A 135,854-nucleotide genomic window follows, 5' to 3' on the forward strand; every position below is an offset into this window, starting at 1 on the left:
CTAATTTCTACCTCCCAGGCCCATTCATCTGCCCTAAAATAATTTACTACCCCTCAAAATCACCTACATCCCCTCATCTCCCTCCCCCTCCCCTGTGAAGAAGGGTATGTAAGAATCTGAACCTCACTGGGATGGGGCAGAGTGCCTCACACCAGTAATCTTAGCACTCTGGGAAGCCGAGGGGGGGAGGGTCACTTGAGGCCAGGAGTTCGAGACCAGACTGGGCAACATAACCAGACGTGGTCTCTACAAAAAATTAGCCAGGGCCGGGGCGGTGGCTCATGCCTGTAATCCTAGCACTCTGGGAGGCCGAGGTGGGTGGATTGTTTGAGCTCAGGAGTTCGAGACCAGCCTGAGCAAGAGCGAGATCCCATCTACTAAAAATAGAAAGAAATTAATTGGCCAACTAGAAATATATAGAAAAAATTAGCTGGGCATGGTGGCACATGCCTGTAGTCCCAGCTACTCAGGAGGCTGAGGCAGGAGGATCGCTTGAGCCCAGGAGTTTGAGGTTGCTTTGAGCTAGGCTGATGCCACGACACTCTAGCCCGGGAAACAGAGTGAGACTCTGTATAAAAAAAAAAAAAGGCCCGGTGCGGTGGCTCACGCTTGTAATCCTAGCACTCTGGGAGGCTGAGGCGGGCGGATTGCTCAAGGTCAGGAGTTCAAAACCAGCCTGAGCGAGACCCCGTCTCTACTATAAAAATAGAAAGAAATTAATTGGCCATCTAATATATATATATATAAAAAATTAGCCGGGCATGGTGGCTCGTGCCTGTAGTCCCAGCAACTCGGGAGGCTGAGGCAGTAGGATTGCTTAAAGCCCAGGAGTTTGAGGTTGCTGTGAGCTAGGCTGACGCCACGGCACTCACTCTAGCCTAGGCAAGAAAGCGAGACTCTGTCTCAAAAAAAAAAAAAAAAAAAAATTAGCCAGGTGTGGTGGTGCGCACCTGTAGTCCTAGCTACTGGGGAGGCTGAGGCAGGAGGATCCCTCGAGCCCAGGAGTTTGAGCTTACAATGAGCTACGATGGTGCCACTGCACTTTAGCCTGGGCAACAGAGTAGACATCGTCTCTAAAAAAATTAAAAAAAAACCACCTCACTGGGTTACTGGATAATCACTTTTCCTCGACTTGTCTGTTGTCAGTGCATTTCAGCAAACCTTCAGAAGGCAGAGGGGAAGCTTTCCCCTGGCCCCTGCTGCCTGCCTTTTTAAATCCCACTTTTGCCACCTTGAGCAAGTTATTTAACTTTTCTGGGCCTCAGTTTCCTCAGCTGTAAAACAGAGTGCCCTAGGGGTGTCGTAAAGGTTAAACGACTTAAGTGCTTGGCACGTGGGAAGCATTCCCTAAGTGTTAGCTACTGAGATCACTTTATTTCTGTTATTATTCCCACCTCTAAGTCTCTTGGAGGGGCAGGCAGCTCTCTGCCAGTCTCCCTGGCCCTGGCTAGTCACCGTCCTCCGGTCTCACGTAGAGTCCTCACGCTGCGATCTGGGCCACCCTCCCCGCAAGGCGCGCACACACGGACACACGGGTCAGCGGGGCCTCAGACACAGAAAAAGTTTAATTCTGCTGCGGCGGAGGGTCCCAGCTCCGGTAAGGAGGGGGATTTGGTTTTGGATTTTTGTTCATGTGGGGATTTATTTGGGGTACGAGGAAGGAATAGAGGAGAGTCTGGTCCTTCCAGTGGGACCTGCCCGGGAGAATGGTTAGTGGGGAGAAGAAACGGGGGAGACTGGACAAAGTAAGGGACAAGAGTGACAAGAGTGACAAGAGACGACGGGACAGAGAAAGGAGAGACAATTAAGGAAGAACAGAGACGCAAGACAGACGACAGAGGGCAGAACAGAGACAGACGAGGAGGACAGAGAAAGGGGGACCCCAAGCCAGACCCGACGGGACCAGGGATGTTAGTGGGGGCGGGGGAGGGGCTTTGGAGGCCGCCGCGGGACAGAATAGGATCTAGTCCAGCCAGATACAAGAAATAGGCCCCTCGCCCCTGCCCCGGGTGCCGGGCTGGGGGAGGGGGCTCGTGTCTCAGTGCTGCAGTGTCGGGGGGCCCTGCCCCTCCCCGCGCTTCGCTGTGTAAGGCACCGGCTCCAGCGAGGTCCGCGAGCGCGCGGGGGGAGGGGCAGGAGGGGAGCGAGGAGTCCGTGGGGGAGGGGAGGCCGGCGACCCGCCCCAACCCCCTGGGCGCGGGGCCGTGGCCCAGCCGCAGCCTGCGGCAGCCCCGCCCCTGCCGGGGAAAGGGTGGCGCGGGAGAGGCGCGCGTCACTCCCGCAGTCAGGAGCCTCCGCTGCGCCGTGTCCCGCATCCCGCCCCGGCGTCCGCGCGGCTGGGCGTCTGTCCGCGGCACCCAGGCGTCCCGGCGCCCGCCCGCCGCTCACACGGTACTCTCCAGCATCCACTCGGTGCTGGTGAAGGCCAGGCGCGCCCTGGCGGAGCTCAGCCCCAGGTCTCCATCCTCCCCGGCCGCGCCCCCTCCGGCCCCGTCCAGGTGCGGCGTGGACCGGTGGCGCTTTGTCCGCCGGGCGCGGCGCGGGTAACTGTGGCTCTGGAAGAGCGCCCCGTAGTCCCCGTCGAACGAATAGCGCTGCTGCGGCCTCGGCCGCGCCGGGGCCGCCCCCGGAACCAGCGCCAGAGTGGGGGGCGCCGAAGCCGGCGGCCCCAGGGCCCCGGAGCGGCTCCGGCGAGGGCCCAGGGCCGCCCGAGACTCCTCCCCGGAAGTGTCCTCGGATGGCAGCAGGCACAGCGAGGTGGCGGAGCCGCCCAGCGAGCGTCCGAGGACCGCCTCCGGCTCCGCGGAAGCCGCCTCGGCCGCCGCGGCTTTCGCCTCGACGGCGACGGTGGAAGCCGTCGGGGCCTCCACCTCGCGCAGCGAGTCGTAGCGGTCCTGCGCCGGCAGGCCCGGGGCCGGCGCCGCGCCCGCGCCGTTGGTCTGCGAGCACACGTGGCTGACCCGCGGCGGCGACCGGGAGGCGCCCTTGGCGCGCCGGCCGTCCCCGTCGCCGTACACCTTGTAGCGGATCATGAGCAGAACGATGAAGACGAGGACCGAGGCGACGATGACCCCTCCGATGGCGATGATCATGGTGCCGCCCAAGAAGTGGGCCCTCAGCGGGCGGCAGGGCGCCGGATCCCCAGCCGTGGTGAACTGCACGCAGCCCACGACTCTCGTGGCCGGCAGCGCGGTGGCCCCGTCGTCGTAGACCGCCAGCACGCACAGGTCGTAGGCGCGGCCCGCGGCCAGGTCGTTCACCAGGAAGGTCTGGCTGGTGGACGGGATCATCCTGCAGGAGGGGCGGGATCAGGCCCGAGTTAGCCCGGCTCCGAGCCACGCCCCTTGGCTTTAGGCCCTACTGGGTGAACGGGGCGGGGGTGTCTCACCCGCCGCTGAGACCGCAGCTGCCACTCAAGCGCTGCCGCCAGCACATCCCACCCTCTCGGGACGGCTGGACAGGCCCCGCCCCTCATTTGCATGCCCCGCCCCTGCCACCCCTCCAGGCTCCCTCGGCTTCCACAGTCAAAGTATCTGCCATTCACGTTGCCTTATCTACATATACTAGCCCTGGGGCAGCGGAGGAGTGCTGTAGCTTTTTATTTTACTTTATTTTTCTTTTTATTTTTTCGACTCTACTAGAACAAAAGCAGTGCTGTAGCTTTTACGCGCGGGCCTCAAGGGATATGCCCTCCAGTAGCCTCTCAGGCCTACTAGGACAACTGCCATTCAAGCTCCCTCATCTGCATATTTCTGCCCTTTAAGGGGACAGATGCTGCATGCCACCCCCCCTTACCTGCATGCACCACCTCCACTCAGGGGGACACTGAGGTCAACTCACAGCCTTTGTCTTATTCCTACTGCGACAATGGATGCTGTTTTCTCTTCGTCCCTCTTTTATAGATACTCCTGCCTTTCAGGGGAAACCATGCCACAGGTCACTCCCCCTCATCTGCACGCCCCGCCTCTGGGGAAAACATCTAGCTTTGTCTATTTTCTGCACAATTTCCCAGCCCCTCATCTAATATTCCCATTCATTAAGGGGCCACACCCCCCAGTGGCCCACTAGGGGACGGTTCCCCTGCTGTGCTTAGGACCCTGTCCACTCTGTGTGGTCAGGCTCCTTGTCCAGATATTAGTGGCAACCACTCCTTATTTGCATGTCCAGCCCTGTACCACTAGAAGTCACCAAATCATGATCCCAGGTACAGTTCAGCCATAATTGGGGCAGATGTAGCCACGCAAGCACAATGCTCCTTTCTTGTTCTCAGCCCTTACCCTCGAATGAGGCTCAGTACAGAGAAGGGGTTAAGCTGACAACATCTGGGAGCCAGACTGCCTGAGTCTGAATCTCTCTTCTGCCTCTTGCTAGCTCTGTGACCTCAGACAAATTTCTTAACCTCTCTGTACCTCATTTCCCCCCATGAGGATAATAAGAATTCCTACCTCATAGAGATGGTATGAGAGGTGAATAAGGGTGAATAAGTTAATATATCCAAAGCCTGGCACTTAATAATGTCATGATTAGCTTGCATCCCACCCAGTGCTGACCAGTAACTCTTGCAGTGGCTCAAGCTCTGCCCATGACACTTCTCCCTACCTATGAGACCTCCCAAGCTCTCTTCCCCTGCAAAGGCTCTTAGTGGGTCACCAGAGACAAGGACTGCCCCTTCCTCTGCCTGGACCGATGTCGCACAAGCTCCACCTCCTCTGAAAGGCCACACCCCCATCCGCACAGCCTGCTTCTCTCAGTAGCTTTACCTTCCCCTCCAGCAGGGCCACCTTCTGGTCCTGAAGCCCCGCCTCAGTCATCTCACCGCTGAGAGGTCCCCCCACCACCAAAAGCCACCACCCTCCAACCAAAAGACTTCAAGGGCCCCACCCCTTCAGAAGGGCCCACCCACTTTTCCAACGACCCCTGCCTGGCATTTCACTGGCCATGCCACCTGGCCCTGATCACCCTGGTTTCAGGTCTTCCCCTTCCTCTCCTCCTCTCCCCTCTTCTGAGAACCTTGGCTTCCTCCTGCTCCTTCGCCTAAAGAAGCAGTTGCTAGGGGCTCCCCCTTTTCAAGGACAGGCTGGCTCCTTAAGAAAGCTTCAGCCCATGTGCCTCTAATTGGCTGCAAGACCCAAGCAAGCAGCTAAGCAGGCTTCTGGTTGGATGTCTCCTCCGCCCATGGCAGCAGCGAGGAGGTTAACCCCTGCAGTGCCACAGCGCAGGCATCTGGAATGGAGGACCAGAACTGTGGGCCTGAGGAAAAGGGAAGAGTCCCAGGGTCTGCTGCCCAGTTGGGGATGGGGCCCATCAACATCTGCTTACATGCAGGGGCTGGGGGCCTGTGAACCCTCCCCTACCCCGCCATGTGGTGGCCATGGCCAGGGAGAAGGAAAGAGAGAAACAGAGAGGTAGAGAATCACAGAAACGGGGACTTATTTATAGAAATATACTATCCATCCCTGTCTGGAAAACAGTAGGTGCTCAATAAATGTGTGTTTGGCATAAAAATGACAGCCCTGCTGCTGCCTGTGTAATCTTGGGCAAGTGACTTCCCCACTGAGCCTCGACTTTCCTGTCTGTGGAATGGGAGTGGGATCGTTGCCGCTCCACAGCAGGGCTGGGAAGATCAAGGGAGGCAGCGACCTCGGAAGTCCCTTGGGAAGGTTTTTGTTGTGTTCGTCTGTTTGCCCTGATGTGCACACGACTGGGCTGGGGTCTGATCCATCTCGGCAGGCCCGGGGCCAGCACAGGATCGGGCACACAGTAGGCATCTACTCAGTGCTTGGTGATCAGAATAAAAAAAAAAAATAGAGGAAAACGAAGAAGACAGAGACAAGGGGAAAAGAGAGGCGTTTACTCAGTGCCTCCTCCTACTGGGCTGTGAGCTCCCCTAGGGCAGGGACTGGGTCTCTTAGTCTGTGTCCCCAAGCAGCCAGCTCAGGGCCTAGTACGGAGAGGGGCTCAGTGCCTCTAGGAGGGAGAGAAGGCAGAGACAGCGAGGCGGGAGCATTATTCTCTATAATGGAGATGGTGGGAGAAAGTAACTTTTTTTCTGTCTGTCTACACCACACAGATCTGTCCACACTAGAGTACTGGCTTCTAACCCAAGAGAGAATGGAAATAACTTATACTTTTCTCATAGTTTTTGTTTGCTGTTTCTATAATGTACCAAACGTGCTGGTACAGTAGCACTGATATGTAACTTGTAAGTAAAATGTAACTCCAGATGTGCGAGTGTATCTCGTGCTCTAGAATGCTTAGGTGGCCAGGTACACAATCAGACCCCTCTGGCAGGCAGTGACCACGACCAGGCCCGTGAGAGCAGGGATCATGGCGGGCTCAGCCACTGTTATCACTCCAGTGCCTGGCCCTGGTCTGGCTCACGTAGGTCCTCAATAAATATTTGCCAAATGCATGAAAAATAAAGACAGTGAGATAGAAATAGAGGAAAGAGGAGGCGAACCAGGGCCGGGACCACTCTGAGCCGCCATCTAGAACCCCCCTGAGCAAGAGGCGGGGGAACGGGCAGGTGGGAGGCAGGGCCCCTGGGCTGGGGAGGGGTCCTGGGACTGCAGCACCCACCTGTAGACGAGGGAGTCATCCACAGAGCTGTTGTACTGGACCTGGTACATGCGGATGCCGGGCACCGGCCTCTGCGCCGGCCAGCGGATGAGCACCGAGTTCGAGGTGAGCTCGGCCGCCACCAGCCGGCGCTCGGTCGCTGAATCGTTGGCACCCGGGCGGCCTGGCGTGGCGATGTCCGAGGAGCCAGGCTCCGTGAGAGGCGGCGGGGCAGCCGGCGGGGGCGCCATGAGCGGCAGAGGTACCACACACACCTCCACCGGCGCCGTCGCTTCCCCCGCGGCGTTGGAGGCGATGCAAGTGAAGGTGCCACTGTCCCGCAAGGTGGTGATGGTCACATCCAGCGTCCCGTCCCCCCGGACCCGGGTCCGGCTGGAGTTCCCCAGCAGCCGCCCGTCCGGTGCCACCCAGTGCACCACCGGCTCGGGGTCCCCCACCGCTCGGCACCGCAGGCTGACGGCCTGGCCCTCCACCACCAGCGCCCGGCCCCCCGCCTGCCGCGTGATCAGCGGGGGTTCGCACAGGAACTCCTCCTCGGGGATGGACCAGAAGTAGCGGTCGGTGAGGTGCTCGGGGGTGGCGCAGGTCTCCAGGTCGTCCTCGCGGGTCAGGCGCCGCAGCCAGAGCAGCTCGCAGTTGCAGTGCAGCGGGTTCCCGCCGAAGCTGACGGTCAGCGGCGTGGGCGGCTTGGGCCCCGCGCCCTGGGACCGCAGGAAGAGCCCGTCGGGCGGCAGTTTATGCAGGCGATTGGAGGTCATGTCCAGGCGGACCAGCTTGTGAAGCTGCACGAAGGTCCCCTCGGCGATGTGGTCGATGAGGTTGTGGTCCAGCGTGAGGGTGTTCAGGTTCACCATCTGGCCCACCGCCTCCCACGGCAGGGCCTCCAGGTTGTTGTAGGACAGGTCCAGGTCCTCCACGGTGGACAGGAAGGCGTCGAAGGCAGCCGACTCCACGCGGCGGATCTGGTTGTTCCCGAGGATCAGGTGGCGGAGGTTGCCCAGGCCACGGAGCTGGTCGCCGCGCACCTCGGCCAGGCGGTTGCTGTCGAGGTGCAGGGCGCGCAGGGCACGGAGGTCGGCGAAGGCGCCGGCCGCCACCTGGCCGATGGTGTTGCGGGACAGGGTGAGGTGCACCAGGCTGGTCATGTTGGCGAAGTCTCGGCGGCGGACGGCCGCGATGAAGTTGTCGGTGAGCCGCAGCTCCACCACGCGCCGGTCGATGGCGGGCGGCACGAAGAGCAGGCCCGTCTTGGCGCACAGCATGGTCAGCGTGGGCGCCACGTTCTGGCAGATGCAGCGGCCGGGGCAGGGCTGGCCACGGGACGCCCCCGCCCAGAGCAGCAGCAGGAAGGGCAGGGCAGCGGGTGGCGGCGAGAGCAGCGCCAAGGAGAAGGGGCCCGGAGCCATGGCGCGCGGGGAAGGCAGGAGGAGTGGGGGGTGAGACCTGCAAGGGGAGCAGCTGGTTACCCAGGCGCAGGGCTGGGCCCCCAGCCTGACCACCCTAGGGCGTCCTGCTAGGATTCAGACCGGGACCCCCACCCAACGTGCACGACTGGGTGCTACAGGACAGTGACAGACTCACCATCAACTAGCAGGCTACATTTGCACGCTGCTTGGTAAATTACCACTGCGCCTACCTTGAGTCTTCCACCCGCACCTCTGTCCCTCCCCTAGGAGTTCCCAGACCTCTCATGATCTCCCAGCCAGAGGGGTGACACCTGGCCCAGCCTGTGCCCTCCAGTACCCACTAAATATTTTGAAAACCACTGTTAACTATGGTGCAAGGCCATGGATGTCAAAACAGTATTCCATGGGTTCAAGTCCCACCTCCGATACTTACTAACTGTGTGACCTCGGGCAAGTGTCTGAACCTCTCTGATTCTCGGTTTCTTCATCTGTAAAATGGAGATAGAAACAGGCCTTACTTCTGTGAGGACTAAATTGATTAATGAACATGGTGTACTTAGAACAGTGCCCGGCACATAAAATGTGCTTAATACATGTTAGCAATCATCATCATCATCATCAAGTGCCTAATATGTACCAGGTGTAAAACTGTGCACTATTATTTCAAAGAGCAAGTGCTTTGAAATCAAATAGATTCAGGTTCAAATCTTGGTTCTCCCATTTGCTAGCTTTGTGACCCCAAACCAGTGATTTCCTCTAACTAGACTATAATTTCTTGATCTATAAACTGGGATGAGAATTGTGCCATCTTCATTGAGTTCATGAACCACTGAACACAGACAGGGCCTGGCACACAGTAAGTAGCCAATAAATGTTAAAGTTCCGCCCTCCCAACCTTGGCAGTGGCAGAGACCGTGTGAAGGTGGGAGGGGCTGAGAAACACCCCCAGAGTCTCCCAGCTCAGCCCCAGGAAGTCCTTCTCCAGGTCTGGTTTCATCCTAGGTTCAGCTGAGCTCCCAAGCAGGGTGGACTTTCATGCTCCCGTCAGTGGGTACACACAAGGCCCCACACGTGCCACATGCACACTCACACTCACACTCACACGCTCACACTATGCCTCTGCTCCAGGCAAAACCTTCCAGCGGGGATTCCCCCTGCGGCAGCGGCAGCCCACGACACGTCAGCTCCCATCACAACACCGGGTGGGCGTGGGGTGAAAGGAAAGGATGGGAAGGGGGCGTCCCCAAAACTGTTTTCACCCCACCCTGTCCTGCACCCCAGCCCCTGCCGGCCCACCTCCTGGGAATCTGCGTTTGGGGACGTGGCCTTAAGTGGCCTTGATCTCTCTCCCCATGGGGAAGGGGGACAGGGTCAGGCAGAGAGGTGAAGAGAGACAGGGACAGGCAAGGGGGAGGGAGAGCTGGACGGGCAGAGAGAGAGGGGGACAGAGAGACAGAAAGCAGAGTCTGAAAGGAAAGTGAAGAGAGAGGGAGGGAGACCGAAGACAAAAGAGGTAGAAAACTGAGAGTGAAGGAGACAAGGAGAAGAGAGACTGAAACGCAGAGATGGAGAGAGGAAGGGAGGGAGAGACAGCGAGGGTAAGAGAGAGAAAGAGACAGACAGAGAGACAGGGCCCCGGCTGAAACAGACAAGAAGAGGCAGGGTCATGGTGTCCCACCATCCCTGAGTCTCCACCCACCTGCCCCCCAATTTGTCCTTCACTCCCTGTAGGACACTGTCCTGTATCATACTGAAAACCCTGGCCTGGAAAGGGGGACTCCAGAGCCAGGGGCCCCAGCTCTGCACCTGCTCGGCTGTGGGGTCTCCAGGGCTCAGAACCCGGATCTAGGAAACAGAGCACAGAGCTCCGCCTCCCGCCGCTGGGCTGGGGCTCATATTAAGGAATAATAGCAATGAAAATAGCCACCATTGATTGAGAGGCAGTGCATCATGGCAGGATAGAATCTGGACCCTGCTGGCCGGGTTCACACCCCAATTCCCCGCTGTGTGACTTTTAGTCAAGTGACTTCCCCTCTTTGTGTCTCAGCGTGCTCATCTGTAAAATGGGACTGATGACAGCGCCTACCTCCTAGGGTTGTTGGGAAGAGTAAATGAGAAAATATTTCGTAACATGCCTAGAATAGTTCCTGACAAGTTGAGCACTACGTAAATGCCAGCTGCTGCTATTATTATTATTGATTTATTATTTTCTCCAGCTTGCTCGGCCACCAGCAGGTCAGGCTGTCAGAACATCTCCCCACACCTATGCACACGCACACACACAACGCTAAAGCACAGCCACTCAACTCTCCAAGGCCAGGGTCATTTTATGTCTTGAAATGCTCACGTAGCCTTCACTGGTATCATGAGAAACCCCTACTTTCTCGGCCGCCTTCCCCATCCTGAGAGGGGACCCCTCCTGGCCTGAGCCCCCCACCTGCCCTGGAGAACCTCCCAGCCACCATGAGCCCTTACCCACCCATGATGCTTCTGACCTTGTCACCACTCCCCAGCCTGGGGGCAGAGGCATTTGGTCCCTTGGGACACTGTTATACCCTGCACTGAAATCCATGCTAAGCAGGGGGCTCAGGGCAAGCCCATCACCCCACATCTCTCTACCCAATCTTAGGGCTCCACTCACCTCTCTTCAGGGAGTCAGGGCCTGGGCCAGTACCTGCAAAGGGACCAAATCACCTTGTTAGCATCCTGTGGCTCTTCTCTGGGTACCAGGTCCTGCCTCAGAGACCATACCCGCCAAGGAAGTCCCTAGTGTGATCACTCTCTCAGTCCCTGCTGCAGGCTCCGCACAGTCTCAGAGGGACCCAGAAGTCATCTCTGAAAACCCAGGAGACTGGGCCTCAGGACTGTTCACCCTCCAAAACCCAGGAATCCAGGACTTGAGCTCTTTGTCTACCCTCTGGGGTCTCAGGAGCCAAGGACCCCAGCCCCTTCCTCCTTCGAGATCCTAGAGTCTGGGACCCAGCCCCTCCCTCCTTCAGATCCAGGAGTCCAGACCTTTAGAATCCAAGAGTTCAATGTCCAAGCACCAGGAGCTGGGGAAGGGCCAGAGGTGTCCGTCCCTGTCATCACACCATTGCCCACGCCCAACGTGAGTGGACATGTCAAAACCCACACGGGCCCACAACCCAAGCCTCTACATCTGGATTTCCACGGACACACCAGCACGATCTGTGTGCTTCCCACCCTCCATGGACACTGGGCCTGGGATGTGGACACACTTGTGTCCAGGGACCCCAGTGTAGACAGGTAACACCACATGAGCCTCAATCCCATGGGGCCCAGAAGTAGGGTCAGCCCTGTGCCAGGAGCACAGGCTTGTGTGTCCTGAACATACATGTTTGAACATACACAACCCCACTCCCCAGAGACGAACACTGAAGCACAAACAGACTCACAACACAGATGGACGCATACCTTCAAGGTGGACACACTTGCATACAACACACGTAAACACAGACTTGCCTTTGCATGTTCACACACACAGATGCACAGATACAACAGAGAAACCGATGTGCCCCCTAACAGACAACCAGGTACATGCACATATAACACACACACTTTGCACACTCACCGACACACAGGGGCACACACATATAACAGAGACACACCTGCACAATCAAAAATACACAGGTGCACACTCTTAAATGCCCAAACACACTCATACAACTTCTTCTATTCCCATGGTGCAGTCAGAAAGCTGCTACACTCCCACACTGACAGATCACACCTGCACACACCGGCCGATACACACCTCACACACACACACACAGGACCACAGACACACACAGACACTCAGGAGGCTGCCACATACTGGAGCAAGCACACAGACACACAAAGATTCACCTTTTCAGACTCCAGGATGTTCACTCACAGCGGACACATGCTCACACGACAGTCCTGGGAGACATTTACACACTTACACATGCACACAAAACACCGACCCACAGCAGCACAGTCAACAGACAGACCCAGATTCACGCTCGGCTCACACCCAGGCGTGGACACGCATCCCTCCCAGCCCGGAGGCACCCCCACCCCACCTGCTTCCCAGGCCAAAGAAATCCTAACACCCCTCCGGGCGCCATCTACACGCCACCCCACACCAGGGCACAAGCTGGGGCCAGAGGTCAGAGTTCAGCAGGTGAATCTCGGAGGGTTTGGGGGTTGAGTCCTAGAGCACCCTTCCAAGGAGATCCCCCCTCCAGCAGCCCCAAAGGCCCCCCAGGCTGGCCAACAGGACGCAGGCAACTCTGGCCCTGTCTGCAGATATCTGGCCGGTGGTGGAATTAGGGTGGGGTGGGTGGGGAAGGGCCAGGTCTTCGCCCCCACCCCCACCCCGGGGCCCATCTGTCCATCCCTCGGCCTCTCATCCTCCCTCCATCTGTCCACCTCCCGGCCGCCCATCCCCCCACCCAGCCACCGGGAAGGGGAAGACATGGCCGCCTCCCCCAGGACCGCTGAGGACCCCCCAGTTGACATGGACACGGACGGAGAGAGCGGCGGACTCCCCTCCCCCAAACCACACAGAGGCCTGGACCCACCAGGCGCCGAGCCTCGGCCGCCCAGCTGGGAACCTGACGTGGACGCACAGATACACACCCTCGGAGACACACAACCGCAGACACACACACACACACACACACAAATGGACACCCGGGCGGGCACACCCGGCTGGCTACACAGACCCTCGGATGGACACCCAACCCGGACACAATCACCCAACGCAGCTAACCGCGCGCACACACCGGCTGGGGGACCCACACCTGGGCACACAACCCACGCACACACACCTGCACACAGCCCCTCCGATGGGCGCGCGACAGCCCCCAGACACACAGGCGGACGGGCGGCCGCTCGCGGGGACACACGCGCGCAGCGGACACACCGGCTCGCCCGACACCGGCACACACCCGGATGGCCACACAAGCAGGACGCCGCACACGCCGGCGCCGGGCACACACAGGGCCGCGCGGGCGCACGCCGGGCCGCCGCAGCGCCGCGGCCACACTCACACGCTCGCACGCTCACACCCGCGCACACCGGCGCCCCCGCCCGCCGCCTCCCGGGCCGCGCTCACCCAGCCCGGGGGGGCCCCGGGCCCGGCCCCGCCGCCGCCGCCTCGCTCCGCGCCATGGTGGGGGGAGGGCCGGGGGAGGGGGCGCGGTGCCGCGGGGCCGCCTCCCGCCCGCCTCCCGCCTCCCTCCCGAGCCGCCGCCGAGCTCCGCCCTCCGCGCCGCCCGCCGCCACCGCCGCCGCAAGGGGGGAGGGGGCGCCGACCGACCGGAGGGGCGGCCGGGCGGGGCGCCGCGCGCCCCAGATCCCCGCCCCGGGCCGCCGCAGACCCCTCTCCACTGCGGAGCCGCCGCGGGCCCGCCCCCGACCCCTCCCCAGCCCCACCCCCAGCCCCGCCGGCCTCCCGGGAGACCCTCAGACCACGCCCCAGCTGGCCCAGAGACCCCGGATCTCTCTCCGGAGACCTCGGATCACGTCCGAATACCCAGGGGGAACCCAGACCAGGCCTCACCTCCCTGGAGGACCCAGACGACGTTCCAAAGCCGCCCAGGACCACAAACCATGTCCTACCTCCTTGGTGACCTCAGACTATGCCCCACACCCTGTGAGGGACCACCGACCATGTCCTAAAATCCAGAGGGACCCCAGACCATGTCCCAGCACCCGAAGGGATCCAGACCACCCCACCAGGGACCCTAAATTATACCCCAACATTCAGATGGACCTCAGACCACACCCCCTCCCGCAGGGACCCCAGACCGTACCCCAACATCCAGGACGGCCTCAGACCGTATGTCAGCAGCCAGGGCGATCCCAGATCATGCCTCACTCCCTTTATGGACCCAAACCATGTTCTACAGCCATCTAGAACTACAAACCATATGCCACTCCTTCTTGGGGACCCCCAGCCGTGTCCTTCTACCCTCAAGAACCCTAAAACCATTCCTTGGCCCCCAATGTGGATTCCAAACCATGTATAACTTCTAGGGGGCCCTAAAATGTTTCTTATCCCCCTTAAACTTTCCCCACTACCCCCATTAGACCCCAGACCATCCTCCAACCCCTTGGGGACCTTAGACCTTTCTCTGACTCCCACCCTTCCAAGGCATCATGTGGTCCCCAAATTTCTTCTGGATTCTTTCCCATCCCCCCCACCAGTCTTGTCCTCTTGAGGATCCTGAGTTCTTCCTGTTCTCATTATCTCTCTTGGAACCTGCAGACCCTTGTCCCCTACCAGTGCCTTCCATGGAGCCCAGAACGCCTTACTCCTTCCTTGTTCAGAGACTTTTGCCCAACCCCTACCCCATAGCTGACCCCCTCCAGCCCTTCCCTCAAACCCCACTGAGTGTCTCAGGCCACTCTGCATGTCTTTCTCAGATGCTCACAGGGCCCCCAAACCCAGCAGGTCCTCATCTAAAAATCTGCCTTGTCGCATGCAGTCCCCCAGATGCCTGGAGCCTCAAACCCTTCCCATTTTGGATCCCCCTGTATTGAGGTCCTCCCCCAAACCCCTTCTCTAAATTCTGTGCACGAAGCCCTCCCTACCCCCTAGATCAAGTCACTTCTGCAGATTCTCCCTCTAGTGAACCTCAACCCCACTCACAATCATTAGATGCCCCTGGGGACACTCACAAGCCCTCCAGTCTCCAGACTCCACCCTTCCCCGCCACCGGCCAGGCAGCATCCCCGCCTCCCATGGCTCTAGTGCTCCCTACTGGAGCCCCGGGGTAGGAACAATAACAACAACAAAAGCGAACACATATCCAGCAGTCCTGGGTGCCGGGGAGGATTCTAGGGGCTTCACATGTAAATAATACTTCATTCAGTCTTCACAACAGCCAGATGAGGAGGTCCCGTTACTGTCCCCATTTTATGGAAGAAGAAAATTGAGGCAGAGAGAGGTTCGGTCACTTGCCCAACATCACACAGATAGTACATGGCAGGACAGGGTGGAGATGAAGGGGAAAGAGGGTGAGGGCAGGACTGGGCTGGACAGGAGTGGAAAAGGGAGGGTGAGAAAAAAGATAACAATAAGAGAGACAGGGATACACAGAGATAGAGAAACAGGGCTCATGAGACCCAGACAGAAAGAAGACAGCCTCGATCATAGAGCCCGTCTGGCCCTGTGAGCTCTGTCTGGCCCCTGCTGACCTCGTTCCCAACCACCCTGACTTCCAGCTTCAATGACGACTTTTCTGTTCCTCCAATACACCAGTCATAGCAGGCCCTGGGCCTCTGCACTCTTCTCCCCTTTCCATGGCTGGTTCCTTCTTTTCATTCAGGTCTTAACTCAGATGAGTTAAGAGAGACCTTCCTGGCTGGACGCGGTGGCTTCACGCCTGCAATCCTAGCACTCTGGGAGGCCGAGGCGGGAGGATCGCTTGAGCTTCAGGAGTTCTTGAGCTTCAGGAGTTGAGACCAGCCTGAGCAAGAGTGCGACCCCTTCTCTACTAAAAATAGAAAAAATTAGGTGGATGTGGTAGCACACACCTGTAGTCCCAGCTACTCAGGAGGCTGAGGCAGAAGGATCGCTTGAGCCCAGGAGGTTGAGGTTGCTGTGAGCTAGGCTGATGACATGGCATGTTAGCCCTGGCAAGAGAGTGAGACTCTGTCTCAAAAAAAAAAAAAAAAAAAAAGAGAGAGAGATAGAGAGAGACTTTCCTTTTCCATCCCTAATTTGCACACATCACCCCTACCTAGGCCCCCTCCAAGTGTTCTTATGTTTCTTTGAAATACATAAAAATAAGATGGACTGGTGGATGGATAGATGGATGGATGTGTGATGAAGAACGTCCAGTGAAATGTCAGTGGTAGAATCTAGGTGGTGGGCATATGGGCATTCACCATAAAATTATTTCATCTTTGCTGCAAGTTTGAAATTTTTCATAGAAATGGTTGGGTGGAGGGGAAGCAGGACTCTTCTAGAGACTAAAAAGGCAACAAATATCCCCACCAGCTAGTGCCATTTCTATCTAGCACATCACCTCATTTCTTGTCCTCATAGCACTTATCACTCTCTGAAAGGATCTTATTTGTTTACTTATTTGTTTACCTATTTATTGTTTACTAATTTATTTATTTACTGTCTAGTTGTTGAAATGTAAGCTTCCCAAGGAAGAGAGTGGCACAGGCACTGATTTCCTCAGTGATTGACACCCAGTAACTCGGTCAACACGCGTTCTTGGACATGTCTTGGGAGAGGGGTGGGGAGCTAGGCCTGCTCCAGACTCCCTCCAGGGACCGGAGTAAGGAATAAACAGGACCTCCCAGCACACGGTCACTAGAACAAAGGGGTATACCCCAGCGTCTGAAGAATGTCCCACGAGGCAGCAGTCCCCAACCTTTTTGGCACCAGGGATCGGTTTCATGGAAGACAATTTTTCCAGGGACAGGGGTGAGGGGGGAGGGTTGGTTTCGGGATGATTCAAGCGCATTACGTTTATTGTGCAGTCCAACCTCTCTGCTAATGATCATCTGTATTTGCAGCCGCTCCCCAGCGCTGGCATCACCGTCTCAGCTCCACCTCAGATCGTCAGGCATTAGATTTTCGCAAGGAGCTGGCAACCTAGATCCCTTGAGTGCGCTCCTATGCGAATCTAATGCCACCGTAGATCTGACGGGAGGCAGAGCTTATGCGGTGATGCGAGCGATGGGGAGCAGCTGTAAGGACAGATGAAGCTTTGCTCTCACCTCCTGCTGTGCAGCCTGGTTCCTAACAGGCCTGGGGTTGGCGACCACGGCCATAAGGTTGGGGGTGAGTGTGAGTTGGCCTTAAAGAGAGGGCAGCAGGTTGAAGTAGTGTTAATCGTGTCCCTGGGGCCCTAACTCCTGCCCCAAACCTTCTAATACAAACCCACGACCAGTCCCATTCTTGGACGATTTAGGACCCATGCCCAAACCAAGGCTGCACCCTCTGTCTCTTAGGCTCCGCCCCAAAGCAAAAACACCAGCCTTATCTGACCTAGGCCACGCCCACTCAGATCGGTTCCCCATTCCTCTATCTTAGAGACCACCCCAAAATACATAATATTCAGACTTCCTTGGCATAGGCCCCGCCTTCAAGCCTAAGCTCCACCCCTCAGCCCAAGCCCCACCCCTCCACTTTAGCCTCCGCCCCTAAAGCATACTAGCTTTCAGCCTCCACTTGGTCCCTAATGCCTAGACTGGGTCCTCAACCCTCAGCTCTGTCCTCAAGTCCAATCTCTGCCTCTCCAACCTGAGCTGGGCTCACATTCAAAGTTAGGAAGAAGTCCCCAAGGAAAGTCTAGGGTGTGGATTCAAAAGTTAGGGAGCAGCATAAGTTGGTGGAACTAGAGGAGGGGATCCCCAGTTTGTCCCGCCTCTCGAGGGAGTCACCCCAAACCCGAGATACTCCCCATTTTGGTGACTCTTCATTGGATAGTGTATGCTGCTCTCTCTAATCGGTCCTTCCACAATCCCCAGCCACACTCAGTATTGGACTGCCCCTCTGAGTCCCTTCTCTGATTGGCCCCTGCTTTCCAAATTCTTAGCTCCTGATTGGGCAAATCCTTGTACATGCCTCCTTCTGATTGGAGTGTTTGCAATCATGAGCTTGGATGCGAACCGAAGTTCCACTATGAAGAGGTGGGTGCCCCAGGGAGGAGGAGTTGGGGAAGGAGGAGATGGCTCCCTAAATCTAAGAGAGGGTGTGACGATTGATCACAAGAGAGCGTGGAGCTAGAGTTCTAACTGTGCAGACCACTGTCCCTGTGGCTTCAGGCAACGATTTCTGTGCCTCCGTTTCTTCATCTTTCAATTGGGGATAATAAGCCTCGTGGGGTAACAAGGATTAAATGAGTTAATACCTATGAAGTGCTTATAGAAGTACCTGGCACATGGGAGCCCTCAGTAGAAGGGTTAGCTATTATTATCATTTGATCGTGTAAGTGCATGACCTTGTGGGAGTCCCTTTGCCTCTCTGACCTCTGCAGGCCAGGTGTTCCTGGTCCTCTGAATTGAGTGACCTCTCCTATACCTAGCCCTCCTCCTCTTCCACCTCCTGCCATCAGGGACTGGGCCTGTGGTCAGAGGAAGAGATAGAGAGATGGGGACAGGGAGAAGGGCACTAGCAGAGAGGAGAGGAGCTCAACCCAACCCCCCCAGAAAATGGAGGGCATGGGGAGTTCCTCTATGGCCCAGTGTAGCGTGATTCCATCCTGAATCCTTCTTGCAGCTTGTCCTGCTTGGAGACAAGGGAGCAAGAGATGGGGCAGAGTGGGGTGGTGAGGGGATGGTGTGTTATGGCTGCCAGTGGGGGTTGGATCTGGGCTTTTGGACCCTCCCTCCAGGAACGCCAGGGTTGGGGGAGGGGCAGCCCAGGCCCAAGGTCACTGTGTCATTGTTACCATGGCAACAGCCACCTCTCTACAAGGAACCTGGAAAGGGGTGGGGGGGGGAGTTCCCAGGTTCCTGAATCCAGGGACAGAGAAGAACAATCAGAGACACGGAGGAGTAGCAGAGGGACAGAAAGAGTGCGATTCACTTCCATGAAGACCTGCCCATCATGGCCGGGCGCGGTGGCTCACGCCTGTAATCCTAGCTCTTGGGAGGCCGAGGCGGGCGGATTGCTCAAGGTCAGGAGTTCAAAACCAGCCTGAGCAAGAGCGAGACCCCGTCTCTACTATAAATAGAAAGAAATTAATTGGCCAACTGATATATATATAAAAAAAAATTAGCTGGGCATGGTGGCGCATGCCTGTAGTCCCAGCTACTTGGGAGGCTGAGGCAGTAGGATCGCTGAGCCCAGGAGTTTGAGGTTGCTGTGAGCCAGGCTGACGCCACGGCACTCACTCTAGCCTGGGCAACAAACCGAGACTCTGTCTCAAAAAAAAAAAAAAAAAGACCTGCCCATCTCGGAATTCTCCCAGCCTGGTTACGCTGTGGGTGCTCAATCTATGTCCCTCAAAGACAGAGACAGAAAGCCCGAGAGAGAGTTCAATGCCCAGAGATGCCAGAGGCAAGGAAAGAAGAATCTCTAGAATGGGGACAGCTGTCTCTTCCTTGCCTCCTCAAGTTCAAAGCTGTCGGGGGTCCACTGAGGGTCCTGGGTCTTCTTCATCTTCCTCAGCCCTGGGCCCTAAGACAGACCCAGCAACTCCCAAGCCATCCATCCTCAGCAACTCCCAAGCCCCTGAAGCAAATATGTTAGATCCTTTTCGGCCCTAAATTCTTCCTACCCAGGGGCTCAGCTAAGTGCCGCCCCGCTGGGGAGGGAGGAGAGGAGGGAAACAGGCACTCTGTCTCCTTCATTCCCCTTGGGAGTGACCTCCCTTCCTGGATGCAGCTATTCCCCCAATTCCTCCAGGAGACCCAGACCCAGGCCACTCCCATCTCCTGCGACAGCCCCACTCCCCACCCCAGAAAATCCTACCAGGCCCCTCCTTTTTTTCCAGAGGAACAGGTACCCTCCTGTCCTCGGGGAGACCCGGCTTGCATTTCACTAGGTCCGCCCGCCCCCTGCCGGCCCAGGGCTGGCACTGCAGGGACTGCGGGCTAGAGCCCCCAAGGTGGGGCAGAAACAGAACCAGCCAGAACCGAGGATCTCTGAGTTCTTGCATTTTTAATTTCTTTATGGTCTTGGGTGTTCAGGTCCTAGGGGTCCGAATCCCCAGTCCCCTTGGGAACTCAGACATCAGGAATTCAAGTACCAAGCCCGGGGCGTCAACGAAAGAAAGCCAACTTTTCTTGGAGCCAGGCCTCGGTGAGGTCGTCGGTAGTACGGATTTCAAACACCTGGGCAGAAAGAGGTCTCAGCGTTATGATCCACTCAGGAACTGGGACAGTGAGGGCTCCGGCCCCCTCCTCCTTCAGACCCAGGACTCCAGGCCCCCACACCCCCTCCTCCGCCTCACGCTCCGGAGCCTGCCCCAGCCTAGACCTTCGTGAGCTCTGCCGTCTGCACCAGCCTGTTTTTGCTCCCCGCGTACATCATCTGTTGCTCGGGCTTGCAGCCTGCGTGGAAAACAGGAGAAGGGTGCAAATGTGGGGGGCCCAGGCACGTTCTCTAGAAATGTCCTGCCAGGCCCTGCAGCTTCTTAAGAGTCCTAGCAGCTGTTCTAAGGTGGTCCCTGCGCTGTACTCAGAATGCCAAGGTTTATTTGGGGGCTTCAAGTTATTCTGAGGGTCCCTGGAGATGATTTGGAGGCCAGACAGGGGTTTCTAGGTAAAAGGAAAAGGTGGGTTGGCTTACGGCCCAGGACTGAGGTGGACTCTCGGTGACTCTGAGTCTCTCTCCATCTCCATGTCTCTTACCTCGCATGCCACACACACACACACACACTGTCACATGCTCACACTCTAATTCAGGTGCCTGTACACATCCGAAGTCACACTTACGCCCCACCCCGAAGTGAAGACACCCCCCACCAGACAGTAGAGCTGTGTCTCACCCACAGGGCTGGAGAAGATGAAACACAAAGGGTAGGACACTCGGCCATCGTCGTGCACGTATTTGTAGCTGTAAACCACGAACCTACACCAGGGAAAGGGAATTCAAACTCAGGACTTCGGCCTGGAGCCCAAGACCAACAGCCATGACATGACCCGAGTCCACAACCTTGAAAGCTTGACTGAGCCTGAGAACCCAAGGTCAATGCCTGGGACCTGGGGTGCTGGCCTCCAACAGAATACACAATTGAAAATAATAACAGTGAATGTTTATTTAACTTACAACAACCCTATGGAATAGGTGCTATTAATATTCCCATAGTACAGATGGGAAAACTGAGGCCCAGAGTTGCTTGCCTGAAGTTCTATGGATGAGGGAGAAATTTGAACCCAGAAAATTCAGCACCGAAGCATAAGTGCTCACCCACTACGCAATACTGTCCGGTGAACTAGAACTCTGGCTATGACCGGAAATGGCTGCATAATTTGTCAAGCCCAGTGCAAAATGAAAATGTGGGGCCCCTTGTTCAAAAAAAGCAAGGGGCATGGGGATCCTTGCAGGGGGTGTCCAGACTCTCACAGGAGCACCCTATAAGTTGTCATGCAGAGGGTACACACTAGGTCCTGACCCTCCCCACACCAGCGGGGGGCCTGAGGACAGCAGCAGTCACTGGGCAGGGTCAGAGAGTGACTGGCTGAGGAGTCTCCGGGAGGCAGCAGGAGGTGGGACTATGTGTGAGCCTAGCCCCAAGCTCCCGGCACGTTTGTCCGTCGTCCCATCGGACTTCATGTAAAATGCAAATTCAAGGATGAAACTATTATATAGAGAATGTCAGCATTAACCCCCACGTGGGGCCCTGTATAACTGTCATACGCCGGGGAAGCTGATCCCAGCTGAGTCCTAGAGCCTGAGATCGAGGTTTAAAATCCCAGCCAGGTTCAGGCTGGGTGCCATGGCTCATGCCTATAATCCTAGCACTCTGGGAGGCCGAGGCGGGCAGATCGCTCGAGGTCAGAAGTTTGAAACCAGCCTGAGCAAGAGCGAGACCCCGTCTCTCTAAAAATAGAAAGAAATTAAAAAAGGAAAAATGGAAAATCCTAGAGACCCAAAATGAACTCCGTCGAGATGAAAAATCTTAACAGAACAGTTTTCATAGAAATGGTCAAAGAGCCCTTCACCAAAAAAAGCACCAGGCCCACGTGGCTTCACACAGGATTTTCCTAATCGCCAAAGGCTGGATGATTCCTTTGCTACCTAAACTGTTCCCGAATATTGAAAAAGAAGGAAAATTTCATCTTAAAAAAAATGAAACCATACAGCTGGAACCCATACTATTAAGTGAAGTTTCCCAAGAATGGAAAAACAAGCACCACATATACTCACCAGCAAATTGGTATTAACTGAACAGCACCTAAGTGGTCACATAGGTACTACAGTAATAGGGTATTGGGCAGGTGGGAGGGGGGAGGGGGGCGGGTATATACATACATAATGAGTGAGATGTGCACCATCTGGGGGATGGTCATGATGGAGACTCAGACTTGTGGGGGGAGGGGGGGAAATGGGCATTTATTGAAACCTTAAAATCTGTACCCCCATAATACGCCGAAAAAAAAAAATTCCAAAAAGCCCTAACCACTGTTTGCAAAAAAAAAAAATAAATAAATGAAACCAGTGTAATGTTGAGACCAAACTCTGCTAAGGTTTGTACAAAAATAATCAAACTCAAAAGCAATATCATATATAAATGATCAGTGTAAAATTCTGTGATAAAATGTTACCATACCAACAGAAAGTTCAGGAGTACAAACTCTCAGCCCCGAACACAGAGATTCTAAAGCCATGAATAAGGCTGGTTCCGAGCAGTCCCTCAGCCTGTACCTCCAGCGTCACTGCTGTCCCCATGCCCTGATACACCCCCTTGTCCCCCAGGATACCTGGGCTGTCGCTCTGGTAACTCCATTTTGAGTTCATCCGGGGAAATGTTCTGAGGCAAGAAAACAGGAGAGGAGGAAAGGAATGACTGCTTTTAAGTGAGCACTTACTATGCACCCAGGCACTGCTCTAAGAAATGCAAGTGGATTCATCCATTGAACTCTCCCATAACCCTGTGGGGTGGGTCCTCACTTGAAAGCCGAGGAAACTGAGCCCCAGAGACGTTAAGGCACTTGCCCGAGGTTGCACAGGTACTAAGCAGCAGCATTTGGATTTGGATCTGTGTTAAAATGGTGAAATGGTCACTTCCTTTCAGAAGGCCCGAGGAAGCCCAGCTCCTAGCCGATCGCCCTCCCTTGTCAAAAGCCCAGCCTCAGTCTCCATGGACCCACTCATATGTCCTTCCACGGCACTAGAAAGTAAACCTTCTTATCATCCCCACCGTGCCGATAAAGATGCTGAGGCCACGAGAGGGTGAGGTCTACCCTTTCATAAAGGATTTCCGCTTGCATTTTGTTAACTTACCTGGAAACTCTTTCATTTAAGTGCCATTAATGTATTCTAATAATATGATAATAATCATTGTCATCACCAGCATCACTTTATTGAGCATATACTATGTGCCAGGCCTTGTTCTAAACCCATTCCAGGGATTAAATCATTGCGTCTGCAAACAACCCCGGGAGGTAGGGACTGTTCTCCCCATTTCAGAGACGAGGACACAGAGTCAGATATTGAGGCTCAAAATCCTAGAGACCCAGAGATGGAAAGTCTTAAGAGACCAGTTTTCATAAAAATGAAAACACACAGGCGAAGTCTCTTCTGTAGGGTCACAAGTGAGCTGGCACTTGGTCTCCAGGTCTTTCTGGTCCCCCATGCCAGGCTCTTAGCATCAGTTCCAGCCAGCTTGGGTCTCCCAGCCCACCGTGTGCCTCTTGGAGGTCCCACCCACCCCAGCCCCTCACCTGAAATTCTTCCTCTAGCACCACCATCTGCCGGTCTTTGTCCACCTTCACTGCAGAGGGGTGACATCCAGGGGTTAGATGCGTCCCCCCCCCATTGGGGAGACACGAGCCCCACCCTCCTTGCTTGTCCCCACCCCCCTCATTCTTCCCTGGGGGAAGATGTCACTCACTTATTATGGCCGCGTTGTCCGTCTCTTTTCGGAAGCGGAATTTCCTCAGTTTTTCCTTCAGCTCTGGGTCCACCTCGCACACCACCAGGGAGTCAGACTGTCGGGGGAAGCCAGTGAGAGCTGAGCTGGCCTGGCCTCGTCCCCAAACCTCAGTTTCTCCGTCCACTAATGAAGCGCAGGGTCACGTGAGCCCATCCGATGCCTTTGGGGACATTAGGGAAAGACGCCCTTTCCCCAAAGCAGATGCTGTCCCTCCCCTGGGCACGCAGCTTGGGCAACTCTCGAGGAGACCCAGGGATCCGCTTTCTGGGCCTTAAACCCAGAGCCACCATATCTGTCTTCACCCGGCCAGGCCCCTTGCCACGCTTGGGTCCCCTTCCCACATTCCCAGCCTGTGACCTTCATCCCGCGGCCTGACCTTCACCCAGGTGCCCTCCCAGCCCCAGCCCAGCCCTTTCCACATGACCCCTGGCCCCTGACCATGGCTTTGCTGTCCACAGGCCTCTTCTTTTCCCAGTTCCGCAGTCTTCTAGGGGTGGGGACCAGGGCTGCAGGGGGGCGGGCTGTGGAGTAGGGGGAAGGCTTCATGCAACACCACATCCTGTTTATGCCCGTTGAGACAACTGTCACCGAGGGCTCCTCCCCCTCCTTCCTTCCCCTCATCTTCCAGGACCTGTCAGGCTTTGCAATGGCTCAGACCAGGGTTCGAAAGCTGCCTTGCTGTGTGACCCTCGCCAAGTAACTTCACCCCTCGGATTCGAGACTGTTTTGAGGATAAAAATAGCTTTGTGTAGCTCTCATGATGGTGGATGCGTGCAATTAACAAAAGATGTTAATAATGAGCTCTTTAGCTCCTCCCCTCCTCCAGGAGGCCTTCCTGGATTTACGCCCAAATGGAATTTTTTTTTTTTTTTGAGACACAATCTGCTTCTGTTGCTCAAGCTAGAGTGCAATGGCATCATCATAGCGCACTGCAACCTCAAATTCTTGGGCTCAAGGGATCCCCCTGCTTCAGCCTCCTGAGTAGCTGGGCCTGGCTAATTTTTCTATTTTTTGTAGAGATGGGGTCTTGTTCTTGCTCAGGCTGGTCTCGAACCCCTGACCTCCAGCAATCCTTCTGCCTCGGGCTCCCAAAGTGCTAGGATAACAGGCGTGAGCCACTGCACCTGGCTCCAACTGGAATATTTGAATTGCAGAGTGGAAAACTGGGAGTTTAGAGTCTGTGCTGGTCAAACAGCCATCCATTATGTTGGTGGCAGAAGGGAGACCAGACAGGCAACTCCACACCGCCTGGGCAACAGTGACTTTTTCCTGCACTTATTCAGCTTCTCGGGCTTTGCCGTTGCCTAGGAAGCCCTGCGACAATGGAGTTCAGTCGTGTCAGAGCAGTGTCCCCTTTTTATTGAGTGTTTCATATTGCCCCCTTTCTCATCCTGAAATAAAATTCCTAGATAATGTAACCTACTTACATACATAAATTCAAAAAAAAGTCAATATAATGTCCTAACTGTCATATAAAGGAGAAATAAAAGGAAAGGAGTTTATAAGAAAACCATATATATTTCAGCGAGAAAACATAAGCAAACAAAAAAGAATTTTCACAGGGTCCTAGCCACACACTTTGAGCCTCGTGCATGCCCCCACAGTGGGCCACCCCCTATGTCCCCCAGATGCCACCCCTCCTCTATTGAAGGGCATTCTCCTCCTCGCTCCTGCACCGCCAATGGCGCCATGCCTACTGGATCTTTCTCCGTAGCCTACACGCAGTGTTATTTACTTCATCTTAAAAACTAAAATCCCTATCTCCCATCCAGCAATACTCATTCATTTCCTTCCCTTTTCAGCAAAATTTCTCAAAAGAATCATCTACATTTGCTGCGTCCAATGGCTCATCCTAATTTTTTCTTAAACCTTCTTCAACCAGCCTTTCACCCCTGCCCCTCTACGACATGCCCTCTTCAGGGTTACCAATGACCCCCGTCGGCTGCACCCGGCACACTCTGTCACCCCCTGCTCCCTGGAACGTGTTCTTCACTTGGATTTCAGGATGTCTCAATTGCCTGGTTTTCTTCCTACTCCCCTGGATGTACCTTCTCAGCCTCTCTTGCTCATTCCTGCTTTTAACACTGGAGTGTCCCATGGCTCAGTACTCAGTCCCCTTCTCTTTTCCATCTACCTTACTCCCTTCCAGATCTCATCCAGGCTTTCAAAGGGGAGACCCTAATTGCTTGTCCGGCCTGTGCCTCTCCTGAACTCCAGACTCTTCCATCCACCTGCCAAATTGACATCTCCACCTGCATGTCTTAGGGTCATCCTCATAGACACTTCTCTTTCTCCTTATAATGCACATCAGAACTTAACTCTGGACTTCAAAACATAACCAGAACCTGACCTGGTGCAGTGGCTCATGCCTGTTATCCCAAGAGGCTGAGGCGGGAGGATTGCTTGAGGTAAGGAGTTAGAGACCAGCCTGAGCAAGAGCAATACCTCATCTCTACAAAAATATAGAAAAATAAGCTATGGGTGTGGTGGTGCGTGCCTTAGTCTCAGCTACTCGGGAGACTGAGGCAGGAGGATCACTTGAACCCAGGAGTTTGAGGTTGATTGTGAGCTACAATGTGAGCCACGATGATGCCTTTGCACTCTAGCTGGGGTGATAGAGCGAGACCCTGTTTCAAAATACATAATATTTATATATATTATATATAGGCCAAACATCTGGCCTTTGCTTATTTCTCATCACTCACTGTCTGGAACTTGACACTCTGCCCTGACTGCAATTCTTTTTTTTTGAGACGAGGTCTTACTCTGTTGCCTAGGCTAGAGTGCAGTAGCCTCATTATAACACACTGCAACCTCAACCTCCTGGCTTCAAGCCATACTCTTGCCCCAGCCTCCCGAGTAGCTGGGACTACAGGCGTGCACCACCAGGCTTGGCTAATTTTTCTTTCTTTCTTCTCCTTTTTTTTTTTTTTTTGGTAGAGACAGATCTCGCTGTTGCTCAGGCTGGTCTCCAACTCCTGGTCTCAAGCAATCCTCCCTCCTCGGCCTCCCAAAGTGCCCAGATTACAGGCATGAGCCACCACGCCCAGCCCTGATTGCGTGCGGGCTCCCCCTCTGATTAGTTCATCCTGATGCAGGACAGTTTGTGGAATGACCAAAGCGCGACAAGTCATAGCAACAACTCCCATTTATTGACGGCCTGCTTTGTGCCGAGCGCTTTGCATGCACTCTCCCTTTCGGTCCTAAAGCGTAGTCTCGCTTCGCTGGTCCCTGAGAGAGGAAGCAGCAGTCTCGGAGAGTGGCGAGCAGAGAACACTGAGATCCCAGGAGCCTGAGTGCAGACTCCCACCCTGGACTGCCGGGCACAGAGCCGGGCAAAGTCCTCGGGTGGGGCGGGTCAGAGGGGTGGGGAAGAGGAGGCCCTGAACGCCAGAATAAGGAATTGTGACTTAGCTCGGGGCAGCTGAGGTAGACGGGCGCGACACTGCCCCCTGCGGGCCTGGAGGCCCAATCCCAGGCTCCGCCGGGCCCGTTGCCCTGGGCAACGCCGCGCGCGCCCCTCCCCTTCCCCGCCCGTCGGCCCCGAGTCCGGGCCTGGCCGACTGCCCGTCACCCCCAGGTCGGACCAATCCCACTGAGGAGGGGGCGGGCCTCTAGGGCCCCATTCCACCCCCGTCGCTCCCCTCCTCGCCGGGACCCCGCCTTTGCCGGCGCACACCTCCCGCCCTTCGGGCTGCCCTCGCCGCCCGTTGGCTGGCCCGCCGTTCGTCACCGGGGCACAGGCTAATGCCGGCGCGCGGCGGCCCCGTCGGGGCGGGGCCAGGGGCGGTGACGCACGGCGCGGTGACGCAGCGCGACGGCGGCGGCGGCGGCGGCGGTGGTCGGTGCGGGAGGAGGGAGGGGAGCTCGCGGGCCGGAGAGTGGGCGACGGCGGCGGCGGTGGCCTGAGGAGGCCCGAGCGGCGGCGGCGGCGGCGGCGGCCGAGGCGGTGAGTCTCGGGCCGGGCCGGGCGGGCGCGGGGCGGCGTCGAGTCGGGGCGCGCGGGGCTCCCCTCAGGGCGACCCAGGCCGCGCGGGCGGCCCCGCCCCCTCAGGGACCCCGAGCCGCGGGCGGCGGCGGGCGCGGAGCGCGGGCCTGCGGGCCGGGCCCCGGGAGAATCCCGCGCCCGTCCCCGAATCTCCCCGCCGGGCCCCTTCAGAGGCTTCTCTCCGAAATCGTCCCCACACCTCCGATCGCCGCGGGGCCGGGCCGGGACCTTCCTCCTGACCCCCCACAGACCCGCCTCCGGGAGCCCTCGAACCTCCGACCCCGCTCGGGTGCTCCGAGAGGCTTCCGCGGAGCCCACCCCTCACGCTTCAACCGTCTTCTCCGGGGACCTTCATGTGTCCCAACAGCCTTCCTCCCAGACCCCCGCCCTTTGGCCCCAGATCCCTCATCCTCCTGTCTCCACAAATACTGCGCGGAGGCCCCTCCTCGTGTATCCCAGCCTGTATCTCCCTGTCTCCTCCAGCAGCCTCCCTCACAAACCCTTCAGACCTCCCTCAAAGACTTCCTGAAATCCCCTCCAGACCCCGTACATTCCAGAAATCTCCCCCAGAGACCTGCTTCGCACATCCCAACAATCTCCCCCAGACTTCCCCCTCACACATCCTAAGAATTTTCCGTCCCACCTACCCCCATTCCAGAAATCTCCTTGGAGATTTTCCACTTATGTCCCCTGCATTTCAGAAACCCCCTCCCAATCCTTCAGAATGCCCCCATGTGTCCTGATTATCTTCCCCTGAAGATCTTTCCATGTTCCAAAAAATTTTCCTCAGAGACTCTCTGAAATGGCCCCAGAGTCCCAAAACTGACCTGGAAGACCCATCCCACCCCACCATGTTGCAGCTGTCTCCCATACACACTCCTCCTTCACATGTCCCTTTGAACCCTTCCACAGATCCCAAAAATCTCCCCCTGAGACCTTATATCCCCCAAATCTCACATCCTGAAATACTCTAGAGGGCAAGTACCCCCACAGTCTTCATGAGACCTTCTCCCTTACCTCCACTTATTCTAAAAATCTTCTCCAGAATTTGCCTGAAATCTCCAGAGGACCCTTCTCCCATATTCTGAGAGCCTCTTCCAAAACCCCTTTTGCATATCCCAAATGTTTCCCATGCCACATGTTCCAAAAATTGTTTAAGGATCCCCAAAAGTTCCCTCATAGTTTCTCTGTCATATTTTCTGAACCCTTCTTAAATAATTCTTCAAACCCCCCCTTCTAGATCTATGTTAGGTGAACCTTCTAAAGATCCTTCTCACAGCCTCATAAGACCCTAAGACTCTCTTCATGACCCCTCTGAGATGCAGTTTTTCAGGACCCTCTCACATCTCAGAGACCCCCGTAACCCCCTCGAGCCCTCCTAAGATTTGCAGTGGAAATCCCTCGCAGAGACCCTCCTGCCCAGAACCTCTTGGATCACTACTCAGAGACCTCCTCCCTTACTAAGAGACTTTTCTAGAGATTTCCCTCCCTGACCTTGCCCTTATAAGTCTCCCAAATCCTCTACAACCCCCTGTAGAAGACCCCCCACACATACCTAATTTTTCTCAAAAATAACTTTCTGGGCTCCTGCTCTTAGAGAGTCCTAGAATTCTTTCTGAAAAACCCTCTACTCTTGATATTGCAGGTACCCCTCAGAAGACCCACCTTCTCCATAAACTCTTGGAGACTTTACTCAGAGGTTTCTCCTTATCTGAGATCTCTGAAGAGTGTTTCCTAAAGAGATCACTCTGTTACCCCACTCCAGTACACCCATCTTCTCAGACATCCTTTAGAGAATATTCTCCAAAATTGCCCTGCATCAGCAACCTACCCCAGTGCTTCCTGAGACTTCCTCAGAACTCTCTCTCACATTTCCCTTATGATATTCCCAAGGAACCTTACTCAGGACCCTGTCAGATTTACCCCCTTCAGAATCCCTACTTACATCCTCTCATTCCCCTCCCTTCTCTTTCCTCTGAAATCAACTCCGAGACCCTTTTTGGGTCTGAGCCTCTTTCTTCCATTATCCCCTCAGAGGCCCCCAGCATCCTCCAGACTCATCCCCCCAGAGCTGCTGTGTCCTTTTAAAGATCCCTGAGAGACCCCACTCCCTTGAAATCCCAATGCTCAAAGACCTTTCTCTCAGACCCTTTTTTTAGGCCCCATCCTCACGGACCCCTCCTCCTTAACACCTCCTTAGGGACTTCTTGACGACTCTGCTCATTTCCCTTTCAGAAGTCACCTTTTCCCCTTTGAGGGCCTCCTCACTAAAGAATCCCTTCCCCTATAGCAGTGGTTCTCAAAGTATGGTTCTTGGACCAGGAGCAGCAGCATCATTTTCTAGAAATGCAGATTCTTGGGTCCTACCCAGACCTACTGAATTAGAAAACCTGGGAGTAGGGCCCAGCAATCTGAGTTTTTAACAAACCCTCCTAGTGATTCTGATGCTGCTCAAGTTTGAGAACCGCTGCCTTCTAGGGTGATTTCCTTCTCCCCACAAAAAGCCCCCTGAAACATGCCTCAGGGTATACCTTTGTGCCCTACCACTCACTTCCATTTTCCTGGGAATCCTCTTTTCAAAGTACTCATCCTATTACCCTCCTTGAAAGGATCTTGGCTTCTCCACATAGGTAACCCCCTACCCTCTGAACAGTTACTTCAGATTCTACCTTGGGATGGTTCCCTTTCAGATCCTCCTCAGTGCTTTCTCCTTCTGGCTGTCCCTCCAGCCCACCCCCCAGTCCTTTGTGTTTCTGCTTTAAATTGCTACCTCTTTGAACACACACATCCATCTCCATTTCTCTCCGAATAGGCACCCTCCCCTTGAAGCACCCTCAGGTCTTTTCATACTGTGTCTTACTGCCAAGAGCCCTCCTTTGTACTTCTTAGAGCACCACTCTTCTCCCTTGTAGTTTTCTGTGTACTTACCCACTCACCTTCCCTGGACTGGGAGCTCTGAAAGTACAGGGATGTGTCTTGTTCCTCTCTGAAGCCTGCAGGGTGGGATCTAGCCTCTGTAAATTATTGGGAATCATTGGAGAATAAACAGCTCGCTCTTCTGCTTTAGACCAGAAAATCTCCAAGTTCCTCAGATCTCACTCCCCACTGGGTTTAGCACACCTTCCCCACTCCCTCCTCTCCTCTCACCTCCTTTCTTCTTTAAGCAGTCCCCCAGCTGCTCCTAACTACACAACTGTTCTTTGTGCTATCTCTCGATTCTGAGCTGCCACCCCAAGTCCTGTTCCTGGTGACCTCCCTCATTCTATCCTGGTTGACTTCTCAGCCTGCCTCAGCCCCTAAGTCTAGGGCCTCCACAGGGCTGTCAACTTTCCTCAAGGCATTCTTATTTCTCTCCAGGGCCCAGAAGAAGAAACAGAGACTCCAGGTTAAACACTGGGGCCTGCCTTCAGGAAGCTCACAGTACAGTAGAAGGCTTGGGCCGGTACACAGGGCAGAACACGAAGTGCAGATTACATGATACAAAAATTCAGTGGTGAGAGGGAGCCTTTTATTTGGAAAGACTTCACAGAAAAGGTGGTATTTGGGTTGGGTAGTGTTCCATAGGAGTTGGGACAATGATATGGTGCCACCCAGGCAGAGGAAACAGCTTAAGCAATGGGTCAAAGACAAGAAAGCCTCCTCATCTCTCACTCATGCTTCACCCAAAGGGTAGAGATGAAAGAAGACAGATCTCCTCTGTTTGCTTTGTATTTTGCCAGCTGCACTTTAGTGACCCACAGAGTAATAATATTAATATGATGACTACTGTTTATTGAATGTTTACTAACTGCCAGGCACTGCTTAAGTGCTTTACCTATATTCATAGGAACCCTATGAGGTAGGTAAGCTACGATTATCCTTGTTTTGTGTATGATGAAATTGAGGACAACTAGGACAAACAGAATGTCTGTGGGCTCTGTCTGTTCCAGGATGATAGTGCCTTGGGTCAGAGAGTTGGATTTTCTGTTTGGATAGGGTTGGCTGCAATGGGGCATTATAGTGTGGTAGTTAGACATTCAGACTCTGAGGCTGGACAGAATTCGAATCCCATTTTGTCACTTACCAGTTTTGTGTCCTAGACAATTTATTTAACTTCTCTGGTCCTTAGTTTCCACAGCTAAAAAATGAAGGTAATAATGATATCATAGAATTGTTACAGGGATTAAAGAAGTTAATACACGTGAAGTACTTAGAACAATGCCTTTCGCATAAGTACTCATTTTTGGCAAAAAATAGCTCATATCAGGACTCTAAAAATATAAGTGGCCGGGCGTGGTGGTTCAGACCAGTAGTCTTAGCATTTTGGGAGGCCGAGGTGGAAGGATTACGTGAGCTCAGCCTGGGCAACATAGTGAGACCCGCCTCTACAAAAAATTTTTAAAAATTAGCCAGGTATGGTGGTACGCACCTCTAGCCTCAGCTACTCAGGAGGCTGAGGGAAGAAGATCATTTGAGGCCAGGAGTTTGAGGCTATAGTGAGCTATCATGATGCCACTGCTGAGGCAACAGTGCTGAGACACTGTCTCAAGAAAAACCAAAACTGAACATAAGTGACAGGACCTTAGCTCAAAGTGGTTCAATCAGAAAAAAGGGGATTAATTGGCTCATGTTACTGACAAGTCCAGAGCTAGCATGGCTTCAGACCTAGCTGCATCCAGGAGGTCACATAATCTCAGTCATTTCTCCTCATTTCTCTGCTAAGTTAGCTTGATCCTCCACAAGCTCCTGCTTTGTGGTGTCAAAAGGTGGCCCTCAGCAACCCTAGGTTTAAATCCTACCTCGTTAGCAGCCCCAGTTGAAAGAGAACTGTTTCCTGGGAGTCCCAGTTTGGAAACAGTTTCTTTACTGAATATGTGTGAAATGATGACAGAAGATCCTTAGAGACAAGTTTTGGGTTCTTTACCCTGGAACTCAGTCTCTCGATTGTTGAGCCAAATAGAATTCTGATTCCCTCCCTTGACCTTTCTAGTGTTGATGATAGTCTCTCTCCCCACTGTCCCCCAGCTCCAATCATTCTCCCCTCTGTGATTGTTTGGATCCAGAGAGAGTTTATGGTTAGTCTGACCCAACCAGATTTTCCTTTGGGATATCACTGGAAGAGGCAGGAATGAGGTGATCAGCCTGGTTTAGTGGTGGCCTCAGGGCAGTAGAATCCAGGAGTGCTGGTGTTAGTCCCCTGCCTCCGCTTTGGGTTTCCATAGCTCAGAACTTTGGAAGAGAGTTAAGTAGGATTGCTGTGAATGGAGTTTTGTTTTGTTTGTTTTAGTGTAAACTTGTTGAATAGAATCTGGTTGAGGGCAAGTTACAGAATACCAGTTTATGGAATTGCACAAGTCTCAAATGTTTCCAGCCTGCACTCATCCGTTAAACAGTTTATGTATGGAGGCTCTATTCAAGCTACTGGAAATATGGCGGTGAATAAAATAGTCAAGATCCTGAAACTCATGGGGCGTATGTTCTGATGGAGGGAAGATATACAAACAAGTAAAAGAAATCAGAATGTGGTACATGCTATGAAGGAAATAAAATAGAAGAGAGGGCGGGAGTGGCCACTGTAGACAGGATGGTCAGAAATGGCCTCTTTAGGAAGGTAGCAATTGACCCTGATAACTGGAAAGATGAAAAGGCACCAGTTGTGGGAAGATCTAGGAATGGAACATTCTAATCGAAGCATTGTTGCATGCAGAGAAAGGACTGTTCAAGGTGGGGAAATTTATCACAGATATTTATTGAGGATTTGCTATGTGCTGTGCTAGGAGCTGGAGAGGTAGCAGTGAATAAATAATACAGCCACAGTCTTCCCTTCCCTCGTGGATCTTACAGTCTAAACGTTTTTGGAAGAGCTTTAGGCTTTGAAGGAACACTTATTGATGGTGATATCACTGACTCCTTCCTACTGGGGAAATGGGAAAGGTTGGGGCACAGATGAGCCCGGATCTTATTGATGAGAAGGAGCTGGCCGTGTGATGATTTTGCGAAGAGCATTTTGGGTAGAGGGGTCAGCAGGTGCAGCAGCCTTGAGATGTGTTCAGGGAACAGCAAGGAGACCCATGTGGCTAGAGCATAAGTGAGGGAGGGGAGCAAGGGCTTGGAAAGGTTGACAGAGGCCAAATCACTTGGGGCTTCTGGGCCATGATAAGGAGTTTACATTTTCATTTAAGGGGATTGGGAAGCTATTAGAAAGGTTTTTTTAAAAGCAAGACAGTGATGTGTGATCCGATTTTTTTTCCCCTAGAAAGTTCACTTTGGTTTCTGCAAGGAAAACAAAGGGACAAAAATGGGAGCAGGAAGGCAAATTAGGAAGCAATCCATTTGTCCAAACACAAAAGGATGGGGACATAAATACAGGGGTAAAGATGGAGAAAAGTGGATGGATGTATTTTGGTTATAGAGAAAAGAGGCTTCGATGATAGGATTAGAGAAAGAGAGGACTCTAAGATGATGGTAATAACTAAGTCATTTATGCCTCACAACTCTATAAGAGCAATATAAGTACTATTATTAAACCCATTTTACAGATGAGAAAACAAGCACAGCAAGGTGAAATCGTTTGCCCAAAATGACATGGGTAGTAAGTGATAGGATTATATTTCCAACCTGGCAATCTGGTTCTAGAGCTACTGGGTTGTGGGAAAGATAAGGAGGGAATGTTTAGCTGACATTAAGAAAAAAGAAATATTTCCTTCTCTGTTCTAGAACCTGGCAAAGATTAAAAAACAACAAAAAAGTAAAATCAGAAAAAAAGAAATATCAAGACCTGATGACTGAGGTCTTGGGGAAGAGGAAGGAGTCAAAGATGATTCAAAAAATTCTGAGTTGTCCACAAAGAGGTGATAATTGAATTTACAGAAGGTGGTTACCTTTCTGAGAGAATACAAATGTAGAGAAAGGAAAGGGAGCAGAGAATAGACTTTTAGAGGGGAGAGGTCAACACCTTTAGTAGAAAGAAGAGCCCTAACTTCCTCTCTATTCCAGGGTTTCCCCAGAACTCCCCATGCTGTGCTTATCTTCCAGGAGGGCCTGCCTCGCTTCTCCTCACCTCTCCCTCCCCTCCCCAGGACTACTCATACAAAAGGCTCATTCTCTGCTGAGGCAATAGTATACATATTTTGTGTACATATTTCAAGAGTTTCTGGAGATAATGATTGGTTTTTACAAGAGAGAAGTTGGGTTCCCTTGGTTTCTGATATTCTCCTGTTCTCAGGTTAGGATAGTGAGTCAACTATCCTATATGAACAAGCCTATTGTTTTGTTCATGAATTATGAGTTCCTCAAAGGCCTTGTGGGTGTGTAGAAGAGCTTGGGATGGCTAGGAAGTCTGATAGGATTCCCTTATTTATCAGGAGATGTGGCATTAAAGGGTGTACCCTTAGGCCCAATTTTCTAGGCAGTGGAAGGGAGCTTACAAGAGGCTGTAGCATTGTTAAGAGTAAGCAAGGACTCTGAAGCCAGACTAAAATCTCAGTTTAGTTGTGTGTGCAGTCTTGGGCAAGTGACTTACCTTCTAGGTACCTTCTCTGTGCCTTAGTTTCTCTCTCTGTAAAATAAGGATAATATTATATTCATATATATGTAATATATTTACATATATTTTTAAGTAGAGTTTTTAGCATTAAATGAGCTTATCCATGGGAAGCTGTTAGCACCGGATCTGGCTCATGACAATATATGAGAGAAAGATATGTATGTGCTAGGTATTTTTATATATACATTGTTTCATTTAATTCTTATAACGAGCTTCACTGAGGAGGAAACTGAGTTACTTGCCAAAGGCCAACACAGCAAGTAAGTATCAGCAGGAGAGCCCGGATTTGCTAGATCTGACTGACTCCACTGTATTCCTTCAGAAAGAGGAGAGCTGGCCTCAGTAGGCACTGCCTGTTTATGGGCCCCTTCTCACTGTTTGGGGCCAGGGGAGAAGCCCAGGGGGCAGTTTTCCCTGGAACCTCTTAGCCATTTTATTTTGTTGGCTCCATCTCCCACCTCTGGGCTTGGTGCTTCCCAAGGTTACTTGATCCCCTTTAAATATAGCAGCAATATTGCCAGGCTGTTTGAGAGACTTTTGCCACAGGGGTTCTCCTCTTGTGTCTTTCCTTAAAGATAGGGAGTCATTTTTGGTCACATGAGGATAAAGAGACCAGAGTGGAGGTGAATTTTGTTTTACATGGGAGCCATTAAGGCTCTTTCAGGTTTAACTGAAACCCAGCTCACACTGACCTGAGCCAAAAAGGGATTTATTGGTCTGTGTAACCAAACAGTTTGGACTGGTGGGAGGCTTTGGGCTAGGTGGGTCCAGGTCTTCAAATAATCTGAACAGGCCTTCCTCCTGCCTCCCCCATCACTTGACTCTACCTTCACCTGTGTTGCCTTCATTATGAAGCAGGCTTCCACCATGAGGTAGAAGAGGTTGCAACTAGTAATATCAGATGTATAATCTGAGCAACCCTAACCAAGAACATATTTTCCCTTGTAGTTCCAACAAAAGTCCAGGGAGGACTTTCCTTGGCTAGGCCTTGCCCCATGTCCACTTCTGGAACCAAAAAAGATTGTTAATTCTTCAAGAGTGACCCAGAATGCTGATAGTAGAAGATGGGGGTGGATATTGGGCAGGCAGATCCACCAGCGTCCATCACAGTAGATGCTACCACAGTGAGATGCCTTGGAATAGTCAGCGCTGGTCTTACTCTCTCACTGCAGCCAAGCACCCAGGATGGAAGGTAGCTGGGTACCTGTAGCCCTTTGATGGAAGAAGGCTGTCTATTCCTCTCAAGTTACTATCCAGACCATACACACAGCATCCTTCTCCCATCCAGAAGACATTAAGAACCCTTCCTTTAGGGGTGATTTTTTTAACAGTGAAATCTTAAAAGTGACTCTTTCCCTAAAGCCCTGAGTATTTACTGAAGACTGTCAGAACCATCCTCCATCACTAGATCCTCTCCATCAATGATATTCTGTGAGCAGTAGGGTGGGAGAGAGTGAACTTCTAGTCTTTTCCTAGTTTGTATCCTTCTGTTCTAAGGACCCCAGGCCATAGGTTTTGTTTGTTCTGTGTAGTAGTAGTTCACTGTTGCTATTTTAATGTGAATTAGTTTCCCACATTTAAAAATGGGATTTTATTTAAAAAATCTAGATTTCCAGCTCCTCTTTTAAAAAATTTCTAAGACCTAACAATAATGGGACCACATTCCTACTTGGAGGGGATAGTGTGCACTGCACACCTAATGGGTGCAGTGCACACTATCTGGGGGATGGACACGCTTGAAACTCTGGCTCAGTGGGGCACAGGCAATATACATAACCTAAACATCTCTACCCCTGTAATATGCTGAAGTTTTTAAAAAATTTAAAAAAACATATATTCCTACTTGGTAACTGTTGTTTAGAGATGGATCATAACTTCTCCCTTTAGACAGGGTGTAAACTTTCCAACTTACCATAGTTCCTACTGGCCTGCTTTTTTCAAAGCCTGGCCTTGTGAGCATCATGTTTAAGACCCTGTTCTATCCCAAAGCGTTGCTTCAGGTATTTGGCTTGGAGGAAGAAGTTGGATAGCTGGATTAATGTTTGGTCAGCAGCTTATTTGAGGGGTACAGTGCTGTTGCTTAGGAAAAGTAGCAACCAGTAAAAGAATTTATGGGAAAGAGTGTGCACAACTTTGGTCTGTTTGTGGATTTGGTCATCTTTTTGCTGTAAATGCTGTTGGCATATCAAACCTCCTGTCACAAATGTTCTCTCCGAAATAGTAACATGTCCTTCTATCTTATGAGTTGCCACCCAGTGAAGGAATCCCTCCCACTCCCAAGGGATGTTCATCCAAGCCTCCGCTTGACCACTTCCAGCAGTCAGGGAGCTTATTACCTCCTCGCATGGCAGCCAATTCCATTCTTGGACAGATACATTATTTTAAAATTCTTCCTTATGTTGAGGCAGCTGCTGCCTCCTTGGGACTGAAAGCCACAAAATACTGGAGCTGGGAAGGCACACTGATTTTTTCAGGCACATGAGCTACCACTCATCCACCCTGCATCCAGGGCAAATATTGATAATTAATCACAGCAGTCTTTCTCACTGAGCCAGGAAGTAGAATCCTGCCTGAATTTTTTTTTTTTTTTTTTTTTTTTTGAGACAAGATCTCCCTCTGTCACACAGGCTGGAGTGCAGAGCTCACTGCGGCCCTGAACACGTGGGCTCAAGCAATCCTGCCTCCCAAGTAGCTGGGACTACAGGTGTGCAGCACCACGCCCAGCTAATTTAAAAAAAAATGTGTGTAGGGGTGTGGTCCCACTATGTTGTCTAGGCTAGTCTTGAACTCTTGGGCTCAAGTTTTCCTTCTGCCTCAGCCTTCCAAAGTGCTGGGATGACAGGCATGAGCCACCACCTATTTTTGTAATTTTTAAAAAAGAATTTAATTTTTAAAAATGTAAGGTACCTTGTCTGTGCCAGGCAGTGTTCTAGGCACTGGCTGGCTGTATATTAATAGCTTGCATTTTGGTGGGGAAGAGAGAAACAACATAAATAATATCCGAGGGTGCCAAATTATATTTTAAAAAATGCAATAGTTCTAATATAATTGAGTAACCAGAGGAGAGACTCCATTGGATGGTCAGAAAGTGACATTGAGCCAAGACCTGAATGACAAGTAGGAGCCAGCCTCTAGGGGAAGAGGATTCCAGTGAACAAGAAAGAATTTGGTACTAGATGAGTCCCACGGGGCCCTGTAGGCCAAGATAAGAAGTTTGGTTTTAGTTTAGATTTTATTTAAGTGCAATGGGAAGTCATTAGAGGATTTTAATCCAGGAAGGTGACTTCTGATTTCCCCTTTAAAAAGATTGCTAGGAGTTCTGTTTAACTTGGAGCAAGGTTTTGTTTTCCCTCATACCTCTTCCTGTTTCTTATATCCAAAGGGATTGACGCCCTGGACCAGTTTGCTCTGTTTCAGGGTCCCACAGGGCATCTGTGAGGCAAGTCAGCCATTGCCTGGTGCACGCCACAGCCCTCCTCAGCAGGCACATGGAAGATCAGGGAGATGTGAGTCGCTCCCTTAGACCTGAGACTGATAGGGTTCAATGGGTCTTTGTATGGAGTTTTCAGTCCAGGGCACCTCAGTCCTTTGGCAGTCAGGAGGGGATGGAGCTGAATGTGGTTTGGGGATAGAGCCAAGGGCACTGGTTGCAAGAGAGACAGACAGCGGAAATGTTGAGTGGAGACCTGGAACTGGAGTCGTTTAGAAAAAGGCTTCAGAGTGGTGTCTAGAAACCAGTCAACTAAAAAATGGGCCTGTTGTTTGCCTAGTTGAAACAACTCCTGTGTAATTCCTACCTAAGAGGGAAGGATTTGGACACTTTCTTGTGAGTTTTTGAGTTTTGGTCTGTCCTCTTCCCCTCTTGGCATCCTCTTAACTCCCAGGAGCCTGAGGCAGGCTGGTGTCTCTGGAAGCCAAGGAGACTTTCTAACCAGAGGGCTTAGGGCTGGAGCAGCCTTCAGGGGAGTGAAGAGGGCTGGGAGAGACCCACCTCAGAGCAGAGTTAGGTGGAATTGTAGGAATCAGAGCTGTGCCTTTTCCAGAGTGGGGGAGCTAGGTTGGGGGGGCTAAGATCCCCTCGGCCTATTGATCTTTGAAAAGGCCACTGTCCATGCCTGTACCTAAGGGCTGGCAGCCAGTTACTGATCAGATAGCTCTCTGCATAGTGAGATCTCCCCCAGGGTCACTACCCCACCGTCCACCCCCTACCTAGCATTGTGGATCTTAGCTTGAAGAAATTTAAAGAGCCCTTGGGGTCCTTTCAGCAGGTGAGCAATGACTCCGTCCAGCACTCAGAGGAGGTGGCCAGAAAACAGCAAGGTTGGGGATGTCCCCGGTGTCACATGTCTGCTTAGTCATATCACCTTGGGCCAGATCTCCATTAATTCAGATCTTTTCCCATTTCTGAAAAATCTTTCCAACTTACTGTCTACTTTAAATCTACTTCCTTTGGCACTATGACAGGCAGGTCTGAGGGGCAGCATCTTCTCCTTAGTCTCTGGGATGGATCTCTGAATCCCAATTAGGCCTTTTCTCTGGATCTGGAGACTAGGAGGAAAGTTGGTTTAGTATCTGGTGTTGGCTTCATCTTTCTCTCAGGAGCTCAGCAAAACAAGTGTCCTGAAAGAGGAAGGAGTGAGGCCTCCATGCCACTTCAGCGCACACTCACCTGGCCAGCTTAAGCCCCTTCGTTCTGTCTTGACCCCTTTGCTTCCTTTTTCAGGAGACTGGAGAGGTGTGGCTGGACCAAGACCTCCCCCAATGTGAGCAGGCTTCCTCCTCCCCCCACCAGCCGTCACCACGCCTGGGAACATCCTCAAGCCCTGGCCCTCAGAGGAGAGGTAACGGGAGCCCAGAGCCGGGACCATGTGACGGCGCTGGCCCTCGCCACCGCCGTCCCCCTCACCCTGGCCCCGGGCCCGGCACCATGATGTTCCGAGACCAGGTGGGCATCCTCGCTGGCTGGTTCAAGGGCTGGAATGAGTGTGAGCAAACAGTGGCCCTCCTGTCACTTCTGAAGCGGGTCACCCGTACCCAGGCCCGCTTCCTACAGCTCTGCCTGGAGCACTCACTGGCAGACTGCAATGACATCCACCTGCTGGAGTCAGAGGCCAACAGTGCTGGTAAGTCTCCGCCCCTACAGATGGGAGCGCAGCAAGAGGGATTCCTGGGACAGATGTCAGGTGGCTAAGGAGGGTAAACCCACAGTGGTGCTAAGAAATGTAGGTTTTAGGCTTGGTGGTGGGTGGGGAGTCCCTGACCTTCCAAGTCATCATCTTGGGTCTCCTGGGGCTGTGTTGCTGGATGTCCTCAGACATGGAATGGGGGACTCCTTGGAGAGGGCGTTGCAAACTGGGAACTACCCACAACAGAGGAAGGATCATGTAGGGCGGCTTATGTGGGTGGCTGAAAGGAACAGAGGAAAGTCATTACCAGTGAAAGGGGGGTGAAGGTAAGCAGTAAGTCATGTCTCAAGCTCCAGGATATCAGAGCTAGGAGGGAATTTTAGAACTCTTCCAAAACCCACAAGTCATCCTATACTATTTTTTACTCCCAGAGGTAGGTTGGACTGAAGGCATAAGCAACTTCAAGAGAATTTGAATTTAGATACAGTTCTTCATATCAGTTTCCTAAACATTCAGGAGAGAGGCACTTTCTGTCCCTTGAGCTTGGCACTGGGGTGGGTGAGCCAGGCTTCTCTAGAACCTGTCCCTAGGGCCTCAGTTGTACACAGCAGTCAGGTCAGAGAACATCTCAAGGGTGAGATGACCACTGCTGAAGCCATTCTGGGGTTAGGTGGAGAGCTGTCGACCCTAGTGATGGGTGGGAGAGATGGAGACCAGACAGGAGGGAGAGTAGTGGTTACCCAAAAGCTAGCTGGGAAGGAGACCCACGTAGAATTTGTCCAAATTAGTCACCCAAACTCTTCCCACCACTTTCTCCATAATAATAGGTCACATTGAGCCCTTATAACAAATAATGTACTGTCTTTACTTGCATATTAGCTTGAAAAGCAGTGTTATTGGGTGGCTTTCCAGTTAGCCTATCTAGTTAAATTCCAGTTCTGTTACTTGACATGTAACCAAGGGATTTAAACTCTCTGTGCCTCGGTCCTCTCATCTTAGGATCAAGATGATAATTATCTACCTTCTAGGGTAATTGTGAAGATTCATTGAGTTTACACATGTGTAGCTCTTAGAACATAGGCCTAGCACAAACTGTCAGTTGTTGTATTTATTGTCAGTAACTCATTTAGTTCTCACAACAACCCCATGAGATAGTTACTATTATTAACCCCATTTTACAGGTGAGGAAACAAGCATGGGCTGCTAGGGTTGGGATTTGGGGAACAATAGGGCTCCCTGGCTTCCCTCATCTCCCTAGGCCTACCTGCCTTAGCAACAGTCGCTTTTATTTTACAGAGCTTTCATGTACAAGTCACAGAAGGGGAATGACAAGTTACTCAGGCCAGGAGTCACACCAGCTTAATTCCCTGTCTGGCAGTCAAAGAGCAGTAAGAACCCAGCTCAGCGGCAGCAGGTTCAGAGCTCAGCCATTTCTCACCCCTGCCTCGCTCCCCGCTGCTCTAGCGCCAGGGCTGGGCGTTCTGTTTGTGGTGTGGCTCTGCCTCCAGAGTGGGGGTCCTTTAGGCGGGGTCAGTGTCTCACACAGCTTTGTCATACATCCCCATCACCCCATCCTGAGCAGGCAGTTGGATAGCTGCTGGGTGCCAGTCTTGGCTGTATGTCAGCATGCCCAGTAGTGCTTATTGCTATTTATCTGAGTATTTTTAGTTTTTGCCTTGGTTTTCAGAACTTGTGCTAAAATCAAACCATACAGAATAATGAAAAGCGAGTTCTCCCTTCCAGACTGCATGTTCCCATTTTCTTGTTTATTTATTTATTTTTTTGGAGACAGAGTCTTGCTTTGTTACCCAGGTTAGATTGAGTGCCGTGGCATCAGCCTAGCTCATAGCAACCTCAAACTCCTGGGCTCAAGAAATCCTACTGTCTCAGTCTCCCAAGTAGCTGGGACTACAGGTATGCACCACCATGCCCGGCTAATTTTTTCTATATTTATTAGTTGACCAATTAATTTATTTCTATTTATAGTAGAGACAGGGGTCTCGCTCTTGCTCAGGCTGGTTTTGAACTCCTGACCTTGAACGATCCACCCACCTCGGCCTCCCAGAGTGCTAGGATTACAGGCATGAGCCACCACTCCCAGCCTCTTGTTTATTTTTTTATGTGATAAATTCTGTGTATATATAAGTGCATACATATTCTCCTTCCAACTTTGTCACTGTTTTAATATATATGGCCAAACATCACATGTATTAACCAGTTTGTTTCTTTCATTTACCAGTATAATTTGAAGATCATTCCATATTCAGCACATAGGTATATACCTCACTGTGGTTACTGCCCGCATAACAACAAGAATAGGTCACATGTAAGAGCTCTCCCTACCTGTAGCAGTGCTTTACCTTTGTTAATCATTTAACTCTCACAGCAACCCTGTAGGTTAGGTTCTGTTATTCCTCCATTTTACAGATGAGGACACTGAGGTCTGGAGATATTAAGTGACTTGCCCTGGGTCACACAGTTGGTCAGAAGTAGAGCCTAAATTTGACTTCAGAGCTCTTTAGAGCTCTTGACCAGTAGGCTCTACCACATGGTGTGTGCGGTCTGGCCCTTACAAGCAGTACTGTGATGAGCACCCTTTAAACATCACCAGGATAGGCTGGGTGCAGTGGCTCACACCTGTAATCCTAGCACTCTGGGAGGCCAAGGCGGGTGGATTGCTCGAGGTCAGGAGTTCAAAACCAGCCTGAGCAAGAGTGAGACCCCATCTCTACTATAAATAGAAATAAATTAATTGGCAAACTAATACATATAGAAAAAATTACCCAGGCATGGTGGTGCATGCCTGTAGTCCCAGCTACTCAGGAGGCTGAGGCAGCAGGATTTCTTGAGCCCAGGAGTTTGAGGTTGCTGTGAGCTAGGCTGACGCCACGGCACTCACTCTAGCCTGGACAACAAAGCGAGACTCTGTCTCAAAAAAAAATAAACATCTCCAGGATAAATTTTTAGGATTCTGTGGAACTGCTAGTTTGGAGGTATGTGCATTTAAAATATTTGTTCTTACCACATTGCCCTTGGAAAACATGCTACACTTCGCACAACAAACCTGAGGCACGTCTCAAATGATTTGCATTGGGATATGGAGGTAATTCCTAGCCAGGCTCGAGAACTACCACGGAATGAATTGAATGATGAGTGAATATATGAATCAAGGTCTTTATCCACAGCCCTCATGTCAGATGGTGAGAATATAACAGGCTGGTACTTACATGGGTGTGGAGGTAAGGGAAACTTAGAATGAGAAAGAGAGGGAGGGTCATGGTGTGTTCAGGAGTCAGTAGGAAGCCTGCCAGAACCAGAGCAGAGGGTGACTTGAAAGGGAAGGGATCACAGAGGTAAATTCTGTAGGGCCTTGAATGCCTCTTTCCTAGTAGACCTGAGGGCTCCAAGATTAAAGAAGCTGGTGTCTCCTCTCTCACTCCCCACCTCAAGTAGGACCACCCCCATCCCCAACCCAACTTATTTGTAAAAGAAGGCCCTGCTTCCGGGCCTGGGGACCTGCCCCATGGGAGGAGCTATTCCTCTATTCATTGTGGCCTTCCCATTCCCTTGTTTTTCCCAACCTCGTGTCATCATCAGAATCAAGGGGAGGAATAGTGACTTAAAATCCAGACTCTTCTGCCCTGCACCCCAGACCCACTAAATCAAAATCCTGAGGGGGTGGGAACAAGTACCCAGGTTCTTCTGATGACCAGACGGTGTGAGAGATGATGCCCTGCTGGATGATTCATTTGTCAGGGGCACATGAGACTAGGAATCAGGACGCTTAGTTCTAGATCCAGCTCTACCACTAACACCTCTTGTGACCTGGGTCAACTCCCTGCCTGTTAGGCCTGAGGATGCCCATCTGGACAGTGAAGGGGTTGTTCTAGGTCCTTTCCAGGTATGTCTTGGGCTCTGAAATAACATGCCAAAGAAGGCAGAGCCACAGGCAAGCATACTACATTTCTTTTTCGGGGGTCTAGCACATTCTTTTAGAGTGATGGTTCTTAATATTTAATGGGATGACCACTCAGAAAATCTGCCCTTCCTCACCCCTGCAAAAAATGATGCACATTTATCCCAAAGACCAAATTTTGAGTTCATTTGCTCTACCAGTCCCTGGTTAAGAGCTGCCCCTTACTGGTCTGAAGCCCTTCTTCGGCTTTTCAGATTCCTTCACACTAGGAGGACCGGACAGTGAAGCAGATCCATTGTTTTTTTCTGGGTTTTGTCTCCATGTCCCACCCAACCAACCCTGCTACTTCCTCTGCTTCTCCAGGGAGCCCCTGGGTTTGAGTTTAGATCAGAGCTGCCTGCCTGCCTATCTCCTCAGATAGGGCAGGGAGCACAGAAGAATTGACCTAAGTGAGTGGTTCCAATCCCAGCTTCATATCACAATCTCCTGGGGACTTTCTAAAAATATTGTTAGGCCTAGGTCCTACCCCAGAGATTTAAAGCTCCCTAGTTGACTCTTGTGTCACCTAACGGAGAACCATATGTCTTTTTTTTTTTTTTTTTTTTTATTTTCCATGAGTTCTAATGTTCAAAAGAACCATATGTCTTGATGCTGATGCTGATTCTTAGTGGGCCCAGGAAGGTGGTGAGGGTGCTGTCATGTGACCTACTAGGAGTGGAGAGTGGAGGCTTACAGCTGTGGAAGGGGCACTGGCCTGGGCTATCCTTTTCTCTCAAGCAGCTGGGAAAGTGTAGGGAGGTCCTGCAGCCCACGTAGCCTGCATCAACTTCATGGAAGCAGAACCTGAGGCAACACCTAGGAACAGAAAAGCAATACTTTGAGGGTCTCTGGAACAGGGCAGAAGAGGCCCAAGGTTTCCCCTTGTGATTCTTGTTCCTTCTCCCGGTGCTGTCTTCTTTGCCTGTTTGGAGCTGTCACAGTAATCCTGGCCCTTTCCTTCCCCCTCAAAGCTGACTTGGACCAGTAGGGTGTTCCCATGGACAGGAGGGAGGAGACTGGGGCCAAGGGAGCTGAATTCCACTTCTCTCCCTGCTCCCTTCATGGGATACATTTCCTGCATTTTCTTCCCACCTCCTGTCCTCTGAGTCAGTCCCTGTATCCAGAAGGTTTTAAGCTCCTCCTTCTCTGGCTCACTGAGCCTGGGTGGGGAAACTGAGGTCAGAAGAGGGCCATAGCAAGTGAGTCACCAGAGCTTAGTCTTGATGCCTCCACCCTCCTCTTTCAAGCTGTACCGACAGTTCATCAAACAAAAATGTGGGCCCCCTGGCCCTCCCCCATGTCTTTGTGAGCTCGGGTGAGGCAGAGAAGGGTACATTTTGAGCCAAACCCCAGCCCCTCTGGTGCCTGAGGCTGCCACGATTGTTTCACCAGCCCAGCACATAAAAATGGGGTTGCTCTTATGGCAATCTCAAAGATATATTTGGCTCCCGTGATTTGCCAGGACCTAGGGTCATGACCTACTTAGCTCTGGTCACCTGGCCAGCCCTGTCCCAGTTGCCACTGTAGCCAAAGAGGGCACTCATATACATAGTCTCCCTGGTCCTCTCCATGTTTGTGGAGTCCAGGTTTGCAGCTTGGCAAGAAGCAGCCATTGGCGTGCTGGCATTCCCCAGTCCCCTCCCCCATCCACCCACCTTTAGAATTTCATCATTACTTGTTGTGTATCTAGCTCTGGAGAACCAGAGATATGTCTGTTTTTGGTAAATAACTGTGTGAAATTCCCCACCCCTGTCGGGAATCTTAAGGGGGAGGCCCAGATGTGCTCTTCTACATGAACTGCCCTCCACCTCGCCGTGAAACAGCATGGGCTCCAGATCTTCAACAGGAGCAAGGACAATAATAGTAAAAGTGTGCTGAGCACTTATCACATACTAGGTGCTTTGCACAATGCCTCATTGACTCTTTACAACAACCCTGGAAGGTAGGGGCTTTTACAATCCCCTTTGCACAGAAGACAAAAACCAACGTTCAGAGAGGTTAAAGAACTGGCTCACAATTACATTGACCTAGGTTGTGGAGGCAGAGCTGGATTTTGAACCCAGACAAGTTTTGTTTTGTTTTTATTGTTGTTTTTGAGACCGATCTCACTCTGTTGCCCAGGCTAGAGTGCCGTGGTGTCATCCTAGCTCACAGCAGCCTCAAACTCCTGGGCTCATGTGATCCTCCTGTCTCAGCCTCCCAAGTAGCTGGGACTATAGGTGTATGCTACCATGCCTGGCTAATTTTTTCTATTTTTAGTAGAGACGGGAGTCTCACTCTTGCTCGGGCTGTTCTTTTGAACTCCTGAGCTCAAGCGATCCCCCTGCCTCAGCCTCCCAGAGTGCTAGGATTTCAGGCATGAGCCATGCGCCCAGCCTGAACCCAGACAAGTTTGCCTGTTGAATTTGTGCTCTTACTCGGTGTATTCTGCTAGGACCTGAGACAGGGTGACCTGAGCTTGGGGCATCCTAGGGAAGCACATTATACACATAGAGACACTGCCCAGCCTTCCAGGGGACCATCTGGGTTCAATTGTGCAGGTATTCCTTGGGACCTTGCTGTGCCTCAACTCTGGGCCAAACTTTTTGGATCTGGACAGGAAACTAGAAGTTCCATCCCCACCCGTCATCTGCAGCCCCAGCTGGGCTCACCCCAAGGGGCCTGAGGCTGCACAAATTCCTTGGACCGGTTCCAGTACTCACTGATGCTTCCCAGTCATGGGAGGCCTGCCCTCCCCACCACTACCGCACAGACACACGAACACACATTCCCCCAGGGCCAGCCTCCATTCGTCCCAAACCACTCTCTCCTTTCTCAGCAGTAGAACAAGGTCCTCCATTGAGCCCAACCCTTGGGGCTGTTCTGTCACGTCCCCTGGCAGTACCAGAGGAGAAGCTGTATCCCTTAGCCCTGGGGTCCTGGCAGTACTCTGGGGTGGGGGAGGGACTAGACAAGGCTTCTCTCTGTCCCAGATGCCTCTGGCTACCCTGCAAGGCCTAAACAACAGCAATTGAGAATGTCAGGGTAGGGCTGACGGGCAGACTGACTCTACTGGAGAAGGGAGAAAAACCCATCACTGAGCCACAGTCTGAGTGCTATGGGCAGACTCTGCCAGGTGCTTTACATGCACCAGCTCCCTAGATCTCAGCAGCCCTATAATCCCTGTTCCACAGAGGAGGAAGCGTATTGCCCAGGCAACTGCATGACATAGCTGTAATGCAAGCGCTTTACTTTCTGTCCGTAACATGAATCACTGTATTTCTTCTTCCTTCTCATCAAGAACTAAAAAACTCAGGGGGTAAGTCAGCAAAAGGGGCTACCAGAGAGTTCCTAACCATTTGATCCAGTGTCAGATGTATGTGAGGGGGCAGGAAAGGAAAAGGTTCTCTAACTTCAGGAAGACCTGTTTCACCTTGGATGGATCTTTAGATATGGAGGTGGCCTGAGGGAAAGCACATGGTTATGGGGAACAGACTGACAGGATGATGAGGATGAGGTTTCTGGGCTTTGAGTGACAGATATTGAAGGGGACCTGGAAAGCCAGGGAAGAAGAGAGACTTGGCATTGGAGAGATAGAAGGTTATGTGGGTCGAAGTTCCTCCCAATTCTGGAGTCAGACAGACTTGAATTCAAATCTCAGTTCTGTCACTTACTAGCTCTATCGCTTGGGGGAAGTGACTTCACCTTCCCAAATCTGTTTCCTAATCTGCAAAATGGGAATACTAAAACAGAGTTGAGAAAGATATGAAAAACAATCCTGTTCTTTGCGTAGTGTCTGGCACATGGTAAATGCTCAACAAGTGTTATCCATTATTGCTATCATTGTTATAGTAATAGTACTATACTATTAGTACTAATAGTTATAGTAATATTACTACTAATGTTGGTTCTATGGTTAATTTTGGCCAATGCTGTGGCCATAGCATGAATTGATGACTTTCAATGGATGAATTCCTGGGCACTTTACCAGGCCTTCTCTAGGAAGCTTGGAGCAAAGAACCCCAGGCAAAGAAAAGGCAGTTTACATAGCCAGGAGTTGGGAGCTGTGTATGATTCATTTTCCTAGGGCTACAGATTTAAGCAGAATTAAGTGTGTGTGAATCCCAGGCCACAGATTTCCAAGCAGGTCATTAAGAGATAGAAGGGTACAGAAGGGGCATTTCTCAAGTTTTTATGCAAGTGGCTGGCCTATAGCGTGGGCAGAGAAGACCAGAGATCCTTGAATCTTTTTTTTTTCCCTCGAGACAGAGTCTCACTTTGTTGCCCAGGCTAGAGTGAGTGCCTTGGCATTGGCCTAGCTCACAGCAACCTCAAACTCCTGGGCTCAAGCAATTGTGCTGCCTCAGCCTCCGGAGTAGCTGAGACTACAGGCATGCGCCACCATGCTCGGCTAATTTTTTCTATATATATTAGTTTGCCAATTAATTTCTTTCTATTTATAGTAGAGACGGGGTCTCGCTCTTGCTCAGGCTGGTTTCGAACTCCTGACCTTGAGCAGTCTGCCCGCCTCGGCTTCCCAGAGTGCTAGGATTACAGGCATGAGCCACCGCACCCAGCCGAGATCCTTGAATCTTAAAGCCTAAGGAACTCAGATGCCTGGATTTCTGAGACTTTCCTCATATGTACCTATTCCAAGCGTGTCTGTCTCCTCAGCTGGGAGGTTGGCTTGTGCCTTTACAAACTCTGTGTGTATTTGAAAGGAAGCCATAGTAAGATAAAATAACCATGATACTAGTAGAGGCAGCTAATATTTACTCAGAACTTTATGCTCTGGTCTTACTTAATTCACAGAGCTATGCCAAGTAGGACTGATTCTGAGCTTCACTTTACAGATAGAGAAAGTAGAGCTCAGAGAAGTGATCACACTTGCCCAGAGTCACATGATCAGTACGTGGTGGAGAGGGACATGAGCCATATCTCTGCCTGTTCTTTTTTTTTTTTTTTTTTTTTTTTTTTTTGAGACAGAGTCTCACTCTGTTGCCTAGGCTAGAGTGCCATGGCATTAGTCATAGCAACCTCACTCCTGGGCTCAAGCAGTCCTCTTGCCTCAGCCTCCCAGGTAGCTGGGACTACAGGCATGTGCCACCATGCCTGGCTAATTTTTTTCTATATATTTTTAGTTGTCCAGCCAATTTCTTTCTATTTTTAGTAGAGATGGGGTCTCGCTCTTGCTCAGGCTGGTCTTGAACTCCTGAGCTCAAACGATCGTCCTGCCTTGGCCTCCCAGAGTGCTAGGACTATAGACGTGAGCCACCGCGCCTGGCTGTCTCTGCCTGTTCTTTTTCATCACCTGCCCCTCTGGAGTCTTAGCACTGTCTGGTTAGAGCCTTTGCCCCTTTGTAGGACCTCACATTAGCATGTCTCTCAGAACTCCTTGCTGTGATGTGCTTGTGAATCATCACTTTGGCTATAGGTATGAGCTCAGTTGCTGAAGAGTGAGGACATAGTTGGCCTTGGCCCTTAATTGTTGTCTCTTTTCTCAACTATTGGTGTTCTTTGTCCCTCTCCTTTGCCCTGTCAACATCATCTCCATCGTCCACATTCTGTTTAGCTCATCACAGCAGTGCTAACAAGGTTTTTGAGGGGTAGTCAGATCTGTAGCAGTTCTTCCCAAGGCCTCCTTTACGTGGCCAGCCTCGGACCATATTCGTGGGGAGCTCCTTCTAGGTCAAGGGGAAACCTGGTTTATCTCCACAGGACAGGCTCAGGCCCTTAGATGGTAGGGTAGAAAGCAGAGGTCAGGATTACCATGGCATGGAACATCCAGTGGGGAGACTTCCTGGAGGAGGGCAGTAAGTTTAGGTAGTCTAGAAAAGACAGCATTTGTAGAGGAGGAAAGAAGTTGTTGCAGGATAAAGCCTTGAATCTTAACCTGAGTGTGGAAGCTGAGTAAATACAGTGTGGAGAGAACCGCAGGGCAGATGGAGGTATCCTGAGCTGAGTCTTTATCTGGAGGAACAGGAGATGGGAAGTACCCTAGAAACGAAAGTGATATTGGGCGAGGAGTTCTTGGACTTTAGTCTGTTGGTGCTGGTTGCCACTAGGAACACCTGGTCAGGAACATGACATCCTGATGTGATTTAGGAAGATAAATCCATCTGAATGTATGGGATGGAGTGGAGGGGGAGAATCTAGAAGCAGAGAGACCAGGAAGAAAACAACAGCAAGCATTTATTAAGTATGTCCTAAATGCCAAGACACCTGCCATTCTTTATTAGCTCATTGAATCTCAAAGCATTTCTGTGAATGGGGTGCTATAATTATCTCCAAAATTATTTGAAGATAAGTCAGTGCTTGATGAGGTCCAAGGTGACTTACCAAGGTCCAACTAGTAAGTTGGGGAGTCCAGACCTCTGATTCCAGAGCCCAAGGTTTTCTATAGTTCTGTATTTTACTGCCTTCCCCAATCAGGAAGGAGGCTGTTTTGATAGGGAAAAGGGTGTAGAGGCCATGAAGATCAAGGGATTGGGGGCCAAGGGTAGATACAGCAGAAAGAGCAGGCCTGGGAGCAGCAGGAGCAGCTCAGATTCCAGAGTATAGCAAGTTTGATTGGAGGCCACTTATTTTTGAGAACAGGAATGACAGAACCAGGAAAAGTTACTTTGGAAGCAGGGTGATTATGTTTGATCTCACCTGTATGAGGGACAAGGTCTTGGGGGTCATGAACCAAGAAGGGAGAGGAGAGCGGAGCTGAAAGAGTAGACCACAGGCAGCTCTCTTCAGTTTATAGGAGTCTCCCACCCTGGCTCTCCTGACATTTTCTCTTTTCCCCTCTGTAGCCATTGTCAGCCAGTGGCAGCAAGAGTCCAAAGAGAAGGTGGTGTCCCTCCTGCTTTCTCACCTACCCCTGCTTCAGCCAGGCAACACGGAGGCCAAGTCGGAGTACATGAGGCTACTGCAGAAAGTGCTGGCCTACTCGATCGAGAGCAATGCCTTCATCGAGGAGAGCCGCCAGCTGCTCTCATATGCCCTCATCCACCCGGCCACCACCCTGGAGGACCGTAATGCGCTGGCCCTCTGGCTGAGCCACCTGGAAGAGCGGCTGGCTAGCGGCTTCCGCACCCGGCCAGAGCCCTCCTACCACTCACGCCAGGGCTCAGATGAGTGGGGGAGCCCTGCAGAGCTGGGTCCTGGAGAGGCAGGACCAGGCTGGCAGGACAAGCCACCCCGGGAAAATGGACATGTGCCCTTCCACCCATCCAGCTCAGTGCCGCCAGCCATCAACAGTATTGGGAGCAACGCAAACACAGGTGAGGGGGGTGTCCTAGGAGGCCATGTCTACTTGAGAATAGTCAGACTGGGGACAGTCAGAGCTCACTCACTCTGTGGCACTAGATAAGTCACATAACCTCCCTGGGCCTAAGTTTTATAAGGCAGTGCAAAGGCTGTGAACTGGCTTTCCCAGAGCCAGATCTCACCTATAGACATGTTTTATTAAGCCCACACTTTGGCTTTGTTTTTTTATGTGTGTTTTTAAATAAGTTTGATGCTATGAGGATTCACGAATTTTCCCCTAAAAATCAGATTTCCAGCTTCTCTTGAAAAGCCGAAATATCTAGCAACTCAAGGCCTCTATTCTCAGTGACAGCAATAATATGGAGCTGAATATAGGCCATGCCCCTTAAACCTGCACATTTGCCCCATTCTACCCCACAAGCCTCCTTTGGGCATTTCTGATACCTCCCTGGCCTCTAGGGGGGTTATGCTTATGACCCTTAGACCCCCTAATGGAGGAATCATTACCGTCATCTGAGGTCTCTTCCAGCTCAGACATACTGAATTTTTTTATCTGGCTTAGCTTACAACCTTGTTTCTGAAAATCTGCAGTTAGTCTATATAAGACATAACTTATGCTGCAAGGCATTAGTAATAGTAGGTAACAGTGTGAGCATTGACCATGCTAGGTATTTTTTATAAGTACTTTTCAGATCTCATTTAATTCTCATCACAACCATATCATTAGCTCTATTTCACAGATGAGAACACTGGGACTCAAAGTGGTGAAGTCATGTATTCAAGATCACAAGTAGTACATGGACCTGGCCAAGGTTCAGGCTCAAGCAGTCTGATGCCAATGCCTGCCCTTGACCACTACACTGTCCTGCCAACTAAGTGGGTTTGCAAGGGCTCTCTTAGTAAAGGCCTTAAAGATTGGGGTGAACAGGAAGACTTGGTGTCCCAGTGACTTTTTGGAGTGTTAGTTGAAATGAGCAGGATAAGGGAGGGTGGCTTTTCAAAGCCATAGTGAAGTGGCATGACCTGACTTGTAGTGAGGAGGGTGGTCATGATTTTTTTTTCTTTTTAATTTATTTTTTATTTGTGTATATTCATGAGGTACAAGTGCAGTTTTGCTGCATTGATGTATTCTATTGTGGTGAGGTCAGGGCCTTCAGTGTCTCTATCGCTGGAGCAATGCACATTGTACCCACCAAGCACCCTCCCATCATCTGTTCCCCTCCTACCTCCCCACCCCAGTCTCCATTGTCCCAGTCTCCTTTGTCCATCATTCCACACTCTGCGTCCACGGGTAGACGTTATTTAGCTTGCAATCATATATGAGAACATGCAGTGTTTGTCTTTCTGTGTCTGAGTTGTTTCCCTTAAGACAGTGGTCTCTAGTTCCATCCATGTTGCTGCAAAAGACATGATTTTATTCTTTTTATGGCTGAGTAGTATTCCATTGTATATATGTACCACATTTTCTTTATCTAGTCCTCTGTTGATGGACACTTGGGTTGATTCCGTATCTTTGCTATTGTGAATGGTGCTGGGATAAACACACAAGTGCAGTTACCTTTTTTATATATGGATTTCTTTTCCTTTGGGTAGATACCTAGTAGTGAGGTTGCTAGATCATATGGTAGTTCTATCTCTAGTTCTTTGAAAAATTGCAATACTGTTTTCCACAGAGGCTTCACTAATTTACATTTCCACCAACAGCGTGTAAGAGTTCCCTTTTCTCCACATCCTTTCCAACATCTGTTGTTTTTTATCTTTTTCATAATAGCCATTCTGATTGGTGTAAGATGGTATCACCTTGTGGTCTTAATTTATATTTCTCTGATGATTACTGATGTTGAATATTTTTTCATGTTTGTTGGCCATTTGTTTGTCTTCTTTTGAGAAATGTCTATTCATCCCCTCAGGCCTTTTTTTTTGAGACAAAGTCTCGCTTTGTTGCCCAGGCTAGAGCGAGTGCCGTGGCGTCAGCCTAGCTCACAGCAACCTCATATTCCTGGGCTCAAGCAATCCTCCTGCCTCAGCCTCCCTTGTAGCTGGGACTACAGGCATACACCACTATGCCTGGATAATTTTTTCTATATATATATTAGTTGGCCAATTAATTTCTTTCTGTTTATAGTAGAGATGGGGTCTCACTCTTGCTCAGGGTGGTTTCGAACTCTTGACCTTGAGCAATCCACCTGCCTCGGCTTCCCAGAGTGCTGGTATTACAGGTGTGAGCCACCGCGCCCGGCCCTTGGCCCATTTTGTAATGGGGTTATTTGAGGGTTTTTATTCAGTTCTTTGAGTTCCTTGTAAGTTCTGGATCTTAATCCCCTGTCATACGTATAGTGTGCAAAAATGTTCTCCCATTTGCGGGCTGTCTGTTCACTCTGTTTATTCTTTTGGTGTGTAGAAGCTTTGTTTAATTAAGTCCTATTTGTCTATTTTTGTTTTTGTTGCTGTGCTTTTGAGGTTTTAGTCATGAATTCTTTGCTTAGACCAATGTCCAGAAGTTTCCCCTCGGTTTTCTTCTAGTATTTTTATAATTTTAGGTCTTATATTCAAGGATTTAATCCATCTTGAGTTGATTTTTTTATATGGTGAGAGAGGGGTCATGATTTAACCTCAAGGTGGTCAGCCCCCTTCAGCAGGCACTGGTTAAAGCAGGACAGGATAGTGTGGCAGTGAAATGTCATGTGTGCCACTGGATAGGGGGAGCCCTGGGTCTCTGGTGCCTGGGCTGTCTGTTACCTGGTGCACATCAGTTACTCCCGAGCCAATTTTTTCCCCAGTTACTATGGATGTCCTGGTCCATCTGCCTCCCTCTCAGTGCTGGTGAGAACCTAGGAAGATAGAGGGAGAGGAAGGCATTTTCAGGGAACTCCAGCAACCTGAGGAGTCTTGGACCTTGTTTTCTAGTCTTGGATGGGAGGATGTTTTAATAATGATTATTCTAGCTAAAAATATTGGGCACTTAGTCTTTGCTATTCACAGCTAGCTATTCTGAGAACTTTATATATCTAAACTCATTGGCTTAAGTCTCAGAAAAGTCACCCGCCCAAGGTAGTGTAGCCAGAATTTAAGTCCAGGCAGTCTGGCTCCAGAGTTCATACTTGTAACTATTATGCTCTACTACCTCCACCTCAAAGTGACCCCCCTGGCGATGCGCAGACCTCATCCCCCATGCAGGGTGCCCATAATTTTCTGTCTCCCCACACTTTCTGTGCTCCCTATGATGAGGACCCCAGCAGCTATTAAAAGACCAAGCTTGAACAACATTGGGTAGGGGTTTGGACCAAAAGTTAGAGAAGAATTGGGCATTCCAAGTAGAAGGCACAGAATGAATTAAAGGCACTGGGGTAGGCAGTATGCAGACAGGTCTAGCAGGGATGGATTTTAATGAGTAATAGTCATGGCAGAGACTTGTATTTACCGTGTACCATCCCTATGCTAAGGACTTCATGTGGAAATGGAGGCAGAAGGGCAAATGAAGTAACCTGCTCAAGGTCATATAGTTAACAGGGGACAGAGCCAGGATTTATTTTACTTTTTTTTTTTTTTGAGACAGAGTCTCACTCTGTTGCCCGGGCTAGAGCACCGTGGCGTCAGCCTAGCTCACGGCAACCTCAAACTCCTCAAGAGATCCTACTGCCTCAGCCTCCCGAGTAGCTGGGACTATAGGCATTCGCCACCATGCCCAGCTAATTTTTTTATATGTATTTTTATTGGCCAATTAATTTCTTTCTATTTTTAGTAGAGATGGTCTCGCTTTTGCTCAGGCTAGTCTCGAACTCCTGACCTCAAGCGATCCTCCCTCCTTGGCCTCCCAGAGTGCTAGGATTACAGGCGTGAGCCACCACGCCCGGCCATAGAGCCAGGATTTAAATTCAAATCTATCTTGACTCAGACCCCGTGTGTAGGGGCCACATTCTGGGGTCTTTGAAGGGCATGACGAAATTTTTGGAATTCAGGCAGTTGTAGGAAACAGGAAACCATTAAAATAGTTTTGAGTGGGGAGCAAGGATTGGTCTGTGAGGGGGGCAGGGTGGGTTTGGGGTGATGCCAAGGACAGACCAGGCTTTCTTGGAGAGTGTGAGGCCCTGGATCCCTGGCCAGCATTCTTGTTTTTATAATTCTCATGCTGTGGCTAGCCTCCACCCCAGTGCGGGGCCAAGCAGGGCTCCTTAGGAACTGCATGATCATTCCAATCAGGGTAATTTCCTGCCCTCTCAGCCTTGCCTGCCCCTTTCTTGGCTGAGAAGAGAGGAAGGAGGAAGCCAGAGGCACCAAAACAGACAAAAAGGCCTGTATTTAGGATTCCCCCAGCTCCCCAGGACCTAGAATGTGCTGTCTTCCTCCTGAGTCCCAAGGGGGGACAAAAGCCAGGGCTGAGGGAGTCCAGAGGCTGAAGGAACTCTGAGTAGGGATTCCAGAGGTCCCAGGCTAAGGCAGAGGCTGGCGTTAGGGGACAGGCCAGTGCATTTCCCTCCCTCAGGTGACTTCCTGGCCAGGAGCATCATTTTTATCACAAATGGGGGAAGGTGTTTTGGGGTCTGCACCAGGCTGGCCCTCCCTCCTGGGCTGGGTGTCAGTGGAACACTGGCAAGAACCCCAGCCTTTCCATCAGAAACAAGGCCTGGGCTCTCTCTCAGCCTTTCAGCTCCCTGTGGGAACCAGGGCAAAGGACCTCAGTTCTCTGGGCCTTGATGTTCTCACCTACCCAGGGTACGGCTGACTTGGGGCACTTCTGTACTCCCTGCTAAAGAGGCCCTCTTAGCATTCTTTTGTCATTTATGGGACTTTATTGGAAGACTCCTGTGTGTTGTGCCCCGTGCCTGATCCTGGGATGCAGAAATGATCAGGCAGGGCTGCCATCCTCCGCAGGCCCACAGGCCAGTGTGAGAGGCAGCTGGTGAGGATGGCAGCGAGTGCTGGGCCGGAGGCAGCAGCAGCAGATGCATCAGTCAGGCATGAAGGCAGAAGGGGCTGGTGGAGAAGCGTGGGAGAGTGGTGATCGAGGCAGAGGGAAAAGTATGGATAAAGGTGTGGGAGCTCCTGAGAACCTGCCCTGTCCTGGGAGTGGTTAAAAATCAAGTTCTGTCCCTCTGCCTACTTCAGAAATGGGATGGAGAGAGGGTGCAAAACATCCTGTGCAAGAAGGCCTGGGTTCACTCTGAGCTACCAGGCCTCATGGGTGGCCAGTTCGAGATCATTACAGAAAAAAATAGGAGGTGGTGAGGCCTGGTGACAGGGATGTTGAGGAACAGTTCATATACGTCATTCATTTACAAATACTAATGAAACAACCCCCCCCCCCCCCCCCCGGGCCAGACAGCACTGTAATTGCTGAGGATGTTTAAGACAGGACAGGTCCCTGCTGTCACAGATCTTCTATCTAGCAGAGGATACAGTTAATAAGCAAGTAAACAGATAAGTTGATAAGACAATTTCAGGTTGTGACAGATGCCATAAGAAAGATAAGACAGTAATGTGATGGAATAACTGGGATTGGGGGTTGGGAGCAGCGACTTCAGATTGAGGGTTTAGGGTAGTCCTCAGAGGAGGTGACTGTTGAGATGAGACTTGAGGGAGCCAACTGCTAAGATCAAGAGGATAAGAAGAAGAGCAAGGTTTGGCGTGGTGGCTCACACCTGTAATCCTAGTGCTTTTGGGTGGCCAAGGCGGGAGGATCGCTTGAGCTCAGGAGTTTGAGGTTGCAGTGGGCTATGATGACGCCACTATGCTCTACCCAGGGTGACAAAGCATGACTCTGTCTCCCAAAAAAAAAAAAAAAAACAGAAGAAAAGAAAAAGTAGTAAGTACCAAAGTCCTAAGACTGGAGCAAACTTGACTCATTTTAGGAGCAAATGGGGGATCGGGGGGAGGTGGAGGCTAGAGAGCAGGGACCAGGTCCTGCATGGCCTTTTAGGCGTGTTAAAGAGTTTGAATTTTGTTCTTAGCATGAAAGGAAGCCACAGGGATTTAAGCAGGGGACCAACTTTTTCATATTTGCATTTTGAGAAGGATCAGTGTAGTGTGGCTGTTGTGAGGGGAAGTAGGAGGCAAGAGTGAAGGCAAGAAACCAGGGAGAAGGCTGTGACGGTAACCCCCACCAAGGACATTGATGGCTCGGACCAGGGTGCTGGTGGAAGAAGTGGAGAAGTTCAGGGAAGTGGATGACATCTTGCTGATGGGTTGGGTGTTGGGGGTGAGCAGTATCTGGTAGACAGTTCCCCTTGAGTCCCAGAGTCCTTTCCCTTTGGAAGATTATGGGCTGAACAGCCGTCATGACATTGACTGGGGACCCTGGTATCCTGTGGTCAGATCCCCAAGCCTGACCTTTTGCTTCTCTCCCACTCTGGCCAGGTCTCCCCTGCCAAATCCACCCTAGCCCGCTGAAGCGCTCCATGTCACTCATCCCTACGAGCCCCCAGGCCCCTGGTGAGTGGCCGAGTCCAGAGGAGCTTGGGGCACGGGCTGCTTTCACCACGCCCGACCACGCACCCCTCTCACCCCAGAGCAGCGTGGCCTCCTCTGGCAGTGAGCAGACGGAGGAGCAGGGCTCCAACCGGAACACTTTCCAGGAGGACGGCAGTGGCATGAAAGGTACAATGGGGAGGGCAGCATCAGGACCCTTCCCCAGGGGCTTCTGCATAGCTTAGAGGCCAGAAAGGAGCTCGCCTATCCCCCTGAGGAGGGACAGGTCTGGGAGGAGTGGGTAGTCCCTGCCCTTAGGGCTTGAGGCAGAGGAGAGACTCCAGGTACGCCCTCACAGCCGCTGGTCTGATTGGGAAGGATGCCCTGTCCTCACATATCCCAGTCTGACAAGGAAGCTAGGACACAGGTAACTGATGGGACAGAAGTTCCAGGAAGACTTGGAGAACTCAGTGAGGTCATCCTAGTGCACATCCAGCCTAGCAGCTCAGAAGGGTCAGATGTCCTGCCCAGGGAAGACTACCCTCGGGGCTCTAGCTGGGCAAAGTAGCAGCTTATGGACCCTGGGCTTCCCCTACCCCTTCCCAATTTTCGGCAACTTTTAAGGCTGCCTGTGGTTTATGCCCGGTCCCTCTCCACAACCCTTGCTTTGCCCTGATCACCAGGGCCAAACTCGTGACCTTTCATCCCCTCCTTTTCCACAGACGTGCCCTCGTGGCTCAAGAGCCTCCGCTTGCACAAGTACGCGGCCCTCTTCTCACAGATGAGCTACGAGGAGATGATGACACTGACTGAGCAGCACCTGGAGTCTCAGGTGAAGCCAAGGGAACCATCAGGGACGAGTTGGGCAGCAACATTCTGGCACTACTCTCGCAGCCCAAGCCTCCTCTGTCCCTTCGATTTCTATTAGGGTACCCCTATGTACCTCAGCCTCCCATTTCCAGCTTCCTGTCCCCTTCTGTCCTTATCACAGAATGTCACCAAAGGTGCGCGCCACAAGATAGCCCTGAGCATCCAGAAACTTCGCGAAAGGCAGAGCGTCCTCAAGTCCCTAGAGAAGGTGAGGACCTGGTATCCACATCTCCAAAGCCAGCCAGCCACCCCGGGGCACCAGTAGACCAAAGGCTCTGAGTCGGCCTCCCCACTGCTCAGGTCTGACCGCCAGTGCCCCGCCCTAGAGAGCCACACTCCAGAGACCATGTCAAACTAGCATCAAAGGGCTCACTTGCTGGTGGCTAAGAGGCTCCCCATCCTGACCCCATCCTGGTTTGTGATTCTAGATCTCTCTCTAGCTTTTTACTCTGCCCATTCTCTCCCCTTTGCTTTTCCATTTCTGACTAATCTTTCTGGTAGAGCAGAGTGTCTCTCTGTGTGAGTGATCTCTTTCCCTTCTATTGTTTCTCATCCACTCACTCTCCTTCTAGATCTGCCTTGATTTGCATTCCTCTTCCCTTTCTCTGCCACTTGCCTCTCAGTGTCTTGTTCTGAATCTCTGATTCCATCTTGGTACATCACTGAAGCCCCAACATTAGGCCACATCCTCCTGAGTTCTGGGGACTTCACCTTGAAGGGGAAAAGGAAATGTGTGTGTACAAATGTGTACCTAGACATGTGCGGGTTTGTGCTGCCTTTGCCTGCCTTCTCTATGTGCTGGAACCCCGGGTCCCTCCCAGTCTCCTGCGAGCACTGTCTGACCCCTCCCCTGTTGTGTAGATATTCTCTGCGCCTAGCTGGGGGGCTCTGCATGTGACCCCGGCCCCTGTCCTCTCCACCCAGGATGTGCTGGAAGGCGGGAATCTGCGTAATGCTCTGCAGGAGCTGCAGCAGATCATCATCACTCCCATCAAGGCCTACAGTGTCCTCCAGGCCACTGTGGCTGCCGCTGCTGCCACCCCTACTGCCAAGGATGGGAGCAGAGGGGACCCACCGCTGCCAGGTGCTGAGCCTCCCCTAGCCCACCCCGACACAGACAAGGGCACCGAGGCCAAGGACCCTCCAGCTGCGGAGAACTACCCCCCTCCACCAGCTCCAGCTCCCACCGATGGCAGTGAGCCTGCCCCAGCTCCCGTCGCCGACGGAGACATCCCCAGCCAGTTTACACGGGTGATGGGCAAAGGTGAGACCAGCAGGGCCTAGCAGGACACACTGAGGCAGAAGGCCAAGTGTGCCCAGGCTGCAGGGGTTGAATCCAGTTTAGACGGTGGGAGCAGGGCTTTTGAAAGCTCCCTGGAGCCTGGAGCACTGCAGAGAGTAACTGAGACGGGAGGCAGCAAGTCCCCTGCCCTCAAGCGTGCCTGGGCTGATGGTGGATGACAGCGCTTACCCTTAGCAGAAGATGACACAGTGTGTCAGTGGAAACTGCATGCAGTAAAGCGTGAACAGATTAGAGGAATCCATCAGTCTCTGAGAGGGGATCAGACTCCAGGGGATGGGGCTGGTGACGCTCATAATGGGTCCAGTGTTTCCTAAGGTGGAATGACACGGCAGACTTCACACTTGGATCCAGATCTTTTCTTTTTTTTTTTCTTTTTCATAAGAGACTCTAGATCTAATGGATCCAGATCTTTTTAGCTGTATGACCTAGGACACGTAACTCAACTTCTCTGATCCATAAGTTCTTCAGGCCAAAATTGCCTCCATTGAAAAGATTGTTGCAAGAGTTAAAATGAGAAAGGCATTATTGACTCCATATCTGCTTTGTGCCAGGCACTGTGGTAGGCTCTTTCCACACCCTCACGATAACCCAGGTGCCTTGCCTAGCATGTAGTTGGTACTCATCCAGCCTGAATCTCCTTTCCCTCCTCCTCTCCCAGCCGGCAGGGGCTGGGGAGCTGGAGCACGGACGAGGGCAAGCTGGGGCTAACCTCCTGCCCGTTTCCACATCCCCCAGTGTGCACCCAGCTGCTGGTGTCCCGACCGGACGAGGAGAACATCACCAGTTACCTCCAGCTCATCGAAAAGTGCCTGACTCATGAGGTGAGGCCTTCTCTAGGGCTCCCAGGAGGGGAAAGGCTGTCCCATCGCTCTTGGGACCAACATTCCTTCCGTGGCTCCTGCCTGCCTGGCCTGGCACCCACTCGCCCTTCCAGCCTTTCCTCTTGTCACTGGCAGGTTCAAAGGCCTCTTCTCAGAGCCTTTGCACGTATTCTTGTCTCAGGAACAGTCGCACTCCCTCCTACTGCCCCTCAGCTCTCTGTTCAAACGTTTGTACCTCAGGGATGCCTTCACCAACCCCTCATACCTGTTCATACCTGTTCCTGTTCTTCCCCTCATAGGTGGGGTAGCTTTTCATAGTTACCATTACACGCGTGTCTTCCCCCAGCCACGCTGCTAGCTCCACGAGCACTGTCATCTCTGTCCCAGCACGGCCTGGCACAGAGCACATGAGTGATTGATATTTGAGAGAATGAATGAAAGGCTGGAAGGGAGGTCTCAAAGAAGCACACCCCCTTGCTTGGCCCTCCCCCTGCCCCACCCCCGATTCTAGGCTTTCACGGAGACGCAGAAGAAACGGCTGCTGTCCTGGAAACAGCAAGTGCTGAAGCTCCTCCGCACCTTCCCGCGCAAGGCCGCGCTAGAGATGCAGAACTACCGGCAGCAGAAAGGGTAGGCGGATGGCGGCCAGGGGACAGGGACCTGCCCTCCCTAGGCTCTGCTGGTTGGCAGATCAGTGCTTAGAGGGGTGATTCATTCTGGGCTGGGGATCCAGTTGTACTCATTCAGTCACTGGGTGACCTTATCCAGGTCGCCCAGGGGAGACTTTCCCAGAAAAAAGCAGGGTGTTCTTACCACTAGAATAGGATGCTGAGCTGGCAAAAAACAGCACATGTCCCAAGAGCAGGCACCTTGCCTATACCTTCTGCTCTTCACCTGTATGCACAGGGCTGAGAAGTCCCTTCTTATACCAAACAAGTAGCAGAAATACCTCCCCTGACAACGGAGGTGCAGAGAACTGCTTTGAGTGGACAGTGAGGAAACCTTTGTGTGCTCCCCGTCTCCATGCTGGGGGTACCTGTGGGGCAGGAGGAGACAAAATGTGAGATGCAGGGATCTGGCCAGGAAATCCTTGCTCAGCGCAGGCTGCTGTTCTGTCCTACCCCTTGGGGCTGTGGGGAAGGTGAGGAAGAGGTGGACAGATGGGCCCCATCCACCTAAGCTAACATGCTTCCTTCTGCTCTCTCACAGCTGGGCGTTCGGCTCCAACTCGCTCCCCATAGCTGGCTCTGTGGGGATGGGGGTGGCCCGGCGGACCCAGCGACAGTTCCCAATGCCTCCCCGGGCCCTCCCACCGGGCAGGATGGGCCTTCTGAGCCCCTCGGGCATTGGGGGCGTCTCCCCTCGACATGCCCTAACCAGCCCCAGCCTTGGGGGCCAGGGCCGACAGGTGAGCTGGCTGGAAGCAGAGGCCCCCGTGCTCCTGGAATTGGGGTGGCAGTGCCTGGGGTGGGTGTGTGTATCACTGTGTCTGGGCCCCACTTTGAGGTTGGGGGGCCTTTGCCAGCTCTACCACTCCTGGATCTGGGCCTCTTCCCCACTCGTCCCCCACTTTGTCTCTTCCCGTGCCCTGTACAGAACCTGTGGTTTGCCAACCCTGGAGGCAGCAACAGCATGCCCAGCCAGAGCCGCAGCTCTGTGCAGCGCACCCACTCGCTCCCGGTCCACTCGTCACCCCAGGCCATTCTCATGTTCCCTCCAGGTGAGGTGCCCACCCTTGGGACTCTGCCTTAGCAACACCCTCAGCTGGCTTTTCTCTTCTCCTGGGTCTCATATCCACTCTCCCGTGACTGTGTGGGCACCTCTCCCATTCTTCCACCACTCTGTGCCCATCGCCGCCTACCAGGGGAGGATTTTTTCCTCCCTCTATTCTAATTTTATCTGCCAGGTCCTGCCCCACCCCACCCCAAAACTTCTCTCACCTCTTATCCCCACCCTCATCTCCATATGTTTCCTTCCCTGTGTCATAGTCATAGTGTCTGTGTTAGTCTCTGTCACCATCTTATTTTATTTTTATATTTTTGGAGACAGGGTCTCATTCTGTCCCCCAGGCTGGCATGCAGTGGTGTGATCATAGCTCACTGCAGCCTCAAACTTCTGGGCTCAAGGGATCCTCCTGCCTCACCGACTCCTGAGTAGCTGGGACAGTAGGTTCACACCTGGCTTATCACCATCTTTTTATGAGATCACTAAATATTCAACTTAGAAGGGGTTGAGGGGATGGGTTGGTCAAAGTGTGAGGTTTCTGTGGATGGGAGTCCTGCCCATCAGCTTACCAGCATTTTCTCAGCCTGGTGGACCACACAGGAACCAGCGGACTTCGCTTTGTAGATGAAGTTCTATATGAAGTGGTGTCTGAGTTGAGAGGGGTCTTTGACCTGCTCACAGACCAGCCTGGAGACGGGAGATCAGCAGTAGGGCCAAGTGAGCAAAAGGAAATCAGAGATGTGCTAGCTGTGGGTGCCTGCCTTGCTCAACAGGTAGGGGGTTAACGCCTTCGCCCTGTGCTGAGCCCACTCCTGGACACTAGGGCTGCAGAGAAGATGAGGCTGGTCTGGAATAGACTGGCTCTGGAGACATTTTAGATTTGCAGGGATCCTAAACTCTGTGTTATAAACTGCCAAATCGGTAAGGGGTCTCAGTTTATGAGATTATGTGGACCACCATCTGTTAAAGCCAGGGGAACCACTCTGTTGTGTCCCTCCTAGCACAACGCTGGGCACATGACAGGCATCTGTAAATGGTGTCAAATGAGCTGATGGATGCACTATAGGAGCAAAAAATAAGAACCATTCTTACTGGTATGCTGTGTGCCAGGCTCTATCAGATGGCTTTTCTCCACTGAATCCTCCCAGCTGCACATATTAGCTGCACTAATACCATTTTCATCTTATTGGTCATCAAGCTGAGAGAGGTCTTGCCCAAGGTTTTCAGCAGTGTGGGGTAGAATCAGGTCTACTCAGGCAGGTGGGTTGTTTCCCGGATACAAGAACAGGAGCCCTTTCCTGAAGTGGTCTGAGGACGAGTCCTACGGCTACTACCCTGTTTTGTCCCACTTGCCTGGATCCCGTGTTGCCCAGAGAAGCGAGTCCAAGTGGAGTCAGGAAAGGTCTTAATTTAGCTTTTTCACCAAGTACAGAGCAGGTCATCAATCAGGAAGCATAGGGCTGCCCGGTGTCCAGGGCAGATGCCCAGACTGTGCCCCAAGGCGACATGTAGTCCATGTCCAAAATAGTCACAGCCTGTGTGTGGCCTCCAGGAAGCTCCCTCAGCTTCACTTCATTTCCTCTGTCTGCAAGTCAGGCTTTTTCCGCATCACCAAGCCTCTACCTTTGCCATTGTCTCCTCTGCCTGCCATGAGACACCCTAGGCCTGTCTCTGTCCTTCGTCTCTGCCCAGTCATATCTTCCATCGAGTGTGTACGTGTCTCGCATGCTCTTGTTTCCCAGTTGCTTGCCTCTTCCTCACTCTCCCCAGGGCCCTCCCTGGCCCTGGCCCCATCCCCCTCTCTCTGCCAGCACCCTTTGTCTTCCCAGCTCGCCACCCCACCCCAGTCCAGTCCCAACCAGTCCTGACCGCCTCCGTTCTCCCCTCACAGACTGCCCGGTCCCTGGGCCTGACCTGGAGATCAATCCCACTCTGGAGTCTCTGTGTCTGAGCATGACAGAACACGCCTTGGGTGGTGAGCATTTCCTCTTCCCCTGACCCAGCTTCCACCTACCCAGCGTCTCCACCTCTGAACCTGAGCAACTCAGAGTCACCCTGAGGGGCTCTTAGGGGAGGCCAGACTCCAGGGAGGGCCTGACTGGGATGACAGGCTACCTGAGTGCCTTTTCTCGGGCCTCCCGCCAGATCCTGATCTTCCTCCCTTCCTCCCTTTCTTACCACAGATGGGACAGACAAAACCTCCACCATCTGACGGGACCCACAGCCCAGCGCACCCATAGGCTCCCCGGGCGGCGGGCGGGGGCCAACCCCCAACGGGCTTCTCTGCAGCAGCGAGGGTGGGCTGGCTCAGCTATACATTCTAATATTTTTCTACTCTCTCACCCTTTTAACTTTTGTTTAACATTGGCACATGCCTTGCTCACTCCCAGGCCCGTCGAGGGATCTCTGCTGAGGCCGGGGGAATTGGGGGCAGCCAGGATACAGGGGGCAGGGACTGGCCAGACTGCCTGCCCCTTCCTTCTCCTCCTCATCCCCACCTGGCCCCGTCCTGCCCCTGCCTCCTCCAGACCGCTGACCACCTGCCCCTCCCTGAGGGAGCAGACTCCCCCGAGACAAACTGACCACTACCTTGTGGAGCCTGCTCACAAACAGTTGACATTTGGGGCGAAGCGAGCAGGGTAGCTAATCTGCTCTCCAGAATGTTATTGAGAGGAGCTGGAGAGAAGGGGTGGGGAGAAGAACCTCTCTCTCCTCTCCACCTTCTTCCCCTTCCCCGTTCCCATCATTCCCTGAAGACAGGAGCCACCTTCCTGTCACTCACCCCCCTTTGCCCTGTTTACCAGAGGTTCTCTACAATTAATTTCTTAGGCCTATTTAAGATACATATTTATATAGTTCTTAACGGTTTTTCTCTGATCATTCCCTGTCATTTTTAGAATCCCCAGGCCTCTCTCTGAGCCAAGACAGTGGCAGGGGGAGCCTGAACTTTATGAGGGGAGAGGGCAGAGCCCGCTCCCCCAGACCAGACCCCCAAGCCCTTCCCCGATTCCCCAGCCCTGGCTCCCCAGATGCAGAGGTTGAAGGTGGGCAGCCAGGGCAGGCAGTGAGGTCAGGAAGTCTGTTGCCTTAACGTCCCCTTCCCCATGAACACACGCCCTCCTCCACCCCCAGGTCTGCTTGGTGAAAGACGTGGGGGTAAGGAATAAGGGAAAGGGGATTGTTTGGTTTTTGGTTTTTTTTCCCCGAACCCCTCCTTTTCTTTTAGCCTTTCCCCAACCCCCCATTATGTCATGACCTCACTTAAGTGGAACACTATATCATAACCCAGAGATTTGTCCCAGCCCCAGAGTCAGACAGACCCTCTGGTCCCTATTCCTAATGAGGGGTGCTGGGGCCCAGGTGGAGGGAGGGGACTTGGGGGTTCAGACTGTGGGAAGCCAGGGTTCCCCCATTCCAACCTCTTTCTCCCCCTCAACTCATCCCCCCCACTGGGACATTCTCAAGCTTTTCACACCGAAAAGGAAAAAAATGTTATTTTTAGATACATTTTATGAATAACTTTTGTTATGAATATGGCTGGTAACCATTGTGTATGTTATTAAAGATACAAAATGTTGGGAAAAAACAAAAAACCAAAAAAAAAATTTTAAAGCCACCGCCCTCCTGCACTATCACCCCATTACCCAGACCTTGCTCCTACCTTCCTGGTCATGGACCTCCCTCCGCTCTGAGCCCAGGGAGGGGGAAGAAGCCAGGGGGGTAGGGTGGCCCTGGGGACCTGCCTCTGGGTCCCCACCTCCTCTCCCAGTGCCGGGCTGGGTGGGGTGTCAGGTTTATTTATGTACCTCTTGCACACTCATCAACCTATGCAAGTCCCCCACCCCGGCCCCTCCGTGTTTCTGTGCCTTTGCTCATTCCCCTTAAGCTCCCAGGGCTTCTCTAGTCCCCCTCCCACTAGCCGTGGGATGGACGGGCCACCTCGTTTGGAATCAGCAGGGTGTCCCTCTCATGGGACCCTCGCCTCTCCCCAGCCGGTCCTGTCTCGTTCACGCCCCATCAGGGTGAGCTGACTCTGCCTGGCACTGGGAGGTGGCGAGGGACGCCTTCTCACACACAAAGGGAGGCAAGAGCTGCGCACCCCCCCCACCTGACAGCAGAGTGTGCAGGACGCAGGCGGCCCCACTCTGATGGGCAGGACTCCGACCCTACCCTGCTCCCGTCCCCACTCCCCAGGCCCTCCATGATTTCACCCTCCCCACCCACTTCTGTCCCCAGCCCCACTGGCAGAATCAGCTTTGAGTAACTGTACAGTTTTTCTCGCTGTTGGAGAAGACTTATTTGTTGAGTTTCACTTGTTTAATGGTCTGGGCTTATTTTGGAAAAAAAAAAAACAGAAAAGAAAAAGAATTCTGACCTTTGTTGTGCTACATTTTATGGGAAACCCCGTGACCCTGCCTCTGGCCCCCGTTTCTAGGTCCTGGAGTGCCTGGGGTGGGAGTTGGGCAGAACACGACAGGGGCTGGGAGAGGAAGTAAAGAGAAGCTGGCTTTATTAACAGCAAAGGTGCGGGGTGGGGACAAACAGAGTGAAGGGCTCACAAACAGACCACTAGAAAAGTGCCTTCCTGCTCACAATGGCGGTGTCTGCACCAGCCCTGAAAGCCTTGGGCTCAGTCACTGTCGCTGTCAGCTTCACTGGAATCAGAAGCTACAGCGTCACTGCCATCCTCCTGGGCTGAGTGTTCGCTGCCACTGGGGAAGGGACTGGCACTGCGGCTGCGACTCCGACTCCGGCTCCGGCTCCGCTGGCCACCACCATCGCTGCCGCTGTCTGAATCATTGTCACTGCCACCTTGGGCCTGTCCTCTGTCATCGTCGTCAGAGTCAGCATCATCCTCTGAATCAGCATCACTGCCGAAGATCTCTTCTTTGTCCCGGGCAGCCCGGGCCTCATCCTCACTGCTCTCGTCCTCACCGCTGCCACTCTTGTCACTGGCCTCGTCCCTGTCTCCCTCCTCCCGGTCGCTCTCACTGCCTGAGCGCTCATCCTCGCTGCCTTCCTTCTCGCTGCTGCTGCCCTTCTCACGTTCTTCATCATCTGGGAGGGAGCAGGGAGAGGTGAGACCCAGTTTCCCGCCCTCCCAGGGCTCCCCAAGGCTGGCCTGTCCGGCTTTACCTGAGCCCCCAGCTTCTTTGTCTTCTGTCTCCATCTCCTCTTCCTCTTCCTCCTCGGGTTCGTGGTTTTCCAGCTGGGCCTTCCGTGCCTCCTGAAAGCAGCAGGATTGGCGTGAGAGGAAGGGGGGTATTCTGTTGGACCTCTGCCCCTCACCCGCCACCACCCTTCTGGGTGCCCTGGGCCAATGGCGCTTGTTACCTGGGCTTCTAATTCCTTCTCGTTCATGTCCCGATGTTTGACCACAAGCAGGGCGTTGGTACCCGACTGAACCCCAGCCTTGGCCCGGCGCTTACTAAGACGGACTCTGCAGTGGGCAAATTTAGGGGAGGGATGTAAGATGTATTTGAAGACCCCACCCAGTGAGGGGTCTGGTCTGACTTGGTTCCCAGTTAGTACTTAGCTGAGAATAGACCACAATAAAGACACATTGAATAAAAGAGACTCAAGGGGTTGGATGCAAGAGAGGGGAAGGATGATAGTTCCCATGGTGCCAGTTTGGTTGCCCTATATACCATGTTGGGGGGGGCGGTATTTACATAAATACAGTCATGCGTTGATCAGTGACGGGGATACGCTCTGAAAAATACGTTGTTTAGACAGTTTCACCGTCATCCCAACATCACAGTGTCCTTAAACAAACCTACATGGAACAGCCTGCAACACACCTGACTCTATGGTATAGCCTATTGCTCCCTGGCTGGAAACCTGAACAGCGTGTTACTATGCTGAATACTGCAGGCAGTTATAACACAGTGGTAAGTATCCATGTGTCTAAACATAGGAAAGGTACAGTAAAAAGAGGGTATCACTATCTCATGAGACCACCATGGTATATGTGGTCCACTGTTAACCGAAACATTGCTGTGCAGCACATGACTACAAATGCATTAGTTACCAACCCTTACAAACTAGGACATGTAAAGTCTGGATTTCTGGCTTTTGAGAAATAGGAACTTATGGCCCGACTGGGACTTTTAACCCCCCACAGCACAACAACATGGGGCTGGAAATTCGTTGTGGTGCCCCTTGGAGGTTGCCCAGAGTTCCAGGTCACTCGGACCCTCGCAGCCCACTGATTTTACACTTCGTGCCTATCTTATGGGGTCAGAATCTGTGCTCTCTGCTTTAAATAGGAACTCAAGTCAGGCTTTCCCGACTCTGACACCAAAGGCCCCAGCAGTAACTTTCAGCCATCAGGAAGGAGTTTTGAAGTCACATTTTTGGACTTGAGTATCAAGCATTTCATTTAAAACATTCATGTTAACCTTGTGTATCACTCCATACTTCGGCTCTGTTTACTTTCACATGAAGTCTTGCTAATACCAGGGGAAACCTGGCTGTCTACCTTGCACAAAAGCTATAAATGTCTCCGGCACTACGTAAAGATTTTCTTTCTGGTCTCTCGTATAAGTCCAGCCCATGTGCGTGACCAGGCATCTGGTGCTCTTGCTTATGAATGAATGTGACAAATCATTAAATACAAACGACCTCTGAGGTGGCTCTTGCATGCCCCAGGGTCTTGAAAAGCACAGATCCAAGGTATTCAGATGGGAGTATGCCGAGTACCTGGTTTCCAGTTCGTTGTAGTAAACCCCGTCACCTTCTCGGAAGATGAAGAAGTAGTTTTCCTCGTAGCCCTTGCTAGCTTTGTTCTTCACATTCCAGTTATACTCCCGAGCAATCTTGTAGTCATACCTGTGGATGAGGGCACAGGTTCAGTCCCATGTTTTTCCTTATGAGAAAAGGGGACACACTTCTCAAACCCCGCAACCTGACCCCAGCCCACGCACACATCATCTGGCGCGTAGTCCATCTCCTCCTCCTGGTCTCGCTTTCGTTTCTTCAACGTCTCTTCCACAGGCAGGAAATAGGCCACAAACTGGTTCCCTTCCTCATCCATCATACCCCTGGTTGGGGGACAGGAGGGTCAGTGAAATATGAGGACAAAGGGGCAAAGAGCAAGCCAAGGTGGGCGGCAGGGCCACTTACCTAATCATGGCCTGAGACATCATCTCCAACGCAGCTGCACCACTCGTGTCCTTGGGGGCTGGGTCGGAGTCAAAGATTACCTGAGCACATGGGTTGATCCACATCTAGGGAGATGGAGGGCACTGGGGTTAGACCGGAACAGGCAGACATGGGAGGCTGTCCCCCCCTACCTCCTGCCCTAGGCCTGACCTTAAAGTCTGGGAAAACAGGCATGACCTCCACTGGTGTCACTCGGGGCTTGCTGTAATGCTGGGAGATCTGGTGGGGGCAAAAACAGGATGAGGAAGAGCTCTGGAACCACACCTTTGCCCTCTCCCCATCCCAGTCCCTCAATTACTGATTTCTGGGCATCCTCAAAAGTCTTCTCAATGGCTGTGATCTGGCTATCTCTGTCTTTGTATATTTCTTCCTCGGTAAACTGCTGCTTCACAGAAACTCCAATCCTATGAGTAAAGAGAAAGACTTTTAGAGACCACTAGACACACCTGAAAGCTCCCCCTTCGCTTCCTTCCTGTTTGCAACTTACTTGACCTCAGGCTTCTCATTGGAGATGCCGTAACGGTTGAACTCGGTGGAGATGTACTCTGTCTTACGCATCCATGGTACCACCTTTGCATGCTGCTGTGATCTACGGTAGGAGATGAGGTACGCTCAGGACCCCACCAGCCTCCTGCTTGTACAGCCCATCCAAGCCAGTCCCTAATACCCATGGTATGCCCTCACCTCTTGGAGCTGGTGGGTGCCTGAATCTCCTCCTCCAAAAGCTTCTCATCAGCTGGATCTAGGAGAACTAGAGAGCAAGGGGGCAGGAGGACCATGAGGGAGGCCCAGGCCTGGCCTTTGCTGGCCTAGAGCAGACCCTCCCTGTCTACCCACATACCATTGGGGTCAATTCGGTAGGTGTCAGGATTGATGAGGTCGATGGTAACTCCCAGGTCCGGCTCAGTCAAAAGATCATGTTTGTGCTGTTTCTCCAAGGAAGTGGCTTTGTACTGGACGAACCTGGGTGAAGAAACATGCCCATTATGGTTTCTGGAATCCAGCTTCACCCCTTGCGTCCCTGCTTCCCAGAGGCTAAGCTTCTCCGGGGAGCAACTCAGATCAGAGTGACCCCCATGTTGGAGTCTGCAGGCCGGCTCCCCAATGGGAAGGGACTTGAGCACTGCTTGCTCTATTCATTAACAAACATTTCTTGAGCACCTACTAAGTAGGTACTGTGCCAGGCCCTGCAGAGAAAGCAATGCAGTCGCTGCCTTCAAGGAACTCTGAATATTCTTCAGTTTCCCCATCCCTGATTTTAGTCTCACCTGTTCTGGTCGAAGGGGTAGGTGATGAACTTGGGGTCGAAGGGGATATCAGGGAGGCTATTGCAGTACTTGACTCGGCAGACCACTCCAGACCTGGGAACACAGTGGCTCAAAACCGGGCCCCTGCTGCCCCACCTCTGCTCCCAGCCCCCATTGCCCCACTCCTCCTGGGAAAGCACAGTGGGGCTCACCTCTCAGGCAGAGTCCGGTGGGAATTGGGCCTGGTGGGGAAGAAAAAGAATGATAGAAAGATGGAGAAGATGGGTTTAACGAGAGTGAAAAAGACTTAGAGGAGTGACACGCTAATCCTCTTTGGTACGTGTGCTCCAAATGCTTTCATGAATGAGGCCAAGTGCTCAATCCCTTTTGGAGGAGATACCTTCTAGTACTTTAATAAAGAACCAAGTGCTCAATTGTTTTTGGAAGAGGAGTCTCCAAACCTCAATCCCTTCTGAAGAGAATCTCCAAGAGCTTAATTCTCGAACCCCGCTAGCAGAGGAGGGGGCCGGCGTCCCAGAAGGAACCCGCCCCCTCCGTCAAAGGTGAGCGCTCCGTGACGTCACGGGCAGACCTGAGGGGCTGGTGACGTTGTTAAGCAGAAACCCTCCGCCGATCCCCCGCCTTCTGAAACCTAGACAAACGCAGGAGAAAGAGAGCCAGGCGGTGTGGCGCCTACCTGTGGCCATCCTCCCGCTGGGCCTGGGTCTGGATGGTGGGCGCCATAGCGATGAGGCGACGGCAGCCCGGACAGGGTCCTTGCTGTGCCGCAGGAAGACGCGGAGGGGCGTGCCAACCTCGGTGGACGCCTGATCAGGGCAGAGCTCGGCTTGCCACCCTCTCTGTGGGGAGAGGGTTGGGAAGAGGTGAGCTGCCGAGAACAGCTCCGGGCGACACTCAGGTAAACGTGCAGGCAGCACCGGGGACGGACTCGAAGCTCCGGCTCCACCAACTGCCGCCAAGACGCTGAGGACCCGACAGGTCGCCTCAGGCCGCAAGGCCTTCGGGGAAATAGAGTCCGGATCGGAACCACACACGGATTGGTGTGCGGCAGGGTAAAGGGCGGGGTGAGGGAAGACCGGCCTCCTGTGATTGGTAGAAAAATATCTCAGTCTGAACGTCGGATTTGAGAGTGACGGAAGGTGGGTGTACCTTCTTCCTCCCATTGGTTGAATTGCCTGGGAGGCGGGGCTAACTAGCAAACGGGGGACTACAGATAGAGACGCTAAAAAGAAACTGGGAGAGACGCACTTGTGACGCACTTCCGGCGCTCTAAGCGAGGAGGATGGCTGCGCCCCAGCAGCAGGCTTCGGCGGCTTCTTCGGCTGCTGGTGTATCCGGTCCGGGTTCGGCTGGCGGTCCGGGTCCCCAGCAGCAGCCGCAACCGCCGGCACAACTGGTGGGCCCTGCCCAGAGCGGGCTTCTGCAGCAACAGCAGCAGGACTTCGATCCTGTGCAGCGCTATAAGATGCTCATCCCGCAGCTGAAGGAGAGCCTACAGGTGATTGGCTGGGAGCTGCGAGAAGCAAACGGGATTCGGTAGTGTGAATCCAAGGGGGCGGGCCGAGGGGTGCTTAGGCGTGGAAAGAGCGCCAGGCAGGGAAGAGTAGTGGGACTTGCTCTTTTTTGTGAGGCCAGAACGAAGCTGTGCGGTTGACAGCGTGAGGTGGGAGCAGCACTGGTGTTGAGAATGAGATTCGCTGGAACTTGAGTGAGAGGGAATTTAAAGGAGAAGCCAGGCTCTCGTCAAAGCCTGAGGAAAGGCCGGCGCGGTGGCTCACGCCCAACACTCTGGGAGGCTGAGGTGGGAGGATGGCTGGAGCTCAGGAGTTCGAGACCAGCCCGAGCAAGAGCAAAACCCCATTTTTACTAAAGACAGAAAAAATTAACCGGGTGTCGTGGCGCGTGCTTGTAGTCCCAGCTACTCGGGAGGCTGAGGCAGAAGGATGGCGTGAGCCCAGGAGTTTGAGGTTGCTGTGAGCTAGGCTGACGCCATGGCCCTCCAGCCTGGGTGACAGAGTGAGACTCTGTTTCAAAAAAAAAAAAAAAAAGCCTGAGGAATGGACTGGTTCCATGGTGGGTGGATGAGGGGGGACCCTAAGGTATGTCCGGGAGGTTATTGGCAAGAACCGCAGGTGAGGACGGGCTTCAAGGGAAATAGGATAATGATTGCTATAGGAATGGAAAAGAGCATTTCTCTGGAGTGTCAGGAGGCTTGGAGGTGCCAAGTGAAGAGGAGGTGTGAGATTGAGTGATCTTAAGGAAGAGTGTAGATCTACCAAAGGTGTCTTCAGTTACTCCATCTCTCACGGTTTTCTTTTGTTTTTTTGTATTTTGGACTAGACCTTGATGAAGGTTGCAGCCCAGAACTTGATTCAGAACACTAACATTGACAACGGACAGTGAGTGCAGCCCCCTTCCCAGGATATCCTATCACCACCCCAGTTGTAGAAACTTTTCTCCCTGCCCACCCCATCCATCCTATTCTCAAGCTCTGCCTCAGATCTCCTGGGAATATACCTGGTTCCCTGTTGGACGCTTGGTTGGGTAGATACTGGTGTCCCAGGGATGGGAAATCCATTCCTCAGTCACCCTTTTCTCCCGGGCTGTAGAAAGAGCAGTGACGGACCCATTCAGCGCTTTGACAAGTGCCTGGAGGAGTTCTACGCACTCTGTGACCAGCTGGAGCTATGCCTGGTAAGGGGCCCCCTGGACACTGTGTGACCACATCCCCGTCTTAATCCCCAAGGTCTTTAGGAACCTCCATTCAGTCAGTCAACTCACGCTCACTGGGCATCTCCTCTGGGCCACTGGTGCTCCCACTGATGCTGGGGACACAGTGTTGCCATAATCTTTATCCTTAGAGCTTCCAGTTCAGTGGAGTGACAAGCATACTCCAAACAGTGACACTCAGAGTGGTCAGGGCTTTGACGGGAGAGAAGCCCAGGCCAGAGTGGTAGAGGAGGCACAGGGCTGTGGGGTCGGGTCAGGACGAGGAAGCAGAGGGGGCTGTGGGGGGCTGGGGTTGGGATAGGGAGAGAGAGGTTCAGAGAAGGCTACTGGAAGGGAGCACATCTGAGCAAGGCTGGAACAAAGGAGGGAAGAGTGGCAGGAGTTGAGGGCAAGGGACTAAAAGTACAGCCTCTGGGATCAGAAGGACCATCAGTCTCTACCTCTGAGCCTTGGGTTCCTCCTTAGGAAAATTGAGTTTGAGGGAAAACTCAAGGAAATCACGCTTGTAAAGTATTTAACATGATATTAGACATATAGCAAATGTTTACTATGGTATCATCATCATTGTCATTATATTGGACTCAGTTTTGAAGGAGACGTCAGAGTTTGAGCAGCCTGGTAAGTGGTAGAACTGTGTTCCAACCAGAGAAAACAACTTCTGCTTTAAATTCGCTTTAGGTACATCAAGAAATGTAGTCTGGCTGAGGTGTAGTAGGCATGGTTGTTTTGGATTTTGACTATAACCCTGGGGGCACTGGGTATCCATGGAAGGTTTCAAGCAGGAAAGAACATGGACCCATTTAGTTTTTAGGAATATGCTTCTGCCTGGCAAGTGAAGGGTGGGTTCGAGGGCCTGAGACTAGAGTCTGGAGCCCAAGGAGGCAGCCGTGGCAGGATTCTGGCAGGATTCAGGTCGGCTTAGACCAGGCTCCACCAGGGCAGGGCCATGAGGAGGGGGAAAGGCAGATGGGAACCTGAGAGCCTTTGTGTGCAGACCATGGGAGTGATCTGCTCTCTTGGGGGAGAAGGAGTGTCCAGGATGTGTCCCAGGGCTCTGGTTAGAATGGTGGGGCTGTCCCTGAGACAGGGACCTAGAAGGACTTGAGGAATGAAAGGAGACAGGGCCTGGGAACTGCTGTATTCGAGTCTCCGGTAGAGTAAGAAGTACCCGAGCTGCCACTACCAACAGGAAGCCTGGGCATATCAGTCAGCACTTAAAATGATGTGCCAGGTCCGGTGCCCGTGTGTCACATGCCTGCTCTTGCTCTTTGCACCTTATGAGGTAGAAGAGGAAGTTATTAAACCTGTGTTCCAAAGGAGGAAACTGAGTCTCAGAGAGGAACAGCCGCATGCCCAGGATTGCTCAGCGAGTGATCGGCAGTGCCAGGCTCTGACTCCAAGACCCTGGGAGTCCAGAGGCCAAGCAGGCCACCCCCAGGCTGGCCCTTAGGGTAGGGCTACAAACACCTGGAGTGAGGCTGATACTGCGCCTTTGCCTGCTTGTCCACAGCGCCTGGCACACGAGTGCCTGTCGCAGAGTTGTGACAGTGCCAAGCATTCTCCTACCCTGGTGCCCACGGCCACCAAGCCGGACGCAGTGCAACCTGACAGCCTGCCCTACCCGCAGTACCTGGCGGTCATCAAAGCCCAGATTGCTTGTGCCAAGGACATTCACACCGCCCTGCTGGACTGTGCTAACAAGGTGACAGGCAAGACGCCTGCACCACCTACCGGGCCGGGGGGCACCCTCTGAAGTGTGGTGGGGCAGGCGGTGGGGGTGGGGGTGGGGGGCAAAGAGGGAATGAAGAGCCTAAGCCTGCGCTGCCTTGTCTGAGTGTTCCTCTCGCCGCAGCATCGCGGCCCGACCAGCAGGGGGCAGCAGAGGCCAGCAGGGAGCGCGCAGGGCGGAACCTTGACGCGGCTGCCCTCTCCTTAGTCTAGGGTAGACTTTGGACTGTGTGTGTCCCTTGTTCCAGGGGCCCTCCCCGACCTGGCCTGGGTGTGGAGACCTGTTTCTGCTCCTTTTTCTAGCTCTTTGTGTCTCTCTCTTGCATCGTGTCTCTTTTTGTCCTTGTCTCTCTATTTCTGTGTTTCTGGCCCTGTGGTCCTGTGTCTCTGTGAACTCTCGCTCTCCAGTCTACTTTTGCTGTCTTTTGTCCCCTACTGGGACTCCGTGTCTATGAAGAGAGACCAGCAGCCCTGGGTCACCTGGAACCAGGGAAGGGACTTCATTTCCAGGGGCCACAGCCAAGCCCAGAGTCCCCCAGCACCTCCCATGTCAGCCCAGTCCCCAGCGTCCTTGGCTCAGGAAAGGAGAAGTAGAGGGGTCTAGTCTAGGTGCTGACCTCAGCATGCCTGATTGGGGAGCAATCCAGGGTCCCCCACCCTTACCCAGGCAGGCCTGCGTCAGCAGAACTCAAGAGAGGGGCATTGTGCAATCCGTGGTGAGGCCTGGCCCAGCTGGATGCCTGGGTCCCTGTATTTTTAGCCCCAAAGGAGAAGTGAAAAGGCCCTACCGGGGGTGAATCATTGGTCCTGGGGAAGAACCCAGGCACCTGATCCCCAGCTCCGGGAAGCAGGCCCTGGGGAGGGGGCTTCAGGGAGGGAGTGTCCCACCAGACGCTGTGCTTGCCTGGGAGCTCAGCCATGGCCTTCAAGCCTGGGCAAGTGCAGGGCGGAGCTACCAGCCCTGGCCCAGCTGTTGGGGTGTGAAAGCTCAAGTGACTCAGCCTGTTGGGGAACTGCCCCACCCAACACCTCTGTACCCTGGTCCCCATGTTCTGTGGCCTCCTGTCTTGGACTGGGCACGTCTGCAAGGCAACTCCACCATGGAGACCTCTGCAATTCACCCAGAGCCCAACTTTCCACTCTGGAAAACTGGAAAATGGTGTGTGTGTGTGCGCGCGCGTGTGTACACATCCCAGGAAATTCTTCTGCCTGTCCATCCTTGAAGTGCCAGGGCGAGCAGGGCAGGAAGGCAGCTGAAGCACTGTCCATAGGTGGAATTTCTTCAAGGAAGCCCCAGCTTTGCCCACTTATGTAATTGAATCAGTCCCCAACTCAACCCCTAAGATTATCCTTGGTCTTCCTCACCTAATGTCAACTGATTATGGACTTTAATCACATCTGCAAAATGCCTTCACAGCAACGCCTAGATTACAGTTCCAGTTTGAATAACTAGGACTGTAGCCTGTACAGTTTTAAGTTGCTACATAAAACTGACCCTTTAGTCCTTGTCAACCGGGCATCAACACATCTTCTTAACCATGCTTAATCTTCCAAATAAGTGTGACAAAGTCCTATTTCCACCTAACATAATGCAATTATCTTGCGTACAATTGAAAGCCACTAACCCTTTCCCCAGCAGAGCCCACTGGCTTCCAGCCTGGGACACATGCCACATACTGGTGGCAGTGTCAGTTCTCGGTCACATGCATAAGCAGACTGAGGCACAGCTGGCCCAGTGGGGTGGCATCAACATCACAACAGGTGGGAGCATGACATCCCAGCATGATTGAGGGTCCCACAGTGCTTCAAACCACACCCAGGGAGACCACGGAGACACACAGTAGGTGGCAGAGTGACAGATGTACATTCAACAGCCACACACAGGGTGGAAGGTGTGTACCAGGAAGTTGTAGTCATTCAAGACTTTGAACAGGTGCCTTGTGTAGGCCAAGCCCTGGACTCCTGTGAAGGACAGTAAATGTGATAAAGGAAAACATAACCACGTCAGGGACTGAGAAGGTTCGAGAAGAAAAATCAGGGAAGCGAGATCAGAAGTGGAGAGAGATTTATAATATTTTACGAAATAGGACTTAAGAACAAATCTAACATGACAAATAACAAGATGTGCACATGGAGAATTATGTCACCTTATGGAAAAACATTAATAGTTTGAAGACTTCTGTTGGATAGTGGTTTCATGAGCAGTAAGGTCTACAACTAGATGTTACACATACTTACTAATGTTAGATGACAATATTTGTTTTTAAATTTTTAAATCTTTGACAGAGGTGAAGGAAGGCCTCACTGAGAAGGTGATACGAGAGCAGACTTGAAGGAGAGGGAGTCAGTCATGGCAGAGGTGCAGCCAGTGCCAGGGCCCTGAGGCAGGAATGTGCTGGTGTACTATTTTTTATTATTATTATTATTTTGAGACAGAGTCTTGCTTTGTTTCCCAGGCTAGAGTGACCGTGGCATCAGCCTAGCTCACAGCAATCTCAATCTCCTGGGCTCAAGCGATCCTCCTGCCTCAGCCTCCCGAGTACCTGGGACTACAGGCATGCGCCACCATGCCCGGCTGATTTTTTTCTATATATATTAGTTGGCCAATTAATTTCTATTTATAGTAGAGAGGGGGTCTCGCTCTTGTTCAAGCTGGTTTTGAACTCCTGACCTCGAGCCATCTGCCCACCTCGGCCTCCCAGAGTGCTAGGATTACAGGCATGAGCCACTGGGCCTGGCCTGTGCTGGTGTATTATGTCTGGAACAACAGGAGGCTTGGACCACCATCCTGGAGCTGGAGTAGTAGAGGAAGCCCAGACAGGTCACAGAGGGCCCTGGTGAGGGCTTTGCTAGATTATTAGACCCAGGGAGAGACGACAGTCTGGTGCACAGCGCATTCCAGGGAGGGTGTGTACGTGAGATTCACAGCCATCGCAAAACGGACCGAGGGGACCCTAAACACACCATGCCCCCCACCAGCAGAGACTAGCAAAGCCCTACATCCTACAGCCACGGTGCCCCCCAGGGACCCTTTGACAGCCCCACAGGCTCTAAGGGAACACCCCGAGCATGTGAATACACAAACAACCCTCTAACCACCACTTAACCAGCTATCTCCCGCCCCATCGCAGACTTTGCCCATCACCGGCTGACTCAGCCCTGCCCTCACCCTCAGCCCATCTCACTATCGCAAGCAGCCTCATCAGCTGGGGACAGATAAGGCCAGGCCCCGGCTTCCCAGGTGAGGGTGTGTGCACTCTTGTCTGCTCTGCCCACAGAGGCGTGCAGAACGGCGACACGGAGGGGGATCTGGCCCGCCGCCCTCCCCGGCACAAGGGCTGCAGACGTCAGGAACCAAAGTTCATCAGTTTCACTGCCGTGTGACTGGTTCCAAGGAACCACATCCAGACGCTGGCCTGCCGCGTTCTCATGCGATCTCAGACACGCACGACTAAGGGCTCAGACAATGTAACTTATTACACACACTGAGCCACGGGGGCCTTGCACGGCCACAGCTGCGTAGACACACGGATGCTGACACGCTAAGCTTCAAAGTTGGGTGTGCACAGACCCTCAGTCACAGCAGCGGCACTGTCACTTCCTCACCCAGGCACCTGCTGGCAGTTACACACACTTGGTAACTCCAGGTCCCGGTGGTTCAGAGCTACACGCTGGTGGGAGTCACATGTTCTCATGAATGCCACCTCAAAGACGACTGCAGTAGTTGCAGCTGGGCGTCCACTGGCACTGAGGCGGTTAAGGCACCCAGGCCAGAGGCGACCACATAGACACAGGTGGTTTCACACGTTTATCCACGCGCCAGTGTTATAGGGGACTGCATGCACACGGCCCTCACAGGAAACTGGGACCCTTGTGGCCCACACCTACTTCCCCAACGGCACTGCCGGGCTCACCAGATCTCACGCCCTAGCCACGAAGGCGCACACTTTGGCACCTACGTGCACGCGCCATTCGCACCACGCGGTACGCAAGCAGGCTGCCCCCGCCCGCCCGCGCTGTCGCCGTCTCCGTCGCAGGCCCGGGCGCACTCAGCCAGCCCTGCCCGCGGCCACACCCGCTCGAGCCCAGGCAATCACGCCAGGCGCACACACGGCCCGGGCACACGTGCTGCGAGTACACGGTCCCCGGCTCGCCCGCGCACTCGCCCCGGCTCTCACACCCCCGCGTTTCCCGTCCCCGCTTGTTTTTCTGGAAACTCTGCTCTCCGTTCCCCTCCCCCTAGGCCGGAAGTGCTGGCTGTATTTTTAGCTTGTCTGGTTTCCGCCCCTTTCCCTCTCCCCACCCCCCCCACCGCCCGCCCGGGACCCGGCCCCAGCGCGCCGCGGGGGACCCCGGCCGTCCCCTTCCCCACCGTCATTCCAGAGGGGATTCCCGGCGCCGCCGAGGCCGCGGGTTTTCCCGCTGGCTACGTGGACGGCAGGGAGGAGTCCGGCCGTGAACTTCCCCTTGGCCGGGACGCCTGGGGCTTGGGGGGCGGGGGAGGGGTTCGAGCCCGACGCCGGGTCTGCGGGGCGAGGGGCTGGGCGCCCGGACTCCGGCTCCCACAGGTCTCCGGGTGTTTTTGGTGGGGGCGTCGCTCCTTACCACGCGCCAACCCCCGCTTCCCTACGACAGTGGCCCAATCCCAAGCGACCTGGCTCTCAGGCCGATGACTCAGCAGATGGGAGAGGGGAGAGGGACAGCCTGACTCAGGGATGGGAAATGCTCCCTGTCTCCGGGGAATTGAAACTGGAATCCCTTCTCCAAGATCGCTGCCAGAGCTGGGCTCCGAGGACCCCAAGGGTCCCCCCCCAAACCCCCATTTTCTGCCGTAGTTCTACAGGCGGCACAAGGATTTGAGGCCCGGTCAGGAGGCAGGTCCAAGGTCCCCTTCCGTCCCCCCTTTTCCCGTTGCCCTCGAGGCTCTGTTTACAGGAGACGGGAGCCCTGGTTACAGGAGAGGAACCCGGGTGTCCGGGCTGGGCTCGTCGTCACGGCTTCCAGGAAGCCCCCTCCCCCGCCCCTTGCGAGTGAGTCACGGGCGAGCGCGAGGCCGCAACCGTGCCAGGGCCGCCCAGCTCACGGGACCGGCCGGGAAGGCCCCTCGGCCCCAGCAGGCGCCGCAGCAGGGATTCCCCCCCGCTCTCGGCCGAGGCAAGTCCGCGTGGAACCTGGCAGAATCTCCCCACCTCAGTGCGCAAGCCCGCGGACGCGGATGAACTTTGCGCCATTGTCACTGCGTTGATTTCTCCCCCAATTATTTGCACTCAGGGCGGCCAGCTCACCAAGACCTACTTAAAAAATAAGTTTTCTTCCCAGATCTGAACAGTTTTCACTTAAGGCAACCCTTTGATAAGAAAAGACTTGCCAGTATGACAATGGCACGGCCTATGATAAGAGAACCAGCCAGCCAGCAGCTGGGGATGGATGACCCCTTCCTTCCACCTTAAAACAGCTTGCAATCGAGGCAACCCTCCACCGTAATAAAAGACCTCCATCTCCCCGATTCTGGAGCTTCCTCTCGGAGGGCAAACCTCTTAACATACTTCAAGGCCACGGTATTACGCCGCGGCCATCCACTAGCTGGAACTAGGGGAGGAACTTGACCTTGGTTTCCTCCAGCGTCAACTGGGCACAATAATGAATACATGAGAAGCGCCCAGAAGCATGCCCAGCCCAGAGGAAGAAATCAGAAGTGCCATTATCTGCGTCAGGGTGCGGGGACAGCGGCCCTGGGAACTGCGAGAAGAGGCCCCGTTCCAGAGTCGCCAGGTGTCGAGATCCCACCGACCCACCCAACCCCGGCCAGGTCTCCTGATTTGGGCCGTTAGGCGTGAGATCGAGCCCGGCCCGCAGGTCTCAGAGGAGCAGTCCCCGCCAAGGACTGCTGGTGTCCTCTCTGCGTTTGCCCCTGCGGATTCCTGTCTTCCAGTGGGTGCTTGTTTCTATTTTTCTCCTTTTTTTCTTGTTTCTTTATGTGACCCTCCCGTCTCGCTTCTCCTGAATTTGTCTCTCTGGGACCGTCTCTGCCACCTCCTCTCCTCGCCTATTTCTCCCTTCCTCTGTGTCTCTCTCTGCATCTCTCCCTGTCTCTGTGTCTTCCACCCCGCGAGTCTCTCTGGGCCCGTGTCCGTCTGTCCGGCACGCGCAGGCCTGGGCCTCTGCCCCCGCCTCCGTCCCAGTTCCCGTCTCCGCGCCTAAGTCTCCAGCCGTGCAAACTGGGCAGGTCCCCCCCACCACCCCACGCAGTCCCCGCCCGGTCGCGCCGCTCCGCGGGCGCAGCTCAGGCGCGTCCTGGCGCGGGGCCGGCGGAAGGGAACTGGCCCAGGGCCGCCGGGCTGCGCCGGGGGCGCGCGTCCGGGAAGCGCCCCCCGGCCCCGCCCCGGCCCCGCCTCCGGCCCGGCCCGCCTCCCGCCGCTTTAAAAGGCGGGCTGTCGCCGCCAGCCGCAGCCTGGTTTCAGCGCTCCGAGTTTCGGCCGATCCCCTCATGGCCACTCGCGCCGCCATGGATCTCTCTGCCCTCTACGAGGTGAGTCCCCGCCGGCCGCACGCTCAGGGCCCGCACGCGTCCCTGGCTCTAGCCCCGCAGACTCTGCCGGCCGGGCGCCTGCCTCCCTCCTGGCCCGGCCGGGCCCCTGCCGCCCTTCCCGGAGCTGCCTAATTGTCGCGATCTGGTTTACTGAGCGACCCTGTCCCCGGTCTCGGCCCAGACACGGCGGGCGGCCCTGGAGGCGGGAAGCCGGAGCACTTTTCTCGGCGCAGGGCTGTCAGGCGGCGGAAACGGGCCCGCACCTGGCTCGCTCGAGGAGTTGCCGAGGGCGCGGTTTCGCGCGGAGGCGTAACTGGGGCTGAAGTCCCAGGGCGGGGGCGGCCGACTGCTGTCCCGCCACCCCCTGCGCGTAGTTCTTTGGGGACTCTCAAACCGAGGGGATCCGGAGTCCTGGGTCAACTTTGCCCGGCTCCTCCTGTTGTGAAACTGGAGAACCCGCCCGCGGGTCATATCCGGGGAGGCCCAGAGGCTCAAAATTGGGACACGGAGGTGCGCCCTGACTTTGGGGCCCCCTCCTGACCCAGTCGGGGGGGCCGGGGTCCCTGGGTCCCTCGGGGTAGGCTTCAGGCTTCAGTACGTGGAGCCTCCGGTCGGGATCCGGAACCAGGGCTACCTGCGGGCCGGGCGGGGCGCGGGCCGGAGCCCACAAACCGGCCCGGCCAGCTCTCGAAGTGCCCCGCAGCTGGGGCGGGGTGTCGCCCTGTGTTTTCGGGTGTCTTAACCGACCCCTGTTCCCACAGAGCCTCCTGTCGCTGGGCACCGACATGCCATCCGACCAGGGAGGGACCGAGCCCAGCCCAGGCTGGGGCCCCTCGGGACTCTGGAGCCTGAGCTCACCGGACTCCAGCCCGGCTGGGGTCACCTCCCGCCTGCCCGGCCGCTCCACCAGCCTGGTGGAGGGCCGCAGCTGCGGCTGGGTGCCCCCGCCCCCTGGCTTCGCACCCCTGGCTCCCCGCTCGGGCGCCGAGCTGTCGCCCTCGCCCACCTCGCCCACCGCGACCGCCACCGCGTCGTCCCGCTACAAGACCGAGCTGTGCCGGACCTTCTCCGAGAGCGGGCGCTGCCGCTACGGCGCCAAGTGCCAGTTTGCCCACGGCCTGGGGGAGCTGCGCCAGGCCAATCGCCACCCCAAGTACAAGACGGAACTCTGCCACAAGTTCTACCTCCAGGGCCGCTGCCCCTACGGCTCACGCTGCCACTTCATCCACAACCCCAGCGAGGACCTGGCCGCCCCGGGCCAGCCCCATGTGCTCCGCCAGAGCATCAGCTTCTCCGGCCTGCCCTCCGGCCGCAGAACCTCGCCGCCACCCGCCGGCCTGGCCGGCCCGTCCCTGTCCTCGTGCTCCTTCTCGCTCTCCAGCTCCCCCCCACCACATGGGGACCTTCCGCTTTCACCCTCCGCCTTCTCTGCTGCCCCTGGGACCCCTGTGGCACGAAGAGACCCCACCCCAGCCTGTTGCCCTTCCTGCCGAAGGGCCACTCCTGTCAGCATCTGGGGGCCTTTGTTGGGTGGCCTGGCTCGGAGCCCGTCTACACAGTCCCTGGGATCCGACCCCGATGACAGCACCAGCAGCGGCAGCAGCTTGGGATCCGACTCGCCTGTCTTCGAGGCAGGGGTTTTGGGGCCGCCCCAGCCACCTGCACCCACAGCCCCCCGGAGACTCCCCATCTTCAATCGCATCTCCGTTTCTGAGTGACAAGCGCCTGCCCAGTGCAGATCGGCTGGATCTTGAGGGGAGCCACTCCTCCTGTGGGGACCTGGGGGACTCTTAATTAAGTAGCCCCCCTTCCAAAATGCATTAACCTATCTCCTGACCCCACGCTGGGGCGGGTCCTCAGTGTGCAAGCTCAGTGTTCATGGTGTTGGGGGACGCTGTGTTTTCTGGGGTTCTTGTTTTTTTAAAAAAACCAAAACTGTAGCATATGTGAGGGAGGCAATGAGTCCTCCCTCCCCATCTCCCCCTGCCCACATCTGTCTCCCGGGATCTTACACGTGCTGTGAAAACAGGCCCCTCCCCACTTTGCCTAGACTTGAGGTTCCAGTGCCTGGGGTGACTGGAACCTCCCCCGAGGGGGAATCCTGGTGCTCATATTTCCCTCCAAAAGCAAGTAGCCAAAGCCATTGCCAAACCCCTCCTCCAAATCGATGGGCCCTTTATTTATGACGTTATTTATTCTAATAAGATTTTATAGTATTTATATATATCGGTTTGTCTGCTTCCCTTGTATTTTACTTCCTCTTTTTTTGTAATGTTGGAAACGATGGCATAATTATTGTTATAAGTATACTACAATAATATATTAAGTAATATATATTGTTACCTTAAATGTCTATTTTTGTGGATTTTTTGGAATTTTTAAATAAAAGAAATCTGCGTGTGAACTGGAATCCTGGCTCTTCCTCCAGCTAGAGGCTGTGAAGAGAGGGGAGGGATGGTGTGACTTTTTTTTTTTTGAAGTCAGTTGGTTCCTCCAAAGTCCTTCCCTGAGCTGAGCCGCCCTGCGGCGCTTACCTGGCAGGAAGTGACGTCACCGGGCCCGGCCGGCCACCTGCGAGGGCGGGGCCAGGTGAGGTCACCGGGTGGGAGCCGGGAGAGCTTGTTCCCGGCGTCGGGGGCGCGGCGCCCGCGTCCTGTCTCGGGCTCCTCGGCCCAGCGCGCGGGCGGGGACGGGGACGGGATGTTTCCGTCCCCGCGGGGCCAGGCCGCGGGCGGGGCCGGGCGGGGAGGACGGAATGTGCCGGCGCGAGCCGGCGGGCGGGGCGGCCGCGCTGCGGGGGGCGGGTGCGGCCCTTCGGGACCCGAGGGGCTGCGGGACTCCCGACTGTGTGGACTGTTGGGGAGAGAGGCTTTGGGGTCTCGATTCTAGAGTCTCAGCGCCCTGGAATCTCAGGGTCGCAGACGGCGGGGACGCGGGGACCGCGGAGTGGCAGCATGGAGGCCTGCTGGGACGCTGGGCGTTCGGAGTTCCGGGAGCCCCAGGCCTCCGACTCCGACCCGGGCCGGCCTCGCGAGACCCGCGAGCGCGGGCCGCGGCCGCGCGTCCCCGACCATACAAGGCGAGAGGCCGCGGGCGCCGCCCCCCGGCCGGGGGAGCCCGCGCCCGGAAGCCGCCCTGCGTCAGCGCCGCGCCCCTCCCTCGACCCCCTCCCCTCTCCCCTCCTCCGCCCAACTTCCCCTCCTCTCCTCCCTTCTCCACACTCACCCCTCCTCCTCCCTCTCACTTCCTCCTCTCTGCACCCTCCTGCTCCCCCTTCTGTTCTCTCCCCCTCTCCAACTCCACCCCTGCCCCGTTCCTCCTCTCCCCCTGCCTTGCAGCCTCCTCTTCCTCTTGTCCCTCACCCCTCCTCTCCTTCCAGTCATTCTTTTCTTCTTGCCATGGTCCCTCCTCTCCACCCTTTCCCTGCCCTCTCCCTCCGCATTGTCCCCTTCCCTTCCCCAACCCCTCCTCATCCTCCCCTTTCCCCTCCTCAAACCCCCCTTGCCTTCTCCTGCTTCCCTGGCCCTCTCCTCCCGCCCACTGGCATACTTAGACCTTTGGTCTCCTCTTCCTGGAAACAGCCTCCCTTGTGGGAAAGGGCTCCGGCCCTGAAGTGTAGGAAAGGGTTAGGAGAGAGAAGGAGCTAGAAACCCAGAGACCCAAAGGCTTTGGAGAGGCAGAGAGCAAGAGCAAGCGATGCAGAGACGTTTGCAGGAAGCACAAGAAAGACATCTCTGGTCCTTCCTTCAGCCAAACAGATTCTCTGCCCTTCCAACAAAACAAAACAAAACGAAAAAAAACTCTCATGTAAGAAAATGACACCTACCACCAGCTAACCAGTGCTCAGGCCACATACGTGGGAGTCCTTTTGACTCCTCTCTCAAATGCACACCCCAGCCAACAGCAATCCTGTCTCATCTACCCTTAAAATATCTACTGGCTGGAGAGGCAGGAGGCAGGAGGGGAGAGGTGGGAGAATAGCTTGAAGCCAGGAGTTTGAAACCAGCCTGGGCAACATAACAAGACCCCTTCTATGTCTAAAAAAAATAATCCTAGCTACTAGGAAGGCTGAGTGGGAGGATGGCTGGAGCCTTGTGGTTCAAGGCAGCAGTGATCTGTGATTGGCACACTGAACATTAGCCTGGGTGACAGAGCAAGACCCCATCTCTTTAAAACAATAGATCTAGAGTCTACCTTCGAGTCCCCATCCCCCATGATGCTCACTGTGGACCTAATCCACTTGTACCTTCGTAGCAGCTGTCCCTCGCTCCCCCAGTCTCTGCACCTGCCTCTGCCCCTGATCTCTTTCCCTCCCCCCCAACCCCCACACAGGGGGACAACCAAAGGAAACCTGTTAGGAGACCTGAGTCAGTTCACATAAAAGTCAAAGTCCTAAGTCCTCTCCACATGAACTGCAGTCTGGCTCCTGGCTCCTACCCTCCCCCTCTGTCCCTAGTTACAGTGGCTTCCAAACTGCTCCACCAACAAGTCTAGTCTGGCATGCTTCAGCCACAGGGCCTTTGCACTAGCTGTTTGTTCCCTTTGCCTAGAACACACCCCCTGGGGTCCTCATGGCTCCCTCTCCTCCTTCAGGTCTCTGCTCAAATGTTGCCTTCTCAGTGAGACTGTCCTTGACCACTACTATTGCAACCCACACCCCGTCTCCCACTCCCCCATCCTCCCTGCTTTCCTTTTCCCATGACATTTATTGCTAGCTAACACAGAGTGTACTTAATTCTCACGTTCATAGCAATCTGCCTCCCCGCTAGAATGTCTAGTCCTGGGACAAGGGTCTACTGAGTCACTGCTGTGTTAGCCACACCTAAATGGAGCCAGGCACACAGTATTCAATATTTAATGGAAAAAAAATATTGATTCAGAAACAGAGAAGAAATGCAGTTTTGGTTTTCAACAGGGGTTGGAAAACTCCAAGACGGAAAAACATAAAGAAAAAGGCACTATATGTACAATTTGCCCAGAAACGTCTCTACGAAAGTCTTGAACTGACATTTGCAGACTCCATTCAGCGCCCAAGGCATCTAATAAGAGGCGATGCCGCCCCCTGGCGGCTAGGACGGAAACGGCATCTTCCCGCCATACAGAATACCCGAACGACCGCCCCAAAGCCTGGAAATTCACAACGTGGAAATGTGCATTCCTCCGAGTCTGCAATCCCCAACCCCCGGGCCGCAGAGCTGCGCCGCCGTCACACCCGTCAGTCGGTGGAGAAATTGTCTTCCATGAAACTCAGGGAGCGGGGGCACGGGGCCGCACTGCAGAAGGTGAGCAGTGACCGAAGGAGCGAAGCCGGGCTTCTGTATTTACCACCGCTCCCCATCGCTCGCATCACCGCCTGAGCTCCGCCTCCCCTCCCCATCCCCGCCCTCCCCAGAAAGATTGGCTTCCATGAAACCAGTCCTTGGTGCCCAAAAGGGTGGGGACCCACCGCAAGTGACGTAGATATTTTGGTAGCTTTACATGACATATAAATTTATAATGATCTGGTGAGAACTAAAAGTGCTCCAGGTGAGGATCGAACTCACAACCTCGGCATTGCTCCGCTCGCACTGTCATATAAGTACCGCGCGCTAACCGATTGCGCCACTGGAGCTTCGGCCGCACCCCTGCGCCACAGATTACTTCAGTCATTCATAGCCATGTGACCTCACTGGCCAGCTCCGCCTTGTGTTACATATGCAAATAGAAATCTCCGGTTTAACCAATAGGAGAAAGCGCACGAACGGTTCCGGCTTCTCACGCTTCGCAGGCCCTTGCTGTAAAAGGGAAAAGTCAGCGAGGCGCTTGGAATGTGAGGGAGTAGCCTGCCTGGGGACTCGCCTCCTCATGAATATTCAGAACCAGGGGAGGAGGGGTCTTAACCCTTCGCTGGCTGGCCGGCCGGAAGGTGGCCCCTCCCCCCCACGGGCGGGAACAGGATGTGAGCCCGAGCGGCCGGGGGGAGGGGAAGCCCCGGGCGACCGCCCCCCGCCCCACATCTGGACCGGACTCCCCAGCCCCAGATGTGGTGCCGCCGCCATGCCACCCACCCAGGAGCCGGAGGGGTCCAAAATCTCGGACCCGGGCGCCCGGAATTTGCGCCTCGCGTCTTGAGAGACCCCGAAACCCAGGCCCGGCGCCCAGGCTAGAGAACTTCAGACAGCCAAGCGCCCAGCGCCCCCTCCTGGAGCCCGGGAGCCGGGGAGCTCAGCCCCGCGGGACTCTGGCGGCCGGGCGTCCCGCAGCCCGGCTGGGCGAGGTCAGGATCCGGGGCCGCAGGGTCCCTCCAGGGTTCCCGGAGATCCGATCCCGAGACCCCAGGTTGGAGGGACTCGGGCGCCAGGTCTGCGGCGCTCCGACCAGGCTGTGGGCTGCCGCGTCGACCGCTCGCGGGGACCCGGGCTCGGGGCCCCTGGCTGGCGCCCGGCGGCGGTTCGATCCCCGCCGCTAGAGCTGGGGAAGCCCGCGGACCCGCCCCCACAGCGCCGCCCTGCCTAGGGGCCCTACCTAGGGGACCCCGGAACTCGGGTCGCCAGCGCCCCGTCTCGGACTCCGGAGTCGCGGCTCCTGGAACCAGCCCGGCCGCGGACGCCGAGAGGCGGGGCTGCGGGACCGCGCGCCGGAGGCCCGCACTCTGGTTCCCGCAGCCCGAGGCCCGAAGTGCCCGGCCCGAGTCTGGGCTCCGCACTCCCCGGGGACGCGCTCGCGCCGAATAGGAAGCCGGCCGCCCGGGCCGCCCGGGGAGGTGAGGGGGAGGCGAGGGCCCGGCGGCCGGGCGGGGGGCGGCGCCGCGGCTGAACAATGAGGGGGCGTGCCGGCGGGGCGAGCCCGAGCGCGGCGGGGCGCGGGGCGGCGGGGGTGCGGGCCGGCGCTGGGGAGCCTGCGGCGGGGGCGGCGGTCGGGTCGCGGGGCACCGGCCGGAGGGCTTCGAGGGCTGGGCCAGCGCCCCGGCGCGCAGCCCCTGGCGGGGGAGGGCGCCGTCTGCAGGACCCTGGCATCCGGTCCCCAGCCTCCGCCCTCCCCTGGGACCCGCGGCCTCCCGCCCACGGCTTTTCCCAGCCCTGCCCCTCGCCCTCCGCTCCAGCCGGAGCCCCAGCGTTCCCAGGATCCCGAGCCCGCGCCCGGACGGCCGGGCTCCCAGCTCCCGCGACTGCAGGCTTCCCCCTCTTTGTCTCAGCCTTTCCATCTTCTTCTCTGGGTTCCCTCTCCTGGTCCCCCTCTTTCTGTCACCGTGCCTGCGCCTCCCCCGCTACTTACTCCCAGGGGCCCCTCCCTGGGTTTAGACTGCGCTCCCGCCTCCCAGCCCCCGACTGAGCGCGGCGGCCGGGAGCCCATGGGGTCCGGGTCTCCGAGCCGCGGGTCTCTCTGCAGGCCCGCCGCGCCGCCCAGCCATGCCTGAGGGAGCCCGCGCCCCGAGCCGGCCCAAACCTAGCCCCAGCCCCGGGTGTGGCCGCAGAGGTGAAGTGTGTGACTGTGCGACCGAGTGTGACACTCGGACAGGTGAGCGCGGGACGCGGGCCGAGCCTGTGGCCCCTTGTTCCTTCTTCACTCTCGACGCTGCAGGCTGGCCTGGCGCAGCGGGACCAAGACCACCCCAGCCCCACGGGCACGGGCAAAGCTCGAGTCTGGTGGGGAGGCAGGCCCATCCCCAGTCAGTGACAGGCCAGAGGGGGAAGCCCAGGGGAGTGACAGGGCTGTGGTGGGGAAAGCCCAAGGGTGGCTGTGAGAGCCCAGGCTGGTAAGTCAGGGGGGCTTCCTGGAGGTGCAAACTGAGAATTGGAAGATGAGGAGGAAAAAGTTAGGCAGAGACAGGGAAGAGTATTCCATATGCAGGAAACAGTATGTGCAAAGGCCCTGAGGTGAGCAAAGGCTGCTTGTTTAAGTAACTGAAGAAGCTGAGTGTGACTGGAACAGGGACTGGAAGAAGAGGTGTGGCGTGGCAAGAGAGCTGGCTGGGGAGATCTGTAGTGGCCACGTTGCGCAGGGCCCCGTGGAGCTAAAGAGTTTGGACTTTTATCTTGAGGGTGTGAAGTGGTTACACTTGTGGGAGTGACAGGCTCAGATGGTCAAATTAATAAAGATCTCCCTGGCTGACGCATGGAGGTGGATTAGAGGGATTGAGGGCAGAAGGCTGGAGAGGATCCTGATGGGAGACTGGACCAAGGCAGGGCAGCGGGGAGGGGAGCAGGGCCATGGGAAAGCTGTCGACCAGGTGTGGGTGGGTGTGGGGGCAGAATGCATGAAGGGCTGTGGGAGGTGACACTTGGAGACCTTCCCTGACCTCCTGTTCCCCACCCCAGCAGCACCTGCAGCCCCCGCCATGGCCTCCCCCCGGGGTTCTGGGAGCTCCACCTCTCTGAGCACAGTGGGCTCTGAGGGGGACCCCGCCCCAGGGCCTCCCCCAGCCTGCTCAGCCTCCAGGCCAGAGCCCCTCCCGGGGCCCCCTATCCGCCTGCATCTGTCGCCTGTGGGGACCCCGGGTTCAGCAAAACCCTCGAGGCTGGAGCGAGTGGCCCGAGAGATCGTGGAGACGGAGCGGGCCTATGTCCGGGACCTGCGCAGCATCGTGGAGGTGAGGGGCCAGCACCTGAGGGCAGCGGGGACCCGGGCGCCCCTCGTGCCCCTGCAACCCGGTGTCTCCACAGGACTACCTCGGCCCTCTGCTGGATGGCGGGGTCCTGGGGCTGAGCGTGGAGCAGGTGGGCACGCTGTTCGCCAACATCGAGGACATCTACGAGTTCAGCAGGTCTGCGGCGGGGGACGGCGAGGCACTGGCTGGCGGGGAGAGCTGTCTCCTAACCCAGACCTTGCAGCCCCACAGTGCCCTGTGCAAGCTGCTACAGGGGGTGTCGTGACATTGGGCAGGGATCGTGACACGGTGTAAGGACCTGAGTGGTGGAGGAGACAAGAGTCAGAGGATCTGGATGAGGCCCAAATATGGGGACAGGGTCCAGGCATTGGGATGGGGTCTCAGTACCATCAGGTCTGGGCTCACAATGAATCCGAGAAGCATGTGGGGCCCGAAGCTCAGGACAGTGTGAGCATTTGTGTGACTACTTAAGTCCCGATTTGCCAGGACCTTTCCCAGTTTCAGCGCTGAAAGTCCCTCATCCTGGGGACTGCTCGGTCCCTGACCAACCAGGATGGTTGGTCCCCCCAGTAAAGAGGATTCTGGGGTCCAAGGATCAACAAGATCTCAGGATCACAGCAGGATCTTAAGATCATCATAGCTGTGGGGGTCACAGCACCTCTCTCCCCAGGGCCCTGGCGCCCCTCTCTGGGACATGACATGACTACCCTAGGCTCACAGCAGCTGTGATTGGATTTCAGGCCAAGGAATGTGATGCCGTTCAAGGTCAAAGTCAAGCAGGTTATGGTCGCCCATGTAGCCATTGGAGACCCTTCCTCCGGACACGACATCCCCTTAGATCCTGGCAACCATTAAGCCCCCAGCCCCAGTGGACCGTTGGGGTGTCTGCCTCCTGGAGTCCTCCCATGGCGGGGGTCACCGAGGCGGGGCTGGTCCTGACCCTTGCCCTCTCCCCGCAGTGAGCTGCTGGAGGACTTGGAGGGCAGCAGCGGCGCACGGGGCATCGCCGAGTGCTTCGTGCAGAGGGTGAGCGGGGGCAGGGCCCTCGGTCTGGGCTGGGGCCTGGGGAGGGGGAGAGGCCCAGGCTAGGCTGGAGGCGGGGCGTGGGCAGCCGGGACCTGGGGTCTCCCTGACTCCCATGTCACCCGCAGAGCGAGGATTTTGACATCTACACATTGTACTGCATGAACTACCCGAGGTGAGGGGTGGGGAGCCCCTGCTGGGCCCCAGGCCGCGCCCACGAGCTGATGTGCCAGCCCACGTCCCTCCACCCCAACCCGTCTAGCTCCAGCCCGTGCCAGGCCAGGACAGTAACCAACCTCTCCCCACTGCCCCTCACCCTGCCAGACCCTGACTGTCCTGAACCCTGGCCACTCCCTCACCCCCTCGAGCCCCGCCCACCGGAGCTGCCAGCCCCCCTGACCTGTGCTGTGCCCCCAGCTCCCTGGCCCTCCTCCGGGAGCTGTCGCTGTCTCCGCCAGCAGCCCTGTGGCTGCAGGAGCGCCAAGCCCAGCTTCGCCACTCGCTGCCGCTGCAGAGCTTCCTGCTGAAACCCGTTCAGCGCATCCTCAAGTACCATCTGCTGCTGCAGGTCAGCGGTGGCCCTGGGCGCCCGGCTGGGGGCGGGCAAGGTCCTGTCCGCTGACCACCTGCTGCTGTGCCTGGAGGGTGGACCCGAGTTGGGAAGGCAAGGGCCCGCATCCTCCCGCTCTCGGGGCCAGCCGTGCACCTGGGGGGCATCTGGTCCCTAGAAACTGGGAGGGTCTTGCTGGCAGTGGGGACGGGCCCCAGCTGAGCCCACCTTCTGTCTCTTTCTCCATCTCTGCCTCTACCTTTCTGTTTCTGTCTGGCCGCGGTCACTGTCATGCTCTTGCTCGCCTCCCTGTGTGCCTGGTGGCCGTCTGGCAGGAACTGGGGAAGCACTGGGCGGAGGGCACAGGCAGTGGGGGTCGCGAGACGGTGGAGGAAGCTATTGTGTCCATGACAGCGGTTGCCTGGTACATCAATGACATGAAGCGCAAGCAGGAGCACGCCGCACGCCTCCAGGTGGCCCCAGGGTGGGCTGGGGGCTGGGCGGGCGGGTGTCAGTGCTTCAGAGGAAGCCCGGAGGGCTGGCTGGGACAGCGTGCCCCGTTGCTAACCCCCGTCTTGGCGTGTATGGATGTGCGTGCCGCCTACCCACACGTGTCTCTGTGCCCTGCGCGCTGGCGGGGTCCGGCAGGAAGTGCAGCGGCGGCTGGGTGGCTGGACGGGCCCCGAGCTCAGTGCTTTCGGGGAGCTGGTGCTGGAGGGCGCGTTCCGCGGTGGCGGAGGGGGCGGCCCCCGGCTGCGAGGGGGCGAGCGGCTGCTCTTCCTGTTCTCACGGATGCTGCTCGTGGCCAAGCGCCGGGGGCCGGAATACACCTACAAAGGACACATCTTTGTGAGTCTGGGGACGGGAGTGAGGCCAGAATACCACCCTTGAGGTGTGTTCCGTGTACTATACCCGTATGCCTAAAGGGGTGGGCCGGAGGACAGCCTGGCTTAAAAGGCCCACATTTTCTTGACTTCAAGATTGGGAACGTGGCTTAATAAGGAGGGATGAGGCCAGTGGGCTGCAGAGATAGTGATGGAGGGAGGCTTGCAGGGGGGAACCTGGATTTGCCCCCAGGCAAATGTCTTCACGAGGGTGGGGAGGGAGAGAGCAGAGCCAAGCCTGGCTGAGGGGGGGAAGGGGACCTGCCATACGGGGCACTTCTTCCTAGGGGGTGCGGCTCCACACACACCTATCGGGTATCTGACGGTAGCACTCTGGGCCTGCGGGCCCTGTCTCCATCCAGTGCTGCAACCTCAGTGTGAGCGAGAATCCGCGAGACCCTCTAGGGTTCAAGGTGTCTGACCTGACCATTCCCAAGCACAGGCACCTGCTCCAGGTGAGCACAGGGTGGGCTGGGCCGGCAGGGCTCCCCCCAGCCCCGAGACCCTACACTGGCTCCTTGACCCCACTCTCGCCCCACCCCCAGGCCAAGAACCAAGAAGAAAAGCGGCTGTGGATTCACTGTCTGCAGCGCCTCTTCTTCGAGAACCACCCCGCCTCCATCCCTGCCAAGGTACAGCTCCTGCCACAGCTGGGGGCCCTCGGGGTGCCAGAGACACCTCTCCCCCGAGAGTACTAGAAGGCCCTCTGAGTGCAGGGGTGTTCTTTTATAACATGATCCCTGAGAGTGCAGAATTACGCTTACTGGGTTTGAATTCTAGCTCTGCCACATTCTGCTTTGTGACCTTGGGCAAGTAGCTTAACCTCTCTGGGCCTCAGTTTCCTCACCTGCAGGTATAATAGCATCACCTCCTAGGGTTGAGGTGAGGACTAGTGGTCATCAGCCACGTACTTTGCCTGGCCTGTAGAAGCCCCCATTAATGGCAATGCCTGGTGCTCAGAGCATCCTCCCTGCGGTGCTCGGAGACTCACCTGCTCAACCCTCCTCCTCGTCTCTTGTAGGCAAAACAAGTTCTCCTTGAAAACAGCGTGCACTGTGAGTTGGGGCCTTGGGTCGGGAGGGTGTGGAAGTAGAAGAATTACTTGTAAGAAAAAGTAGGCTATTAGCCCCAAAACTCTCCCTCCAGGTGCTCCAAAAAGTAAGCCTGTCCCAGAGCCCCTGACACCCCCGCTTGGATCTCCCCGACCTCGAGATGCTAGAAGTTTCACTCCTGGACGGAGGAACACAGGTAAAGGAGGGGAACCCTGAGTCACCCCCCCAGCCCCCTCCGCCCCCCAGGACGGTGGAGCGGGGCTCATGGTGGGCTCTGACCCGCTTCCCCTGTAGCTCCGTCTCCTGGCCCTTCTGTGAGTCGCCGCGGCCGCAGGCAGTCTGGTAGGTACCTACCACCTAAAGGTGAATGAGGGATCAGGGTGGCATCTGGGCTCCTGACATCACTGTGTCCTCCCCCCCAGAGCCGGTGAAGGACCCCGACGCCGTGTTCCCACAGAACGGTCAGTGACTGCCCCAGCCCAGCCTGGTCCATCGCTGTCTGTCCCCCAGGGTGGCGGGGCAGCTCACCAGTTCTCAGGGGTGACTGTCGTTCCCCTATATATCACTAACTCTTTCTGTTTCTCATCTCTCCATCCCCAGCCAAGCCTGGATTCAAGGTAAGCGATATCCTGGGATAGGGTCGGGGGGCCTGGACCCCTGGGTCTGACGGAGAAGGGAGTGGGGCTCAGATTCCTCCATCTGGGGAGGCTTCTCAGCTCTTGCCCTCCATCCCTTCCGCCCCCCCCCCCCAGCACGCTGGCAGCGAAGGGGAGCTCTACTCCCCGGCAGAAACTCAGCGGTCAGTTCCAGCGTCCGGACCCCCGGAGGAGCTGGAGGACGCCGGGCCCCCCACGCTGGACCCTTCTGGGACCTCAATCACTGAGGAAATCCTGGAATTGCTCAACCAGAGAGGCCTTCGGGATCCAGAGGTGAGCTGGGCGTCCCATCATGGTGACCTTGGGGCTCTGGGCTTGGGCAGACACAGACCGGGGCCCAGGGGGGCGGGGTGAGCCCCGCCTGAAATCTTTGGTCTCTTTCCCTGTGCCCACTACAGCCATCCGCCCATGACATTCCCAAGTTCCTAGGAGACTCCCAGGTGCCGGGTGACAGTGAGACGCTCACATTCCAAGCCCTGCCCAGCCGGGACTCTTCAGAAGAGGAAGAGGAGGAAGAGCTGGAGATGGATGAACGGGGGCCTTCCCCGCTCCACGTCCTAGAGGGGCTGGAAAGTTCAAGTGCAGCTGAAATTCCCAGCATTCCCTGCCTTACCAAAATTCCTGACGTACCCAACCTCCCTGAAATTCCTGGCCATTCTGAAATTCCCGAAGTTCCCCGCCTTCCTAGTCTCTCTGACATATCCAGTGTTTTTGAAATGCCCTGCCTTCCAGCCATACCTAGTGTCCCCGACATTCCCAGTCTTTCCAGCTCTCCTGCCCTCCCCGGTGACGCCTGGCTCCAGGGACCTCTGCAGGAGCCAGCTGAGGTTCTAGCCTCCAGGAGAGAACTGTTTCCTGGAAGCAATCCCAGAAAACTGGGAGAGCCCCCACTAGGAAGCAGGGCAGGGCAGGAGGAGGATGAGGAAGGGGTGTCATTCCCAGATTTCCAGCCCCAGGACAGCAGCCGACATCAGGGATTCCCAGAGGAGCTGGAATTCCGCTCTTGCTCAGAAATCCGGAGCGCCTGGCAGGCACTGGAGCAGGGACAGCTGGCCCGGCCAGGCTTCCCAGAGCCACTGCTGATCCTGGAGGATTCGGATCTGGGTGGAGACAGCAGGAGTGGGAAGGCAGGAGCCCCGAGTTCGGAGAGGGCAGCGTCCCGGGTGCGAGAGTTGGCCCGGCTCTACAGCGAGCGGATCCAGCAGATGCAGCGAGCGGAGACGCGGGCATCAGCCAACGCCCCCCGCCGCCGGCCGCGGGTTCTCGCCCAACCCCAGCCATCCCCCTGCCTGTCCCAGGAGCAGGCTGAGCCAGGTGAGGTCTGGCTATGTGGTTGGCAGGGGTGGCCCAAGCTGTGGGCATCAGTCCTGACTCGATCTTCTTTTTGTATACAGGGCCCCTGCCTGCCTTTGGACACGTGCTGGTGTGTGAGCTGGCCTTCCCGCTGACCTGTGCTCAGGAATCTGTCCCCCTGGGCCCTGCTGCCCAGGTTCAGGCTGCCACACCTTTGTCCAAGCAGGGAGGCCGCCTGGATGGCCAGGGTCTGAATGTTTCAGATTTGCCTGAGCAAGACCAACTGGGCATCCGCGTTCCTGCTACCACCCCTTTGCCCGAGCACGGAGGCCTGCAGGATACCCAGGCTGCAGACACCACCCCGTTGCCCAAGCAGGAAGGCCCCCCAGACAGCAAGGTTCCAGCTGTCACCACTTTGTCTGATCAGGGCCACTTGGAAATCCAAGTTCCAGCTACCACCGCTTTGCCTGAGTGTGGAAGCCACATGGATGTACAGGTTCCACCTACCGCCTTTTTGCCTGAGCCGGGACACCACGTGGACAGCCAAGTTCTAGCCACCGCAGCTTTGCCCGTGCAGAGTTGTTCTGATGTCCTGGTTTCAGCCGCTGCACCAGTGCCCAAGCAGGAAGGCCACCTAGACAGTCCGAGCACAACCAGCATCCCAGTAACTGAGCAAGGTTCCAGGGATGTTGAGGACCCAGCCACCGTCTGCGGTGACGCCATCAGCCCTCTGCTAATGGGTGGAAGCAGCCTGCACCCCCAGATCCCAGCCCGCGCCCCACTGCCCTTGCCACGTGACCTCCCAGACATTCAGGTTCACGGTACCTCACCATCACCTGCACACGGAAGCCACCTCGACCATCACATCCCAGCCGACACCGCACTGTCTTCGCCCCAAGACCTCCCAGACGTTCAGGCTCCCGCTGTCACACCTTTGACCCCACCACAAGGCCTCCCAGACACCCAGAGTCCAGCTGTTGCACCTCTGCTTCAGGAGCAAAGCCTCTCAGATGTACAGGTCCAAAAACTCACACCCTTGCGGGAGCAGAAGAGCCTCACAAATGTCCCCGTTCTGGCTGCCATGCCTTTACCTGAGCAAGGAGGCTCTCTGGACACGCAGGGCCTGTGCCCCGGCCCAGTTCAGACCACTGTGGCTTTGTCCAAACCAGGAGGCCACTCATTCTCCCATGTCGCCAGGTCAGAGTCTTCAGACTTGACCCCGCCCCAGAGCCCCCCGCCCCCCAGCCGCCAGCTCCTCGGCCCCAACGCAGCTGCCCTCTCCAGATACCTGGCAGCTTCGTACATCAGCCAGAGCCTGGCTCGGCGGCAGGGGCCTGGGGGAGAGGCCTCCCGGGGCCCCTGGTCCTCCTCTGCCCCCACGTCCCGGGCACCTTCGCCACCGCCCCAACCCCAGCCCCCGCCACCCCCAGCCCGGCGGCTCAGCTACGCCACCACGGTCAGCATCCATGTGGGGGGCGGGGGGCGGCTGCGGCCAGCCAAGGCCCAGGTCAGGTTGAACCACCCTGCTCTCCTGGCCCCCACCCAGGAATCCGTGGGCCTTCGCAGGGCCCAGGGGGCTCCGGATGCCCCTTTCCACACGTGAGTGGGGACACGAGACTTCCCAGAAAGCGAGGACGCAAGCCAGATGCCACAGACCCTCAGAACTTCACTCAGATGTCCCGACACTGAACACAGATCTAAAAGTTGCCGCAGCTCCGGGTATCTGCCTTGGTGAATGGCCCTTTTTGCCTTGATACAGCAGGGTGGGGAAGGGGATGTCATAATATCTTATTCATTCATAAATGTGGAATTACGAGTATTTTCCATTCTGGAGGTGGTGGCGGGAGATGATAAGGAATGGGAAGGTCTGACAAAGAACAAATCAGTGGTTCTGGAAATCTGGGAATCTCAAACTCCTTTAAGAATGATTAGAAAGTGGACCCACTACAAGTTGTACAAATGGGTATATGGTTTCACGGGGTTTGTGAACTGCTGGACTGATGTACATCCAGGAAGGCAAAGTAGACCCCTGGAAATTCACTCCCTTAGCAGTTCATGTGCCCACCCAGTCATTGCCCCCGCCCCCGCCCCTGCCATCTCTTCATGTGTCCATCCAGCTGTCCTGCCATCTCTCTCCCCTTCGTCCACCTATCCTTCTTCTAGAAGATTGTTATCTCACCCATCTGCCTTGCTTGTCCAGCTGTCTCTACCCTATCCGTCCATCATCCTGACCCCATCCAGCATTCCATCCTCCATCAATCCATCCATCCCTCTCCCATCCCACCCACTCATCTTCACCCAGCACCTTCCATTCAGCCATCCATCCCTCCTTCCCTACTCTGTGTCCATTCATCCATCTGTTCAGTTTCCATACTAGCTCCATACCCCTCATTCACCCAACCGTCTCCCAGTCCATCCACCCAGCCATCTCTAAAGCCACCCATCCCTCCTTAATTGGATTCTTCTGGGTCTTGGTACTACTTTCCTTCAGAGACTGTCCCTTGCTAACAACAGAGTGGATCAGGTTTGAGCTTAGGGAAAAGTCCGTCCCACATCTGTCCGATTTCCCTTGGCAACCCTCACCCCCATGCTCATGAATATCCCAATTCTTGTGCCCACCTACATGCATCAGATCCGTCACTCTCCCCCCCATTTGAGGCCTCTACAGTTCCTCCACGTGCCCCCTCCCCTGCACATAACTGAGGTCCGTAGAGACAAAAGGCTTTTATGTTGGGATCCTTCTGCTCCTTGCTCCAGCAGTGCTATGCCCAGTGAGAAGCATAATTTAAGCAGTTTCTTTGGTGATACTAGCCTGCATCAAACACCTAACCTCTTGTGGTTTAGCACATTTTCTGTTTAATCTTCCCCTGGAATTCTCAAGCTCCCCCATGTCTTAGCTACGAATTTGAGTCCCATCTTTTTTACTTATTTGGTGTGTGACCTCCCTCTGAATCTGTTTTCTCATCTACAAAATGGGGACAAGAGCTCCTGCCTCGTAGGAGCATCGTAAGGGTTCAGTGAGCGTGTGCTCTCGCTTCCCAAGTGTGTTTCCTGCGACACGAGAGTCATCGGTCTAATCACAGACCTACAGGATCTAGTCCCAACCTACCGAATCAGAACCTCCAGGGCAAGAGCCTAGGGACCGGAACATTTAGCAATCGGCTAACAGCAAAAAAGCTGAGTTATATTGAGTACTAACGACATATGAGTTTACAGTCACTTTATATGAACTTATTGGCTGTGAGTCCTCAAAACAGCCCTAAAAGGTAAGTGAGGATGGGTTGTTTTTTGAGACAGTCTCACTCTGTTGCCTGGGCTAGAATGCTGTGGCATCAGCCTAGCTCACAGCAACCTCAAACTCCTGGGCTCAAACAATCCTCCTGCCTCAGCCTCCCGAGTAGCTGGGACTACTGGCATGCGCCACCATGCCCGACTAATTTTTTCTGTATATTTTTAGTTGGCCAATTAATTTCTTTCTATTTTTAGTAGAGATGGGAGGTCTCGCTCAGGTTGGTCTCCAACTCCTGACCTTGAGCGATCCTCCTGCCTCGGCCTCCCAGAGTGCTAGGATTACAAGCGTGAGCCACCACGCCCAGCCTTAATCCTCAAGTGAGGGAACTGAGGCATAGAGCAGAAAAGGAACTTGCCCAGTCGCACAGCTGGCAGGGGCAGAGCTGGGACTGGAATCCACACAGGCTGGCTCAGGTCTGCGCTCTCCAGTTTGTGCATCCTGTCCCTGGTGTTCTTGCCACTGGGGACACAAGAGGGAATGCAGCCTTGCCCGCCTGATGTTTGTAGGTCGGTGCTCCGTGGGCCCAGGGGGTTCTGCTGCTCAGCTGAGGACGGTGGCCCACACAGGCCTGGCTCCACAAACGTCAGCTGCTGGTGTCTACTCATTGTTTACTGCTGGCTACTGTGCGCCAGGGCCTGGGCTGAGTCCTGGGGCCCTGTCGTGGCTGAGGTGGACTCCTCAGCCTGAAGTGACCGAGGACTCCGTGGTTGCAGCCTCCTGAGGTCAGGACCCAGGCCGGCCCTCCCCTCCTCCGTCCCCAGCTGCGCATTCCCAGCCGCCTCCAGCTGCACATTCCCTGCTGAAGGAAAGTTCCCAGCCTGGCCCGGGCTCCCAGCGGCGCCGGAATTCCCGGTATTTGAGGAGGCAGGGAGGGAGAAGGGGCCGTCTCCTCCAAGGCCTGGAGTGGGGAAGGAGAGGCGAGCCCCCTCTGCAGATGCGTCCCAGCTGTGGCCCTGGGAGGGAGCCAGGAGCCTCAATAAGGGGGTCTGTGGACCCTCTGGGAGAACCGCAGGCGCCAGGCCCGCCCCTCCCTCCAGTTCCACCACCTCCTCAGGAATTACCTTTCTTGCTGGCCTGCCCCAGTGACAGCCCAATCATCTTTAGAGCTACAATCAAATCAGGCTCAAAAAGGACAAGGGTGTGCCTGTAATCCTAGCTCTCTGGGAGGCCGAGGCAGGCGGATCGCTCGAGGTCAGGAGTTCGAAACCAGCCTGAGCAAGAGTGAGACCCGTCTCTACTATAAATAGAAAAAAATTGGCCAACTAATATATATAGAAAAAATTAGCTGGGCATGGTGGCGCATGCCTGTAGTCCCAGCTACTCAGGAGGCTGAGGCAGCAGGATTGCTTGAGCCCAGAAGTTTGAGGTTGCTGTGAGCTAGGCTGACGCCATGGCATTCACTCTAGCCTGGGCAACAAAGTGAGACTCTGTCTCAAAAAAAAAAAAAAAAAAAAGGACAGGGGTGGTGCCTGCTGCTCTCTGGGACATTCAGGTTAATGCCAGCTAAACCTAGTTAACCCAAGTTAACTGCAGCTCCAGTGCAAAACTTGGCAAGCTGCAGAACATTTTGCTAGTAGGGGTTTTCTCAGATAATACGGGGACGCCCACTCACCAAGCTCACAAAGATGTAGATACATCCAGCAACACAGCCTAGCACCCAGTTCGTGCACCATGACCCTCCTTTACTTTTGCGTTTCCTCCAATCAGAGCTGTCCCCTAGGACTTTCCTCCATGATGGAGTTGTTCAGTCGTCAGTGTGGTCCGGGGTGGTAGCCATACCTGGCCTCTGTGGCTATTGTATCAAGTAGCGTAGGTACATACAAACAGGGCAAGTGCATGGAAAGTCTCAAGTTGTAAAACTTTCTTCCTCAATCAACATTCCAGCGCAGCACTTCCCAACAGGCTCACTTAACATCCATGGGTGTTTGGAAACTGTGACTTTAAGTGAAAATTTGTATAATGAAACCATTTTTTCCCTCCTTATGATGAAACAACACTGAAGGAAACCACTGTTGTTCTAGGACCTGATGTTCATGTTTTGCTTAAAGTTGCAGTTTCCAAGAATCTATCCTTGACATCAAATGAGGACTTCTTGCCCAACTCCTACTCCAGCAGTTTTTCCGTTGTTTGTGACTTCTTGGGAAAGAGAAATGTGCTGTAGTCATTGCAATGCCCTCAAATCAGCACAGGGGCTCAAGGGAAGCCAATAAGTAAGGAGATAAACATCAGAAAACCAAGTCAACAAGACATGGTCTCCCAGCTTATTTCCTACTCTAGCAGATACTGGCTCAGATGTCCTCTCTCAAGGAGGGTGGGCCACTTGACCTCTCCAGGCTAGGTCAAGTACCTCTGTGGGTCCCACAGCTCCCTCTGCTTTTCCCCTAAGTGGGGTACCCTGGGCACTCTCCCCAAATTGAGGGCCATATGGCAGGGATGGGGGATCCTGGGCGGATCTCTGGCAGCCTAACATAGAGCTAAGAACCTGGGTTCTTCCACAATTCAAATACCTGTCTGAATGCCACTTTTTTTTTTGAGACAGTCTCACTTTGTTCCCCCGGCTATAGTGCTGTGGCTTCAGCCTCACTCACAGCAATCTCAAACTCCTGGGCTCAATCCTTCTGCCTCAGCCTCCCTAGTAGCTGGGAATACAGGCATGCACCACTATGCCCGGCTGTTTTTCTATATATTTTTAGTTGGCCAATTAATTTCTATTTTTAGTAGAGACGGGGTCTCGCTCTTGCTCAAGCTGATTTCGAACTCCTGACCTTGAGCTATCTGCCCACCCTGAACTCCCAGAGTGCTAGGATTACAGACATGAGCCACCACACCCTGCCCTGGGTTTTCCTATATATTTTTAGCTGTCCAAGTAATTTCTATTTTTAGTAGAGACAGGGTCTCACTTTTACTCAGGTTGGTCTCAAACTCCTGAGCTCAAACAATCTACCATCTCCGCCTCCCAGAGTGCTAGGATTACAAGTGTGAGCCACCGTACCAAGCCTCAATGCCACTTTTTATTTTTCTTTCAGCATATTATGGGGGTACAAATGTTTAGGTTACATATATTGCCTCTGCCCAAGTCAGAGCTTCAAGCGTGACCCCCTCCCGGATGGTGCACACTGTACCCAATAGGTATGAATATACCCTCCTCTCCGACATTCAATGTTACTATATGTGCACTTAAGTGTTGGTCAGTTAATAACAATTTGGTGGCTACTACATGTGGTGTTTTGAATGCCATGTCTTCCTTTTACCGTGTGCCCCTGGGCAAGCTACTTCTTGATATTTTTCCTTTCCTCTTCTACAAAAAAAGGGGGGGAAACACCTAAAGGTGACTTACTCCACAAGCAACACTTCACTTTTAGGTATTCCCTACATCCACACCAGTGCTGTGCCACACAACTGTCTACGATGGAAACACGTGGTACAGCCTGGCGTGGTGGCCTCTGGTAGCAGCTGAGAGCTCACTGTACACTGGCTCGTATCACACGGCAGGCACAAGAGATGGACAAGTCCTCAGACCCCATAAAGAAAAAGCTGCCACGCTGAGCACAATGGGGACCTGCCTTAAGGAGGCCAGGGAGGTCCTTTCACCAGAAGGTACTGTTGACACCTAAAGGATGAAGCCAGTCATGGGACTGATACACAAAGACCCTGATGGGAAAGAACAGAAATGCAGGCTGACCCGGCCTGGCTAGTGACTGGGCAGAATGTGGGTTTCTTAAACCTGAGGGTCCCCTCTCCTCCCAGGTCTTAACACCTACACTACAGGTTGAAATTAAAAAATATTCTCAGCCAGGCATGGTGGCTCACTGCATGTAATCCTAGCACTTTGGGAGGCCGAGATGAGTGGATCTCTGAAGGTCAGGAGTTAAAAACCAGCCTGAGCAAGAGCGAGACCCCGTCTCTACTAAAAATAGAAATTAATTGGCCAACTAAAAATATATAGAAAAACAGCCGGGCATGGTGGTGCATGCCTGTAGTCCCAGCTACTCGGGAGGCTGAGGCAGGAGGATTGCTTGAGCCCAGGAGTCTGAGGTTGCTGTGAGCTAGGCTGACGCCACGGCACTCTAACCCAGGCAACAAAGTGAGACTTTGTCTCAAAAAAATTCTTCTCCCAATACAGACATGGCCCTCAGTTGCTGACTTCACAGATTTCACCCAGGTAGTTTCTCATCATCTTTGAAAGATTACTGATCTTACACATTTCTTCTGCTCGTCCCTAACATGCCAGCAGCAAAGGTACTAAAAAACAAACAAACCCGCAAGAATAACTCATATCCACCAAGACCTGCCTACACACCAGACTCAACAGAGACATAAGTGGACAGAGACTCCCCACCTGCCACTGCCACCCCTACCTGTCCACACTAAGCCCAGGGTGATCACTTCTGAGAAGGGTTAAAATCCAGACTGGTAATAGGCTGAGGGTGTTTCCTGTGTTTCACCTGGTAAAAGACCCACTACCACAGAAGACCACACACAGTCCTTAAAACCTTAAAATCCTACTACCATTTTTTATTATACAGGTAAACCCTAATCCTCGTGATGGGTTTATCGGTAAGATTTCTGGTAGCGAGCACGGGCACCAGGGCCTCCAAACTTTTTGGATTCGCAGCGACGGGGGTCAGCTACCAGCAGGGTCCGATCATACTGGATGAGGATGTCTTTGATCTCCTTCTTGGAAGCCTCATCCACATCTGAAGATGACAGTAGGGGCAGAGATTCCGATAATCACAGGGAAGTCCTTGACTTGGTCCCCACACACCCACCCACCCAAAGGGAAGGACCCATTCTCACTCACATTTTTGGTAATAGGCCACCAGGGCTTTGGAGATGGACTGACGGATCGCTGCAAGGAAGACACGATAAAAGGGTACATGAGCTTTGTGAAGGCCAAAGACTAGGGCCCTGCTCCCAGAGCCACACACCCAGTTCCTGAGACTCACCATAAATCTGGGCCACATGACCACCACCCTTCACACGGACACGGATGTCCACACCAGCGAACCGCTCCTTGCCCAGAAGCAGAACAGGTTCCAGTAGCTAGACGAACACAGAGTATGAGTAAAGTTTTACACCACAACCTGGGCAGCTTAGCCGTCTCACTGAGCACTCCTCTATTGTGTGGCTTCTGCTACCACCAGCCTCAACGTACTAGTGGAAGTGGGTCACAGGCCCCTCTACAGAGCAAGGGGAGAAGGGAAGATTTAAAGCAGCCAAACAAGAGACTGTTGAATTGACAAGAAAGGAAACCGGATCTGGGCTCCCTCCTACTTGTACCCCTCTCTGAACCTCAGATTCCTCACCTCTAAGACCGGTTCTTAGAATGCTTAACAGTCAAGGAGCAGTCTAAAGCAACCACTAAGGCTGTTTCACACAATGGAAAGCCATTCCTGGACTGTTCAGGTGTTTTTGGGTTCCCTACCTGAACTTTCTGCCCTCTGAGCCTCACACCAATTCGCAGAGAAATTACAATTAATTACACCACAACCTGTGCTATGTCCTTCCCTTACTAGCTCTAGGTCTTTTGCCAGTGACCTCTGCCTTTTTTTTTTTTTAAAGAGATGGTGTCTCCCTGTGCTGCCCAAGCTAGTCTCAAACTCCTGCCTCAGCCTCAGCAGCTGGGACCAAAGGCAAGTATCACTACACCCAGCTTGGACAGTTCTGCTTTGCTGACCTTCAGCCTCATCTCACAGGTCTCCTTCTGACTCCTTTTTGAAGCCTTCGCTGGGATCCACATCCCAGCCCTGACTACTTTGGATCAGTTTCTGGTATTTGGTCCAGTCCATCTTCACCACTAGACTTCGAGTTCCACAAGGGGCCATCTGGGTCACTGTTGTGGCTGTGTCCCCCAAACTCACCATTGGGTATACACACAAATGCTTCAAATAAACTGACAGCCAATAAAAATAAATCACTTATTCCACATCTGCTACACAAAGAGATGTTTCTTATTAAATTCTAACTGACCCTGCAATGTAGATATTCTTTTCTTTTCTTTTTTTAAGCCAGTCAAATTTAGCAGGGGGGAGGAGTTGAATACCAACTTTAGTGACACTAATGTTAATAAGTTCTGATAACCCACTGTCATCAGACCAGCCAATATTCTTTCCTTTTAAAAGCGATGGGCTTTAAGAAGAAATGAATACGTCTTCATACATGTCAAGCTTACAAAAAGAACCTTAACTTACTCTCACAATGCTTCAGGACAAAAACTATCATCATTTTACAGATGGTGAACCCACACCATCTGTAAAATGATCACTTGCATGAAATAACAGGTACAAGCAGAAATCAGACCCTGGTCTCTCCACTCTGAGCCAAAGAAACCGAGAGGCCCAAATAAGGAGATAAGGAACCCCTTTTCACAGGCAAACATTTAAACAGCCCAAATTCAAGTTCTTTTAATACTTATCAAACACCTACAGTATCCAAAACCTGCTTTAGACACTTAAGATTTGTCTGAAACAAAACACTGGTTTCTGTCTTCAGAAAAATCTATACTCTAAGAGTGAAAACATACCATAAGGTCACATAATCTAGTGTTCCCCGTGCTACCTGGGTCCTTACAGTTGGGTGGGCTTCCAAATCACCCACGTTTCAAGGCAACCCTTTAATGTTCGACACCCATGTTTTAAGTCTCTTAACTCAGTTTTTACATCTTCTGACTCTCAAGCCTACCTCTACTGCCAAACATCCTACTTTTCTACCTCCAACTCAGCTTCTAAACATCTCACTGTTGATACCAACTCTCTTCAGCTTCCAAGAGCTACATCTCCGTCTCCAAGAGTCCTCCACTCAACGCCCGTCCCCGATCCCAGCACCTTGTATTGCAGCGTGCGCGGCTCAATCATCTCCAGGGGCCGCCCGTTCACCTTGATGAGGCCATTGCCGCGTTTGCAGTGCGCCACGGCTGTGGCCGTTTTCTGTGGGAAGACAAGAAATAGCCGGGCCGCGTGAGATTTGGGCGGGCCCCGGCTCCCGGGCCGACCCCAGATTCCTGCCCATAGGCTTTTCCCAGACCCCGGTCTTTGCCGACCCCTCCCATCAGACGTTCGGCCTACCTTGCGTCCGAAAACCTGCACGGACTGCAACGGGCCCTTGGACGGCATGGTTACTTCGGGCGTGGACTAAAGATGCTCACCGCGCGGCTCCACAACCGGAAAAGGAAAGCCTAGGCCTAACCAGAACGCTTTTCAGGGTTTGCGCAGGCGCCTTGAGCGCGGCGTCGCGACAGGATGGAGCTTTACGGCTCACGTTGTAAGTAGGGGGCGGGGCCTATGATTAGCGGCGGGAAGGCCGCCGGGAGCTCAAAGAGGGCGGGACCTGGGAGGCGGAAGGGGCGGGACCTGAGAAATGCAGCGTGGAGACTGAGGACAGCCGTGTGAAGGACTGACGTGTGGTGGACAGCCTCGGTGGTTGTTGGCTCTCGTTTGCATTCTGGCTCTTTAATAATGTTAATATAAGCGGTTCTCACCCTCGCGCCACCTGTAATCTTCCTCCCCTCTAGATTCCGTCCTCTCAGAATCCCCCTCCATCAGAATCTTCCCTCCCGAATCCACTGCAAGAAATCTGGCGGGATTCCCAGAACCCTGTCCCCCCTAGAACGCAACTCCTTCGACAGTCTTCTCCCGGAATTCTTTCTCCCCAGAGCCCTTCCCCAAGAATCTGCCTTTCATCAGAATTTGCTTCCTTTCTCAGTCTCCTCTGTCGTAATCTCTCTGTGCCATAATCCTCTCAGAAGCCCATCCCCAAATGCCCCTCCTCAGAGCCCTCGCCCTAGACTCCTTTCTCCCTGACTCGCCCTCCACTCAGGATCCACTTCACCCCAGCCAGCCTCTCCAGAATCTTCCTCTCCTCAGGACCCACCACCCCTGGAATCTCCCTCCTTCAGAATCTCCCTCTCCCAGCAAATCCCAGAAAACCCATCCCTAGAATCCCCTGTCACAAAATCTTCCTCTCTTTAAGACCCAGTCCCTCAAAATCTACCTTTTCCCAGAATTTACTTCCCTTCAGAGACTCCTCCGATGCAACTGCCTCCCCTGGAATTTTCTTCCTCTTAGAATCCCCATCTCCTCAGAGCCCTCCCTCCAGAATTCCCCTCTTCAGGGTCCCTACCCTAGGATCTCTTTCTCCAGAATCCCCCAAAGCATCTCTTTACTCTCCCCAATATCACCCTCCATGCTAGGCTCCACACCCCACTGAATTCTCCATCCCCAGCCCCCCCAGTCCCATCTGAGGAACCCCAGGATTGTCCCCTGATTCCTCCCCAGACGCCCCCACCCTACCCAAAATTCTTCCCAGCCAAGCAGCTCCTCTCATAGGACCAGAGGGAGCCCAGAGTTGCCTCAGTTTCTCTGGCAGCACAGGGTCTGGGGTCCAAGGTTCAAATGGGGTGTGGTGGCCACAGAGGGTGGAGACTGGGTGGAGACTGGAGGGCAGGTCTAGGGCCACAGAGAAGAGCCTCCAGCCCAGAGTCCAGCTCCAAAAGGGTGAGACAGGAAGAGGGGCTATGGGATGGAAGGAGGGAGCACCCAGAGGCAGATCTAGGGGGACACAGACACAGCACAAGAGAGAGGTAGGCACACATGGAGAGGGAGAGACAAAAGGACCAAGAGAGAAGAGAAGGAGAAAAGAGTGACTGGAGTAGTCAGAGATGGACCCAGAAAACAAGCCCGGTGACAGAGATTCAGAGGCAGAGAAGTCAACCCTCAGAGGGAAAGAAAGAAAGACAGATACAGGCAAGCACAAAGTTTCTAAAATACTCTTGAGACAGAAATAGAAATGGAAACAAGAGCAGAGAAGCCCCCAAATATGCACCTGGAAACACAGGTTATGGCTAGCACGGGTGCGCACACACTCTGTTCTGTCCGGGCCTGTTTCAGGGAGGAGGGCATAGTTCAAATTCTCCAGTCTCTCCAGACTGACCACACCCTTGCTCAGTCTTCTTTATTCCCTGAGCTTGGGGGTCAGGGAACCCTCTGACCTAAGCCCTGCCCGCTTTGGGGTCACCATCTTGCCTGGTCTCTTAGCACACATTTCCAGGAAACCTGTGGCTTGAGTGGAACTGGTAGGGGAGAGGGTCAATTCCCCTTACTCCAGTCCTCCAACCTGCTCCCTCTTTCTGTTCTTCTCTCTTGCAGAAACCTGGGCTGGGGCCAGAGAAAGCCTGAGAGTGAACAAGGTGCCCATGTGGCCTCTCTGGACCATCCTCCTGCTCATGCAGCTCTGGGGGAGCCTAGGAGCCCCCCTCTGCCGGAGGGAGCCTTTTTATTTCCTTGTGGCTATCATGAAGATGCTGGTGCGGGGCGGGGTGGGGGGCAGTTGAGGGGGTTGGGTGGGTGGTATGTTTGAGGAAGGGTCAGGCTCTTTCCCTCCAGAGTCTGATTCTCCTCTTTATCTGATTCTTTTCCTCCCACAATTATAGGGAAACAAAAATGACGGCACTCTCTACACCCCAGATGATCTCTCGGTGAGTATTTCATTAGTTCTCCCAGAAGTTGGAAGTTTAGGGAGAACCCACTGGGCTCTGTTTGCATGAGTAGGTGCGTGAGTCCATCACTATGTTGGGAGGCAGCGGCAGTGGGAGCAGTTTTCCGACTGTCTAGCTCCTGCTGTCTCCAGCACCTACAACAGTGACTAGCACATATTAATAACAACAAATGATGGTGATATGATGATGGTAGTGATCATGTTGATTATAGCTGCAGTTAAATAGTGCTTACTCTGTGTCAGATGCTGGTTTAAATGGAATAATAAGCACCTGTTTGTTTACTCTTCACACCAAACCTATAAGGTAGACAGGGCCACCATGTATGGATGTGAAGGTTGTACACTGCACAAGGATCCCATATCTGCAAAGACAGTACTGTATTCACATTCTGGATTTTGTACATTTCATGTTTGTCAATTTCCAGCAGATGGCAGTAAGGCATCTTGTTTGAATAGAAGCAGCACTTACAAGTATCTTAAGGAATGATACTAACTTGCCCCCAAATACAATGGGCTAGTGTCAGTCCTTAAAGTAGGAATTATTCGGAGCTCCATTTTACGGATGAAGAAACTGAGGCCCAGAGAAATGAAGGGGCTTGTTCCAGGCCACAAGAAACCTTGGGGAGCAGGCATTTGGAATCAGGCTCTTGGTAGGAGACACCAGGTCACTCTATCCTCACAGGTGTGTCCTGCTGAGACTCTAGGCTGCTTCAGGCTGGAGCTGTCTGTGATTGGGTTTGAGGAGGGCCCATCTGTGGGGACTGCTGTGTTCCGGCTACAGCGCCTGCTGGATGCCCTGGGGTCCCGGCTGTGGGTGGCCAGCCAGGGGCCTTGCCTGCCTTGTGAAGGACATCCCCAGAGACCTGTCCCCCGCTTCCTGGCCAAACTCTTGGAGTTATTACAGGGAGCTTGTGCTCGGCACCTTCCCACGGCATGAGCCCTGAAGGACCTAGACTCCCAGGTACTCCGGAGAGGCTGGGTGGAGAGAGGGGGATAAAATTTGGTCTACAGCCCCACCTCCTGAACCCTTCCCTTCCTTCTAGGCCAGAGGACCCCACCTGGAGCCCCAGGACCCAAGGGGAAGAGGTGAGAAGGAGGAAAATAAGGTGACATCTGAAGTCTCTGTCCTCCTGGGAAAGGGGTTGGATAAATTGCCTCCCACCTGTCCCCATGCTCCCTCTTTTTTCAGGTACTCCCTCTTCTCTCCTCTTCCAGGAAAGGACAGAGCAGTGCACAGGTGTCCTCTAGCCTCACCCCCATCCCTTGAGGACAGGGAGAGTCCTGTGGCTCACATCCCTGGCTGCAAATAATTACAACCTGGAGAACTTTCGAGTCATACTGATTGCCAGACCCCAGCCCAGAGAATTTGATAACTGGTCTCGGGTGGAGCCTGAGCATCTATATTTTTAAAATAAACTTTACCGAGGTGTAATTTGCATGCAGCAAAAGGCACCCATGTTCAGTGTACATTTCAATGAGTTCTCACAAATGCATACACACTGCCACATTTCCATCGCTCCAAAGCATCCTTCAGCTACGTTTCCAGTCAGCCTCCACCTACGGCCCCAGACAGCCACTAATCTGCTTCCTGTCTGCATAGATTGGTTTTGCTTGCTCTAGAGTTTCCCATGAATGGACTCATACTGCACATATCCTGGTGTCTGGCTTCTTTCACTCAGCATAATGTTTTGGAGATTCATTCATGTGTGTACCAGTAGTTTGTCTCTCTCTTTCTCATAACTGTTCCCTCTCTTTCCTGGGGTAAATGCATTTCTGTGGCAGGGCAGTGCCCATTAGTCATTTCATATGCCAAATCCTATTTTAGAGAGCTGTTTAAAGAAGCCAAGTTTATAGAAGGGGAAACACATTTCTGTGGCTTGTCCACACTTTCCTTATCTATCTTGGGCTCAATTTGGGATTGTTGGGTCGAAAAGTGCGTGTTTATGGGAAGAAGCACCTATGGTATGTCCTTTTCCTGGTAGCTGGTGAGCCTCCGCCCCAACCGCATCCTACTCCTCTGTAGTAGGATGTAGGTACATAGTAAATGTCTGCAAATTGGGCGTGGTGGAGTGCGCCTACGGTCCCAGCTACTAGGGAGGCTGAGGCAGGAGGATCATTTGAGCCCAGGAGTTGGAGTCCAGCCTGGACAACACTCCCCCCCCCCCAGCTCCCTCCCTCTTAAAGGAAAACAAAACCACAAACAAGAATTTCTGTAAATTGAATCCAGGTGTCTCGTAGTTTATGGGAGAAATTTTAGCTGTGTTGTAAAGGCTTCTGATTTTTTTTTTCCATTCCAGCAGGTTAATTTTTCCTCGGTCTCCTGTACATCTGTCCTCTTTGCCGCCGCTCTGACACATCATTACTAAAACATAAATTCACCTTTAAATGAACTTTTAGGGAGACTGGAAAGAAAAACATGGGCTTCAGGGTCACTCGGCCTTGAGTCTCGGGTCTGCCGCTCTTCACTTGGTTTATTCTTCTGAGCTTCAGTGTCCTCTGCAAAGCGGGCATGCCTGTCTCCTCGGGATGTTTTAGAGGGTCTATGAGATAGAGTCTGATTTATTTGTTATTTTGTTATAATTTGCTAATTCCCTGACTCCTCATGGCTTGGCACACCGCGTTAGTGGTCTGGACTAACGAATAAATGGCTCAGTAAATTCAAGCCACGAATTCCAGGCTCGAAGAAGCCGGGTCCGCGGGGCAAAGAAACTTTGCCCCTACTGACCCTCACAAGATGGTGGCTCCACTCTCTGCGTCCGCCGGCCCTGCCTCTCTCAAGATGGCGTCGACCCGGAAGTGCTTTTCCCGGGCCAGCTCCTGAAGTCTCGCGTTAGGTGAGGCCAACGAGTAGGTTCTCGCGAGACGACCCATCTGTCCCAGCCAGGCGTCGTGCGAACAGCAGCTAGTACCTAAGGTGGAGGGGGCACCCGAGTGGTGAGAGGGGTTGCAGAGGTGGCAGTTCCGGGGTCCGCCAGGAGCCGGGGCGGTGTAGAGACCGGATAAGGAGACTCGGGAGGTGCAACAGGGAGTGTTGGGGGTCCCACTTGGGTTCACGATTGCCAAAACGAGGCTGCCGGAAGTGCGCTAAGGGGTTATCTTTACCCTGGGAACCGGCGGAGAAACTGAGTCTCGGGGTGGATCTCGAGATCGTGGGACTCACTGAGCACGCTGTCTTTCCCTGCAGAAGGGGAAGATGTCCGACAGCGAGGATAGCAACTTCTCCGAAGAGGAGGACAGCGAGCGCAGCAGTGATGGCGAGGAGGCCGAGGTCTGTGGAAGGGGCTCTAGGGGAGGCATTGCGCCAGGTAACAGGACCCCGGACAGAAAGGCCCCTGTGGGAGCCCTTAGGGGTTCACTACAGGCTCTGGCTTCTGGGAGCTTCCAGATTGTCGGGAGAGACAGAGAAGTAAGCAAGTCAAAGTCATGCAGAGGGACCAGTAGTTTCTGGAGGCCAGGGATGCACCAGGTACAGTGAGATAACAGGTGATGATTTTAAAGTTTGCTGCGTGTGACTACAGTAAGCACTCACTATTAGTTGTTTTTATTTTTAGGAATGTTTAGTCATTCCAGAAATATAAATATATTTGTAGTGTCCGCTATGTGTTAGGTATAATTCTTTGCTTTTGGGCTACAACCAGTAAACAAAACAGATTTTTAAATCTCTACCCTTGGTAACGTAAACAAACATAACTGATGAATAAACCATGTAGTAAGTTAGAAGACAGTGGAGAAAGTATAGCAGAGAAGGGGAATAGGGAGTCCTGGCTGCACTTGAAATAGGGGGATCAGGATGAGTCTGAGAGGGTGACATTTGAAAAAAGACTTGTTGGAGGTGAGGGAGTGAGTCATGTGGATATCTGGAAGAAGAATGTTCCAGTAAGGGGCACCAGCCAGTGCAAAGTTGGGAGTGTGTCTACCATATTCAAGGAGAAACTTGGGGTCCAGTTTGGCTGGATGAGCGCAGTGCCACAAAGAAATAAGAGCCAGATCATACAGGCTCTTGAAGGCTGTGGTAAGAAATTTGGCCTTAATTGAGTGAGATAGTGTCATGAAAAGGTTTGAGCAGAGGAGAGATGTGATCTAATGGTTTTTGTTTGTTTGTTTGTTTTGATTTGAGACAGTCTTACTCTGCCCGGACTAGAGTGCCGTGGCATCAGCCTAGCTCATAGCAACCTCAAACTCCTGGGCTCAAGTAATCCTCCTGCCTCAGCCTCGCTTCCCAGGTAGCTGGGACTACAGGCATGCGCCACCATGCCCAGCTAATTTTTTCTATTTTTGGTAGAGACGAGGTCTCACTCTTGCTCAGGCTGGTCTTGAACTCCTGAGCCCAAATGATCTGCCTGCCTCGGCCTCCCAGAGTGCTAGGATTACAGGCGTGAGCCACCTCGCCTAGTCGATCTACTGTTTTGAAAGGATTGCTTTGGCTTTGAGTCTGTTGAATGCCTGTGTTTCGGGAACCAAAAGAGAAACATTTCCTGGAACATTTTTTATTCTAAATATTCTTTTGTTTACTATTATCTTTTTAAAAATTTGTTTCTGTTTTATTTATTTGTTGAACAAATAACTGAGCATCTACTACTATGTTCCAGTTACTTCCCAGGCGTCGAAGTAAGACAGATGAGAGAGAGTCAGATTTTTGCTTTCCAGAATTTCATGTTTAGTAGGTAGCAGTTACAAACCAATAAACAAACATATGACAGGGTGATCATAGGTGTCTTTTTTTTTTTTTTTTTTTTTTTGAGACATAGTCTCACTTTTTTGCTGGGCTAGAGTGCCTAGCTCACAGCAACCTCAAACTCCTGGGCTCAAGCAATCCTTCTGCCTCAGTCTCCTAAGTAGCTGGGACTACAGGCATGTGCCACCATGCCCGTCTAATTTTTTCTATGTATTTTTAGCTGTCCAATTAACTTCTTACTATTTTTGGTAGAGACAAGGTCTTGCTCTTGCTTGGGCTGGTCTTGAACTCCTGAGCTCAAATGATCCACCCACCTTGGCCTCCCAGAGTGCTAGGATTACAGGCGTGAGCCACCGCGCCCGGCCTGATCATAGATGTCTTATTTGATGTACACAAACTTAAAATTACTTTTTAAGTTAATTGCTAACACTCATAAGGGAGATTTCATGTGAAAGTTGAGATTTCTTGCTTTTGTGGGAAAATGGGAGGAGCCAGCAATCCGGGACCCAGGGTTGCTCTGCAGAACAGTTCTTTGCTTGGGAAGGGGCTGCCTCATTTTGATGTGAGAATTTTCTCCAGTTCCCAATATATATCAGTTGCTGTTTATCATCATGTTTGCTTTGTGGCAGTTAAGAAAAGGAAAGAATAAATAGAAAGAAATTAATTGGCCAACTGATATATATATAAAAAATTAGCCGGGCATGGTGGCACATGCCTGTAGTCCCAGCTACCCAGGAGGCTGAGGCAGAAGGATCACTCGAGCCCAGGAGTTTGAGGTTGCTGTGAGCTAGGCTGACGCCACGGCACTCACTCTAGCCTGGGCAACAAAGCGAGACTCTGTCTCAAAAAAAAAAAAAAAAAAAAAAAGAAAAGGAAAGATTTCGTATGCCTGTGTTCTGGAAAATGTCAGGTAGAGAGTGCTGTGGGCTTCCATTGACTTGCCCTGCCTGTTGCCTGCTTATTCCTCAATCAACATTTGATTTTCAGTCCTTGTTGGGGCCTTTTGGGGATTGCTCAGTTTCCAGTGAAGACTTGGAGGGATTGGGGTGCCATGGTGGGCGTGGCGTGAGTGGGAGCTTTGCTTCAAGCTGTGGCACTTGGTCTCTGACTCATGGCTTCGAGATACTTTGCTTGATGGTTTAAGCCTGGTGATAATGACACCAAGATCCCCAGGCCTTTTCCTGTCTGGGACAATCTGGATTGCACTGTACAAGTCTCACTTCCCGAGCACTACACCAGACTTTGACTCACCTGCTGGCTTGTCTTCTGTCACCAGGTGAGCCAGGAGGGCAGTGTGAGGCCTGTCCCTACTGCCAGAGACAGGACTGGATGATGGGCTTTTGAGACGGCCAGATGTTGGCATTGAAAATTGGGGTTCTGTGGCTGGACAGGTGGGGTTGGCAGATAATACAGTGCTATTGGGGAAATCAGCTGGTTTATCCTTCATAGCCCCAGTAACCTGTTCATTTATTACACTTGTTCCTTGAGTTGCTTTCGTGTTGGGTTCACAGCCTCTGTCACAGAGCTCTCAGTCCTGGGGCAGGGATAGTTTTATAGATAGCCGGTTACTGCAGGGGGCGTTGAGGTCGGTGGAAGAGTACATTCAAGCCCTGAGGTAACACAAATATGTAGTGGGAGTTCTTTTCGCCAGAAGGAGCCAGGTTTGGAAAGAAGGCTTCTCTGGGACCCGGCAGGGGGCGATGATGATGAGGTTCCTAGAAATCAGGCTGTGGTCATGTTGTAGTTTGGGCTGTTAAAATGTGGCACATTGGAGCTAGTCAGGATTATTATGTAATAAGCAAATATTTCTTTTTCTTTTCTTTTTTTTTTTTTTTTGAGACAGAGTCTCACTGTGTTGCCTGGGCTAGAGTGCCATGGCGTCAGCTTAGCTCACAGCAACCTCAAACTCCTGGCCTCAAGCAATCCTTCTGCCTCAGCCTCCCAAGTAGCTGAGACTACAGGCATGCGGCACCATGCCCAGCTAATTTTTTCTCTCTATATATTTTTAGTTATCCAGCTAATTTCTTTCTATTTTTAGTAAAGATGGGGTCTTGCTCAGGCTGGTTTTAAACTCCTGACTTTGAGCAATCCTCCCACCTTGGCCTCCCAGAGTGCTAGGATTACAGGTGTCAGCCACCATGCCCAGCTGAGAATGGCTTTTTATACAGAGGACTAGCATGGATGATGGCTGGCGCTGTAAGACCGTGATATAAGTAGTTCAGTGTAGCTGGGAACTCGTGCCTGGAAGGGGAGTCCTGAAAGGTGGGGAGAGAGGGAGAGGCAGTTGGCAGAGCGTGAGCTAGTCCAGGCTGGCTGAGGAGCTGTGGCAGGGGACCACATGGTCATATTCTTGTTTTAGATCCTAGTTTCCCGACTGTAGGATACATTCCAGGTCAGGGGTGATGAGAGCTGCTTCTAGGTGGAATAAGAACAAGACTTTAAACCACATTGAATCATTTAGTGAGAAAGTTATTTCCTTCCCAGTTGTGCATCCTGTCTTTCCATTGGATTGTAGAGAAAGTTTCATTGTGGTGTTACTGTGTCTTGAACTCCTCTCTGGAATTTGCTAGTTTATCAGGGAGAGCAGGCAACAGTATCTTGCTGGGACTTAATAACATTGTTTTACTTTTACCTTTACAGTTGCCTTCTATTTATGACAAGCAAGCCTTCAAAAAGTTTTTAATTATGAAACATTTCAAAACATAGAAATGTTTCTCTTTTAAATTTAGTAAAAATGTGAATAGATTTAAAGAAAATACAGATTGACTGTCTCATCCAAAATGCTTGGGATAAGAAGTGTTTTGGATTTTGGATTTGGGAACAATTACATTATATTATAGCAACCCTGATCCCAAAATCCAAAATGCTCCAGTGAGTATCTCCTTTGAGAGTAATGTCAAAAAGTTTCAGATTTTGGAGCATTTCGCATTTCACATTTTGGAGTTTTGCTTTTCTTTTTTTTCTTTGAGAAAAAGTCTTGCTCTGCCATCCAGGCTAGAGTACGATGGCATCAGCCTAGCTCAAAGCACCTTCAAACTCCTGGGCTCAAGAGATCTTCCTGCCTCAGCCTCCTGAGTAGCTGGGACTACAGGTGCACACCACCATGCCTGGCTAATTTTTTTCTATTTTTAGCAGAGACGGGAGTCTCACTGTTGCTCAGGCTGGTCTTGAACCCCTGACCTTAAGCGATCCTCCTGCCTCGGCCTCCCAGAGTGCTAGGATTACAGGCGTGGGCCACCATGCCCAGCCTGGATTTTTTTTTTTTTTTTTTTTTTTGAGACAGAGTCTCACTTTGTTGCCCAGGCTAGAGTGAGTGCCGTGGCGTCAGCCTAGCTCACAGCAACCTCAATCTCCTGGGCTCAGGCAATCCTTCTGCCTCAGCCTCCCGGGTAGCTGGGACTACAGGCATGCGCCACCATGCCCGGCTAATTTTTTATATATATATCAGTTGGCCAATTAATTTCTTTCTATTTATAGTAGAGACGGGGTCTCGCTCTTGCTCAGGCTGGTTTTGAACTCCTGGCCTTGAGCAATCCGCCCGCCTCGGCCTCCCAAGAGCTAGGATTACAGGCGTGAGCCACAGTGCCCGGCCTGGATTTTTGTATTAACTCAATCTGTATTAGATAAAAGAGCTGTGGTGATGGCATGGAAGAAGTCATGAAGTTAATAAGTTAAAGATTAAAGTTTGGGAAACACTGTTTGGTATGGATCAATTGATTTTGTTACTGATACGAAAAGAGGGGTTAGAGGCCAGGAGACTAGGGAGGCGGCTAGGGTAAGGGTCCAGGTGTTAGAGGGCAATGTCTTGGCCTAGGTTTGGGGATGTAGGGTTGGAGGGAAGGGACAGATTGGAGAGATGATGTTCACGGGCAGAAAGGATGAGGATTTGGTGCCTTGGGAGCTAGAGGAAGACAGCACAAGTCTAGGGGAAACACTGAGGTCATTTTTTAGGACATGGTGTGTTTGCAGGGCTCAGAGGACATCTGGTCTGGGGGAGGCATCCAGGAGGCTGCTGGCACATGGAGGTCTCTAGTTCTAGAAAAGAGTGGGGGACTAGAGACAGATGGGGGTGTTGTCCTCGGAGACAGGTGCTGAGGTCATGGGAGGTAAAGTGGCCAGGGAGAGAGCAGCATGTGGAGGGAGAAGCAAAGTGGGCCTTGGACTGAGCCTGGATGATTGAGGCCAGCCTTTAAGGGGTGAGCAGAGTAAGAGGAGCTTGAGAAGGAGGTTGGAGAAAAAGCAGGGGAGTGTGATATGGCAGAAGCCAGGAGAGGAGCATTTCTATAGGGAGGGCGTGATTGGGGGTGCAAAGAGAGCCAAGGACCAAGCCTGATGAGCTATAATACTTAAAGGCCAGGTGGAAGGTGAGCAAAAGGTCTAAGAGAGAGAGGAGTGTGGGTCAACTGGGGGTGGGGTGGCAGTGCTGTCACTGAGATAGGATAGTAACCAGAGAGGCCTGGCCAGAGTGGAAGGGCACGTACGCAGAGCTGAGGGAACTATGACTGGCAGCTCTGAAGTCAGATTTGGGGGGGTGAGGAGCTGGATGTCCGGATTTTGGGAAAGTAGAATTCTGGTGTCCCAACCCTGCCTGATCCCTGTAGGTAGAGGAAGAGCAGCGGAGTGCAGCAGGCAGTGAGAAGGAGGAAGAGCCTGAGGAAGAAGAAGAGGAGGAAGAGGAGGAAGAATATGATGAAGAAGAGGAGGAGGAAGATGATGACCGGCCTCCCAAGAAACCCCGCCATGGTGGCTTTATTCTGGATGAAGCTGGTATGTCCCAGGGCTGGGTGAGCGCTGAGCAGGGGCTGGACTTCCTCCACCCTTAGTTCCATGTCTCGAATGTACTTTGTTAAAAAATATTTTCTTTTGGTATATGCTGAACCTAGCTTCAGCAGCTAACAACTTAATACAAACCTATTTTGCTTATTCTTTCTCACTCCTACCCGCCACTGGATGATGTTGAAGCGTATCTCAAATACATAACTTTACCCCAAAATATTTCTGTATGTATTTCTAAATGACAGACCTTTTTCTTTTTAGATAGGGCCCTGCTGTGTTCCCAGGCTGGTCTTGAACTCTTAGGGCTTAAGTGATCCTCCTGCCTCAGCTTCCCGAGTAGCTGGGAGTATAGGCACTGAGACTATAGGCACTCACCACCACACCTGGCTAATTTTTTGTTTCTATTTGTATTTGCCTGGCTAATTTTTTTTTTTCTGTTTTTAGTTGAAATGGGGTCTTGCTCTTGCTCAGGCTGGTGACTTTAAGCGATCCTCCTGCCTCAGTCTCTCCCAGAGTGCTGGGATTATAGGCGTGAGCCACTGCGCTCGGCCAACAATCTAATTTTAGAGTAGCAGTGAGTGTGGATGATACTTGACATGGCTGCAGTTAACACTGCTTTGAAAAGCACAGATTTCACTGCTAAGGCTGCCGTGGTTGTTGCCATTGTACATGATTGATGTAAATGCTAAACTTCATTACAAACTACTGAAAATAAAGGAAGTAGTTTTCATCTAACACAGACCCTCCCCAGATTAAAAATCTCTGTTCTACAGAATAAATCTCTATTAAGTCAAACTGCTAGACAAAGGGGATGTATTTTTTTTTTAAGCTTTTTGATATTCATGGCCAAATATTGGCCCCTGAGAAAAGTCACACTGGTTGTTACCCACATGACAATACATGAACGTGCTTATTGTCCCTTGACCATAGGAAGAGGACTGACTTAGAACACTACCATCTGTTTTCTTGGGGCTTTTTTTACCTGAGAGGAAATGGGTTTGTTGTCACAGAGAGCAGAGGAACAGGAGGAGGTGCTCTTGGTGTCCCTGGGTCTTGGAGTGCTTTGGCCCTTTCCTCAAAGGCTTCGGGGGAGGGAATCTTGCCTAGAGAAAAGGTCTTAGCAGATGGGCCCAGATCAAGAGAATGGAAACCATGCTGTGTGAATTGTGGGTTACTGCGGACACCCATGTGTTGGCAGTGGGCGTGACAGTGACACCTGACTCTGCGGATCACACCAGCTCTGTGGCAGGGCCTAGAACCAGCGCCTCACTTAAGGGAGCCTCAGTGGCCTGGTCTGTAAATTGGGACTTGTAGTGCCCATCTCGCAGAGGAGATGGCTTGCTCTCCTGGGAGCTACTGTCATGAGTGCCGCTGACCACTTGGTCTTCCTGTTTCAGATGTGGACGATGAGTATGAGGACGAGGACCAGTGGGAGGATGGAGCAGAGGACATCCTAGAGAAAGGTGTGTGGGCCCTGCCTCCATAAGACCACCTGGAGGGGTGTGGCCAAGAGGGTCTTCAGAGCCCATCCCCCCACCCCCATGCCCTACCACCCCAACCCCCACCCTTCTCACCTCGCTTCTTTCTGTCCTTGCCAGAGAGACCAGCTCCCCCCTTTTCCTTTTAGGCCCATGAGTGGGGGGCGGGGATTATGGGGTGGTGGGTGTTGTGGGGAGAGAACTCTGGGATCCCAGGGCCCCAGGGAATCCCTTCTGGGGGATACAGGGTGGGCTGGCTCTGTCCCAAGATCCCCCCCCACTTCCTGGGCCAGTGCCCCCTCCCTGTTATTTTCCGTTTTGTGCTCCTCATACATTTCGGCTTCTCCCCAACCACCTGGTGCCTGGCCTTTACTTTTGGTTTTCAACCTTCCTGTGTCCCTCCCTTCCCCGTCCCCCAACCCATTGGTTGATTTCGCTGCTATAATTTGGCTCATACTTTGTCTGCCCTCGCCCACCACCACCACCACCACCACCACCACCACCACCACCACCACCTCCACTTCCTCCAAGTAGAAGAGATTGAAGGTAAGACTCTGAAAAGTGTGATTCCCTGACCTTCCTCCCATATCCTGACATTTCCTCCTTCCTGCAGCACCCTGCCCTCACCCCCTCACCCCTGTGTGGCCCTGGGGGCTCGGACTCATGTAGGGTCCGGAGTAAGGGAGCTCTGGGGCCAGGTCTCCAGCAGTTGTGGACTTCGGAAAGTACGGATGTGTTTCTGTCCACAGCCGAGCGTTTGCGGGCGGCAGGGATGCGTGGGGTGGGATGGAGTTCAGGATGTGCCTAGATAGTGGTGGGAGATGGGAACAGCTGGATGTCCCCCAATTGCTGGGCCCCATCCCCAGTCTCTGATGAGAAGTAGGATGCTCAGTAGGACAGAGTAGGGGTGAGGTGTGGGGTTTCCTCGGTGAGATCTATTCCTGCCCCAGGGCCAAACTCTGATCCTCTTAGCCCCCACCCCACTTTCTCCAGGCCCCTGCTTTCCACCCACTATTACTTACCCTGGGTGCCATCTTTTTTCAGCTTCCAATATTGACAATGTTGTCCTGGACGAAGACCGCTCTGGGGCTCGCCGCCTACAAAACCTCTGGAGGTGAGCAAAGGAGGGAAACTGGGACAGGCTCCCATGGGAGATTTGGGGGCAGGTCAGCCCACCTCTCTCCTTGACTTTCAGTTCACATTTGCTTCCCCCTTGCACTCCAGGGACCAGCGAGAAGAAGAACTGGGCGAGTATTACATGAAGAAATATGCCAAGTCGTCTGTGGGCGAGACGTAAGGGCGTGGTGCGGGGGTGGGGGAGTGGAGCAGGTGTTCTCTGAGCAGGAAAGGGTGGGGGTCTGGAAAGGGTGGGGGTCTGGAAAGGGTGAGGGTCTGGAAAGGGTGGAGGTCTGGAAAGGGTGGGGGTCTGATGGAGCCCCTCCTCCCATCCTCCCTGCAGGGTATACGGAGGATCTGATGAGCTCTCCGATGACATCACCCAGCAGCAGCTGCTCCCGGGAGTCAAGTAAGGGGTTTGGGACAGGAGGGCTGGGGTGCAAACCTCACATGCATAGGGCGAGGGTTCCCACATGGGTTGCTCCCTGAAGTCAGGACGGAGTGACACAGATAATGGTGGATAGCAGGAGTGGGGAGGGCACTTGACACTTCTCTTCCCTCCTGCTCATGGATAGAAGGGCAGGGAAGCCGGGGCTTTGGTGAGAGAGGAAGAAGGATGGCGATGTGTGTGTTCCATGATGAGGAGATAGTTTCCATGATAGTTCCATGATGAAGAGATAGTTTCATTAAAGTGCTTCCTTTTCTCCTGCTGTCCAGGGATCCCAACCTGTGGACTGTCAAGTGTAAGGTGCGTGCTCTGGCTCAGGCTTGGAGGAGGCAAGAGAATGAGGGCGGCTGCCCTGTGGGGGAGAATGGTTATCTGTGTCCTGGATCTCCTTGGCCTGCCAGCCTCCCGGCCTGTCTGTCTCTGCCTGTCCCTCCTTTCCCTCCCCTCTCCCACCCCTCACTTACTCACCGTCTCCCACCCTTTCTTGCTGTCCATCAGCCTCACTCTGTGTCTCTCCATCTCTCTTGCTCTTGTCTTTCTCCTGCTTTATCTTTCTTGCGTTTCCTCCTGTCCCCCATCTTGTCATCTCACTCAGGTCTGCCTCTCTTCTTCCAGATCGGGGAGGAACGGGCCACGGCCATTTCCTTGATGCGCAAGTTCATTGCCTACCAGTTCACAGACACAGTAAGTTGGGTGGTCAGGTGGCTTGGTGGGGAGAAATAGGGCAAAATCCAGAGGGAAGGACACTATAGGCTTTGAAGGCGCCGGGTGCCCCTGTGCTGAGTGAGCTGCTTCGGCTAGAACAAGACCCCTGCCTGGGTGGAAGGACTCTTCCGCGCCCTGACAGACACGTTTGTTCTCTGCATTTCTGGCACAGAAGTCACCTAGCTAGTTTCCTGTGCCTTCGCTGCATGAGAGTGAGTTCTGCCTGTTTTCTAACTCTGCTGGGCAACTGTCCTCCTCTTACTGTTGGGGAGGGATAGGGCAGTGTGGCTAAGTTCATCAGGGAACAGTCCTGGACAGAGGAGAATTCCCTCCTCTCATTCACGGAGTCAGCAGACATTCGCCGAGCCCCTCCTCTGTGCTGGTCCCTGCACTGGGAGGTGCTGAGGGTACGGTGGTGACCATGCCAGAGCTGGTGCCTGCCCTTCCCGGCTCATTCACAGCACACGGAATGTGAAGTAACACTACTGCGTGCAGGCCAGCAAATGCTGCATGTGAAGGGCCCAGATCTTTCTGTAGATGACCATAGTTTGAACCCTGCCCTTGCTACTTGCTATCTACCTCCTTGATGAAGCCACTTTCCCTCTCTGGACCCCTTGCTTGCCCCTCAGCGTCATTAGGATTAAATGGCTTTGGATGTGTCCAGCACTTGGCCAAGACTTGTCCTGCAGCTTGTATTCAGTAAGCATAGTTGTTGTCAAAGGCATAATTGGCAATTTTTGAACCAGGGGAAACCCTATGAATAGTGTCCTCAAAACTGGGAAAACTCTGCTGGCTGGTACCTTTCTCACTTAGCATGATCTGTGTCAGGTGATTCTGTTGCCCTCAGCTGAGCCAGTGGGACCAAGTTGACAGTTTCAGGATTTGCAAGTCATGATTTTAAATGTGTTCAAACCCCCCTACATTTCGTCCTGGGGCAAAACTCCAGTCACTTCATCTGAGTTATGACTCTGAGTATTGTGTTTGTTTTTAACGACCAAAGTAGGACATGTATATTGTAAAAGCCCAAATCTCTCCATACCCAAGTCCAGTTTTTCAGAAGTCACTATTGTTGGTCTATGTGTCTTTCCAGACCATCTTCTCTGCATGTTGAAAGCTATGTATATATTTTTTGGTAAGCAAAATGTTATTATATACATACCATTCTGTACCCAGCCTTTTTTCTTTCTGTGATCAACTTGTGAGACCGGCCTTTTTTCAATACCATAATCATCTTTTCGTGTCCAGAAAATACTAAGTAAAATCTTGTTCTTTTCAATGGCTGCATGTTCTTTCATGTGTAGGTGTACTGTTCTATATTACCCATTACCCCAAGAATAGAGGTTTTTTTCCTGGTTTTTAGCTATGGTAAATAAAATAGCACAGAGCACTTTTTTTCCCCTTTTATTTTAAGATTGGGATTTTAGAAAGCTATGCATATTAGTATAAAGTGCTATACCTTTCTTTTTAAGTGGGTGAGATTTCATGACTGGCATAGTTTGATTTGTTGAATCCCTCATTGATGAACGTATAGGTTGATTCTACTTTCCTTTTACATTTCTACATTCCTTTTACAAGCTGCAGGAGTAAGTTGCTTCTACTTTGGGGCTGTTGCAGTGAACATCTTGCTTTTTTCACCGAACACACTATCTCTTAGATGTCTTTTCATGTCACATCAATTAGAGCCACTTTATTCTTTTTAAGGGTAACGTAATCAGTTGGCTAGATCACAATCATGGCTTATTTAAATAATTTTTGTTGTTGGACATTTAGGTTGTTTCCTATTTTACCATCACCACCAATGCTAAAACAAACCAGTTGCTTTTTTTTTTTTTTTTGGAGACAGAGTCTCGCTTTGTTGCCTAGACTTGAGTGAGTGCCTTGGCGTCAGCGTAGCTCACAGCAACCTCAAACTCCTGGGCTCAAGCAATCCTTCTGCCTCAGCTTCCCAAGTATCTGGGACTACAGGCATGCGCCATCATGCCTGGCTAGTTTTTTCTATATATATTAGTTGGCCAATTAATTTCCTTCTATTTATAGTAGAGACGAAGTCTTGCTCTTGCTCAGGCTGGTTTTGAACTCCTGACCTCGAGCAATCCGCCGCCTCGGCCTCCCAGAGTGCTAGGATTACAGGCGTGAGCCACTGTGCCCGGCCTTTATTTATGTTTTTCACAGGCTCTCACATGGCTGGACAGCAATTATGTTGTGTTTTTATTTACCTTCATCTCAAAATATTTTCTTCTTTGACTCATTGGTTATTTAGGAGTGTGTTTCCACATATTTGTGAATTTCCTTAATCTTTCTGTTATTGATTTCTAGCTTCATTCCATGTGGGGGAGGGAGAATGTCCTTTATATGACTTCAATCTTTTTACATTTATTGAGACCTGTTTTCTGGCCTAATGTGGTTTATCCCGGAGAGTGGTCAGTATGCCCTTGATAAGAATGTGTGTTCTGCTGTCGTTAGGTAGAAAGCTATCTATCTGTAGCTGTCTATTAGGCCTAGCTGGTTTGTAGTGTTGTTCACCTGTTCTGTTCTCTCGTTGATTTCATTGTTCTGTCCATTATTGTAAGCAGGGTATTTTAGTCTTCAGTTATTGTTGAATGGTTGATTTCTTCATTCATTTCTGTTAGTTTTTGCTTCATATACTTTGAGGCTCTGTTAGTTTCATGTATGGTTTATAATTCTTTTTTTTTTTTTTTTGAGACAGACTCTCGAGTTGTTGCTCATGCTAGAGTGAGTGCCATGGCTGTCATCCTAGCTCACAGCAACCTCAAACTCCTGGGCTCAAGCAATCCTACTGCCTCAGCCTCCCGAGTAGCTGGGACTACAGGCATGCGCCACCATGCCCAGCTAATTTTTTCTGTATATATTAGTTGGCCAATTAATTTCTTTCTATTTATAGTAGAGACGGGGGTCTCGCTCTTGCTAAGGCTGGTTTTGAGCTCCTGACCTCTAGCAGTCCCCGCCTTGGCCTCCCAGAATGCTAGGATTACTGGCGTGAGCCACCACACCCAGCCTATAATCCTTAAATCTTCTTGATGGATTGACCCTTTTACCTTTTACTCTTACAAAATGTCCTTCATTGTCTCTGGTAACAATTTTTGTCTTAATGTATGCTTTGTCTGATATAACCACGCCAGCTCTCTTTGGTTCTGATTGCTTTTTTTGACATGTAACATATGTTGGATATATATATTTTTTTCTTAGTACATATAGGTTCCTCTCATTGTTTTTTTTAAGTGTTATACTGTATTTCACGGTATGGTTGAGCCATAATTTAACCAATCTCTCTTTCTGAGTATTTTTAAGTTTTTAATCTTGTTTGTTTGCTATAATAAATAATTCCGCAGGGAGTAGTCTCATGTCCATGTCATTGTGCCCACACGTTTATATGGGCCAGATTCTTGGTAGAGGGACTGCTGATGAGTGGCAGTCGTTACTGTTACTAGCAGTTGTGTCTCACTGCCTCCTTCCACCGGCTCACCCTGCAGCCCCTGCAGATTAAGTCAGTAGTGGCGCCAGAGCATGTGAAGGGCTACATCTACGTGGAGGCCTACAAGCAGACCCACGTGAAGCAGGCCATTGAGGGTGTGGGCAACCTGCGGCTTGGCTACTGGAACCAGCAGATGGTGCCCATCAAGGAGATGACAGACGTGCTCAAAGTGGTGAAGGAGGTGGCCAACCTGAAACCAAAGTCCTGGGTCCGCCTCAAGCGGGGCATTTACAAGGATGACATCGCTCAGGTGCCAGGAGCGGGGCGGCCGAAGGGGCCGGGGCTTCTCTCTTCTGTCCTCCCCTCTATTCCTTTTGTCCTTCCCATCCCCCTTTCTGTTGCAGAGAACAGAACCCCACTCAGATTAGGTGAAGCAGAGCCTGGATTTTGTTGTGAGCACACAGGAAATGGATGGCCATCTTCTGTGCGTGTTCAAAGGCATTTTGAGTAAAGATCTGAAGGAGGTGAGGGAGTGAGCCATGTGGAATTCTTGGGGACAAGTGTCGTAGGGAGAAGGGACAGCATGCGAGGTGGGACCATCACTGGCCGAAGCAGAGTGAGTGAGGGCAAGAATGACGAATGACAGGAGATGAGCTCAGGGAGGTGACGAGGCCTTGCAGCCGTTGTAGGGCTTTGGTGTTTACTGGAGTAAGATGGGAGGGCTGTAAGGGACACAGTCTCACTTTGGTTTTAATAGGGCCTCTCTGGTGACTGTTGAGGTCACTGGTTCTCAAGCAAGGGTGATGTTGCCTTTGGCAATGTCTGGAGACATTTTAGGTTATGTCAGCTGGGCTGGGGGGGTTGATGATTCTGGCATCTAGCGGGTAGAAGACAGGGATGCTAGTGATATCCAACAATGCACAGGACAGCTGCCCATAGCAAAGAGTTACCTGGCCCAAAAGGTCAACAGTTTGGAGGCCGAGAGACTCCGGAATAGACTGGATGGGACCGTGGGTAGAATCAAGGGAAATCAGCAAGGAGGCTGCTGCCATAGCCCAGGTGGCAGGTGCTGGTGGGACGGGACCCAGGTTGTAGTACAGGTTGAGTGTCTCTTAATCCAAAATGCGTGGGACCAGAAGTGTTTTAGATTTTCGATTTTTTTCAGATTTTGGAATTTTTGCATTATACTAAGTTAAGCATCCCAAACCTAAAAATTCATAATCCAAAATGTTCCAATGAATATTTTTTCAAAAAAGTTTTGGATTTTGGATTGTTGGATTTGGGATGCTCTGCCTGTAGTGGTAGAGGGGAAGAGGTAAGATATCTTGAAAGCAGAACGGACAGGATTTGCTGACAGATTTGATGTGGGTGTAAGAAAGGGGTCAAGAACGGCTCCCAGGTTGGTGCCTGAGCTGAAGGAAGCATGGAGTGGAGACTCGGGGAAAGATGCAGGTTTGGGGGAAACCAGCAGTTCGGCTGTGGTTGTCCTGGATTTGAGGGACCTTGTAGACTTCCTCGTGGAGATGTCCAGCAGGCAGTAGATACTCAGCAACAGAGTTGAGGGGAGGCAGTCAGGCTAGAGAGGGACCTTTGGGGGTTGTCAGCAGCCTGATTTCTTCCCCATCATCCTCTGTCCCTTCCCCTTCCTGGCATCTCCTTGCCCTTCCTGTGTCTAGGGTCCAGGAGGGAGAGCCGGGCCCCTACTGACCTCCTGCCTGCCCTGCTCAGGTGGATTACGTGGAGCCCAGCCAGAACACCATCTCCTTGAAGATGATCCCGCGCATCGACTACGACCGCATCAAGGCCCGCATGAGCTTGGTACCATGGGGATGGGGTTGTCCTGGGGGGCAGTGCAGGGTCCCCATGGGTGGCCAAGCCCTCGTCCCTCACCGTCCCACCCACGCCCTTTTCCTCCATAGAAAGACTGGTTTGCCAAAAGGAAGAAGTTTAAGCGGCCTCCACAGAGGCTGTTTGACGCTGAGAAGATCAGGTGAGAGTGTCCCTGGGGGCTGGCTGGGACGGGTCCCCAGGGCCTGTGGTGTAGCATGTGCCTTCTGCAGGTTCCTCCTCGGGGGTGGGCCCCTCCACAGGTTCAGTTTGTGAGTGGTTAGCTTGGCAGCGGGGCCTCAGTGTCCTCTGCTGTAAAGATTGACGATAACAACCCCTGCTTCCCAGGGTTGTGGTGAGAATTAAATGAATTAATATGCACCTGTGCCCAGAGCGGCGCTCAGCACTTAGTACATACAGTTAATGGTATCAGATATTGAAATAGGACTTATCAATCATGACAGGCGTTATAAAATCTCTTTCCTTGATCTTATGTGCACCCGAGATGTGAGTATAGAGCCCCTCACCCTCAGGATGTCTTCCTTGGCCCCCCAGCTGGGAGGAGAATCAGAGTAGCCTAGGGCCAGCCTGGGGCTCCAACAAGGAGGACAGGAGGGCAGATGGAGAAACAAGGTGCCGGTGACACTTTTCCCTCTGGTCCTGTTCTGGAAGCCGGCCAGTCAGGTGTGCCTTGTGATGAAGGTGATGAGTACACCTTTCAGTCTGAAGGCCTTGCTCATACTTCACATGCCTGAGTTGGACCCATTGACAGCCCCAGCCTCTGCAGGGCACAGGCCCCTGACCTGCCCAGAGCATCGTCCCTTCTCCCAGATTCATCTCGTGGGGAAGGTGGTTGAGCAGCAGGAGGAACTTGACCTGTTCCTCCCATGCATTTCTCTTTTGGGGCGTTGTGACAATGTTCCTTCCCCACTCAGGAGGCATGGGGCAGGAACTAATGGTCCCCACCCCACGTGCAGGGTCAAGGGGCAGAGACAGGCCAGGGCGGTAGAGTGAAGGCACAGGCGTGGGAGTCCCACCACCCGATTTTGAATCCCGATGGTCAGACTTGCTGGCTCGGCAACCTTGGCCGTGTGTCATGACCTCTGGGAGCCTGCGCTCCCTCACCTGGACAATGAGGAGCGTATTACTGATGTCACGGGGTTTGAGGAGGAGTCGGTGAGATTGTGAATGTACCAGCCAGGCTGAGTCTTCTGTGAATATTAGTTGGTATCGCTGGCTGATGATTATACTTTGTTCAGCTAATGGTTACTGAGCATTACGTGGTGTTGACCAGTGTTCTTGGTGAATGGGGCAATGGCAGTGAGTGGTAATTCCTGTCCTTCTGGAGCTGACATTACTAGTTGGGAAGATGGATTAGACGCTAGCTCATAGGATGGCGGCCAGGGCTCTGATGAAAGATGGAGCAGGGAAGGGGCAGGGGGTGGGGACTCTGTGGTTTGTGAACAGCCACTCTCCCCAAGAGGGTGTGTGCTGGGCTGGGCCAGTCCCCCGGTGGTCCTCTCCCCCTTTGCCAGCTGAGGAGACAGAAGAACAGCAACATTCTCTTCTTGACGCCCCCTTCTTATCTCTCCCACAAAATCCCAGGTCCCTGGGGGGTGATGTTGCCTCTGATGGTGACTTCCTCATCTTCGAGGGAAACCGATACAGCCGGAAGGGCTTTCTGTTCAAGAGCTTCGCCATGTCTGCTGTGGTGAGGGTCCCAGGGGGGCATTGATAATGGGGGTGGGGCAAGCTTTGTCCCGACCCGCAGTCCCAGGGCACTCCTCAAGTCGGGAGTGTCCCCAGGGGAGTAGTTCTCATGTTGTCTCCAGCCCACTCAGCTGGCCTGTTGCACTGACCTTGGTCCATTTCCTCCTCCTCCCCCGGCCCCGGGGGCTCAGATCACGGAGGGTGTGAAGCCCACGCTCTCGGAGCTGGAGAAGTTTGAGGACCAGCCAGAGGGCATCGACCTGGAGGTGGTGACTGAGAGCACAGGTATGTGACCCCATCTGTAACCCAGACCAAGGAGGAGAGGGTGGCCCATAGCAGGCAGCCCCCAGGTCAGCCTTATGGCTGTCCCCGCAGGGAAGGAGCGGGAGCACAACTTCCAACCTGGGGACAATGTGGAGGTCTGTGAGGGTGAGCTCATCAACCTGCAGGGCAAGATCCTCAGCGTGGACGGCAACAAGATCACCATCATGCCCAAGCACGAGGACCTCAAGGTGGGCACCCAGGTTTCCCCAGGGCACACGGGTCTGAGAGGCAGGGGTCAGAGCGTCTGAGGGCACGTCTAGGCCTTCCTTGTGCTGTTGGATGCCTGATGAGGCAACGTGTGTGCAGGCTGTGTTTGTGATTTGGGGAAAGGGGTGTCTGATGACATTTCTGGAGGCCTGGCATGTAGGTCCTGTCTCTGGGGGACTGCTGGCTGTCTCTGGGGGCAACTGTGCTGTCCGTATGTGGGGTGTGTGTTCAGCACTTCTGTCCTTGGGGTTTTTTTGTTTTATTTTTTATTTTGTTTTTATTATTATTATTTATTTTAATGTATATTTCTTTTTCCTAATTTATATTCTTTCTTTTCGCTCATTATGTAGAAGTTATATTTTTATTTTTTAAACCATGAGTGTAACATATCTTGGGTTTTGAGTGACGACAGTGTGTGTCATACCTGCCTGTGGCTGTTTAAGGGAGGAAGAAATGGGCATCCAAGGGGGGGATGTCCTGATGTATGTCACTGGAAGGTCACTTGACTCTTGTTTCTGAAAAGCAAGATGTCTGGGTCCGTGTTGGGTTGAGAGTCTGATGAACCATGGTGGAACCTGAGATGGGTGCCTGGCTTTGCTGGCTTGTGGCAGGGAGCTGGTGTGTGTCGCGTGAGGCTGTGTCCTGGTGTGTCTGTCTGGTCTGGTGTCCCGTGTCTGAGGGACAGGCTCTCTCTGTGTGGGGTAAAGAGCTGTCCAGGTCAATGTCCTCTGTTTTGGGTCAGCTGTCCCTGGGGCAGTCTGAGAGGTCGTCTGGGTAGTCTGTGTGGGTGCTGTGGGGCTGGGGTGGGTTTTGAACGGGGTCTTTTCCAAGAACACGAGTGGGTTTTGAAGATGGGAGGGGCAGGCAGGATGTGGCAGGTTCCCCTCACCTGCTGGCTGTCCCCACACCCAATTCCCCAGGACATGCTGGAGTTCCCGGCCCAGGAACTTCGGAAATACTTCAAGATGGGGGACCACGTGAAGGTGATCGCTGGCAGATTTGAAGGCGACACAGGCCTCATTGTGCGGGTGGAGGAGAACTTTGTCATCCTCTTCTCCGACCTCACCATGCATGAGGTAGGCGGGTGGAAGGGTAGGGTGGCGGGTGGGCATGCCAAGAGAGACCCAGGTAGGCAAGCCACTGGGACTTGGCCTCACCCCTTGTGCTGTACCTCCTGACAGCTGAAGGTGCTGCCCCGGGACCTGCAGCTCTGCTCGGAGACAGCATCAGGTGTGGATGTCGGGGGCCAGCATGAATGGGGTGAGCTGGTGCAGCTGGACCCTCAGACCGTGGGTGTCATCGTGCGACTGGAGCGGGAGACCTTCCAGGTGTGCGTTCTGCTCCGCAGTGGAGCTTACTTTAAGCGGACTTCTCCCTCAAGCTCTAACCCCAGGAGGTGGCAGAGCATGGTAGCTAAGAACCCAGACCTGGCTCTGTCACTCATGCCTGGCTCTGTGATATTGGGCAAGTGGCAAGTCACGTATCCTCTTTGTGCCTCATTTTCACATCCTGTAAAATGGGCCTAATAACTGCATCTACTTCATTTGTTGTGAATGAATCCTGAGATTAGATATGTACCCTGGCATTTGGTCCTCACTCAAGGACAGAATGCTCCATCTGCCCTTCTCTCTTCACGCCTTCCTCATGGATGTGGGCGTCACAGAGCACAGTACTTAGGACCCTGGAGTCCAGATCCACATCTCAGCTCTGTTGCTCCTGGGCTTTGTGAACCTGGGCTAGTGACTCACCCTCTCTGGACCTGAAGTCCCCTCTGTAAAATGGGGATCATGATAGTGTCCAGCTCAGAGGGCAGTTTTGAGGCTTCACTGAAGTCTTGAGAGGTCTAACACGGAGTGATAGGTAAACAATTGAGTATTGTATTACTATCAGCCCCTCCCCCATCTCTCAGGTTCCCAGCTCAATCAGGGTGGAGTTCCCTCCCAAAGAGTATTTTAGAATGATTGGGAGCATTTTTGTTTGACCTAGTACCTAAGGGGTGACACTCTGAAGGCCTGCCCCACAGCCAGGGAGTCCAGATGTCCTGCAGAGTTGGGGACAGTCTCCCACAAGGAAAGATCATCCTACTGTAGGAAGCCCTGTTCCATGTCACTCCCTTCTACTCCCCCCCTCCCCCCGTAGGTGCTGAACATGCATGGGAAGGTGGTGACTGTCAGGCATCAGGCTGTGACCCGGAAAAAGGACAACCGCTTTGCCGTGGCCCTGGACTCAGAACAGAACAACATTCATGTGAAAGATATTGTCAAGGTCATTGACGGCCCCCATTCGGTGAGTGCAAGTTCCTGCCCTTGAGCTGCATCTGAAAGAGCTGGGGTGCGGCCGGGCACGGCCGAGAGAGTGACTCTTCTCTCCGCGCGCTAGGGCCGGGAGGGGGAGATTCGACATCTTTATCGAAGCTTCGCCTTCCTGCACTGCAAGAAACTGGTGGAGAACGGGGGCATGTTCGTCTGCAAGACCCGCCACCTGGTGTTGGCAGGGGGCTCGAAGGTGAGGCAGGCATGGCGGACCCCGTCTGTCGGGTACCTGGCTCGGCTCTCCAGCCTTGCCTGGTCCTGGAGAGAAAAGACTGGGCCTGTGAGGGATTAGGAGAGAAAAATATTAGGTCCTTGGCAAAGTGCGAGAAAAAGGTTTATTTGGGATTCTGAACTGTTCACCAAATTATTCATTCATTTAGTTTAATTGGGCACCTACTAGCTGATTCAGCAGCGAACGACACAAAAATCTCGGCCCTCCTAGGGCTGATACCCCCGAGATGACACATAAATACTTACATACTTAATACAATGTGGAGCGACGGCAAGCACAATGAAGAAAGATAAAACTGTGTAAGGAGACAGGGAGTGACGGACTGCTGCTTTGGACAGAAGGGTAAAGAAAGGCCTCCTTAGGAGGCAACATTTGAGCAGAGACCTGAAGGAAGGGACAGAGAATCACGTGACTGTCTAGGGGGAGCAGCAAGTGCAAAGACGCTGAGAGGGTGGGATTGCAGGGAAGGTGGCATCCGATGGGAAATCAGGTCTGGGGAGCTGCCATCAGGAGGTGTCGTCTCCTCAGGGCCCTGCACGTGGCATGACTTCCCATGGTTTGCAGTTTTTGTGTCTCTAGGAGCTTAGATTTCTAACTAGCCAAATTTCTGTCCCACACTTTGGGCAGGGCAAGTCCAGGCCTCTTGGTTTACAGGCCCACAATAGCAGAGGGGTGGCAGTTGCCCCAAAAAGAAGTTGAAGCATCGTCAAGCAGTAGGAGGGAGGGATGGCTGCCAGGGTGGAGGCCATCTGTGGTGTGGGGGTTGGGGACCTGTCACTCAGGCCCTGCCACCCCCATACCCTGCCTGCCAGTTTACTCCTTGCCCCTCCCCCAGCCCCGAGATGTGACCAACTCTACCATGGCTGGCTTTTCCCCTATGAGCCCCCGGATCAGCAGCCCCATGCACCCCAGTGCTGGAGGTGAGAGGTCGAGGCCCAGGAGTGCGTCGGGGTGGGGCTGGGGAGAGGGGGTTGTTCAGCCCACGCTAAGCACCTGCCCCGGGGCTGGGCCCTGCCATGAGGGGGCTGAGCCCACAGGAGGACAGACCTAACCCCACAGTGACATCCCATCCGGGTAGTGAGGTCTATGATGGGCCAGCCCTGGGGCGGGCGCTGGGCAGAGGAGGCTCCTCACCTAAGTAGCGGGAGTCAAGCAGGTAAAGAGGGCTGTTTGGGGGACCCTGGGCAACCGGTGACGTTCTCCCTCCCCAGGTCAGTGCGGCGGCTTTGGTAGCCCAGGTGGCGGCGGTGGCGGCATGAGCAGGGGCCGGGGGCGAAGAGACAACGAACTCATCGGCCAGACTGTGCGCATCTCCCAGGGGCCCTACAAAGGTGACCTTCAAGGCCGTGTGGAGGCCTAGGGAGGGGCATGGTGAAGGAAAGCCCCCGCCCTGACCCCCTGTCCCCTGCCCCAGGTTACATTGGCGTGGTGAAGGATGCCACAGAGTCCACGGCCCGAGTGGAGCTGCACTCCACCTGCCAGACCATCTCCGTGGACCGTCAGCGCCTCACCACGGTGTACGGGCAGCACTGGCGAGGGTCGGGGGGCGCTTGCTGGGCAGCCAGAGGGCCCTATTCACCCCACTTACTCTCCACGTCCACAGCGGTTCACGGCGCCCAGGCGGCATGACCTCGACCTATGGGCGGACGCCCATGTATGGCTCTCAGACGCCCATGTACGGCTCTGGCTCCCGTACGCCCATGTACGGCTCCCAGACACCTCTCCAGGATGGTGAGTGTTCCTGGGGACAGGGAGGAGGGGTGATGAGAGGACCTGGAGACAGGACAGAACTGACGGACACACTCCTGTCCCCAATTCTAGGCAGCCGCACCCCACACTATGGCTCGCAGACGCCCCTGCATGACGGCAGCCGCACTCCTGCCCAGAGTGGGGCCTGGGACCCCAACAACCCCAACACGCCGTCGCGGTGAGGACAGATTCCCTGGGGCCTGGGTGTGGGCTGGGGTGTGGGAGTGGCCATGTGTGTCTAGGGGACACGGGTCTGTGGCGCCCACCCTGAATTCTCGGCTTCCGGCCCAGGCTGGTGCACGGGAAGGAGTAGGCGGGGCTGCGGGTAGGGCAAGGCAGCCTCCTCTGCAGCGCCAGCCCCGGGCGCGCGCTGTGGCTGCCCTGGGCTTGCCATCGTGTGATCCTGGGCAGGCAACCCTAGGTCTCTGCATCACGGTGTCAGCTGCGGAGTGGAGACTGCGTCAGGAACGCCTCGGGAAGGGGCTCCTTTGAGAATGAAATTGCTTCAGTTTGGGCCTGGTATACAGTGCCGTTCTGGAAGCATCTACGGCATTATTAGCACCACAGTCATCCTCAACAGACTTCTCTTCCCCAACAGGGCTGAGGAAGAATACGAGTATGCCTTCGATGACGAACCCACCCCATCCCCACAGGCCTATGGGGGAACCCCCAACCCCCAGACACCCGGCTACCCAGACCCCTCATCCCCACAGGTCAACCCGCAGTACAACCCACAGACGCCAGGGACGCCTGCCATGTGAGTCCCCTGGGGCCAGCGCCGAGCTACCCCTGCCCAAACCCCCACTGCCACCACTGCCTTTCCCTGTCCTGCCTCAACAAATACTGCTTCTTTCCTTGTCTCTGCAGGTACAACACAGACCAGTTCTCCCCCTATGCCGCCCCCTCCCCGCAAGGCTCCTATCAGCCTAGCCCCAGCCCCCAGAGCTACCACCAGGTGGCACCTAGCCCAGCTGGGTACCAGAACACCCACTCTCCGGCCAGCTACCACCCCACGCCCTCGCCCATGGCCTATCAGGTACCAGTCGCTGCCTGCGCTTGCGGGTGGTGGGCTAGGGCGGGTCTCAGGCCTGTAGGATGACTCTTCCCAATGGCGTTCCCTCTTCCCCTTGCAGGCCAGCCCCAGCCCCAGCCCTGTTGGCTACAGTCCGATGACACCTGGAGCCCCCTCCCCTGGTGGCTACAACCCCCACACACCAGGCTCAGGCATTGAGCAGAACTCTAGCGACTGGGTAACCACTGACATCCAGGTGAAGGTGCGGGACACCTACCTGGATACACAGGTGGTGGGACAGACAGGTGTCATCCGCAGCGTCACGGTACGTGGGGCCTGGGGTGGCGGGTTGGGCAGGCATCCTCTCCTTGGTGCCCCTTGATCTCTGTGGTTACTTTTTATTTCTTTTAACTGTCTAACCACATGTTCAAGTACCCATTTACAGCTGAAAAAACAGAGGAGGAAAGGTTTGGAAAGCAGGGCTTTCTGCCTGCTCTGCTCACTCTGCCTGTCGCGCTCTCAGCTGAGGCCCCGTAGCCTGGAACAGTGCCTGGCACACGAGTGTGTTTGCTTTTTGACGTATTCCTTTGAGAGATAGTTCAGTAACTTGTACCGAGTGCTGCCTCTGGGCCAGGCTCAGGCTTAGCGCCAGGCACCTGCACCCTGGGTTATCCCTGCCCCAAACTCACCAAGTCCCCTCCAGCCTCAGGGCTTTGCACATATCCTTTGTCTTGGTTCCACTGTTTGTCTAGTTAACGCCTGCTGACCCTTCAGGGAAGCGCCTAGGTTATCTCAGGTCTGCCTCGGACAGGTCCGTGTCATCTACCTCCTGCCTGAAAGCTTGACATTTGCCCTAGTGTGATGCTGTGATTATAAAGCCTGGGTTTTATTCCTTAGGATCCCTACGTCCTAGGTGAAGTACCGGCGCCTTTTGGCCCTTTCATAAATATTAATTGAATTAATTAAAAAACATCAGAGGCCAAGACAGTTTCTGCCCTCATGGACCTCACATTCCACTGGGGGAGATAGACATGTCTCTAGACAGTGACAGCCCAGAGTGGGTATAGCTGGGATGGGGGAAACCCAGAGAGCAAGGGGAGCTATCAGGA

General features: G+C 53.5%; 9 protein-coding genes and 1 non-coding gene across 14 annotated transcripts in view; 5 read left to right on the top strand and 5 right to left on the bottom strand.

The window, feature by feature from the left end:
* Positions 1-1,402: 1,402 nt before the first annotated feature.
* Positions 1,403-10,994, bottom strand: LRFN1 (leucine rich repeat and fibronectin type III domain containing 1). Its single transcript, XM_012774647.3, has 4 exons — positions 10,627-10,994; positions 8,419-8,473; positions 6,580-8,022; positions 1,403-3,291 (listed from the first exon to the last, which is right to left on the bottom strand). The coding sequence occupies exons 3-4, from the start codon at positions 7,983-7,985 to the stop codon at positions 2,385-2,387; spliced, it is 2,313 nt and encodes a 770-aa protein (XP_012630101.2). The 5' UTR covers positions 7,986-8,022; positions 8,419-8,473; positions 10,627-10,994; the 3' UTR covers positions 1,403-2,384.
* An 8,586-nt stretch (positions 10,995-19,580) lies between these two features.
* GMFG (glia maturation factor gamma) lies at positions 19,581-24,095 on the bottom strand. The gene is made up of 7 exons (XM_012774644.2): positions 23,978-24,095; positions 23,498-23,594; positions 23,328-23,377; positions 22,365-22,414; positions 20,429-20,511; positions 19,918-19,991; positions 19,581-19,772 (listed from the first exon to the last, which is right to left on the bottom strand). The coding sequence occupies exons 1-7, from the start codon at positions 24,083-24,085 to the stop codon at positions 19,701-19,703; spliced, it is 534 nt and encodes a 177-aa protein (XP_012630098.2). The 5' UTR covers positions 24,086-24,095; the 3' UTR covers positions 19,581-19,700.
* A 3,239-nt stretch (positions 24,096-27,334) lies between these two features.
* On the top strand, positions 27,335-66,025 carry SAMD4B (sterile alpha motif domain containing 4B). Of its 2 annotated transcripts, none has more exons than XM_012774639.2 (13): positions 27,335-27,488; positions 39,776-40,175; positions 50,913-51,383; positions 57,724-57,963; positions 58,497-58,606; positions 58,766-58,852; positions 59,569-59,908; positions 60,683-60,768; positions 61,280-61,398; positions 61,978-62,176; positions 62,365-62,488; positions 64,385-64,468; positions 64,677-66,025. In XM_012774639.2, exons 2-13 carry the CDS (start codon positions 39,980-39,982, stop codon positions 64,703-64,705), a joined length of 2,085 nt encoding a protein of 694 aa, XP_012630093.1. In that variant the 5' UTR covers positions 27,335-27,488; positions 39,776-39,979; the 3' UTR covers positions 64,706-66,025. The 2 variants fall into 2 exon arrangements, with proteins under 2 accessions (XP_012630093.1, XP_012630094.1); XM_012774640.2 differs by having other exon boundaries at positions 64,884-66,025.
* A 961-nt stretch (positions 66,026-66,986) lies between these two features.
* On the bottom strand, positions 66,987-72,298 carry PAF1 (PAF1 component of Paf1/RNA polymerase II complex). 2 transcript variants are annotated; one of them, XM_075993071.1, is made up of 15 exons: positions 72,174-72,298; positions 71,602-71,764; positions 71,117-71,146; positions 70,926-71,018; positions 70,499-70,620; positions 70,342-70,408; positions 70,145-70,246; positions 69,956-70,061; positions 69,808-69,876; positions 69,619-69,722; positions 69,420-69,536; positions 69,196-69,324; positions 67,828-67,933; positions 67,630-67,720; positions 66,987-67,551 (listed from the first exon to the last, which is right to left on the bottom strand). In XM_075993071.1, the coding sequence occupies exons 2-15, from the start codon at positions 71,646-71,648 to the stop codon at positions 67,124-67,126; spliced, it is 1,611 nt and encodes a 536-aa protein (XP_075849186.1). In that variant the 5' UTR covers positions 71,649-71,764; positions 72,174-72,298; the 3' UTR covers positions 66,987-67,123. The 2 variants fall into 2 exon arrangements, with proteins under 2 accessions (XP_075849186.1, XP_075849187.1); XM_075993072.1 differs by lacking the exon at positions 72,174-72,298 and adding an exon at positions 71,854-71,869.
* Positions 72,208-75,468, top strand: MED29 (mediator complex subunit 29). Its single transcript, XM_012774643.3, has 4 exons — positions 72,208-72,423; positions 73,266-73,324; positions 73,535-73,619; positions 75,166-75,468. The coding sequence occupies exons 1-4, from the start codon at positions 72,208-72,210 to the stop codon at positions 75,406-75,408; spliced, it is 603 nt and encodes a 200-aa protein (XP_012630097.1). The 3' UTR covers positions 75,409-75,468.
* A 6,362-nt stretch (positions 75,469-81,830) lies between these two features.
* ZFP36 (ZFP36 zinc finger CCCH-type) lies at positions 81,831-84,316 on the top strand. The gene is made up of 2 exons (XM_012774638.2): positions 81,831-81,912; positions 82,674-84,316. The coding sequence occupies exons 1-2, from the start codon at positions 81,871-81,873 to the stop codon at positions 83,628-83,630; spliced, it is 999 nt and encodes a 332-aa protein (XP_012630092.2). The 5' UTR covers positions 81,831-81,870; the 3' UTR covers positions 83,631-84,316.
* Positions 84,317-87,430: 3,114 nt separating this feature from the next.
* TRNAI-UAU (transfer RNA isoleucine (anticodon UAU)) lies at positions 87,431-87,523 on the bottom strand. Its single transcript is given in 2 exon segments — positions 87,431-87,466; positions 87,486-87,523. It is a non-coding gene; the product is annotated as a tRNA-Ile (tRNA).
* A 1,291-nt stretch (positions 87,524-88,814) lies between these two features.
* Positions 88,815-97,760, top strand: PLEKHG2 (pleckstrin homology and RhoGEF domain containing G2). The gene is made up of 18 exons (XM_020283445.2): positions 88,815-89,409; positions 90,213-90,481; positions 90,555-90,655; positions 91,459-91,525; positions 91,651-91,697; positions 91,940-92,090; positions 92,408-92,545; positions 92,721-92,921; positions 93,319-93,411; positions 93,502-93,588; positions 93,978-94,011; positions 94,103-94,204; positions 94,303-94,350; positions 94,431-94,469; positions 94,609-94,625; positions 94,761-94,937; positions 95,063-95,978; positions 96,059-97,760. Exons 1-18 carry the CDS (start codon positions 89,301-89,303, stop codon positions 97,558-97,560), a joined length of 4,098 nt encoding a protein of 1,365 aa, XP_020139034.2. The 5' UTR covers positions 88,815-89,300; the 3' UTR covers positions 97,561-97,760.
* Positions 97,761-103,739: 5,979 nt separating this feature from the next.
* On the bottom strand, positions 103,740-106,467 carry RPS16 (ribosomal protein S16). Its single transcript, XM_012774635.3, has 5 exons — positions 106,314-106,467; positions 106,074-106,175; positions 104,196-104,292; positions 104,051-104,098; positions 103,740-103,946 (listed from the first exon to the last, which is right to left on the bottom strand). Exons 1-5 carry the CDS (start codon positions 106,359-106,361, stop codon positions 103,801-103,803), a joined length of 441 nt encoding a protein of 146 aa, XP_012630089.1. The 5' UTR covers positions 106,362-106,467; the 3' UTR covers positions 103,740-103,800.
* Positions 106,468-111,583: 5,116 nt separating this feature from the next.
* Positions 111,584-135,854, top strand: part of SUPT5H (SPT5 homolog, DSIF elongation factor subunit) — a 25,902-nt gene continuing 1,631 nt past the window's right edge. Inside the window, exons 1-28 of one of the 3 annotated variants that reach the window (XM_012774627.2) lie at positions 111,584-111,675; positions 111,926-112,009; positions 118,018-118,183; positions 119,590-119,655; positions 120,205-120,216; positions 120,715-120,784; positions 120,895-120,963; positions 121,130-121,195; positions 121,504-121,534; positions 121,850-121,918; positions 125,431-125,682; positions 127,101-127,190; positions 127,292-127,362; positions 128,805-128,910; positions 129,101-129,194; positions 129,285-129,421; positions 130,361-130,516; positions 130,622-130,768; positions 131,580-131,726; positions 131,820-131,945; positions 132,820-132,904; positions 133,196-133,315; positions 133,399-133,501; positions 133,588-133,715; positions 133,806-133,911; positions 134,332-134,490; positions 134,601-134,769; positions 134,867-135,070. In XM_012774627.2, coding sequence (XP_012630081.1) covers positions 111,935-112,009; positions 118,018-118,183; positions 119,590-119,655; positions 120,205-120,216; positions 120,715-120,784; positions 120,895-120,963; positions 121,130-121,195; positions 121,504-121,534; positions 121,850-121,918; positions 125,431-125,682; positions 127,101-127,190; positions 127,292-127,362; positions 128,805-128,910; positions 129,101-129,194; positions 129,285-129,421; positions 130,361-130,516; positions 130,622-130,768; positions 131,580-131,726; positions 131,820-131,945; positions 132,820-132,904; positions 133,196-133,315; positions 133,399-133,501; positions 133,588-133,715; positions 133,806-133,911; positions 134,332-134,490; positions 134,601-134,769; positions 134,867-135,070 — 3,024 coding nt within the window. In that variant the 5' untranslated portion in view covers positions 111,584-111,675; positions 111,926-111,934. The remainder of the gene's footprint in view (positions 111,676-111,925; positions 112,010-118,017; positions 118,184-119,589; positions 119,656-120,204; positions 120,217-120,714; positions 120,785-120,894; positions 120,964-121,129; positions 121,196-121,503; positions 121,535-121,849; positions 121,919-125,430; positions 125,683-127,100; positions 127,191-127,291; positions 127,363-128,804; positions 128,911-129,100; positions 129,195-129,284; positions 129,422-130,360; positions 130,517-130,621; positions 130,769-131,579; positions 131,727-131,819; positions 131,946-132,819; positions 132,905-133,195; positions 133,316-133,398; positions 133,502-133,587; positions 133,716-133,805; positions 133,912-134,331; positions 134,491-134,600; positions 134,770-134,866; positions 135,071-135,854) is intronic. The other 2 variants (XM_012774628.2, XM_012774633.2) reach the window with 2 other exon arrangements.

This window comes from Microcebus murinus, chromosome 16 (assembly GCF_040939455.1).
Source record: "Microcebus murinus isolate Inina chromosome 16, M.murinus_Inina_mat1.0, whole genome shotgun sequence".
NCBI lineage: Eukaryota > Metazoa > Chordata > Mammalia > Primates > Cheirogaleidae > Microcebus > Microcebus murinus.

Excerpts from the sequence above, each read along its gene's own strand:
- RPS16 (XM_012774635.3), bottom strand. The coding sequence starts at position 106,361 with ATGCCGTCCAAGGGCCCGTTGCAGTCCGTGCAGGTTTTCGGACGCAAG. Across the intron at positions 106,176-106,313 it reads TGCAGGTTTTCGGACGCAAG|AAAACGGCCACAGCCGTGGC; the intron begins GTAGGCCGAACG and ends GTCTTCCCACAG. Across the intron at positions 104,099-104,195 it reads TCATGTGGCCCAGATTTATG|CGATCCGTCAGTCCATCTCC; the intron begins GTGAGTCTCAGG and ends TCTTCCTTGCAG.
- LRFN1 (XM_012774647.3), bottom strand. The coding sequence starts at position 7,985 with ATGGCTCCGGGCCCCTTCTCCTTGGCGCTGCTCTCGCCGCCACCCGCT. Across the intron at positions 3,292-6,579 it reads GATGACTCCCTCGTCTACAG|GATGATCCCGTCCACCAGCC; the intron begins GTGGGTGCTGCA and ends CCCCTCCTGCAG.
- PAF1 (XM_075993071.1), bottom strand. The coding sequence starts at position 71,648 with ATGGCGCCCACCATCCAGACCCAGGCCCAGCGGGAGGATGGCCACAG. Across the intron at positions 71,019-71,116 it reads CACCGGACTCTGCCTGAGAG|GTCTGGAGTGGTCTGCCGAG; the intron begins GTGAGCCCCACT and ends CTGTGTTCCCAG. Across the intron at positions 70,621-70,925 it reads TACCCCTTCGACCAGAACAG|GTTCGTCCAGTACAAAGCCA; the intron begins GTGAGACTAAAA and ends TTCTTCACCCAG.
- ZFP36 (XM_012774638.2), top strand. The coding sequence starts at position 81,871 with ATGGCCACTCGCGCCGCCATGGATCTCTCTGCCCTCTACGAG. Across the intron at positions 81,913-82,673 it reads ATCTCTCTGCCCTCTACGAG|AGCCTCCTGTCGCTGGGCAC; the intron begins GTGAGTCCCCGC and ends CTGTTCCCACAG.
- GMFG (XM_012774644.2), bottom strand. The coding sequence starts at position 24,085 with ATGAAGCCTTCCCCCTACTCCACAGCCCGCCCCCCTGCAGCCCTGGTC. Across the intron at positions 23,595-23,977 it reads CTGTGGACAGCAAAGCCATG|TCTGACTCCCTGGTGGTGTG; the intron begins GTCAGGGGCCAG and ends TTCCCCCGACAG. Across the intron at positions 22,415-23,327 it reads TGCTAGAGGAAGAATTTCAG|AACATTTCCCCGGATGAACT; the intron begins GTGAGGGGCTGG and ends TTCTTGCCTCAG.
- SAMD4B (XM_012774639.2), top strand. The coding sequence starts at position 39,980 with ATGATGTTCCGAGACCAGGTGGGCATCCTCGCTGGCTGGTTCAAGGGC. Across the intron at positions 57,964-58,496 it reads GGACGGCAGTGGCATGAAAG|ACGTGCCCTCGTGGCTCAAG; the intron begins GTACAATGGGGA and ends CCTTTTCCACAG. Across the intron at positions 60,769-61,279 it reads AAAAGTGCCTGACTCATGAG|GCTTTCACGGAGACGCAGAA; the intron begins GTGAGGCCTTCT and ends CCCCGATTCTAG.
- MED29 (XM_012774643.3), top strand. The coding sequence starts at position 72,208 with ATGGCTGCGCCCCAGCAGCAGGCTTCGGCGGCTTCTTCGGCTGCTGGT. Across the intron at positions 73,325-73,534 it reads ACTAACATTGACAACGGACA|AAAGAGCAGTGACGGACCCA; the intron begins GTGAGTGCAGCC and ends CCCGGGCTGTAG. Across the intron at positions 73,620-75,165 it reads ACCAGCTGGAGCTATGCCTG|CGCCTGGCACACGAGTGCCT; the intron begins GTAAGGGGCCCC and ends GCTTGTCCACAG.
- PLEKHG2 (XM_020283445.2), top strand. The coding sequence starts at position 89,301 with ATGCCTGAGGGAGCCCGCGCCCCGAGCCGGCCCAAACCTAGCCCCAGC. Across the intron at positions 89,410-90,212 it reads CGAGTGTGACACTCGGACAG|CACCTGCAGCCCCCGCCATG; the intron begins GTGAGCGCGGGA and ends CCACCCCAGCAG. Across the intron at positions 92,091-92,407 it reads AGTACCATCTGCTGCTGCAG|GAACTGGGGAAGCACTGGGC; the intron begins GTCAGCGGTGGC and ends GCCGTCTGGCAG.